Source organism: Schistocerca gregaria, chromosome 4, assembly GCF_023897955.1.
Source record: "Schistocerca gregaria isolate iqSchGreg1 chromosome 4, iqSchGreg1.2, whole genome shotgun sequence".
NCBI lineage: Eukaryota > Metazoa > Arthropoda > Insecta > Orthoptera > Acrididae > Schistocerca > Schistocerca gregaria.
Window position 1 is genome coordinate 82,211,777 of NC_064923.1, and position 144,179 is coordinate 82,355,955.

A 144,179-nucleotide genomic window follows, 5' to 3' on the forward strand; every position below is an offset into this window, starting at 1 on the left:
GTAAGGAGAGAGAGGTAGGTTCCCACGCTGGCTAGCAGAGGCGGTTGGCCATCCGGCGCTTTCAGAGCCAGTGGGATGAGAGGCCGATGCAGAAATCGCTTGTAACGTTACCAAAGAGATACGTAGGGAAAGTACATTCATTCGGGTGCGGAGCAAGTAACTGTTATTAATAAATATTTGCTACCGAAAGTCGTCTTTTGCCTCTCAGACAATAATAGGACATTATATTTCAGTAATTTTACAGTGACAGGAAACGCTGATATTAATAAATAAATGAATAACTTTGGCACAACTGAAGATGTACGATCTTGTACGAACTATACTGATTGTAAGCTCAATTTACTCAATGTGTACCATCGTCGTCAGTCGGCAGTAAGATACATTTCGACCTAGTCGTGATGCAGACCATGCTCTCGTACCGTTAATACTTGGCTTAAAATCAGTGTGAACAAGTTCATTTTACGGCGTTCGTTAAATAAACGCACCATAATGGTATCCCGTATAAAAATTACTTACACAGACAGAACTTCTTCCCGCTTGATTACGTAAAACATAGACAACAGTATTGCACTTTAAAAATCCGACGGCCCTGCTACGGCTCTGCAAGGAGGCATAAAACAAGGACAGTACCTCCATATAACAGGTGTAAAGAATTTGTTCGCGGAAGCTCGCTAAGTCATTTCAAGGACGTACTGGCTTAATTATCGCAATACTCGGGTGGGAAAGCGCGGCAGGTAATACTGTACGCCCCTTATACCACCAGCTAAGGACTCACCGGCTACACTGCGACATTTCTGGAGGCTTATTACGAGTGGGGCTCCATGCAAACTGCGCTGGAGAACTTATGGAGAACGTCATCGACTTTCCTCTGTGGTTAGGCAACACTTTTTAGGTGTGTGATTGTTCAGCTTTTCCCGTGGACTTTGTGACGAAATAGATGTCAATGTCCAACGGGCACAACATTTCGGCAAGCGACCGTTTTGCCATCATTTGGTACACAGGTGAACAGTTCATCAGTGCACCTGACGATGGCAATGTGCCCGTTCGACACTAACATCTGACCATTCACCCGTGAACTATTTCATCAGTTTTTAGCGGCCTTTCTCGAGGGGGATTGGTAAATTCGGTCGTAATCTGAGTATTTTTTATTATAGTATCTTCAGAAAACATCTCCGCACACGAGATACACTTCTCCTTCTTCATCATCATCTTCTTCTTCTTATCTTCATCTCACTCCTCTTGTTCTTCTTCCTGGCCTTATATCGTGTTTCCAGTGGGTGTGCATGTTGTTCCCCACTTGGTATTCTTAGTGGCAGGCGGTGAATGACGCCCTTCCTGAGGCCTCCCCTTCCCCCCTAACCGCTCTCCCCCCCCCCCCCCTCCTGTGTACCTCACCTCTCTGCGACCTGTCTTGTCTCACGTGCGAGTGTGAGAAATGAACCGCAAATTTACTTCCAAAATCTTTTCTTAAAGAATTTACTTTATTTACTAGCGATTCGTCAAGAACATTAACAAATTTAATCACACTAAGTGAGCGTGGAAGTAGTTGCCAGGAAGTAACGAATGAAAAATAAAATTACTTTCAACAAATGTGAATTTTATTCCTAAAAGCTTTTCCAAAAACAGATTTAAAATTATAAGCAGAAAAGCACCCTCGAAATGTCAAGTTTCAATTTTATTTAGAGGCAAAAACACAATATTAACAGTATGAGCCTTCGGGCTGAGAAGCTTGCCTGCTCCCTTTGAACATGACCGCTCACATCAACTTGTGATAGAGTACACTGGCGCAAATCTGCAACACACCAGATTACTTTAAACAATTTTTTTAACAATTCTCACAAACACGTAAACTATGCACCTCGTAAGAGGGATGGAAATGTTACAACACTCAAATTATTTGCCAACGAAACTGCAATTTTTCTAAATAAAACCCATGAAATTCAGACTTACATGACATGTACAACAGGCTCTACATTACACATATACCACTTCGCAAGACGATAGGCAAGATAAAAACATATTTCAAGAATTCGGCCTTTAAGCAATAAATTCCTTAACACCGATTCCAACAAACATTACAGAGGCAGCTATTAACGTATGGCAAATTGACAGGGGGGATTACTAAACAACCCGAGCCGCAGATTGCTCTAAACCTCCCCAATTTCCACAAGGGAAAAACGGACCACCCAATTCACAAATAACCACCTTCCCGCTGGTGGGCAAACGGAGAAGAATGGTGGGATGACCCCAAAACAAAGTGGCTGGTGACCTCATCAAGAAAACAAGTAGAATTTAACAAGTAAATGAAACAACATCAATCACTTAACTTCTAATAAACTCCGAATTCTGGCGAAGACTTGGCGCAGCACCCCCAACGCTCTCCCGAACCGTCCGCTGGCAGCCGCTTCAACGGACGCAGGAAGGCGCACCGATCTCTCGTCTCACAGCGTTGCAGCTCGCCCAGGTCAGACGGATGTCGTGGGTTGACTCCTGTTGCTCTCGTGTCGGCCGCGAACCCACTACGGCTCGCTACACGGCACGGCCACTGGACTCACGAGGCGACCTCACATGCGCCGACGCTCCAGGCGGGCAAGTCATCTTGTGTCTCACTGCGCGACCGACCAACCGATCGACCCAACCGCCAACGCCCATTGCCTGAGCAAACTCGAGCAGACTGGCGGCCTAACACATACTAGGACACCGGACGACAGAGTGACACTAACCGCCTCACCAATGCGGACGAGAGACAGACCCAGATTAACTTGGCTGACCAATTGACCAGACTCTCCCAGACTGACAGACTGCCTCCTCTCAGACTGACCGATTGACGAGATCATAGCGCCCCCTAAATGCACGTGAACAGGCAACTTTTCCCCTTTTGCCACCAGAGGGAGACACCAAAGCTGCGATTGCCACAGCGGCGCCAGAAATGGAAGGCGACTGTTTTACGCTACGCGCTCTTCAAAACAGCAAATTTTAGCACGGGTCAAGAACGTTTTGTAAATGTCAGCGAATGGTATAACCGAGGCGGGTGGCGTTATCAGCGCAGTGTTCACCTAGAGGGATGTGGGAAACCGCCTAGAAACCGCATCAAGTAAGGCTTTCACACCGGCCCCAGTTGTTAACCCGCAGGACGGAATCAATCTGGGGCCTGTGCGCCTCCCCGTCGTGGAAGCGAGCGCTTAAAGGCCAGTTCACACTGGCCGTCCCGTCCCGACCCGTCACGTCACGTCACGTCAGTGTACCGTCAAGATTGGCGAGAAAGTTTTGACGGTTGACGTCATCCGTCCGTTGTTGAACACGTGACCGCCAAGCTCATTTCCTCCCGCAGATCTCCGTATTTCGTCTAGTTGTGGTCTTAGTGATGAATGCCACTGGTTCTTTTTCTTTATTATATGTTATAAAATTGCTTTGTTTCGCTATTTCTTTTGTTAAAATTTATAATAAATGATGAATGATTAATTGGATATTGAGGCAGGAGTCTGAATTGTACGACGTAAGCGTGGTAAATTATTTGCCCTCTGTTACATTTTTAAGTGGATTTTTATTCATACCATAACAGTATTTAATATATTACGATAGATGCATGCAATATGCCTGCACCATGAAGTGAAAAACGTGAAGTGGATACAATCAGATTGATTACCAGGTGGAATTTGCTTGTATATTGTCAGGTATTTGTAGCGTTTCGTAAAGAAATGGCAAGAACTCTTCCGAAACTGGAAGTTGCTTGTTTAAGTATATATTTTTGGTAGATTTACTTATTGTTTCCGGTCTCGGAAACTGACATACGGCCGGGAGAGCGCTGTGTTGACCACATGCCTTCCGTATCCGCATCCAGTGACGCCTATGAGCTGAGGATGACACGGCGGCCGGTAGTACCGTTGGGCCTTCATGGCCTGTTCGGGTGGTATTTTTTTAGTTTACTTATAGTTAAGTAGCTCTATCGGTTGTGTGTGGTTTCACTGGCTAAACCCCCGTACAAATAAGGCACTTGATCTATTAAACGCCAAATACAAGACGTAAAGAAAGCCTATAAATCTTGAAGGGAAAGGTATTGAGGGAGATATGACGATTGCACAAAAATCTGCACTGGACTACCAACGAACCTTAAGCAAACGAATTTTTCACTGGGTATGAAGGCAGCTCGTGACAATGCGTTTCTTTTATTAATTCTGTATGCACTTTTGACGTTGTTGTTGTTGTTGTGGTCTTCAGTCCTGAGGCTGGTTTGATGCAGCTCTCCATGCTACTCTGTCCTGTGCAAGCTTCTTCATCTCCCAGTACTTACTGCCACCTACATCCTTTTGAATCTGCTTAGTGTATTCATCTCTTGGTCTCCCTCTACGATTTTTACCCTCCACGCTCCCCTCCAATGCTAAATTTGTGATCCCTTGATGCCTCAAAACATGTCCTACCAACCGATCCCTTCTTCTAGTCAAGTTGTGCCACAAACTTCTCTTCTCCCCAATCCTTTCAATACCTCCTCATTAGTTACGTGATCTATCCACCTTATCTTCAGCATTCTTCTGTAACACCACATTTCGAAAGCTTCTATTCTCTTCTTGTCCAAACTATTTATCGTCCATGTTTCACTTCCATACATGGCTACACTCCATGCAAATACTTTCAGAAACGACTTCCTGACACTTAAATCAACACTCGATGTTAACAAATTTCTCTTCTTCAGAAACGCTTTCCTTGCCATTGCCAGTCTACATTTGATATACTCTCTACTTCGACCATCATCAGTTATATTGCTCCCCAAATAGCAAAAGTCCTTTAGTACTTTAAGTGTCTCATTTCCGCAGTTTGACGTAACAAATAAAAAAAACGTTTGACGTAACAAATAAAAAAAAACTGATGCTTCGACTTTCTAAATTGTGAAATGAAGATTCGTTTCCCCTGAGCTCCTTGTATAGTGTGTGAAATTTCGCTTCCGTACCAAAAATGGCTCTGAGCACCATGGGACTTAACATCTGTGGCCATCAGTCCCCTACAACTTAGAACTACTTAAACCTAACTAACCTAAGGACGTCACACACATCCATGCCCGAGGCATGTTTCGAACCTACGACCGTAACAGTCGCGCGGTTCCGGACTGAGCGCCTAGAACCGCTAGACCACTTTCCGTACCACTTAATGATGTTTTTCGGACCCACACACTATTTTTGTGTTGTTTTGCACTTACGTCTTCCTTCTTTAATATACAAACCATCCCAGCAAGTTGCGAATAATTTGAGTCCAATAAATATCATTTTCGTACAAATGTTGACTCAAATACCTACTTATGTAAGCTACAGCACTGTTTATGTACACTTCGCGTGTAAAAACAGTTGAAAATCGTCTTCTGATGATCGAAATTCCTATGAAAAATACAGTCGACGATCGCCATGCGGGTTGAGATCACATCACACGAATTGACTTGGCGTGCCATGACGCGATGGACAGTGTGAAGACAGCTTGAGGTGACGGTGCCGTGACGTGACGGGACGGTTCCGTGACGTGACGTGACGGTGCCGTGACGGCCAGTGTGAATTGGCCTTAACGCGATCGGTTAACCGGGGGCGGGGTCAAGTACATGAGATACACTGTCAGCCACGAAAGGCAAAACGCCCTGAAATAGCTACAAGAAAATGTTACCTGTTGCGCAGGTGTTACATAGCACGAAAAATATATGATTAAATATGTAGGCAATTTGGGGGTATACACATTGCGGAATTTAGTGTGCAGGCTTGCCACTTCCGGCAGCAACAATGTTTCTAACTCGGCCGGATGTAGAAGCGATGTCTAGATGACAGACACGCGTACGTCATTCTGTACTGCGTCAGCTGTATGCCAGAGAGAGTGAGTCCTTGTGGCTGGCAAGTAGTGCCAGTCTCTCTGTAGCCCATGAACAGATATGTTTTTGTGGCTGAGAGATCCAGAAAACGTGCTATCAAGGGCAACAGTCCAATACTTTCTCTTTCCAGGCAGGTCAGGGAACGCGGGTAAAATGCAGTCTTGCGTTATGTTAGTTCAAATGGCTCTGAGCACTATGGGACTTAACATCTGAGGTCATTAGTCCCCTAGAACTTAGAACTACTTAAACCTAACTTACCTCAGAACATCACACACATCCATGCCCGAGGCAGGATTAGAACCTGCGACCGTAGCGGTCACGCGGTTCCAGACAAAAGCGCCTAGAACGGCACGGCCACACCGGCCGGCTGCGTTATGTTGTTGAGAGATAAAATTATGGAGGCCTCCTAGACATGGGGCACTCACCAGCCTTAATACGACCGCAACAGGTCAGAAATGTAGCGGTTGCTGCGCAAATTGTCGATACACGTACCAGAGGTAATCCTGTTGTGTACCCAGTGGTACGCCGTATCATCACGTCAGGTTCTGACGACTAACGTCAGTAACGAATATAATCCGGTAAATTTCGTTCTCGTCGGAGCCTGCACACATTGGCACGTCCGTCGTAATGCTGTGAGCAGAGCCGGGACTCGTCTCACAGGACGACGTGTTGCAACCCGCTGTCCAGTCTTGTTGCTGGGTGCACCGATATCGCCGTGCTTCTCTGCTGCAGTGTGAGTGGGAGCCTCAAAAACGGTCGCTGTGCTGAGAGTTCGTGATTCTCCAGGTATCGTCACACTGGTCACACTGCCTATTTGTGTTACTGCTGCAAACAAACAAGTTCCCTGACTCGCGGTGTGTGCCGTGGCTGTACGAGCGCACAAAGTGTCTGACCTTTCGGGCGCTACTCGCTTACGGTCGTTGGCATCCTGACTGCCGCGAGCAGCAATATAGCGGAACGATAAATTGCACTCTCCATAGGTTACGGTCCTGGCACTGTCGAATTCCGACACTTATTTATAGACGTGTCCCATTCTTAAAGAAGCACAAGACTACTTTTTCGTAAACAACTAGCTTTCAAATGCTTTTACTGAATGAGGGACCTACTGACTAATCTTTACTTATACAGGGTGGTCCATTGATCGTGACAGGGGCAAATATCTCGCGAAATAAGCGTCAAACGAAAAAAACTACAAAGAACGAAACTTGTCTAGTTTGAATGGGGAAACCAGATGGCGCTATGTTTGCCCCGCTAGATGGCGCTGCCATAGGTCAAGCGAATATCAACTGCGTTTTTTTTCAAATAGGAACCCCCATTTTTATTAAATATTCGTGTAGTACGTAAAAAAGTATGAATGTTTCAGTTGGACCACTTTTTTCGCTTTGTGACAGATGGCGCTGTAATAGTCACAAATATTTGGCTCAAAATTTTAGACAAACAGTTGGTAACAGGTAGGTATTTTACATTAAAATACAGAACGTAGGTACGTTTGAACAATTTATTTCAGTTATTCCAATGTGATATATATACCCTTGTGAACTTAGCATTTCTGAGATCGCATGTGATTACCTGTAAATACCAAATTAATGCAATAAATGTTCAAAATGATGTCCGTCAACCTCAATGAATATGGCAATACGTGTAACGACATTCCTCTCAACAGCGAGTAGTTCGCCTTCCGTAATGTTCCCACATGCATTGACAATGCGCTGACGCATGTTGTCAGGCGTTCTCCGTGGATCACGATATCATATATCTTTCAACTTTCCCCACAGAAAGAAATCCGGGGACGTCAGATCTGGTGGACATGCGGGCCATGGTATGGTGCTTCAACGACCAATCCACCTAGCGTGAAATATGCTATTCAATACCGCTTCAACCGTACGCGAGCTATGTGCCGGACATCCATCATGTTGGAAGTACATCGGCATTCTGTCATGCAGTGAAACATTTTATAGTATTATCGGTAGAACATTACGTAGGAAATCAGCATACGTTCCACCATTTAGATTGCTATCGATAAAATGAGGTCCAATTACCCTTCCTCCCATAATGCCGCACCATACATTAACCCGCCAAGGTCCCTGATGTTCCACTTGTCGCAACCATCGTAGATTTTCCGTTTCCCAATAGTGCATATTATGCCGGTATACGTTGCCGCTGTTAGTGAATGACGCTTCGTCGCTAAATAGAACGCGTGCAAAAAATCTGTCATCGTCCCGTAAATTCTCTTGTGCCCAGTGGCAGGACCGTACACGACATTCAAAGTCGTCGCCATTCACTCCTGGTGCAATTGATGTTGATGTAGCATTCTCAACACCGACGTGTTTGAGATTCCCGATAATCGCGCAATTTGTCTGCTACTGATGTGCGGATTAGCCGCGACAGCAGCTAAAAGACCTACTTGAGCATCGTCATTTATTGCAGGTCGTGGTTGACGTTTCACATGTGGCTGAAGACTTCCTGTTTCCTTAAATAACGTAACTATCCGGCGAACGGTCCGGACACTTGAGTGATGTCGTCCAGGATACCGAGTAGCATACATAGCACACGCCAGTTGGGCATTTTGATCATAATAGCCATACATTAACACGATATCGACCTTTCACGCAATTGGTAAACGGTCCATTTTAACACGGGTAATGTATCACGAAGCAAATACCGTCCGAACTGACGGAATGTTACGTGATACCACGTATTTATACGTTTGTGGCTATTACAGCGCCATCTATCACAAAGCGAAAAAAGTGGTCCAATTAAAACATTAATATTTCTTTACTTACTACACTAATATGTAATAAAAATGGGGGTTCCTATTTTAAAAAAAAACAAGGTTGATTCCGTTTGACCTATGGCAACGCCATCTAGCGGGCCATCCATGGTTTTTCCCTTCAAGCTAGACGAGTTTCGTTGTCTGTAGTTTTTTCGTTTGATGCTTATTTCGTGATATATTTAGCCCGGACCACTCTGTATATGGAATGAAGAGGGGGTTTTTGACACACGTTTTGCTGATGAGCTGACTTGCTGATCATCTGCATAGCCAAGCCTATAGTACACTTCATGGGAATTTAAAGTTTCTTCTGCAAGAGAAAAGTGACACGCAACATTTGCTTATGTCTTGTGTGCACATACGCTAAGCAGAACTGCAATATTCATCGCGTGTTCATTTTGCCGGCTCCGAGTAACGGTAAAAATTCCATTCTTTTACACGTGGTTACATGAGATATGAAATTTGGTCTTAGACGATAGTATGCAAAGACTGTAGACAGCAAAATCGTCTCGATCATTTGTCAAATGTTGTGTGGATAAAGTCTGTCCTACTCTGTTTTATGTAACTTCACTGGTCCTTAATTAAATAACTTGAATATTATGAATTTCGATAATTAGGAGCGAGAGACAGAGAAGTGAATTTTTTGTGATAGCAAAACATCAAAAATGACTTCGTTAAATGAGCAAAGATATTTATTTTCATAATAAGTGGGGACAGCTGAAGCGACGAAATTGTTTCTAAATGTCTTAAGTGCTTAATTTATTTCATTATCAATTATTTTTCTTTACGAGTGAATACAACTCATAGTGCTTTAATTTCCTGTTAAGCACTCATTAATCCGAAAACTGTTTTGAACACTCCAGTGTTTACTAGGCGTGGTCCTGTTGCAGTTGGTATGCCGTTGCTTTCCTCCGAACTTTGAACTGACTTACGCAGCCAGATACAGAGACCTACAGTTTAACATGGATTCAGGATTACAGTGGAACTCTGCATTTTTCGTATCAACAAACGTTGCCAGAGGCCAAAGATATGATAAGTGACAGATAAATTCCTAGGACTGACACAGGGTCGAAACCGAGAACTCACCCGAGAACTCCGGATCTACAGTACGGCACTTTAGCACTTTTTCTGTAGTTCTTTACCAATCAAAGTCGCTCGAGGAATCCACCTTCCTATCTTGTTATTATTACTCACTGATAAACCCATTCTACTAACCCTCCCGTTCCCACCAATTTAGATATGCAAAAAAAAGTACGAAGGAAAAAACTGCAGAATTCATTTGGGAATCGAACACAGGCTCACTGCTCTCTAGCCAAATGCCTTTTTTTCTAGGGTTCCATGCACGCACTTTAGCCCACTACACTTCTCTTTTTTCTTTCACTGTTGTGTCTCCAGTTCAAATCAACCAGTACTGTAAATCAAGTTGTCTCCCATATGAGGGTTGTTATGCAGTTGTGCAGTCAGCGAATTCCGTCACAAGCCTCTGGCACCAGCACCCTGCTTCAGCTAACGCCCTGTGAGTAAACTGTAAGGGTGAGCATATTGTCAAAGGACTCCTCAAAGTGGGGCAATTGCCGGCTGTACCGGTATGCAGCATATCCTGGCGAAATGCCAAGTGATCGTCTCCTTCACAAGCAGCGACCACAAAGTGTACAAAATGACGAAGCAACCTGATTGTTTCATTGTTTTTCGTTTTCGGAAGAGACAAAGCTGCAGGCCGCAGAACAACGTCAGTAGTGTAGGCGGTGTCAACAGATCTGGTAAGGAAAGCCAGTTGTTTCCGGAAGCAATACCAGTTCGCCAATGGCCACAGCAGGAAAACCGATGCTGGATGGTATCTGTAAGATCACACTTACTACATTTTTGTGCGTGTCACTCGTTGGTGGCTATCAAATAAATTATTTACTACTCTGAGCCGCTGTTTTGAAGAGCGCGCCACAGCGCCTTGCGTGACGCAGTCGCCCTCCGTTTATGGCAGTGATGCCGCTGTGGCAATAGCAGCTTCGGTGTCTCCCTCTGGTGGGAAAGGGGAAAGGTTGCCTGTTCACATGCATTTAACGGGTGCTATGAGCTCGCCAGTCCGTCGATACCTTTTATGCTCCAGTCATACTGTGCCTTGTGTTCTTTTAATTGTCGCAGTGTGTGTGCTACGTTTAAACAGTTTTTTATCTCCATTTTACAGTCACCCCGTTTTTTGTCTATTGCCTTCAATGATGTTCCCCCTTTTTATATCTATGTTCACCATATTCTCTCCTTTGTTATTTTTAAATGTCTTCTATTGTTTTGTTCTATGTCTTCGTCTGATGAGCAGCGCATATGCTGCTGCCAGCCCGACCCGATGGGGAATTGAAATACAATAAAAAAAAACTCGCCAGTCGGTCAGTCTGGGTCAGTCTCTCGTCCCCTGCTTAATACACTCCTGGAAATGGAAAAAAGAACACATTGACATCGGTGTGTCAGACCCACCATACTTGCTCTGTACACTGCGAGAGGGCTGTATAAGCAATGATCACACGCACGGCACAGCGGACACACCAGGAACCGCGGTGTTGTCCGTCGAATGGCGCTAGCTGCGCAGCATTTGTGCACCGCCGCCGTCAGTGTCAGCCAGTTTGCCGTGGCATACGGAGCTCCATCGCACAGGGCCAACACCCGGCATCATGGTGTGGGGAACGATCTCCTACACTGGCCGTACACCTCTGGTGATCGTCGAGGGGACACTGAATAGTGCACGGTACATCCAAACCGTCATCGAACCCATCGTTCTACCATTCCTAGACCGGCAAGGGAACTTGCTGTTCCAACAGGACAATGCACGTCCGCATGTATCCCGTGCCACCCAACGTGCTCTAGAAGGTGTAAGTCAACTACCCTGGCCAGCAATATCTCCGGATCTGTCCCCCATTGAGCATGTTTGGGACTGGATGAAGCGTCGTCTCACGCGGTCTGCACGTCCAGCACGAACGATGGTCCAACTGAGGCGCCAGGTGGAAATGACATGGCAAGCCGTTCCACAGGACTACATCCAGCATCTCTACGATCGTCTCCATGGGAGAATAGCAGCCTGCATTGCTGCGAAAGGTGGATATACACTGTACTAGTGCCGACATTGTGCATGCTCTGTTGCCTGTGTCTATGTGCCTGTGGTTCTGTCAGTGTGATCATGTGATGTATCTGACCCCAGGAATGTGTCAATAAAGTTTCCCCTTCCTGGGACAATGAATTCACGGTGTTCTTATTTCAATTTCCGGGAGTGTAGTCTGTCTCTGTTCCGCATTTGTTAGGCAGTTAGTGCTGTCTGTCGTTCGGAGTGCTAGTATGTCTATCATTCGGATCAGCCTGTAAACCCGGCAAAATGAGAGTCTTTCCAGTCCGCCAGTAAGAGAACTCAGCGAGTGGCCGCCTGGTCGGGGCTTAGTTCCTGCATCTGAGTCTGCGCCTTAGGCCGCCAGTCTGCTCGAGTTGCTCGGGCAACGGTCATTGGCGGTTGGATCGGGCGGTTGGATCGGTCGGTTGTTCGGTCGCGCACTGAGACACGAGATGACTTGTCCGCCTTGAGCGTCGGCGCATGTGAGGTCGCCACGTGAGTCCAGTGAGCAGCGCCGTACAGATAGGGGTAGTGGCTTCACGGTTCACACGACCGCAGGCCAACCACGCGTTGGCCTGATCTGCTGCGGGAGTAGTTTCTTCCGCAGCCTCTATGACGCATTTGACGCAGCGTCCGCCCCCACGCGGCCGCTCCCATAGGCCAATCCTAACCGTGAGGCCCCACAATAGTTCTTGAGGTCCACACATAAACAGCAGCTTCGCTGCTTAGCCTGTCTCCCTTCTGGTAGATGTAACCAGAGATTTGCAGTGGAGTGCAGTGCAGTACAGTTCAAACGAGAAGGAGCGAAACCACGACATCGGGCTGGCCGGGATGAGCTGCGACGCCGTGAGACGGCAGATCGGCGTGTCTTCCTGCGTCCGTTGTAGCGGCTGGCAGCGGACGGTTCGGGAGAGCGTTGGGGTGCTCAGCCAGGTCTTCGCCAGAAATCGCAGTTTATTAGAAGTTAACTGATTGGAGATATGTTGTTTCATTTACTTGTTAAATTCTACTTTTCTTGGTGAGGTCACGAGCTGCTTTGTTTTGGGGTCGTCCCACCATTCTTCTCCGTTTGCCCACCCGCAGGAAGGTGGTTATTTGTGAATTGGGTGGTCCGTTTTTCCCTTGTGGAATTGGGGAGGTGTAGAGCAATCTGCGATTCGGGTTGTTTAGTAACCCCCTCCCCCCCCCCCCCCTGTCAATCTGCCATACGTTAATAGCTGCTTCTGTCATATTTGTCGGATTCGGTGTTAACGAATTTATTACTTAAAGGCCAAATTCTTGAAATATGTTTTTATCTTGCCTATTATCATGCGAGGTGGTTTATGTGCAATGTAGAGCATGTTGTACATTTTATGTAAGTCTGAATTTTATGGGTTTTGTTTAAATAGTCATTTTAGGTTATAAAGTTGCCACCTTTCACCGTAAGAGCCCTTAAAAAAATTGCGCTTTCGGTGGCAAATGATTTGAGTGTTGTACCATTTCCATCCGTCTAACGGGGTGCATAGTTTACGTGTTTGTCTGAATTGTTAGAAATTCTTTAGTTTAAAGTAATCTGGTGTGTTGCAGATTTGCACTAGTGTACTCTTGTGAGCGGTCATGACTACGGCCGTGTTGAAAGGGAGCAGGCAAGCTTCTCAGCCCGAAGGCTCATACTGTTAATATTGTTTTTTCTGCCTCTAAATAAAATTGTAACTTGATATTTGGAGTGTGCTTTTCTGCTTATAATTTTTAATCTGTTTTTGAAAAAGCTTTTATGAATAAAATTCACGTTTGTTAGAAGTAATTTCGTTTCCCATCAGTTACTTCCTGGAAACTACTCCACGCTCACCTAGTGTGATTAAATGTATTAATGTTCTTGATAAATCGCTAGTAAATAAATGAAATTCTTTAAGAAAAGATTTTGAAAGTAAATTTACGGTTCATACTCTATACTAAGAAGAGGCCACTGCCATGGAATGAAACCGAATACTAACATTGTTCTGCACCGTCTTTCAGGAGAACCGCGGCGATAAAAGTTCAGTGGGGTTGTAACAGACCACCCCCTCCTCGCGAGCGAGCGAGCAAACACCGGATAGTAGATACCGGCCGCTGCCGTACAACCACACTCAAGTAGCTCACCGCAAGGTCGGTTTCTCTGACTTGTCGTAGTTTCACCAACGTCAACAGGCGGAACAAGATTCGGTGGATACAGAAGTGCGAACAGCCGAGCTGTGAAAGTACTTGACACCTGGGTAATAAACAAAACCGTGCGCCTAATGTATGAAACGGAAGCTTTGGTCGTGCTATCAGAGAGGCCCGAACGACCTAAGAGACGTGGTTTGGTCGTGATCGCATGTTTTGTTGTTGTTGTTGTTGTTGTTGTGATCTTCAGTCCTAAGATTGGTTTGATACAGCTCCCCATACTTCCTTCCAGTAATCAATTCGTGATCCCTTGATGTTTCAGAACGTGTCCTGTCAACCAATCCCTTCTTTTGGTCAAGCTGTGACACAGATTTCTTGTCTCCCGATTTCTACTCAGTACCTCCTCGTTACGTAACCTTACCATCTAATCTTCAACATTCTTCTGTAGCACAATATTTCAAAATCTTCTATTTTCTTCTGGGATAATCGCATTGCGTAACATAAATATGTAATGTTCCATATAAACCGCCGAGACAATCACCGCAATTTTCTTGCCACCATTACAGGGAGCGGGAAGAATTGGGCAATGTAAAATGCCATACACAACACATTTTATTGTTGTGGTCTTCAGTGCAGAGGCTGGTTTGATGCAGCTCTCCATGCTATTCTGTTCTGTGCAAGCTTCTTCATCTCCCAGTACCTACTGCAACCTACATCCTTCTGAATCTGCTTAGTGTACTCATCTCTTGGACTCCCTCTACGGTTTTTACCATCCACACTGCCCTCCAATACTAAATTAGTGATCAGTTGATGCCTCAGAACATGTCCTACCAACCGATCCCCTCTTCCAGTCAAGTTGTGCCAGAAGCTCCTCTTCTCCCCACTTCTGTTCAGTACTTCCTCATTAGTTATGTGATCTACCCATCTAATCTTCAGCGTTCTTCTGTAGCACCACATTTCGAAAGCTTTTATTCTCTTCTTGCCCAAACTATTTATCGTCCACGTTTCACTTCCATACGTGGCTACACTCCATACAAATGCATTCAGAAAAGACTTCCTGACGTTTAAATCTATACTCGATGTTAACAAATTCCTCTTCTGCAGGAACACTTTCCTTGCCATTGCCAGTCTACATTGTATATCCTCTCTACTTCAACCATCATCAGTTATTTTGCTCACCAAATAGCAGAACTCATCAGCTACTTTGTCTGATTTCCTAATCTAATTTCCTCAGCATCACCCCACTTAATTCGACTACATTCCATTATCCTCGTTTCGCTTTTGTTGATGTTCATCTTATATTCTCCTTTCAAGACACTGTCCATTCCGTTCAACTGCTCTTCCTGGTCCTTTACTGTCTCTGATAGAATTGCAATGTCATCGGCAAACCTCAAAGGGCCGCGCGAGGTACACGCGCGGTGTAGGTTGTCTTGACACGGTCCGCGCGGCTTCACACGTCGGACGTTCGAGTCCTTAGCGCAAGTCAGTTTTCAGTTTAAGTTAGATTACGTAGTAGTAAGCTTAGGGACCGATGACCTCAGCAGTTTGGTCTCATAAGACTTTACCACAAATTAAAAAAAAAAATGTTTAATAACCTCAAAGTTTTTATCTCCGTGGATTTTAATTTCTACTTCAAAATTTTCTATTGTTTCCGTTACTGCTTGTCAAATATATAGAATGAATAACATCAGGGATAGGCTACAACCCTGTCTCACACCCTTCCCAACCACTGCTGTCCATTCATGCCCCTCGACTCTTATAAGACATATGTATCTAATATATGATATTTTTGAAGAATTGTAATTTGGTGCCGCTCATGTTCCGGTATGGCCTCTGGATTTTACATTTACGGTTTTCCAGTTAGTGTCGCCATTTTAAGAGGACAGCAATCGACCTGTACTACGCAGCGATTTCGGAGAGAGGACATCGAAAGCGAGCTGTCCTGTGGCACACCCCGCCCCGACTAATCGCAGTTGGCGGCGTCAGGTGACCATTAACAAATACCTTCGCTCCGATACCCTGAAACATATGGGAATGAACTACACAAATTTAAGGGCAAAAACCGATTATCCCAAAGACATGTATCAAATAAGTATGAGAATCAAGGCCAGATGCCCTGTAAAAATCCAGAAAAGCAAGGCCACAGTGAACAGTCCACTGAGCCAACCATCAACACCGTAGGCAGGTCTAATTTTGAGTAGCATCTATCCTACTAATCATAGTACCCTTATAGTATGTAATTTATCTACTTACATTCTCCTGTTCACAGACTGTCTGTGATGCCAGTCTCCCCAGGGGTAACAGGAGTTAATTAATAAAACATGTTTAGTGTAACTAAGCATAGAAAGTCTCTGTGCCAGAATACATAGAATTTTGAATTTATTAATGAGTGTTTAATTTTTATTGTAAATTTTATTCATGATACGAGGCACACGAGAGATGATAAATAGGTAGTGACCATACGTAGGTATAGACAGATTTTTCCAAATTTTTGCGAGTCGTTCTTCCATTTCGTTAAGAAGTTGGTAATCTTTGGGGAGATGGAGTTTCCAATTAACTTAAACGGTGCCTCACGTATAAATGTAGCAGAGAGGCGTCACTGCCTCGCAACCTAATAGGTCTAAGCAGACCTCCCAAAGCTGTGAAAATGAGCTCAGTTCGGTTGAATATAAAAAGCACAATCTCTCTGGACAGCCCACTGTTTTCTTTGAGTACCGCGTTGCAAAGAGCACCGAAAGCTAGCGGTCCGTTTCATTTGCTGGTTTGAGAGTCTAAAGAGAACAACTATCCCTGTAGTAATGTCAGTCCTCATGCGACGTGGACCTGAAGCTTAGGCGCCATGTTCCGGTAGTTTACCTGAGTGATTAAGGCCTCAGAAGATCAGGAATCACCGCCAGTGTGTTACGCAATCACGTGTAACTTACATCGTTTCGATATAACTGTTATGCCACTGCGTTGTAACTTGTCTTCATCGTTTACGCTTACGTAAATTTGAGAGAAGCAGCTAGTCTGATTTTTATTGCGGCTATGGTGGTTCAAGACTACTTTTGATGGCTGTTTCTTGTAAAAATGTAGTATCTGCATGCTTTCCTGCATTCTTATTAATTGTGCACGTTGTTGCCTCATCATGTGTAACACTAAAAGTGCAGCTAATTTGAACTTGATAGCTCACAGTGAAATTTTGTGAAGAAAAGTCTGTATCTCTCATTGACACCTGCTGTCTCATAAAATATGCAGCAGACGGTGATTGCTCCATTTCATTATGACACTGGAGCATTCAGTTCTCGAATCATTTTAAGGTTTGAATTTCATTATTTTAAGTTGGTAAAATGTCTATTGGGTAGCGGTATTCTGCCGAACGCATTGTTCATTTACTGGCACTATCTTGTATAGGTAGACTACCATGGACTATCATCTGCAATAGATATCTCTTCTGTTGTGACTGATCAACTTCCTTTTTATTGTGCTTTTTGAATTGTGGTCTTTTCAGTGTGCTGATTTTTCAATTTTGTAGTGAAATTATTTCTTTTGTTTTTCTGCTGTAGGATGTAAATGGCCGTTAACGCAATAAATTATGATGATGATGGTGGTTGTCATGTAGGGAAGATACTTCGTTCATTCCACGGACGAAGTCCAATTACGCGCGGTTACCCATGCAACGCTACAAAATGCGTGACATTACAAAATACCCACCGACACATTAAACATCCTTAGTTTTGTCTAGATTGTGTCGTCCACAATCGAAACAAAATAGCTCCCCTTTAGTTCCGATCAAAGTTTTTCGGGAAATTTCCATTGGCTGTAAAGCAAATAGTGGAATTCTCTACACCCCTCCTTGCCCCCTCTCAGATATCCCCAAACGGAAATCGTCTCCTGGGGTTGGGCTGAGAAGAACAAACACCCCGTCCTACCTTCCAACGCGTAAGCATACTCTAATATAGATAGTGGCATCTCTCGTAATGCAACTGTTAGAAAGCACAATTGCATATAAACCTTGGCGGTGGACGCCATGTGTAGTGCCAGAGACGTGGACTGCAGAAAGGCAACTTGCTGCATTTCAGTCAAGAACTGCCACAGCGTTCACAGTGAAAGTTCTCTCTGCCGTAGCAATTTCAACGGTATCGGTGAAGTATTACAGAAAGGCCAGTTTCTGCGTTCGTATGTCGTGTCGTCGAGATAAAAAATCTGTCGTGCAGCGACGGTTGCAGAACCAAGAAACGTAGACTTGGTCGTAATACAGTGATCATTTCAATTGAAAGAGACTTATAAATTGTGTAACTAAATTTTACGAGTCGAGACATTTAGTTCGCATGTTGAGTCTAGAGATCAACGGACAGCCGAGCCGCGAAATGGTTATACGTGCCCCCGTAAAAATAAATATTAGCACCGATAGGATGTCGTAATCTTAATTTCGAGAACTGTGCTTATTATCAAAACTGTCTGAATGTGATCTTGTGTGACTGCGGAGCTGGGGAGACTGTGCAGCATGGTGGTAGGTTTCTGTGTCCTACAAGTAGACCAGGTGGCTGAGGAATTAATTACCAGCTCTTGGGTGACTGGCCAGTTGTGAACAGTGCAGCCCACACTTTCGGGCTGCTGCAAAGGCAACTGCGACTCACAGAGATGAGTCGTTATAGGCATAGCCGGCTCTCACGCGCTTTAGTATATAAAGCTAGTGACAATGTAAACATTACAACAGGAAACATGATTACGAAAAATAAAATGAAGCTGAAAGGAATTGGATCTTTTTACTGCTGTTGACGGCCCTTGTGCTTTCGTCAGAGGAGTACTGAATTTTAGTATTAGTAAAGCTGATTGAATTTTCCCATGGTGGTGGCTGATTGACTGTACCCATTATTCGTTGTGGTAGTATCAGTAAAATCGGCGGACTTGAAAGTTTCACTCTGATGTTACTATATACCGTACTTAAAGTATTGTTGACGCTTATAGTGGAGATAGAGGTACATCTTAGCTTAGTAGTAATATGTTCAAATGGTTCAAATGGCTCTGAACACTATGGGACTCAGCTGCTGTGGTCATCAGTCCCCTAGAACTTAGAACTACTAAACCTAACTAACCTAAGGACATCACACACATCCATGCCCGAGGCAGGATTCGAACCTGCGACCGTAGCAGCCACGTAGTTCCAGACTGAAGCACCTAGAACCGCGAGACCAAAGCGGCCGGCTAGTAAAATGTCTTTTGTTGTAAGAACTCGTGGTAGGCGTAAGGTTGGTCCTGATCGGCGATTTTTTCCACAGTGTACAAACTCTAGGGATTGATCGCTGAGAGGATACGGAATAAAACAGGTCTAACGAACCTATGTCCGGATATGCATAGTTTCAATGCTAGAGACCATTTACTCTATTACACATTGTTACAGTGACTACAGACTAACAAGCGTTGTACCATGTAGCCACAGTTACAGTAAGTGTTGAAAATTGTTTCCATGTGCCTCAACGCATGCGTATACATGCCGTAGCATGTTATATCTGACACGTTCACATCGGCCAGGCTGCATCCAAACGGTGTCAAAGGGAGCATGAATACGCTGTTTCAGTCTCCACATCTGCAAAAAGCTCTGCATACTTTTGGATGCCCCACAACCAGAAATCGCACGACATGAGATCAGGTGAACGAGCAGGCCATGCAACTCGACCCCCTCAAACGATCCATCGATCAGGGAAGACACGACTGAAATGCGTCCGGACGTTAACGGCGAAGTGGACTGGAGCACCATCAAGTAGGAGCCACACAACCCTTCGAATCATCAGTGGCGCTTCTTCCAGCGGGAAGGCAAAGTCACCCTCAAGAGACGCCGATAGTTCGAGCCTGTTAGACGATGTGGAAGTCAAACTGGTCCCAAAAAACTGTTGCTAATTATCCCGGCCCACACGTTTGGGGTGCACCGATGCTGATGATGAGTTGTCACCACATCATGGGGGTTCTGCTTACCATCCCACAGATAACTGTTATGAAAGTTGAAGGTACCACTCTGTGAATAGAATGGATGACACAAATTCTGGAATCATGGTTGCCTGGTGAAGAAACCAGTGACAAAGTGCTTCGAATGTGGAAAGCCTGTCGCTAGTAAGCCCTGAAAACGCATTAAGTGATAAGGGTAGTAACAACTGTCATGGAGAATGTTCCACAAGGTCATCTGGCTTACTCTGTACTGGCGGGCCAACTGCCTGGTACTGACACGGCAGTCGCCTTCCACAGTGTTAATCACATTTTCCTCCAAGTCTGCTGTCCGAACGTTTCGGGCATGTCCTTCATGATTTCCTGCTTGCTGAAACGACCCTGTCTCAGACAAAATGCGAAACTCTGTTGCAGACTATGAATGCTGTGGTTTTTGTCGGCGGGCACAGGTCTCCTAATACAACCTTGCTGCCCACCTCCCGTTGCCATTTGATTTTCAGTAAGAACAAACCGTGTCGGCAAGTTCTCGATTCGAATACGGAACCATTGTGTACAACGCTGTATCACATCCACCACGAGGTGCGTCAGCAAGAGAAGTGAATAGGACACGACATTACGAATTACGATGGCAGAAGAGGGCGCTCTGGCATGACGTATAAGGAACAGTACCACCCTCTAGTAGGAAACCTGGTGAAGAAACCAGTGACAAAACTGCTTCCAATGTGTAATAAGCCCTGTGAACGCAGTAAGAGATAAGGGTACTAACAACTGTCATGGGGAATGTAACTGTGGCTGCATAGTACAGTGTGTTTTACACCGCAGTCTTTGTGTAGCAAAGTGTGATTGAATAAATGGTCTCTAGCATGGAAACCATGCATTTCCGGACATAAGTTTATTTGATCGTTTTTGTTCTGTAGCCTCTCATCGATCAATCCATAGAGTTTGTACAGGGTGAAAAAAATAACCCTGTATGCGATATTGCAGTGCCTGTGTTATAACTAATTACGATGCACATGGAAGTTTAGGGTCTGGCTGACAGTCGTGCTAGGATAATCATATATTAAGGCGACCGCTAGCGTTAGCAGGAGAGCCACGTTCGAGTCCCAGTCAGGCATAAATGTTTATTGTCATTCCATTATACAGCTGATGATTGTCCATATTCGCAACCTCGAATACACTTCATGCAATTTATATTAGTTGTAAAGGACATGGAGGTGTGGAAATAAATTATTTTTACTGGAACAATATACTTAGATCCTTATCAGATATTATGGTCCTCATTATGTACGTGCTCCACCAACATGCAGCTAATTAATAAACACTTTCGGGATCAGGCTTGAGTTGGTGGTTGGAGCAACAAGAAAGTAAGCGCCTCGAGGAAACAGGTACTTGAGATCTAGCACACAGTCATAAAATATTCCGGTCCACTTGACTGTGTTACCTAACACTGCGTGGTGCGCAGCAGTTGCATGAGAGATAGTAAGTTGATTAACCTCCTAGGTCGCTTGCAATGATAAAATACTGGAAAAAAACTAACGCTCTCCTTGTAACGCTCGGCAGTGTGTTCGAGAGAATATAGACGTGGGGATAATATGCCGACATGATACACACGTTTTCTATCAGAGTGAGAAAATGGCTCTGAGCGCTATGGGACTTAACATCTGAGTTCATCAGTCCCCTAGAACTTAGAACTACTTAAACCTAACTAACCTAAGGACACCACACATATCGATGCCCGAGACAGAATTCGAACCTGCGACCGTAGCTGTCGCACGTATACAGACCGAAGCGCCTAGAACCGCTCGGCCACAGCGGCGCGCTAGTGAGAAAACACAGAAAACAGTTCAAATGGGGCACTGCAGTACTGGTCGACAAGTCCTGGTCAGAGGTGATGGTAATGATGTTTGGTTTGTGGGGCGCTCAACTGCGTGGTTATCAGCGCCCGTACAGTTTCCCAACCTTTGCTCATCCCAAATTCGTCCCTTTCCTGTATGATGATGAAATGATGAGGACAAACAAACACTCAGTCATATCGAGGCAGGTGAAAATCCCTGACCCCGCCGGGAATCGAACTCGGGACCCCGTGCCCGGGAAGCGAGAACGCAACCGCGAGAGCACCAGCTGTAGACCCGGGTCAGAGAGATTACCCAGTAGTTATACTTGTCTCGGCGATCGGTCAGCAATGTTATTGTGAAGTCATAATGGCCGTGGCGCAATGGTCAACACAATGGACTCGTATGCCAGTCCCCATTCAGCTTTATATTTTCCGCGGTTTCCCCAAATTTCGTAAAAAAAATACAAAAAAAAAACTGGTGAGATCGCTTTGGAACGACACATGGCCGAATTCCTTCAGTCCCTCGCCAGTAGGCCGTGAGCACTCCCAGCCGAAGGAGGTCCAGGCGACACGCGAGGTGTAGCATGACTGACCACCTGACCGTGACGGGATTCGAATGCGGACCTTCCCGGCGCTCTCAGCCGGCCTGTGGCACTGGGGAGGGGGGAAAGGGGAGGGGGTCGGGAAGTCCAGTGGCATCGTCTCCACAATGAGAATTCAGACGTTATTTCAACACTTTGTCACACGATGAGCTGATTGACACTCGTGGAAACGTCTCTATTTCGATGAGCTAACGCAACTGGAGAGTCGAGAACTTTATATTATGTTAAATCTCCGAGTAACACAACAAGGTTACTGCCGCTCTTTGGTGTATCCCTGTAGTCACTGGTGTGAGGGCAGAGCCTTTCTTCTTCTTTTTTTTTTTTTGTTGTAAACTCAGATTTCAGCGATCAGTATGAAAGAAGTAAAGACAACTGAATATTTCGAGATAAGAACATGTGACGATAAAGAAGGGATTAAAGTAAACTTGTTGCATCGGAGTATTAGAGACACAGAAAATTATGTCAGTGAATTTTTGATTTCTTCGTATGAACTACGACATGAAAATCTTTTAGATGTAATATGTGTTTCTTAACATCATTTTGCCACTAATATATGAGTTCTGAACATAACTTAAACATCAGGTTATGCAGCGGATATATGCAGAAAGGACAAGCTGCCACTTGAGTAAACAAGGGATTCAAATGCAAAGACATTTGCACCCATAGATTTTTCACTTATCAGCATTTTGATAAGTGTAGTCTCTGCTACTATTAAATTTTCATGAAAAGTTAGTAATAATAGCTACGATACAAAGTGCCTCATCTGGTAGTACTGAATTATTTACGAAACTTCCCGACGCTTTATTAAACTATCTAACTCCACACGATGTCTCTCCTGTCCCGCCTGTCTACTTCAGTGCCTCTTTATTTTATTCAGAGTGTTAGTCGATTTTTTTATTTCTTAGTTTTCATGCTTGTGATTGTCTTCATTTCCACTTTTTCATACGTTACTTGGAAGTTTTTTCCTTACATCTTAGTTGCATTAACAAATATAACGTTTACTCTGCGATTTTTTTCCAAATATGCTTCAGTTACAGTGACTTTTTCAAAGTTATTTCAAATCATACCAATATCTTTACCAATCAGTTATTTGTCTGATTAACAAGATACAAAAACATTATACAACGTTCTTAGTGCACTCTATCATTCATAAAAATAATTGTAGTTTCATACACATATAAGGAGAAAATTTCTTGCACACACAAATTTCGTTACTATCTTTCTTATCACTAGATTAAAAGTTCATCCTGTGTGATAAAAGTGGACTGAAGATGGTTTTTACTGTATCATGGGACAGCTAGACCATGTTTCTAACCTAACAGGTGGCAAAAACGTCCAAACTGGATACTGTTATGTAGAAAGTCAGAAGTCAATGACATCTGGTACGAGCATCCAAAGTGGATATTCCACGTGGCAAAGAAGGGGCTAATGGGTCACTATCAGTCACAGGCAGAACGGAACTATCTGATACAACAGAGACTGAGCCAGCAAAATCTGTAACTGACGTACTCTGTCTTCACATATTATCGTCTAAGACAGCCAAAATCACCAAAATTCAAGTTTAAGTGAATTTCGTCCGATCATCTACAATTGCAGACATTCTGGGGCCAATAAGGATTGGATTACTGCTGGGGGAAGGCTGGTTATAAAATACCTTGCTAGTTCGATGAAGATTATCGTGCTCATACCACAGCCTCCGTGGAAGCGTGTTGCACTGAACATTACGGTGGTACTCGCCTTTCGAAATCCACCAAATCTATTCTGGGCAATACTGAACATTCAACTAAATATGAGAAACCAATAAATTTAGCTGTAGATCATCATTTTGAGGCGTCATTCTTCAAATAATCCATGAAGATACACATTTTGGAAAATCTTTTTAACTGTGACGCTGTCAGTTTGGATAAAGCATCGAATCTCACTGTACCCTCTAACTGCCCTTGGCACAGGCAACAGAATACACAAACGTGTGTGGCACGCAGCTACCCAATGGACTGCAGTACTGAGTGAGGTGGTACAATGGTAGCTCACCTGACCCATATCCAAGAGAACATTGGATTGAAATTACTAACAGTTCACCAGATTTACGTCACTAAATCACTTAAGTCGAATGTTGGGAAGGTTTCTTTGAGAGAGCACAGCTGTTTTCCTTCCCCAGTCTGAGCTTGTTCCCCATATCTAATAAATCCATCATTTAAAGTGTATTAAAATCTACTATCTATGAGACTATTTTGGTTTATTATGTTAATAACATTGAAACTCTTCATTTCACTGTGATCTTTCTTAATATGAGTAATGTTGTAAATGTGGTTGAGGTGAACCATTCTCTTAAGTTCTTAAATTACTATCACAACTTTTTTTCATTGAGTTATAGATACCATTACAGTTAAATCATAATCTTTTTCCCTTTTTGAGGAATGTGAATTTTAAATTTCCACCAATGAAGACACTGTCCCCATCAGTTGCTAGTTTAGATAACCTTTTGATACAGTCATGATGAGTATACAAAGTGCAATTTGCTGATAAAAAGTGCCACACGGGAAGTGCTTGTCTGTTCCCACTTACTCACATAGCGATGGCTGGTTTTCAAATGAGGACCAGCTGCATCCTGAACCATCATAGAGTATCCTGTTTGCCAGAACATAGGCACACCATGCTTGCATTATCTTGTGAGATGCCACTGTTGCGAAACATTGCTGTTGCCATTGAGAGGTGTGTTACTGTGGGGGGTCCAGTTTCCATTTCAAACAAATTTGGAGATGATTTCTGCAACCATAACTGTCCCCACTTCTCCCTGTTCCCCATGTACACACTCAGATGTACCATTACCAACTTAGTAGAGTTTAGCCAGTTTTCTGGTTCTAATCACAATACTTCATGAGAAATTTTGTACATTAATTAAAATGGATTGTAATAATGTTATCTATTATCTTAAAGAAATGCACCTAATCATACAAAAAATTTACCCATACTATATGATTAGAAGCAAGAAATTATTTTGATAATCAAATGTTTGAGGACCTTTTATGTATATCTTAGCACCAAAAGTGCTTCATTTTTGGTTTTGTGATTGTATGTTTCCTTGCATTTCAGTATTATGTGGATAGTGATCTGGAGTCTTGAAATAATCGTTTACCTGTTGGCAGACTGCTACCAGTGACTCAATTCTGATATATCTAGTTATCTGACACTAGTATTCGATAATAACTTCAGTAACACTATATGATAATTACTTCACCAACTACTACCAAATTTTTAAAATTAAAGAAAAAGTAATAGCTCTAACCAAATATCTTCGAAGTTCAATAAACAATTATGTTGTCAAATAATTTCCTAGCCTGAATGTGTAACCAGTCATTTGTCAAAGGAACATTTTCTGATTGGCTCAACTACATTAACGTTAAGCTACTGTACAAGAAAGTGGAAACATATATAGTACACAGTTTCCATTCTAGTTTCCTTTTGCCAATATGGTGTAAAGTTTTAGGAAATGCTATGCATAGGTGTCTTCTTAACCTTCTGACCGCAAATAATGTGCTGCCCATATCACAGTTTGGATTTCTGGGGAACATTTTTTTACTGATAATGTTCCTTGTTCATATAGTGAGTATGAACTTAACTTAGTTGGTAACAAATGTCATTCTACTATTATTTTCTGTGATTACTCAAAGGTGTTTAACTGCACAAGTCATAAAATTTTGTAAATAAATTAAGATATCGTTTTGTCAGAAGTAAAGTTTCAAAAGGTTTCATGTTCTAACAAAGAAAAGGTATCAGTACTAAAGACTCATCAAATAAGCTATGAGTCACTATTTAATTAGGAAATAATCACAAGAGATTTTCCCCAAGGTTCCATCTTGGAGCCATTGGTTTTCCTTTTGTACCTTAATGACATGTTGGTGGTTATGTTTCTTCATGTAAGACATTTCTTTCACATAATACAAAGAGTGTGACAAATACCATTCAAATTTTACAAAATGATGCTAATCAGTTGTTTGTAACTAATGCATTGTCATTAAATTTAAAATCATATTTTGTGCTATATGTAAGGGATTTCAACTGAGAATATTGACAGAATATACAATTGTGTAGATGGAAGGGCACTGACAGCATTTAATACTTGGGATTACCATATGATCATAAAATCAATCAAGAGGAATATACCACAAAACTCCTGAAAAACGAAAACTAATCTCTGTTTTCTATGCAGATGTTCCCAAGATAGATAACATACAAAAGCTGGTGTGTTGTGCTTATTTTTTATTGTATAATGTCATATACTACAGTAACATAGGATAATATATCAAGAAAACATTCCTGTTTCCAAAGGCATGTGATAAAAATTATTTTTGGGGATAAAGACAAAAATATCCTTTCTTCTTTAATAAAATTTGTTGTGAATCAAATTGTTTTTCAACCAACTGCTCAGTTCAAGAATACACACCAGAAATAAGAAAAATATTCAGAAAGAATCAAATGCAAGTTTAGCTATGAATAAAATATAATTTTAGGAGAGCTTGAGGGGTTATAGGTTTCCAATCAGTTGATTGTGAATTGTGTGGAATTAATAATGGTATTACATAATTTGACTGCTATGTAATACTAAACCTAAAGGGTAATATGTTCAGTGTAAGTAAATGTTGTAATAATTTTTGTTTGGAAATAATTGGCTATAATATCTTATGAATTATTTTATATGTTGAAGTATATGTAGAAACTACTGTATAAAAAGGTTATAATGAATTTTAATTTTTTGTATTGTTCCATAACCTTGCAGACTGCACTATAGTTGATTGGAATGTACACTCCATCGAATCTTATTTTTTCTTGTAAAATATACACATATCAAAAAAAGTTTTGCATCACCCCAGTTCCCATAACTACTGACGACAGATGTTGACTGTGGATATTGTATGACAGACACAGTCCCTTTGACTGTTCAGAGATGTCACTAAACCCACAGAAAGATGTAAACAACAGTGTATGAGCAGCGACTATTAGACGGACGGGGTCCGACAGCCGATCAGTTCCAGTCATTCCACCAAGAAGGAGATACACGGCTCGTGTTGTCTGTAGTTCAAACATGCCAAGCCAGTCAATACCGCGGTTCGATCGCGTCCGCATTGTTACTTTGTGCAAGGAAGGGATCTCAACAAGGGAAGTGCCCACGCGTCTCGGAGTGAACCAAAGCGATTTTGTTCCGACATGGGGGAGGGAGAGAGAGAAACAGGAACTGTAGATGACATGCCTCAGGCAGGCCGCCCAAGGGCTAATATTGCTGTGGATTATGGCTCGGAGGAACCTTAACAGCAACGCCACCATGTTTAATAATGCTTTTTGCGCAGTAACAGGACGTCATATTACGACTCAAACTGTGCGCAATAGGCTGCATGATGCGCAACCTCACTCCCAACGTCCATGACAAGGTCCATCTTTGCAGCGCAGTGCTTATTGACCCAACAACATGCCGAATGGACTGCTCAGGATTGGTATCATCGTGCACATCTTATGAATGACTTCCTTCAGAGTAATGACATCGCTCGACTAGAGCGGTCAGCATGTTCTCCAAACATGAACCATATCGAACATAGATTGAAAAGGGCTGTTTATCGATGACGTGACCCATCACCCACTCTGAGGGATCTACGCCGAATCGTTGTTGAGGAGTGGGATAATCTGGACCAACAGTGCCTTGATGAAATGGTTCAAATGGCTCTAAGCACTATGGGCCTTAACATTGGAGGTCATCAGTCCCCTAGACTTAGAACTACTTAAACCTAAGGACATAAAATACATCCATGCCCGAGGCAGGATTCGAACTTGCGACCGCAGCAGCCGCGTGGTTCCAGAGTGAAGCGCCTAGATCCGCTCGGCTACCGCGGTTGGCAGTGCCTTGATGAGCGTATGGATAGTATGCCATGATGAATACAGGCATGCATCAATGCAAGAGGACGTGCTACTGGGCATTAGAGGTACCGGTGGCTGGCCGGGGTGGCCGAGCGGTTCTAGGCGCTACAGTCTGGAACCGCGCGACCGCTACAGTCGCAGGTTTGAATCCTGCCTCGGGCATAGATGTGTGTGATGTCCTTAGGTAAGTTAGGCTTGAGTAGTTCTAAGTTCTACGGGACTGATGACCTCAGAAGTTAAGTCCCATAATGCTCAGAGCCATTTGAACCAAGGTTACCGGTGTGTGCAGAAATCTGGACCACTACCTCTGAAGGTCTCGGTGTATGGTGTTACAACATACAATGTGTGGTTTTCATGAGCAATAAAAAGAGCGGAAATGATGTTTATGTTTATCTCTATTCCAATTTTCTGTACAGGTTCCGGGACTCTTTCTATTCTGTGATTTCGAAATAAACAAAATTTTCTTGTAGAGCTATATTGTCTTATTTCTAAACTAAACCTCTAAACCCTACTGCCAACTGTAATTTGTATTATTGCTTTAGCTGTTATCAGTCGCTTAGCATGCAGAAAATTTTTTCTATATATTTCACCTATCTACTTCAGTATTTACCAATGCACAGCATACCACTGTATATTAATATACAGGCTTGGAAGAAATACATACGGAAATTCGATATGTCAACTGCTATGCAAACATTGTAATTTGGTATTCTAAAATTACAGATAGTTGCATGAGACAACAATACCAGACCTGCTTCATTTAACTGACACACTCATTCACAGCTTACATATTACACTGTACCTAAAAATTCTATTGTGATGCAGATGTATCACAAACTACAATTGGAAAGACATGTAGGTTTATGAATACAGGTGCATCACAAAACAAGAATTGGAGAGAATCATACTCATTAAATGTTATTGACCTGTTTAAATTCTCCAACTAAAGGCAGACTGCTTGTGATTGATAAAATCTTCACACTTACTGAACCTGTTATAACCAACATGCTAATATATTTCCTCTCGTGATACATTATAATCCCAAAACTGGCTCACAACAACAGAAGAATATTTACCCTATGTTTCAGAAAGTAGGTTTCAATGTCTACAGGTGTATAAATACCATCCAGAAAATAAAGGAATGTTTTCAAGTGGCTGCTCTCTGAGTCATAGTAATGTTGCTGAATGCAGGTTCAGTACCCAAATATGTTTAACGAAGGTGCAGTACCCAAACACTCACCTAGTTTTTAATAGAATCAGCTTCAAGTCCTAAATAGTTTTGAGAAATAGTTACATCAATCATTGATACAACAATCAATGCAGATATCTATTAATTTGAAGAATTTACAAATATTTCAGGTGTACAGAGAATTTATAAGCTTAAGGGCATGATATGTTAAATAAATATTTTTGCTCCTGTTTAGAAACCAGTGTGAAGCCAATTTCAAACATTTCCAACTAAGTGCTGAAGTTTGTAACATAGGTTCCATCGAGAGCTAGAAACGCAATTCAAACTTTATCAACAAATTTATTTCCATAGAAAAATATAATTTTGTACTGAACTGCAGAACTCAAACCAAGACCTCTGCCTGTTGCGAAAAACACTTAGAAAACCAAGGCATATAGAAATAATAACACAGGCAGATTTAGGCTTTTATCTATGTCATAGAAATTTCGGTCACAAATTTCATTGTGACACACACATACAGACAGACATACAGATAGACACAAAATAAATGAAAACCAAACATCAGGGAAGCTTAAGCCATTTACAAAGACAAATGAGCCGACAGAAATAGAAAATAGCAGTTGTAGTGTTAAGTTGCGAAATTACAGTGGCTACACAAAAAAGTGGAGACACTGGTTTTCGACAAAATGGGAAAGGACACGATTTTCGAATAATAAACTAGAAGCTTTACTCTAAGAACTTTTTCATTTTATTCTAAGATATTGCCATGTGCTGTTTGAACTCTGAAAACAATCTGCAAAATTAAAGAATCAAAACTCGAAGATTATGAAAATTCTTCTATTGTTGGTGTCAAAAGTAAACAAGACACAGTTCATGAATTCACACAAATAATGCATGATTTCAGTTCCCTCTAAGATAATGACCCAGCCTCAATATCAGTCTGGCAAAGGGTTTTAGTCTACTAATAGGTAGTAAATTCAGTTCAGTTCTACATGAAAATACAGTGAGGCAAAAAGATGTAAACATTAAATGGGTGTTCTTTTTATGTTTTTCCCCTGATTAAACCACGGCGTCCCGATATTCCATTGATGAACGAAGGAAGATAATTGCCTGGCTGGAGGTTTTCAGTCCTCAAGCATCATGCAAAAAAATTTCAAGGCCTGGATCGGGTGGAATGGCCATCGCGCCTGACAGGTAGTAGGATCTACAAGAAGTTTGGCGTCTGCTCAAGACAGCGGTAGCAACAGATCTGTCCGAACTGATTATCCTCATCCAGGGACCAATGATAACAGCCCAACCAAGTCCTCGAGGAGACTTTCTCTAGAAGCTAACGTTTCTGAAAGGTCAGTACTTAGAATTTTGAATTACGATTTAGGAATGGAGCCAAACCACTTGCAGATTGTGCATCAACTCACAAATGCGGGCAAGCAATTACGGGTGATTGCTGCGGAAATTATCTTGGAAATGGTACACTTGGAGCGTGACATTCTGTTCATGTTTTCTGACAAAGCAACATTCCTCATGAGTGATCGTGTGAACAAGCATAACTGTGTCATCTGGGCGACCGAGCACCACCTGGAAGTTCGAAAGCCCGTGCGGGATTCTCCCAGGGTGAACGTTTGCTGTGGAGTGACTGGATCCTTTTTTGAAGAACAGACAATCAGGGGAGAGAATTAACTTGTCATGTTTAACACGTTCATGGAGGAGAACGCGCCACTTTCCATCCTCCAGCGAGGGTACTTTCACCAAGACGGCACCTATGCCCATTACAGTCATATGGGTAGGGGTTACCTGAACAACACGTTCGGTAAATGTTGGATTGCTAGAGGTGATCCTTTCCACTCGCCAGCACGTTCATCCGACCTGACGCCATGCCATTTGTGGCTGTGGGGCATGGTCAAGGATCGGGTCTACGCCATCCAATCTTGCAACGCAGACGGTCTGAAGCACTCCAACAGTGAGGTCCTTCTATTCCTGCACAGATGGTCCAGTGGGCCTCATAGTCAACAATGGGCCGCCGCTACTAGTGCACTGAACGAGATGGGTGGCAAATTGAAACTCTGTAATCAAACCGCTGTCGTGCAGCTGGTCCCTACGGAGGTTCGAGTCCTCCTTCGGGCTCGGGTGTGTGTGTTTGTCATTAAGATAATTTAGGTTAAGTAGTGTGTAAGCTTATGGACTGAGGACCTTAGAAGTTAATTCCCATAAGATATCACACACTTTTGAACATTTCAAATCCCTGCCTCGTAATTTCACATGATTGAACACCCATTTAATGTCAACATCTTTTTGGTTCACCCTGTAAATCGCGATACATGTATCTTTTGTTTTATATTAATCAGAGACAAATGACAACTGTCATTTTCAGATGATTCTTACACTGTCATCCTGTTCGAGTCAGCACAGAGTGGGTGGCAAGTGTTTTGGAAATATCAGTCCCATGACGTCACTGAAATAATGAGTTACAGCCTAAAGCTACAAAATTGTCTACCTTAACAGAGCATAGCCACATCTCGGCCTTAAAATTGTCCTGTTGGTTGTATAGGGCCTCTGAAAAATATAGGTCATCTGACAAGTCTTTACCACTGCAGCAATGGCGTCCCGTGTACATCAGTTTCATGAGAAAGGCCTCAGAAGCTGAAGCTGCACCGCCCACGATGGGCCTGGACCAGGGCTGCCAACTGCCATGAAAGAGAACAGTTGAGTGACGCAAGGCAGAGAACAAAGTGACGGCACTGCCAAGTTTCTGTGCCACACTCTGGGAAATGCAAACGCACTCGCCTGTACACCACTGTAGTTTCTGTCCCAGTCACCGGCAGAAACCTGTCTCGCGAGTCGAGGTCTTGAAAGTACACGAGAACCCGAGACGAGGCGGAGTAGGGCGAGCCGCTGGCCCGAACCGGTGAGTGCGACTAGCGGCGCCGGCGGCGGTCGTAGTTGAAGCGCCGGCCGCCGTCGAAGCGGAAGCCGTAGGCGGCGGCGTTGGGCGCGTTGACGAGCGCGGGGCTGCGCTCCGCGTAGTAGGAGGCGTGGCCGTGCGCCGGCCGCGACGGCGCGTCCTCCACGCCGAAGGCGCGCCCCCCGTAGAACGCCTCGAACTGGCCGCGCGGCGGCAGCACCGTCGCCAGCGACTCGTCCTCCGGGTCGTAGCCGCTCGCCACAGCCACCACCACCGCCGCCACGGCGGCCACCACCACTAGCGCTGTCGCTCTCATCTGCAACGCAGCGACAGCCGGTCAGCACTCTCCGTAGAGGAAGCATAAGCGGATTTACGATATTACTCGCAAAGAGAATATGAAAGCATTATACACTACTGGTCATTAAAATTGCTACAAAAGATGAACTGCAGATGATAAACGGTTATTCATTAGACAAATACATCATACTAGAGGTGACATGTGATTACAGTTTCACGCAATTTGGGTGCATAAATCCTAAGAAATCAGTACCCATAACAACCACCTCTGGCCGTAATAACGGCCTTGATACGCCTGGGCATTGAGTCAAACAGAGCTTGGATGGTGTGTAGAGGTACAGCTGCCCATGCAGCTTCAACACGACAACACACTTCACCAAGAGTAGTGACTGGCGTATTGTGACGAGCCAGTTGATCGGCCACCATTGACCAGACGTTTTCAATTGGTGAGAGATCTGGAGAATGTGCTGGCCAAGGTAGCAGTCGAACATTTTCTGTATCGAGAAAGGCCCGCACAGGACCTGCAACATGCGGTCGTGCATTATCCTGCTCAAATGTAGGGTTTCGCAGGGCCGAATGAAGGGTAGAGCCAAGGGTCGTAACGCATCTGAAATGTAACGTCCACTGTTCAAAATGCCGTCAATGCGAACGACAGGTGACCGAGACTTGTAACCAATGGCACCCCATACCATCACGCCGAGTGATACGCCAGTATGGCGATTACGAATACACGCTTCCAATGTGCGTTCACCGCGATGTCGCTAAACACGGATGCGACCATGATGATGCTGTGAACAGAACCTGGATTCATCCGAAAAAATGACGTTTTGCCATTCCTGCAGCCAGGCTCGTCGTTGAGTACACCATCGCAGGCGCTCCTGTCTGTGATGCACCGTCAGGGGTAACCGCAGCCATGGTCTCCGAGCTGATAGTCCATGCTGCAGCAAACGTCGTCGAACTGTTCGTGCAGATGGTTGTTGTCTTGCAAACGCACCCATCTGTTGACGCAGGGATCGAGAAGCGGCTGCACGATCCGTTACAGCCATGCGGATAAGATGCCTGTCATCTCGACTGGTAGTGATACGAGGCCATTGGGATCCAGCACGGCGTTCCTTATTAACCTCCTGAACCCACGTATTCCATATTCCGCTAACAGTCATTGGATCTCGACCAACACGAGCAGCAGTGTCGCGATACGATAAACCGCAATCGCGATAGGCTACAATTCGACCTTTATCAAAGTCGGATACGTCATGGTACGTACACATTTCTCCTCCTTACACGAGGCATAACGCCAACGTTTCACCAGGCAACGCCGGTCAACTGCTGTTTGTGTAGGAGAAATCGGTTGGAAACTTTCCTCATGTCAGCACGTTGTAGGTGTCGCCACCGGTGCCAACCTAGTGTGAATGCTCAGAAAAGCTAATAATTTGCATATCACACCATCTTCTTCCTGTTGGTTAAATTTCGCGTCTGAATCACGTCATCTTCGTGGTGTTGCAATTTTAATGGCCAGTAGTGGACAAACTCTAGCAGGAACAGCGATATGCAGTATCGCATTCACAAGGTATACAGTGGAAGTGCATTGATGGAGCTGTCATTTGCACTCAAGTGGTTCATATGCAAATGTTTTTGACGAGATTATGGCTCAACGGCGGGAATTAACAGACTTTAAACGCGAAGTAGTAGTTGGAGCTGGAATTCAATATGGCGAGGTCCGCAGTGTCAACAGTACCAATTTCCCGGCATTAGCTCTGACGACAGACAGCGCAGTTCTGTTAACGACCGAGAGCAGCGACCTTAGCGTAGAGTTGTCAATGCTAACACACAAACAACACCGCATGAAATAACCACAGAAAGCCATGTGGGACGTACGATAAACGTACACATTAGGACAATGAGACGAAATTTGGCGTTAATGGGTTATGACAGCAGACGACCGACGCGAGTGCGTTTGCTAATAGCGCAACATCGCCAACAGCCTCTCTCCTGGGCTCGTAAACATATCACTTGGACCCTAGACGCCTGGAAAACCGAGGTCTGGTCTGCTCAGATGAGCTCCAATGTCAGTTGGTAAGAGCTGATGGTACGGTTCGAGTGCAGGGTAGACCCAGGTTGTCAACAAGGCACTGTGTAACCTGCTGGTGGCTCGATAATCGTGTAGGCTGTGTTTTACATTAAATGGACTGGGTCCTCAGTGATGTTGGCTACTTGCAGACCATTTACAGATATTCATGGACTTCATGTTCTCAAACAACAACGGACATTTTATGGACGACAATGTGCCGTGTCACCGGCCCGCACTTATTAGTGATTGGTTTGAAGGGTACTCTGGACGGTTAAAGCGAATGGTTTGGCCACGCAGATCTCCCGACGTGAATCTCATCGAACATTTATGGGGCACAATTGAGAGCACAATTCGCGCACTAAATCTTGCACCAGTTACACTTTCGCAATTGTGGATGGGTATAGAGGCAGCTTGTTTCAGTAATTCTGCCTTGACGGATGACCAGTCCACATTCGAAGTCACTGAACAATGTTATCACTGCCGATCACGTGTAAACTTCTACCGTGCAAATTTTGTCACAGTACGACTGACCCGTCCGTCGGCACGACTCAGTAGAACCGGAAGCACCTCTGAAGATGTCGAGGGGAGCTCTGGACGAAACGTTAGGAACGGAAAAATTTCATGGGCCAGCATTATACATCTATGTCTACATTGCACATAGGTACTCCGCAAGCCACCGTACGGTGCGTGGCGGAGGGCATCCTGTAGAACTACTTGCAATTTGCTTTCGTGTTCCACTGGCAAATAGGGCGATGGTAAAACGACTGTATATATGCCTCCGCATAAGCCCTAATTTCTCGTATCTTACCTTCGCGGTCCTTAAACGCAATGTACGTTGGCGGAAGTAGAATCGTTCGGCAGTTAGTTACTTTTTTTTCGTTGTTGATCGTTGTGTTCGGTCGTTGCGGACGTGACATGACATCCGTCACTCAGTTTTTTTATTGCAGAGGCGAACTAGCACTCTGACCGAACACGCTGAGCTACCGTGCCGGCACTACCAAAGCAAAGTGATACCTAACTCCGACCAGTCGAATAATTAATTAATGCCACTAAATTAATTTTCCCAAGTCCACAGACACTACCGAAGTTTTGTGTATGAAGAGGACCATCGGTTAGAGGGGGCAGAATAATAGTAGCATTCCCCTTTTATTTAATATAGAAAACGCCCAAGATGGCGAAATCTAGCTTGCTGTTCTGGGCGTTATTGCAAATCGTCGTCGGAGCCACGCGGTGGCGTTTGTACACACGGTTCTCTTGCCTTTTTACTTTATAAAATGTTTTAGTCTCGATGTTGTAATCGATAAGTACTAGTCTGATTTTACAGTTATAATTATTTTTTTAGAAACATTTGAAATTACGAACTATTGGCACTATTATAAATTACGCAATACTGTACTGGTTGCCGAGCGGTTCTAGGCGCTTCAGTCCGGAACCGCGCGACTGCTATGGTCGCAGGTTCGAATCTCCTGCCTCGGGCATGGATGTGTGTGATGACCTTAGGTTAGTTAGGTTTAAGTAGTTCTAAATTCTAGAGGACTGATGACCTCAGCTGTTATGTGCTCAGACCCATTTGAACCATTTGTACTGGTTGTTATGTTTATTTCTGAATTCATTTATGAAATAATAATCGAAAGTAACAGAAACTCGTAGAAATTCATTTGTTAAGAAAAACTGTAAACCCTTTGAAATACGGTTATGGCTACAGAGTGTGAGAGTCGTAAGCATGCCTCTGATGTGATCGGACGTATTTTTGTATTTTGTTCGATCAGTGTAATTTCGGCTTTGTTAATGTGAAAAATCAAACGTTTGTATGATACACTAAAATGTGAGAAAACAGATTTACGTAAAAACAAAAATTCTGCAACAACCATCTTCAAATTTATTTAGATCAATCTAACAGTGAGGACCTAAAATGTGACATTTTCGGCTTCAAGGATCAAACCCCTAGACAAGAAGAACTGGAGCCAACTCTATATGACAAGCTAAGTAAACTAGAAAGTTTATTGTAATCTTCGATCCTCTCAAATCTTCATAAAAGAGTAATGTGGACAATAGATGAAAACAGGAAGAAGGTGGGAGATTACCGCTTAAAAATTGAAAGCAGGTACGCAATACTAATCCACCAGTTTAGATAACTAATGGCATTAGACGCCATACAGGAGAAAACGGGATCTATATCGTAATATGAAGGACATTCACAGCCCAACTACAGAACATCACCACAAAAAAAACCCACAAAGGACTGAAGAATGTCACAAAAGAGACTAAAGTAACGCATTACACCAGGATAACAGAAAGAGCTATGAGCCAAATTAAAATTGTATGGTCAGTTGTGAATGAGTTATCGTTGGGAATGTCAGTGTTCAACACAATAGATCTCTCTGAAATAAAAACTGTTAGTGATCCACCATAATAGTGCAAAATACATAATAATCAGTTCCTGTTCACAGTCGGCAAGTAGAGTCATAATTATATTGATACAGGCAATGCTCCAAACGTTCTCAACAGGGGAGGAATCCTGCCACCTTGCTGGCCAAGGTAGGGTTTGGCGAGAACGAAGAAAAGCAGTAGGAGCTCTCGTTGTGTGGGGGCGGCCAATATCTTGCTGAAATGTAAGCCCACGATGGCTTGCCATGAAGGACAACGAAACGGGGAGCAGAATATCGTCCACGTACCGCTTTGTTCTAAGACTGTCGTGGATAACAACCCAAGGGGTCCTGTTATGAAATGAAGTGGCACCGCAGACCGTTACCCCTGGTTATCGAGCCATATGGCGGGCGACAGTCATGCTGGTATTTCACCGCTGTCCGGGGCGTCTACAGATATGTCTTCGGTCAGGAATCACGTTGAGCGGGGACTTTCTACTGCTTCTCTTCGAACTTGAGAAATCCTACCTCGGCCAACAAGATCGCCCAATTGAGAATGTCTGGAACATTATGGGCAGGGCCCTCCAGGCAATTTGGTGTTCCGACTACCTAACCGCCAATCGGACGTATTTGGCACGATATCGCTCAGAACGACATCCACCAACTCTACCAATCAATGCCGAGCCTAAAACTGCTTGCAAAATAGCGAGTAGTAGCCCAACACGTTACTGACTTGGTCAACTTGTGAATTTCTTTCTCTTGAATAAATCATGCAGATTTTATTAAATTGTAAACATTTGTTTGTCTGTACATGTATATTGCATCTACCGATTTCCGTCCGAATCGGTTAATTCCTTCGTCGTGCCCAACCCAAAACCCTGTGGAACCTCCAACGTTATTTGACCCCAGTCAACTCATATTTATTCTGCTTCCTACTGCGTTGTTGAGTTCTTCACTAACCCCATAATGTCCCAACTTCCCCAACGAGCTGCGTTGTCCACCTAATAAAATGCTTTTGTTACATGAAAGAAAATACCTACTGTCCTCAACCTATCACTTAGCCCTTCGAGAGCCTTGCAACGAAAACATAAATTGCTTTTCCTGTGGATACTCCTTCCCTGTGGCGGCACAAGGAACCTGGTAACAAATTGTTCAAAAATGTTCAAATGTGTGTGAAATCTTAAGAGACTTAACAGCTAAAGCCATCGCTCCCTAAACTTATACACTACTTAACCTAAATTATCCTAAGGACAAACACACACACACCCATGCCTGAGGGAGGACTTGGACCTCCGCCGGGACCAGCCGCACAGTCTTTGACTGCAGTGCCCCAGACCGCTCGGCTAAACCCGCGCCGCCAACAAATTGTATGTGGTCCTATTTTACATTACACTCTCATTCTATGCTTTCTCAAAAACAAAACAAAAAAATTCGAAAAAGTGTGTTGTAAATAAATTCACTATTAATTGTTTAAATTATCTCTCCCCCCTTTTTTCTAAAGTAGTTTCACTAAGCAGCATTTCAGATCTGTCAAGAACCGACAACTCCTGAGAGACACATTGCGCAGGTGGCAGAATACAGTAGTAATACGTGGTGCATCCAGTCTTCATAACGCACGTGATATTTCGTCTCGCTTATCCTAGACTTTAATCTTTATCGATTTAATAATTGATTCACTTTCATCTTTGCTTAATTTCTATATCAGTCGGTGGTATAGGTTTTAGATGGTGACAGTTATTGAAATATATGAAAAAAACATAAATCAGTTACAAACTACGGCGTGCACACACTTTATTCAACACATAAACGTCACTACAGATATTCGGATTTATGTTATGACATGTTCGATACGCCTGTCGTCATTCGCGATGATGTGGCGGAGACGATAGCGAGATTCAGCATGACCCGCTGAAGTGTCGGAAGATCGATGGTGTCGATGATCTGCTGAATGGCTGTTTTTAGCTGAGTAATGGTTTTGGGGTTATTGCTGTACACCTCGTGTTTAATATAGCCCTACAAAAGGAGTCGCTTATGTTCAGATCCGGAGAATATGGTGGTCAGTCGAGTCCCATGCCAGTGGCCTCTGGGTACCCCAGAGCCAGAATGCGGTCCCCAAAGTGCTCCACCAGGACAGCACTCTCTTGCTTCGATAAGGTCGAACTCCGTCTTGCGTGAACCACATCTTGTCGAAATCGGGGTTACTTTGGATAAGGGAGTGAAATCGTCTTCCAAACCCTTCGCGTACCGTTCGGTAGTCACTGTGCCATCAATGAATATCGCTCCGATTATTCCGTGACTGGCGATTGCACACCACGCAGTGTGAGTTATCCGGAAACTAAGGTTACAAAGCATATAGCTTTAGCGTGGAATGTCCATGGGGATATTGGTACCACTGCCGTGTGGGCTGAGGATGACACAGCGGCCGGTCGGTACCGTTGGACCTTCACGGCCTGTTCGGGCGGAGTTTGCTTTTAGACTGTCAGAAATGAGCGTTCTCATTCCGAGTCCCGTCGAGTGGAAAGTGCGCATTGCATTTCCCTACTAAATGCTAACGGCGTGAACGCCGCTGCGATTCAGCGCGAAATTGTTTCAATTTATGGAGAGGACTTAATGTCAAGGCAGCGTGTGACGAAATGTGTACGGAATTTAAATTATGAAAGGACGGAAATTCACGATGAAGACAGAAGCGGAAGGTCGTCTGTTGAGACTGACGATGTGATGCAGAAAATTGAAGAACATCTTCTCTCCGATCGCCGTTCAACAATTGACGACCTGCATGCAGTTGGTCCAAACATTTCACGAATTGTTTTTCATGAAATCGTGACGACTCGACTGAATTACCGCAAATTGCGTAAGGTGTCAGACAAATCCAACACCTTCCATGAAAACCCTGACACGATAAGAAAATCCAGTAGTATGTCACATAGCTCCGAATAAATCGTGACATTAAATTAACCAAAGTAATACGAGTAACGAGTGAGCAAATGGAATACCACAGACTAACACTAGAATATCTAAATGCATGTCATACCTTCCCACCGCGAGGTGGACGCAGTTCCGAGGGGAGAAACGAGAACAGAAGCCGAGAGCAGAACCGTGTTAAGCTAGAAGGCCCTACGATAAGGGACGGACTGGACAGCCACGTCGCCAGCCTACCTCTAAGACTACCACCCGCACGTTTTAGCGTGAGACTTTTTCACGTCTCTGTTACATCAAGGACCACCCCCCAGCCCATGTTAAAAAATAGAGCCCTCCGGAAGAACAGTATAGATCTTACGATAACGCTAAAAGGACCACACCAGCTGCAGGTTTTAGCGTGAGACTTTTTCGCGTCTCTGTTACGTTGCAAACTTTAAAAAACATTGCCCCATCACGAAAAGTATAACGTTTCTCATTGGATAGACAGAATTTTTGTAGGCGGAGCTTAAGGTTAACATTGAGACCCTGATTGGTCAGATGAAAACATAGCCCGATAGTTTTTTTAAACCACCTTCGGTAAATTCTAGTAAGGAGAAGTTAGGTGACGAGTTGCTTCCGAGACGGCGAGGTGAGCGGAGCTCCGCCGGCCGCGGCCCCCTGACGAACACCGACGAGGTAATGAACGCACGCGATGCCGCATAACAGCGCATAAAGCTTCACTCAGAACTGCAGAAGTCTCATCTGTTACACCCCCTTTTTTTGCGTAATACTAGTGTCGATCGTAAATTATACCTCATGGTGTTCACATTTGCCACTTGAAGTAAAAATCTGAAACGCGATGATTTCTCTGTTATATAATTATTGAGAAGCCACATCAGCCACTGTAATTTACAACAAGTTAGACCATTTTGATAGTTTTCTCTTTTGTGAAACTTAACTTAAACCTAGATTATAGATGTGATATTGCATAGGTCATCCTTCGATTCATTGTATAACTTGGAAACCCATTCCGGAAATATTCGTTCACATTTTTGTTGAACGCAGTTGGTTTTTACCATCCTGTATTAAAACACTTCCTTTTATCAATAGTGCAATATATAAACGATGTTTTGTGAGTAGAATAAAATTTCCAGTGGTAAACTTAACTGCTTTTTCGACGTTATTTTACCAGCTAACTAAAAACAGGAAAGCCTTGAACGCCTTCCACTAAATTTAGTTAGTATCAAGATTCTTTTACAGGGAGTGCAGTGGAGCTGAGATCATTCAGTATTTGGTTATATCATCGCTAGTCTCACTGAACTCTTCTGAATTCTACATGTCATGTGTGCTCTGGCGTCTCCTTACCAGCAATAGGTCCCAGGTTCAAACTAGTCAATTCCCTAAAAAACACGCTCAGAGCGTCGTTGCGCGAAAGTGGTAGGGAGACACGATATAGAACAAACAGCCACTACCATGAATGATTAAAATTGTGTGTGCGATGCGTGCACAGGACGCTTACCAAAGCACACAAAATGAACAGAATCAGTGCGCTCGAGGATTACTTGACCATCTTGAGACTGAAGGTGAGGTTTTTCTCAACTCTATAGTTGGTCATATCACCAAAGTTCAGAGAGCAAATGAAAATCAATGCAGTAGCTCCATACTCATTCTCCTTCAGGCAAAATATTCAGTACTCAGCAGACGGCGAGGAAAATCATGGTGAGAGTGTCTTGGGACAGAAAAGGAGTTCTGCTCGTTGATTTTTTGGAAAGAGGTGAAACAATAAATGCTGCAAGATATTGTGAGTCAATGAAGAAACTTTGCAGAGCCGTACAAAACAAACGTCGCGGGATGCTGACAACGGGAGAGTGTACTCCTTCATGACAACGCACTGCTCATGCACCACAAGAGTTGTTGACTTCGTTTGGTAGGGATGTTTGAAGCCACGCCTCTCACAGCCCCTATCTCGCACCGAGTGACTATCAACTGTTCACTAAATTAAAGGAACACCTTCTTGGAAAACATTTTTGCGACGAAGTGGAGGTGAAAAACGAAGTGAAGAACTGGGCGAAAAAGGCGGTGAGAGGCGTCTGAGAATCACAACTTGCGAGCGTAAACCGTGTTCCGCCCCAATCACTTACTGTGTGGTAACGTTAAAACCACTGCTAATACGTCAACCAACAGTACGAGACGTGCGCGACGGACGGAGGTATAGGAACGGCGTTGTCTGTGCACCTCGTGTTGCAGCGTAACTTGCCCACCCGTGCCTCCTAGGCACACATCGCGCTGGCCGGCCCTCGTCCAGTGGTGACAGGAACGCGGGGAGTGACATTTTTAGGGCTGGCGGCCGCACGTCCATTAGGGCGGCCGCGGGAGGTGTGAGAGCGTATGCAGACGAGGCCGGGCGCCCCAATTAGGGAGTGGCCGCCTCATTACGGCAGCCGAGAGACGCCGCAGCCCCAGGAATGCCGTCTGGCCGGCTGGGGTCACCGACCGCCCAATTAGTGAGTCACCCCACCGGCAGCCGCGTGCCGGCGCGTCCAGCACGGCCGCCGGTGGTCCACAGTGGACCGAGGTCAGCGCTGGGCTCTGGTCCGCACTGCGCAACGCTGACAGGCCCAAGTTGAACGCTGGTGCTAACTGCAAACCCAGCACCCTGGTTAGGGTTTCAAGTCCCGTTCACCACGAGGCCATCGTCAGCAGGCGGGGATCCAAGAGGTGGGGGGCGGGGAAGGGGGGGAGAGGAGGTGTCGTGGAGTTCATACTTCAAGAAATAACTTACACATTACTGGGTGCCCCTTTAAAACACCTCCTCCCCCCCCTTCCCCCATAGACACACACACATTTCAAAGGCTCAGCGAAAACTGCTACACTAGGTATGGTAATGAAGTTGCACCACATTCTAGAGCTTCTCAAAGAATCTATTTGCTAATCATCAGAATACCTCTACATGTGAACCATTTGTAGCACGAAGCGAGTTAAACGTTCTTGGTTCATGGAAGTTTGCCTCATCTGGGAAGAAACATCTTTCCAAGTAGCAGACATTAATTTCGATCAGCAGTAGCATGTCCGTAGCAGATTTTTGGAGCCATTGTTCACCATTCGGCATCAGATGTTGCGGAATTTGTACTATGTAAAAGTACAAAAGAAGACGTTAGTGTACTACGAGCGATGAAGTGTTTATTTATTTATTCTCGAGTCAGAAACATACAAATTTACAGCATACAGGGTGCTACAAAAACGTACGGCCAAACTTTCAGGAAACATTCCTCACACAGAAATAAAGAAAAGATGTTATGTGGACATGTGTCCGGAAATGCTTAATTTCCATGTCAGAGCTCATTTTAGCTTCGTCCACCTACGCTCAATAGAGCACATTATCATTGTTTCATACGGGATATTCTACCTGTGCTGCTGGAACATGGCCGGCCGGAGTGGGCATGCGGTTCTAGGCGCTACAGGCTGCAACCGACAGACCGCTACAGTCGCATGTTCGAATCCTGCCTCGGGCATGGATGTGTGTGATGTCCGCAGGTTAGTTAGGTTTCATTAGTTCTAAGTTCTAGGCGACAGATGACATCAGAAGTTAAGTCGCATAGTGCTCAGAGCCATTTGAACTTTTTTTTTTTTTTTTTTTTTTTTTTTTTTTTTTTTTTTTTTTTTTCATGCACGATGGAGCTCCTGCACATTTCAGTCGAAGTGTTCGCACGCTTCTCAACAACAGATTCGATGACCGATGGATTGGTAGAGGCGGACCAATTCTGTGGCCTCCACGCTCTCCTGACCTCAACCCTTTTGACTTTCATTTATGGGGGCATTTGAAAGTTCTTTTCTACGCAACCCCGGTACCAAATGTAGAGACTCTTCGTGCTCGTATTGTGGACGGCTGTGATACAATACTCCATTCTCCAGGGCTGCATCAGTGCATCGGGGATTCCATGCGACGGAGGGTTTATGCATGTATCCTCGCTAACGGAGGACATTTTGAGCATTTCCTGTAACATAGTGTTTGAAGTCACGCTGGTACGTTCTGTTGCTGTGTGTTTCCATTCCATGATTAATGTGATTTGAAGAGAAGCAATAAAATGGAAAGTAAGCGTTTCCGGACACATGTCCACATAGCATATTTTCTTTCTTTGTGTGTGAGCAATGTTTCCTAAAAGTTTAGCCGTACCTTTTTGAAACACCCTGTATATATACTACATGTGCCCAGTACTTTGCAAGCTCCAGGGCGCTTGGAGTGGCTTGCAACTGATGAATCTTCGTGCAGGATGTAGGGCACAAAAGGCAATGTAGCATGTGGCTTGTGGTTTGTCTTTGTCCACAATGACAGGACGTATCTTCTTTTATGAAGCCCCATCTCTTCAGGTTGTCTCTGGATCGTCCAACTTCTGATGGTAATCTGCTTAAAGATTTCCACAGCAGACAGCTCTCGTTGTGTCCAGGTGGCAGTTCTTCAGCTTCTGGCGTCTGCAGGTGAGGCGTCGACTTTTTCCATAACTCCAGCCTTGCCTTCTCTGGTGAAATGGTGAGCTTCTCGGATGTTCTCAGGAAGGTCTTTCGCGATCTCAGCCGTTGCTCTGGTGGATTATGTCCATGCAGTGGATGGGCACTGACCTGTTCCACTTTCAGTCTCTTCTTGTTGGAAGCCACTGTTCTGAGTACCCAAGGTGGCGCTATTCCAGCCACGCAGTAGAGCTTATCGGTTGGGGCAGGTCTTAAGCAACCTGTGATCATCCTGAAGGTTTCGCTGAGAGCAATGTCTACTTGTCTGGCATGAGATGACCTGTACCAGACTGGAGAAGCATATTCAGTGCCATTGCAGAACAGCGAATAGTTTGTGGATGTGATCCCCACTGTGTCCCCGCTAGTTTGAGAATTGGGTTGTTTCGAGCGGAGATTTTCATTTTGGTGTTCTTGCAGTGAGTTTTTAATGTCAGAGTTCTATCGAGGGTGACTCCCAAGTATTTAGGTGCGTGATGATGCTGGAGTTGGATGCCTGACCATCCAATATGTAGCTCACGATTAGCTTCCCTGTTCCTTAAATGAAAGGCACACACTTGTGTCTTCGAAGGGTTTGGTCTGAGTTGGTTCCGATTGTAGTAGCCTGACAGTGTTCTAAGTGCTGTTGTCAGGTTTCTTTCCACTCTTTCAAAGCATGAGCTCTGCGTAGAAAGGACTAGGTCATCTGCATATAAGAATCTCCTTGGGCCTGGGGTCAATGGCTGGTCATTGGTATAAATGTTTAAGAGGTACATTAAGTTGGCTGGATGCCTGCCGAACTGAGTTACGTGTGCTTCGTGCTTCTGAGAGCTTCTTGTCCTGATGTCCTCCACCGTCTCTTCCGAAACACTACTACGTGCATCACCAGATCGCTTCAGAACACTTCCAGCCGTCAGACGCTTATGACACCATTGGCTGGATGGTTGATTTGTGGGAGGGGACCAAACAGTGAGATCAGTGGTTCCATCGGATTAGGGAAGGATTGGAAGGAAGTCGGCCGAGCCCTTTCAAAGGAACAATCCCGGTATTTGCGTGAAATGATTTAGGGAAATGAAGGAAAACCTAAATGAGGATGACCGGACGAGGGTTTGAACCGTCGTCCTCCCGAATGCGAGTCCAATGTGCTAACCACTGGACCACCTCGCTCGGCACGATACCATCCTTAATCGTTTCCGCGTAAGTTGAATCACATCCACACAATCTCCGATAATTTCTTTGCACACTAATCGGCGTTTTTGTTTCCGTAAACTACGCTACAGTTTGCGCACGCTGCTGTGATGTCGCCATTTTCGCTTCATGCGATCACCCTGCACTGTCGCGAGAATAGTTAGTGCGTCTGATGCGGCAATGTATATCCTTTGAGACGCTCTACCATACCGTGCTGATGATGTTGGTTTGTGGGGCGCTCAATATCATGCTCATCAGCGACAAATATTTCCATTTCCAGTCGCAGCACACCCTGAATGATGATGAGATGATGAGGACAATTACCCAGTCTCCGGCAGAGAAAATCCCCGACCCTGCCGGGAATCGTACCCGGGACCCCGTGATCCAGAGGCAGCATCACTAGCCACTAGACCACGAGCTGTGAACTCTACCATACAGTGCACTTCATTATCACATCTACTGTAGTTTTTTCTTACTTAGGCCTTCGAAATGTATCATGGCAAGACAAAATAACTTTTATTGTATGGTGCACTACAGTTCAAAGTGACACAGATGCATTACACTATTTCTCATCGTACTCATGTCTTGGTAACCCTCGAAATGTCCTGCAAATAATTTAGTTCTTCGACAGCAGAAATACGCAACTTGGTCACGGAGCCGTTCGAAGACCATTGTTTGTCAGTAAATCTCTTTACCCTGCGACTGCTGCGAATCGGATACTCGATTGCCCAGACATTATCGCCTGTGGCCGACGTCGATGGCTTCCCTTCTCTAGCAGCATCACCGACGTCCGTGCGCCCCTGGTCAGATTGTTACTCCGTTTCACTACAGCTGGTCGCAAAACTGCATTTGCAACGTATATTGTCAGGATTTCACGGTGAATCTAAGTGCAACTTGGACGTTTTGCCCCCTAGAGTTGTACTGGCTTGTACTGTACCTGTTATCCCTACCGTAGCGGGACTGTCTCCGTACAATCCATATTATATACCCAGTTTTGACCATGCGCCACTCTTCTTCAGCAATAACGCGTGTAACTTCCTTCCTGAAGTCCCTATGCAAAAGCGTTTATACACTACTGGCGATTAAAATTGCTACACCACGAAGATGACGTGCTACATACGCGAAATTTAACCGACAGGAAGAAGATGCTGTGATATGCAAATGATTAGCTTTTCAGAGTATTCACACTAGGTTGGCGCCCGTGGCAACACCTACAACGTACTGACATGAGGAAAGTTTCCAACCGATTTCTCATATACAAACAGCAGTTGACCGGCGTTGCCTGATGAAACATTGTTGTGATGCATCGTGTAAGGAGGAGAAATGTGCACCATCACGTTTCCGACTTTGATAAAGGTCGGATTGTAGCCTATCGCATTGTGGTTTATCGTATCGCGACATTGCTGCTCGCGTTGGTCGAGATCCAATGGCTATTAGAGGAATATGGAATCGGTGGGTTCAGGAGGGTAATACGGTACGCCGTGCTGGATCCCAACGGCCTCTTATCACTAGCAGTCGAGATGACAGGCATCTTATCCGCATGGCTGTAACGGATCTCGATACCTGAGTCAACAGATGGGGACGTTTGCAAGACAACAACCATCTGCACGACGTTTGCAGCAGCATGGACTATCAGCTCGGAGACAATGGCTGCGGTTACCCTTGACAGGAGCGCCTGCGATGGTGTACTCAACGACGAACCTGGGTGCACGAATGGCAAAGCGTCATATTTTCGGATGAATCCAGGTTCTGTTTACAGCATCACGATAGTCGCATCCGTGTTTGGCGACATCGCGGTGAACGCACATTGTATGCGTGTATTCGTCATCGCCATACTGGCGTATCATCCAGCGTGATGGTATGGGGTGCCATTGGTTACACGTCTCGGTCACCTCTCGTTCACATTGACGGCACTTTGAACAGTGGAAGTTACATTTAAGATGTGTTACGACCCGTAACTCTACCCTTCATTCGATCCCTGCGAAGCCCTACATTTCAGCAAGATAATACACTATCGCATGTTGCAGGTCCTGTACGGACCTTTCTGGATACAGAAAATGTTCGACTGCTGCCCTGGCCAGCACATTCTCCAGATCTCTCATTAACTGAAAACGCCTAGTCAATGGTGGACGAGCAAGTGGCTCGTCACAATACACCAGTCACTACTCTTGATGAAGTGTGGTATCGTGTTGAAGCTGCATGGGCAGCTGTACCTTACACGCCATCCAAGCTTTGTTTGACTCAATGCCCAGGCGTATCAAGACCGTTATTACGGCCAGAGGTCGTTGTTCTGGGTACTGATTTCTCAGGATCTAGGCACCCAAATTGCCTGAAAATGTAATCACATGTCAGTTCTAGTATAATATATTTGTCCAATGAATACCCGTTTACCATCTGCATTTCTTCTTGATGTAGCAACATTAATGGCCAGTAGTGTATTACATCCACTATATGTCAAAAAATTGGCTGCTTCCTAGGATAAAAAGAAACACATTCAAGACTAATATAACGGAGATAGCTAAATCGCACAGACAACTGAGGGTAAACATTAAGACAGGAAATGAAATGCTAATAGACGCAAACGAACCTTTTGCTGCTTGGGAAGTACAATAACAGGTGTCAACAGAAGTATGTTGGGCACTAAATCAAGAATTGCAATGACTAAAGAAGCATTCAGAAATGTGAGTAATTTATCAAGAAACAATCGTCTAAACATAGAAATAAGCAATTAATTCATAAAGATAGTTATTTGGAGCATATAAAGCTGTGGTTGAGAGGAGTGGACACTGTGGAACGAAGAAAAGAAAAATTTAGGAACAATAGAGATGTTGATATGGAGAAGAGCAACAGAAACATCCTGCACTGAAAGGAAATCTAATGAATAAATACTAAAAACCCAATCCCAGCACATATTCTACGCCTCTCGAATAGCACCAAGGGGGCCCCCAAGTTCAACGTGCCCATCGGATGCACGGGTCACCGTGAACAGTGTTACATCCCCCACTTCATGAGGCAATGCGGAAAGGTTTGGAGATGAATCCAGGTCCTTGATGAGAAGTCGAGTACAGAATCTTTACGCCAGCGACTCTGCTAACCTTGACGGCCAAATAATGGCAGTCAAAGTTTCATGAACCACCAGAATTTCAACCGCCGTGTCTCGGAGCTGACTGCTACCGTACACGCGTGCGTAACCGGCATTTACTACGGAGAAGGAGTGTGGCGTGTTAAAATCTGAAGGAAGTCTGATTTGGTTCCAAGGGGTGAGGAGAGGGAAGAACTGTAAAGGGACACTCGCAGGCTCAATATTTATTGTACAGAACTGAGTGTGATGTCCTTAGGTTAGTTAGGTTTAAGTAGTTCTGAGTTCTAGGGGACTGATGACCATAGCTGTTAAGTCCCATAGTGCTCAGAGCCATTTGAGCCATTTGAGCAGTACTGAGCATTGCACAATAATATTGACCGTCTGAGAGCAGCATTGTCGGTTGGCGAAATGTATTGAACGAGATTGCAGAGCTTTCAAAATATTGACGCTCGTTCAACATATTGCACAATATATTGTACCGTGCAAGGATGATACCGTGCACTGCACGGCAGATCCTAGCGAGACTTCGTCATTTGAGGACATGAAAACAACTCAGACAGTGACGCCACATGAATGTGAATACATCAGTAAGGGCTGATGAACTAAACGTTTTTAAGCGCATTAAGGGGAATAGTTTGACTGAATATTTAAAATTTTCAGTAATTAGCTGTAGAAACACTCAGCAAAAATGTTAAACTGAAGGCGAATAATAATGCAACTGCTTATTTTTTCATTTCAGAAATTTGGATTATTTATTGCAGAAATACATAACAGCGCTATCTACCGATCCTCTAAATTCTACAATAATATATGTTACTCTTTTCAGGTTTATAGATCGCTTCCAGCATTGTGAGAAGTGAAATCCGACGAGTATATTGGCAGTATACATTCTGTGTTCGTTGAAAGATTGCTCGTTCATCCTTAAAAAATTCCTATAGTTACGTGGTTCTGTTGCGAGTCTTCCCTGAGCCCTTAGCATGTTAGTATGGCCGCGTGCAGAACGCCTTCCAAGACGCTTTCTTCGTCCATCGCCGCTTCCTGTTGCTTTTGTTTTTGCAGCGTGTGGCGATTGCAACTGCAGTACATACGAGTACTACGTCATCAAGTGCCGACACGTTCGCTACGAGGGCTGAATTATTACTGGCGCGTCCCGGGCATTAATACTGCGCCATAACATTGTGCCGTTCTTGGCCTCAAACTTTCGCTAAATATACTGACACAATATTATTGTGCAATAAATAAAGAGCTTGTGAGGGCTCTTACCCCACAGTGACCCCCTCCCCTTAACCTATCGCTGGATCCACGCCTTAATACATGCTTGGACTGAGTAAACATGGAGAAGGAAAGCGGCCTTGGCCTTTTCAAAGGAAAAGAATGGACGGTTCGCGTAGCACTGTTGGCTGATGGACACCGGGACTTTGTTCAGCTGCCCAACCAGAAAGGGTTTTCTTCGATTACACACCACGAGACGTTTCAATGCGGTCTATAAGATTTGCGTCTTGTGGTGTTTTGTTTACTGTACAGGGTGTCTGATAAGTCATTCCCTGTTTTTAAACACTTACAATTTCTTTATTTATGACCCAATTTTCTTAGAGCCTTTTATGTTAGAAACAGCACTCCTTGAGGTTGTGTTTAACATCATGTTTTTTTCTTTTTTTCTGTTGGAAATTGCCGCCTGTGCTGACTGCGGAAAAATGGGCCAAAATAGCAGCTCGTTATGAGGGTTGTATGGATATGAGACCTGGACCGTTAGAAAGGCGTAACGGAGAAATTATCCCTTGGACTACAAAGAGAATGAATAGGTCAATACTAGAGCAAAAAAAAAAAAAGAGTGCTCCCTGGAAGATCTGATACTAAAACAAAATCTCTCCTATTTTGGACTCATCATGAGAAGACATGTTTCACTGAAAAAAAAGAAACATTGATGCTGGGGAAGATCGAAGACACTAGAAAAAGAGGACTTCAGGGGATGGGATGGATCGATGGCATCACAAAAGTAATGTGTTCCAGCCTGGAAAGACTACGGGAGAAATTAGTTGCAGGGCGAAAGACATTGGTGTGCTTTGGTTCATGGGGTCACGAAGACTCTCAACCGACTAAAAGAATAGATAGAGGCAGAGAGAGAGAGAGAGAGAGAGAGATAGAGAGAGAGAGAGATGAGGTTTGGCGATCTTCGGTGCGTGTACAAAGGTGGTGGAGGACTGAACTAAAGGATCCATGCAACACTGGATGCAAAAACAGTTAAAAATCGCCATTCCAAATTACTAACAACAGGGAGTGCCACCGATGCAAGAAGATCGGGAAAACATAAACTTCGAAGACACCAGGGAATGTTGACAGAGTTCGTGAAATGTTCACGAGGAGCCTAAGAAATCACTGCATCAAGTATCTCGTGAAAGTGGTCTTTCGTGTTGTATGCTTGCAATAAATCTTCAGAAAGATCTCACTTTTACCCCATGGAAGCCACACCATGTGCAATAATTGTTTCCTGACGACTGTGACAGAAGAATGGAGTTTGGAGATGTTTTCTTGGTTTTGAATTATGATTGGCCTGAACTTTTTGAGAGCATTATGTGAACTGATGAGTCAGTTTTCCATATTGGAGGATTTATAAACAAGCATATCTGCCATTATTGGGCAGACGAAAACGCTCACGAATGTGTTCAAAAAGCACAGGGGCGTCCGAAGGTGACAGTATGGTGTGGTATCACGTCATCCGAAACTGTTGGTCCTTTCTTTCCGCGGAACACAGTGAATAGGGAAAGATAGCTGGAAACGCTGCAATATTTCGTATGACCAGTACTTTCACAGTGGAATAACCCACAGCTTCACTTCATGCAGGATGGAGCACGTGCACATTCTGCAGATGATTTCCGCGAATGACTGCAGATCGTTGGACAAAATGGTTCAAATGGCTCTGAGCAATATGGGACTTAACATCTGTGGTCATCAGTCCCCTAGAACTTAAAACTACTTAAACCTAACTAACCTAAGGACAGCACACACATCCATGCCCGAGGTAGGATTCGAACCTGCGACCGTAGCAGTCCCGCGGTTCCGGACTGAGCGCCTAGAACCGCTAGACCACCGTGGCCGGCTGCCGATCGTTGGACAGGCTGACGTGGTGCACACAAATGGCCAGCCCGCAGCCCTCATTCGATGCATCGTGATTTTTTTTCTGGGTTGAAGCATCCCCAACTCTCTTGTGGTTCCCTTTTTAGGTACTCCACGTCGACGTCTGCTCGTAGATACGTATCGTCGGTACGTTTTCCGGCTTTACTTCCCGACGTGACAGCGACGACTCTCCGATGAGGTGCGGGCCTTGTGTTTTGCTATTACTGCGAGTCTTGTAAATATCGCTTTTATTTAGTAAACTGCCCGGCTAAAACTCTCCCCTTTTATGATTAAGACAGCCTGCGCCATCTTTCGGAGGGAGTGGGGACGTCAAAGAGTCACAAAAGTTCATATTAAGCAGTCCGTAAAACACGTAAACGTTCACTTCAGTTAGCGTGTTAGTTAATGCCTATGCTTTCCGCTAGATGGTGCTGACTTACTGCTGAATAGCTTTGGTTCCGTAAAACCTTCACTGATTAGTACTGGGTAAGTGAAATAAGTACAACACTCTTGTATTTCACTTTCACTCTATCTTCAAGGATTAAGATGGTGATGGATGATGGTCTATTTAAAAGGTTCCTAGCCTGGAGGAATCTAAACAGTTCGCAAATGCCGATATGCACGGGCTCTACGCCCAGATTCGCAACTAACGGCACACGACACTTTCAAAGTCCACACGTTAATATCTGAATACCGGTACCTCTGAATTCACTCGTATCAGCAGATAATTTGAGTTTCTGTCGTCTATATGTCCGTAAAGTTCCAATCTAGCACTAAAGTCCTAAAATCCGCTTAATACTCCGTTGCTACCAACAGTCAGAGATCGTACACTACATCACTTTTAATCTCCGTAATATTCTGACAGTTTATCGTGAACCTGAACACGGTAGGTCCAATCTAATTATTGTCTCGCTGGCTGACACGGGTTCCCCGCCCTTTAACGAAACAATCAAGGAAAAAAATGCGGCAATAATGACGATCAGGACTATTTATAGGTTTTTCATCAAAAGAGTTTAACGTCACTGCCTCCTCCATGACGGAGCTTCCGTAGCTTTGCTGTACTTAGACGTTAAACTACTTGCTGATATACTATAATTCTGATCTGCAGTTACCGAACTCTGTTTCTACACTATTTTCCCCTCTAAAAATTCTATTCTTAATTTTAAATTATTCTTTCTATAGCTTTTATCACTGTAAACTGAATTGAGGTGATACAGGGTGTGGACTAAGGAGGAGGCATACAAGAGAAAGCCGCGGGACTTTGATGAACTGGAAGCAGTAATACCCAATGTGTTAGCCAATGTTCCACCTAATATGTTGCAAGCAGCAGTTTCGCACATACCAATTCGTTTAAAAAATGCTTAGAGAATGATGGAACGTACGTGGAAGTTTCTAACAGAAGTAGTTGTAAGAACATTGGTTCATAAATTAAAAAATTATAACTATTTTAAAAAAGGAGTGACCTATCAGACACCCTGTAGATGACTGTCATTAATGTGCCTACAGTGAGGCTTCATGCTTGTGTTGCGCCCATATGAAACTCGGTGGCAGCACGCAGCCCACTACAACTACGTTTTCACATCTACTAGGGGGACCGGAAAGTAACGTCGGTTTTAACATTAAATTCAGACAGATTGTTAACAAATTTTTATTTTTAATCAGTGATTTAATCGCCGTCATTATCAACGATTTTTTGTCATTTAGTGAGCAAATTTTCAATGCCGAGTCGACAGAAATTCACTGGGTTTTGCACAAAATATCTGGAGATGACATTCTGGACATCACCCACATTTCGAAGTTTTTTGCCACTCAGATATGTGAAGATCGGAGTGAACGGAAATCCGTTGGCGGAATATCGAGCGAGCGTTGTGGGTGAGGCAATACCTCCCAGCCCAATTAATTAATTTTTTCCGGATTTCGTCTTGCGCAGTGCGCTCTTGCATTATCGTGTAGCAGAATAACGCCTTTTATGATGTCAATCGCTGCGCACTTTTCAATTAAAGATTGATTTACTCAATGTAGGGGTTCACAGTAAACGTCCACATACACAGTTTGTCCAGGTTTCAGCACTTCAAAATGAGCAGCAGCGCTAATATTCCACCAAACACAGAAAAGCCTCATTTTGTGGTGTACATCTCAGTTAGCTCTATTTCGTGGCGGTTCTTTCCGAGAGTGCCGCTGCCGTTTGCGTTTTGGGTTTTCACAGAAGACTCATATTTCATCTTCAGTGATCAAGCGATCAGACAGGGCTTCCGTATCGTGTCACTGAAGCTATAACTTGCATATTGTGGATCTGTTAACAATGTTGGTAGTTACCAATCTGCTGCAGACGTTCTTGGATGGTCGACCAAGGTTAATTAAGAGTCTCTGACTATTCCTTGATTGTCTGACACGAATTTGCTTACACTTTCGCCCTTAACATGTTTTCGTCTTCCATGTCGATTGGGTGCAGAAAGATTAAAATTAGAGAATTTGAACTTAGGAAACCACCCTTGGCATTTACGACCGCCAAATGTTTTTGGTAGTAACTTGCGAAACTAAAAAGGCATTCAATGCCTTATATGAACCTCTTCTGGTACTTGGCTATCCACTTCACCATAAATTGCAAAAAGATGTTAAATTTAATCATTTACGAGTAATCAAATCACTCTAACCTTAAAATGTCTTTGGCAGTACTCATAAGTACACAATGAGCTGATAAATGACCAACATTACTTTCTGGGATCCCTAGTAAATACTTAGCCAACGGTCTTCTAGCAATGGTAACACCAGTTCCAACAAAATCACCAAAGTGTTGTCGGCTAAGCTAACACTTGGATGATGAAGGGGCTATGACAATCCATATGTAGGCTGCATTAGTGGCCGACATAACTGGTTTACGCAGGCTATCTGTAATTGTGATATCAACATTCCACCTATCAGCTGGAAACTGACTGGAGCGGTCAGTTGACAGTTGATGCAGCATGTGTATGGATCGTGATAACCACTATAGCATCAACTAAGGACTGTAGACGGCGTGTTGAAGCGCCGAAACAGGTAGGTACACAATAAATAAGATCACAAGGAAGGTTGTAGGCGTTTCATTTTCTTACAATAGTGAACGACCATGGTCTCCAAGGATATAAAAATTTATTGGTGTATGACCGTCCAGGTCTGTCGAGTGCTGTTAGCAAGTGGGGTGCCCTCAGCTCTTGTGAAGCAAACTGAGGAGCTACTTGACTGAGAAGTAGCTGCTCTGATCTCGTAAACTGACATATGGCTGGGAGAACGATGGCCACATGCCTTTCCACATCCGCATCCCTATCCGCTGAGGATGACACGGCGGTCGGCTGGTGCCTTCTGAGGCCTACGATGTATGGTTTCTTGTACTTCTGGTAGTGATTCTCTTTCCTGTTCCACTCGCAAACGGAGCGAGGGAAAACAACTCTATGCCTCTGTACTAGGCTTAATTAGTTAACAGAAATTAAAACATCGCCTTTTCAGCAATACCTATTATAAGAATCGATGCATTTCAGACTTTTGCTTCGACGGAAATAGATGAATAACTTAAAAGGGTTTTTTATGTGAACATTAAGATGAGCTGTGTTCCCCAGTCTGGCTTTACAGGGTAGGTGTTGGCAGATATCCCCCCAACAAAAACTATTATTCACAGACAATAAGAAGTTGTACTTTCTTCCAATACATGCTAGTAAAGCTGGAAATAATTTGTAAAACAGAAATCAAATACGAAAATTCGAACTATACGACGATATAAAAGTAAAAAGATCAATATGGAAAGGGGTGGATAATTTCAAGCAATTTTACGTAGGAACCGAGAGCGTTTGCAATGTTACATCAGAACCAAATTTCATTATGTAGAATTTTAGGTTAAGTTTACAAGGGAGTTTCCAGCTGGAACCAACTATTGGGAACTGATCGAGTGGCCCCAATCGATCTCGTATTTATGAAAATCGCGGTGAGTTGAATACAATTATATCATAACATCACTTATCCAGACGTGATGGATTCACATGTTTTATTAGCGATCTTCTGGTACCGTTTATCTATCAGTCACGTAAGAACGCCCCCTTTATCGCTAACACTGTACGCACATCCGCAATTGATCGTCACAGGAAAGCAGCACTTCGCCTGTTGGCTTTCCCAGCAGACATACTCGCACAGCGCCACGAAGTGCCGTATGGAATGCGGACCGCAGATGCGCAGCGTTCGTCACGCGTTTACACACACACAAACACACACACACACACACACGCCCGAAGGCCTCGCCAAGGCTGGAGACGTTAGCAGTCACGGCCTTCTGCTACTGAACCACACGGACTCAACGTCTAACCAAACTGCAAAGCGTCCGACTTCATTTTGCATTTATCATCTATAACTGCGTCTACATTACACTCTTCGTTCATTTTAGTTAACTCATTGAAGATAGATCTCACCACCATATTCCCCGTCTAAATATAAACAGTTCTATCACGAAGCTGACTGTAAGCTACAACAGAGAGCTTTAACGTGGAATAAAAAATGGGTTTTGGGCCAAGAAGACGGATTGTACGAGGTGTGACTTTTAAGTAAGTACCGTTTTGAAATTTTAAAAAAAGTCGTGCTAAGATATCTCAATAATTTTATTTTTACATGAAAACCTGTACCTTAATCTACTTTTCTACATAATTTCCGTCAATATTGAGGTACTTGTCATAACGTTGTACCAGTTTTCGAATACCCTCCTTATAGAAGTCTGCCGCCTGACTTGTTAACCACTGCATCACCACTGTTTTGATTTCGTCATCGTCTTGAAGTCGCTGGCCGTGTCCAGCTTTTCCTCAAGCGCAGGAACAGATGGTAGCCACTGCAAGATCGGGGCTGTACGGAGGATGATCTAGAGTTTCCCATCGAAAAGATGTGATGAGATCTTTGGTCTGATTCGCCACATGCGGACGGGCATTTTCTTGCAGCAAAACGATGCCCTTGCTCCACTTCCGTGGACTGTCCCTTTGATTCTGGTGTGACGTAGGCAACTCAAGTTTTATCGCCCGTAACAATTTGGCTTAACAAATCATCACCGTCGTTGTGGTACCGCTCAAGGAAAGTCAATGCACTGTCTAAACGTTTGGTTTTGTGCACATCCGTGAACATTTTCGTATCCAACGTGCGCACAATTTTCAGTAATTTGAGTGCTCGGTCACAATGTCATACAAAACACTACGAGAAACATTAGGAAAGACATCCCGCAAGGAGGAAACCGTAAAGCGTCTGTTTTCTCTCACCTTATTGTCCACTTCCTGCACCAAACATTCATTAACGACCGAAGGACGCCCACTCCGTTGTTCATCATACACATTTGTGCCGCCATCTTTAAATGCTCTCACCCACTTTCTTACCATTACATCACTCATAATGTTTTCTCCGCAATCTGCACAGATCTCACGATGAATGTCGATCGCTCTTAGGCCTTTAGCAGTAAGAAATCTTACAACAGGCCGTACTTCACAGTCGGCGGGACTCACAATTATCGGAGGCATCTTCACTCAGTACACAACGTAAACAAGGAATAATCAGACTGTAGTGGCGTCAGTGCGTAGATTAAGGTTCAGGCTTTCATGTGAAAATAAAATTATTGAGATATCTTAGCACGTCTTTTTTTTAATTTCAAAACGGTACTTACTTAAAAAAAACACGCCTCGTAAGTAAAAATAACAGAGATAAAAGGCCAGACGTTGAAAATACCGCTTCAGTTGTAAATTTCTTTTATTATCTCTCATAAGCCCATCCTCAGGTGTCGCAACTGTGCTGTGGTCACCGAGCGCAGCGGTGGACGTGTACTACGCGTGGTGTGCTACCTATGAACGCAGAACATGGATTGTTTGTAGAGATGAAAGGATAATGTTCGATTTTAATCCAAGAAGCTGATCACCTGGCGCATATCCATGTAAAAACTTAAGGTGTCATTTCATACAGAGACAACAATACTAGACTGGCTATAAAAATAAGAACATGAAAGAGAAATAAAGCCTACTTTACAAATGTTAAAGTATTTAAGATCGAATATGAAACGATTTACTTCTTTTTTAGAGACAGTGCCCTTTGTTACACAAGTATCAGAAGCGTGCTTAGTTCATTTAACAGGAAGTTAAGTTCAAGTACGAACATTTTAGTTACGACTTAACCGTAACTGTTACGATAAACAAATGAAACTGCGAACTGCAATAATCAGTTTATGTTACCTGTTATTGCCACTACCGAGGGCGGAGGAAAACAGCGGAAAATATTCGGTAGGTGCAAGTCGACAGAGAGATGGGTAGCAAACTGAGGTGGGGTAAGATGAAGTAGGCAGAAGGACACGGACTCCCACACCCGGTTTTCGGTGTGACGATTTCTCGTTACCGGTCCTGGTCGGTCGTGTGAACACATCTACTTTGATTCCGCAAATGAAGGTTTGGTTGCCGGATTCCAGCTCCCACAAACGATTTTCAGTCCCTGCATACTCTCCACTACATTTCGGATGTTGTTTGATTCCAGCATTCACTTAATGTGGACGAAATGATTTTCAGTGAAGTGAAGGAAAATGTGTGGTGCTCGACTGACCACGAACGTACTCATTTCCTTTATAGAATTGAAGAGGTGCGCAGTTTATCTTGACTCGATGGAAAGGGAGATATAAATGCTGATATACAATGTCTGACAAAAACGGTGAAGCACTCAGAAGACATGGTTGAATGTTTTTTAAAGAAACACGCCACCATTTGAGTGTTTTATTGTTTATTTAAGTACAACCCAGATTTCGGCCTTTTATGTCATTTTCAATCATTTGATTTTATGTCTCTAACGTATATTGCAGGACATTCAACATGTTTTAAGCTAGCTATAAATTAAGAAAAATACTACCTCCCCAAGAAATACCAGATGTAAAATCACCATCTTCTAACAGAGCAGAAAATAATCGTGGGAGTGCGTCTTAATTTAGCCGGCCGAGGTGGCCGAGCGGTTCTAGGCGCTACAGTCTGGAACCGCGCAACCGCTACGGTCGTAGGTTCGAATCCTGCCTCGGGCATGGATGTGCTTACTTAGGTTTAAGTAGTTCTAAGTTCTAGGGTACTGATGACCTCAGAAGTTAAGTCCCACAGTACTCAGAGCCATTTGAACCATTTCTCTTAATGTAAGGCGAACTTTGAGCCTGGAATCATGTTAAGTGTTCTGCAATATATATTAAAGATTTAAAATCAAATACCTGAAAATGGCATAAAAGGCCGAAACCTGTGTTACACTTAAATAAACAATAAAGCACTCAAATGGCTGTGTGTTACTTTAAAAAATATTTCATGACTTGCTCAACAACATCAAAAAATGGATGAACGTCAATATAACATTGTACACGTACACGCCATCGGTGGGTGTGTAAGTGATTTGAGTTGCAGTTCTCTGTGACAGGTAAAAAGTCTTCGACAATGCATTAGTGTTGTTGGTGTGAACTGTTTCTGTGCGGGCGTAAGCTGTTGCCAGCACGCTGGTGGGCAAAGATGTAGTGCGCAAATCGATAGTAGGCGCTGCATCAAGCGCGCCCATCAGAGAGAGGTCAGAGAAACACTCGCAAGCCTAGGAGCGCCTTGAGGACCAGCTGCAACGCATTATGAAGACAACTGGCACAAACATACAAACATGGGAAGATCGTGCTGTGGACCGCTTACTGTGGGGAACACTGCTCCCAACGCTGTCAACTTGTTAGAAGAATAAAGCCCCAGACAAGAAGAGTCCAAGCGACAACCAAGAAACCTCCGTAACTTACAAAACTGCCCTCCTCTAACCATTCAATGTGATTTGTGTGGACGTATGTTCGATGCCAGGATTGATCTGTGAAGCCATCGGAAACACATCCATAAGTTGAGTTGCAATGCTATTCTCTGCAACAAAAAGCTGTGCGTAGTCCGAATCGAATTGTAGCCGTCGACGACGATAAGCGACGCCAGCATAGTAAATGCGGCATCATCTTGAACTACCAATGTAAACAACAGTTATGCATTCTATCAGTGAGTTACCGGAAGGCTGTGGAGTAACATCTCTGAATCAAGCATTCAAGGCATCCTTCAAAATCTTCCGAAGAAGGGAAAAGTGTGTTCAAAGTTTCTCTCGCACACCTCGATTCCCGAAGAAAAACGACGCCGGCCTCGACTTGACTGAAATCCAAACCACAGACAATATTCTTTTCTGGAAAAAACCATTACGGGTGATGAGACTTGGTGTTATCAGAACGAACCTACTACAGAACGACAAAGTGTAGAAATTCACACAAAGGGAAAAAACTCTGACGATATAACCGATGGTGAAGCCAAAGTGACACACGACTTGAGCAACATCCCGAAGGAGGATTTTCCAGATAGTTTCACATGACTATATGGGCGTATTATAGTGGGGGGGGGGGGAGGGAGGGAGAGGGGGGGAGACTATGTACAACCCCTGAAACATTAAAACCAACATCGTAGCTCTATTTTTTGTATTAGTCCATCCACAAAAGTATTTGGACTGACGGGGTGTAATGACCATAATGAGTCAATTCATGACATTTAGACACAAGCAATTGCTGACAAATACAAGACCATTCGTGTTCAGCCTGTAAATTCAATTACTTACTGTCGAAGCCGGCCAGAGTGGCCGAGCGGTTCTAGGCGCTACAGTCTGGAACCGCGCGACCGCTACGGTCGCAGGTTCGAATCCTGCCTCGGGCATGGACGTGTGTGATGTCCTTAGGTTAGTTAGGTTTAAGTAGTTCTAAGTTCTAGGAGACTGATGACCACAGCAGTTAAGTCTCATAGTGCTCAGAGCCATTTTTCAACTTACTCTCGAAATGCTTTTAACTTTTTTTTTTTTTAATTTTACAGCAACATGTGGATTGAAATACTACTTGCTTTCACATATCTTTCAGTCTAACCAAGCGCGACTGCTGATTTCACCATTGCAATACTGAAACCTTTACCGAAAATGGTACAACTACGACCAGGTGAAGAGTATTGCAGAAGTAGCCGCGTGCAAGTAAATGCCGCCAGCAGTGAGCTGATCGAGATGTTGGTTCCAGCACAAGACATTGTGCGCGTCCTAAGGCTGAGTTCCGACACCGTTCGTATGAAACAACTGATCCTCCCGCAAAGCCAAGAGCGATAAAGAGCTGCTTCCGGGATTCGGGAAGGCGAGGCTGCTTCGGACTAAATCCGCCTCGTGGATTAGTTGTTTAACGACGACAGCTTGGGGGGGGGGGGAGGTCGCCCAGGCTGGACGTAGGTTGTAGATGGTTTCCCTCATCCAAGGAAGCAAACACGGGCCTTGTACCCACGATCCGCCTAAGATAAACGCTACACAGATATTTAGATAATGTTCTCCCACTTCAGAAAGGGATTACTCTTGTAAGGTCGTCATGTCATTTTGATTTTTGTTTGTCATCGATGTGCACGTCAGATAGAGAGCAAGTTACGTTACTGTTAAAGAATCTTTGATCTTGTCGTGGTATACTCTTTGCCTCTGTGCAGTCTGGTACGTTTAAAGTGTGGCAGGCGATCGACGCATTTACTAGTGTTGTGTGGACTTGTGATTGTATCTGTTAGACGAAGAAAGGACAGCAAGGATCAGTACGATGTATACAATGAAAGGTGAAAGGAACATAAGGTTTGACTAATGTTATTTGGAGTGAAGAAGTTTCAAGTAATACTACAGCACTGCGCAGCTAGGAATGATTATTGCCAGCCAGTTAACTTGCTCAGAACTGAAGGAAAGACCACCCCACTCCCCTCAGTTACGCGTTAAAATATGAATTGATTGAGTTGTTTGATTTTTATACATATCATTCGTTAACATTTTGACCTATTTAAATCATTGTTCACTTGTTAAGTATAATTTTCATCAGACCAATGTTATATGTGAATATAACGTGAAATATTCCTCTGTCTTCTTGAATATATACTTCATTCTAAAATCGTTGTCTGGGAATATCATTTCATAGGATCAGTTACTCTCCCCACCATGCTGTTTATCATTACGTATTACTACATGCAACAGTTCGAATATGTACTGACTGTATTTAGAAACAGAAATCTAGCTTAGCCGCTGCCTACTTGCTGTTGTACCTTGAGAAATCTGCAACAATGTTGTCAAGACGCGAGGCAAGTGGAAATTTTGATTAGGGTCAGATGATTGTTTTACTTCCCTTGTGCATTTAGTACAAACACAAACTGCATTTCGATCAGTTACAGATCAGTTCAAATTCGGTTCTGTTTAGTCAAAGGTTAGCGTGCGACTCTAAGTTAGATAACAGTTTTTTCTAATAAGTAGACTTTATACAGTGGGAGGCAAAGTTGGGCTAAATTCCATATGAAAAAAATAAATTAGATGGCGCATGCAGATTCCGCCCTTCGGGAAGTGGCGCCGTAAGGAAGGGCACCAGATCACCCAGTATCACCAACATCACTAGAGCCAATTTACCGAATCATGAAACCTTTCGTCTGGAGTGTGGCCCTATACGGATGTGAAACTTGAACAATTGTAAGAGAAGAGAGAAGACGACTAGAGGCCCTGGAGATGTGTTGCTATAGGAGGATGATGAAGATCAGCTGCAGAGACAAAGTAACAAATGAAGAGATGCTTAGAAGAGTAGAGGGAACCAGATATATGTGGAGGCACATCCAAACAAGAAGAGACAAACTTGTCGGGCACATCCTACAACACAACAACATAATTGGAACAATAGCAGAAGGAGATAATGAAGGAAGGAATCGGCGATGGCGACCAAGGATGTCATACATGCAACAGATCATGAATGACGTTGGATGTAACACATACGTGGAAATGAAGAGGAAGGCAGACGGAAGAGAGGAGTGGTGCTGTGCTTCAAACCAACCTCAGAGTTGAACATTTAAAGAAGAAATAATTTACCGAATGCCGGTTGTGCAGAGGAACGTCAAAAGGCGGGGAAGAAGTAGAAGGTTCGTGTGAAACAACTGTCGCTCGGATAACCGATAACTGATCGAGCTACCAAAAATCCATTTTGGCCTGGCGCGCAAGCGTGATTGAGAAATTCGATCTTGGGTTTCCGCAAACCGCGTGGCACGCAGTTCAGACGTTGTCTTCTTATAATTGGTAATCTTCGAAACAAACGAACAATCCTTCTGACATATTTTGCCTATTTCCACTCAACAATGAGTTATGGAATAATTTTCTGGGATAATTCATGGGTTAGAAAGTACTGATCGCACAAATGCGCGGAGTAGGAATAATATGTGGCGTTCACTCACGGACGTGATGTAGTTACCACTCCAAGGAGCTAATGAAATTCGTCATAAATAATCCATCACAATTTTAGAAGAACGGTGATGTCCATACCCGCAACACTAGAGGGAAAAATGACCTTTATTACCCGTTATTAGAGGCTGTCAGTATCTCAGAAAGAAATTCAGTTTGCAGCAACAAAAAGTTTTGACTATTTTCCCGATAACATGAATAGTCTGACAGTAAAGTAAGTTTTAAAGATTGATATAACAGACACTTTAGTCATCACCATCATTGATCAGCCAGCACATTATGGCCTCCGAACTGCTGTCGAAATAAACCCGTCCAAACGGCAGCAATGTCACCTGGCGAGGAACGACTGCTAGTCAGAGACATGCACGGTGCATGTATTATTAGTGAGCATGTGGTCTGTGTGTAGAATGGGGAACGTGCACGATCTACCTGAGTTTGATCGAGGGAAAATTCCGATGGTCCAGAGGCTCGGCACAAGTAATTCGAAAATTGCACGACTGTCTGCTGTACGAGGTATGTTGTCTCTACAACACGTGGCGTAACCACGGTGAATCCACGCCCAGACGTCGTGGGATTAGCCGGCCACCACTCATTACAGGTGTCGGATGTCGTAGACTAGGCAGACTGGTAAAACAGGACAGGCGGCGAACTGTGGCGGAACTATCAGATTTAATGCTGCGCAGAGTACAGCTGTGTCTGAACTCACAGAGTACCGAACACTCCAAACGATGGGCCTCCGCAGCCTGCGACCCATGCATGTACCAATGTAAACACCAAGACATCGGCAACTACACTGAAACGGGCACGTGGCCATCGGTAGTGGATGTTGGCGCAGTGGCAGAGCGTTGCACGGTCTGATGCCGATGGAGACATAACTGCACGACTCTGTCGTCTTCCAGGCGAACAGCTCCTTGACACCTGCACTGCGGCGCAGAGACAAGCTGTCGATGACTCCATTATGCTCTGGGAAACATTCACGTGGGTATCCACGGGTCCAGTGGAACTCGTACAAAGCACCACGACAGCCTAGCAGTATCGTACACTGGTTGCAGACCACATACACCCCATCATGACGAGCAAGTTTCCCAATGGCAGACACATTTTTCAGCAAGATAATGCGCCATGTCACAAGGTCAGGAATGTGATGGAGTGGTTCGAGTAATGCAGTGGCAAGTTCCAATTGAAGCACTGGTCCCCATCTCGCCAGATCTGAACCCAATTGAACACATCTGGGTTGTGATTGAACGTGGCGTCAGAACTGGTAGCCCCCCCCCCTGCCCCTCCCCAGAATTTACGAGAATTAGGTGACGTCTGTGTGCAGATGTGGTGCCAACTCCCTCCAACCACCTGCCAAGGCCTCATTGCTTCCATGCCACGAAGCATCGCCACTGTTAACTGTGCCAAAGTTGGACATACCAGCGGTGGACATACCAGCTATTAGGTTCATTATCATAATGTTCTGCCTGATTAGTGTATTCTCCATCACTATTTACAACAGTCTGCCACTCTGGGACAACTTTTCGATTCCGCGACCGTGGAAATTACGTGGTTTTGAGGTGAAAGAACTCGTCAAACCGTTTTCGGAGAGCTTTTTCATCCAGAAAGGATGTTTCTTTAAGGTTGTTCAACAGAAAGCAGAAAAGATGAAAATCTGAGGGTGCAAGATCAGCTGAATAAGATGGGTGCGGAATGACTTTCCAACCAGTACCTGTATAGTGTGTTTTGTCCGTCTAGGAGGATGCGGACGGACGTTCTACATCTACATCTACATCCATACTCCGCAAGCCACCTGGTGGTGTGTATGGCGGAGGGTTATCTGCGTTATCGTGGAATAGCATCACTTCACCAAGTCTTGTTCTTTGATAGCGTCTGGAAGACGTCTCAGTCGTCAGCAGTGATGATTAAACCTCGGGGAAGCAATTCGCAGTACACCATACCGTTACTTCTCCACCAGAGACTTATCCGTCTTTTGTGGATGCGCACAGGTCTTTTTGCGGGGAGTTGCTGTTTTGTTTGTACTCAGTCATTCCTTTCCTTAAGTTAGCACAAAGGCAGCATTTCTCATCACCACTAGCAACACAGGATAGGAATGGTCGGTGTGGTTCGGCAGATGCGCAGCTTAAGATAAATGGACCGGCATTTGTTGTCATCCTCATTCCCCAGATCATACTCTCCAGGCTGGACAAGGGACATGCTTTTTCTGTGGAAAGAAACGTGAAATTCTTCGCAGAAGCCTTTTAGCAAGAAATGAGACGTCTAGGCATATGTGGTTTCCCACAGGGCGTGTGAATTTTCGTTACGACACCTCAGAATAATGTTCGGTTTAAACTTTGAGTATCCGGCTTTCTCAATGGGTCATACTGTTATTTTCTGGAGAGTCTGCGCTTTCTTGCTGTGTTACATGCAGAGCAGAGCATCAATTAGGCCCTTTTCAGAATTATGCCGTCGAGTGGAAAAGATTTTCTACCTTTCTTCGGTCGTAAGAGCCCTGTTCGTTCAACGCAGAGAAAATATACGACAAAAGGATATTGTTTAACTTACTCGCTTGAGTTTTACTGGTCGGAGCTCTGAATCATTGCCACCATTGGCAGATGAGATCCTGCTCTGGCGAAAAAGTGCAACAAAGTTTCAGAGGAACCAGAAGGTGTATACTTCGGCCAGGCAAAAAATGTTCAAATGTGTGTGAAATCTTATGGGATTTAACTGCTAACGTCATTAGTCCCTAAGCTTACACACTACTTAACCTAAATTATCCTAAGGACAAACACACACACCCATGCCCGAGGGAGGACTCGAACCTCCTCCGGGACCAGGCGCACAGTCCACGACTGCAGCGCTTTAGACCGGCCTAGTCCTTTGCAGAGAACTCCCCCCCCCCCCCCCCACCCGGGGGCGTGCTGGCAGCAGCACAATATGCCGCTCTGCAGCCTACAGAAAAGTTAAAAAACAGAATCAGGAGATATGAAAAACAAACAAAAGCAGGAGAAAAAAACGGTGACTGTTAAAAACTGAAAGCCGGCCATGGTGACGGTGCGGTTTTAGGCGCTACAGTCTGGAGCCGAGCGACCGCTATGCTCGCAGGTTCAAATCCTGCCTCGTGCATGGATGTGTGTGATGTCCTTAGGTTAGTTAGGTTTAATTAGTTCTAAGTTCTAGGCGACTGATGACCTCAGAAGTTAAGTCGCATAGTGCTCAGAGCCATTTGAACCATTTTGAACTAGTTGGCCTTCGCAGAGTAAACAGTTCAGTGTAGGCCTTGGCAGAGATGGGCATACGGCCAACCGCTGATTTTTATGATTTTAGCTTAGAGCATGCGGTACCCACACACCCTGTTTTTGAACCTTCTCCATTGCATGCAAATGTCACAGGATTGTCAAATGATCACACTTCTTCACAGCTACCAGTTCTCGGGTTTACTGACGTCGATCATTGTGGATTCATGAGTTTAAACGATCTTCATCAAAACGCATAGGTCTTCCTGAACGTGGAGAGTGACTAGTGGACCTGTCCCCTTTGTGGCACGGACCCGGAACGTCGTTATTACTGCAAACTACCTGCTCCTCAGACATGGTCGACCTGCGCCCCGATAGACCTCCTCTGTCACATCACAGTAGCCGACTGTCTCAACAGATGGACATAGTACCGCTCTAGCTGTCGTAAGAGTTGGCATCGTGCGACTTGTATATTTCTCTCACAACAGTTCCGATAAGGGAGTTTTAGCGACCATTCAGGGTGACGTTCACACAGTAGCGCCGCTACTTAATTTGGTATACGGTGCAGACTTTTGTCATGCCCCCATATTCTCAGCCTCACAAAAGCATAAAATACAACATTTCTGTGTAGGTGTCTTTTCATAGGCGAGATTAAGTAATCAAAGTATTATGTTAACTATTCCGCAAACAGTTTTTATGGCCGGAAAAGAATAAGTAGAACGAATTAAAAAGAAAAGAAAACACACCAGTTTAACTGATTATTCAGGAAGCAGAACAAGTAATCGAAGATCTCCTTAGTCACAGGTGGCTAGCACTAGCTAAGAATATTTTTCCCTCTTTTTCGATTGCAAATTTTTAAATTGCCTCAAAAATATCTATATCTTTAGCTAGCCCATTTTTTATTGGCTAAATGCTAAATTTGACAGTAGTGCTTGACTCATAGTGGCCCAAAGACAATTCTTAATTAATTTGACTTTTGAATAAAAGAATTCTCTTACAAAGCGCTGTCGAAACAGAAATCTCAGCACCAAAGTAAAGTTTGGATTTCGTAAGAAATCGTCTTAGTAAACAAATTTGTGCGGAGATGCCGTCTTCAGGAATCTCACGATATCTGCCAATTGATTTTTGTATGATCGTGGGAAGTTTCGTGTCTGGGTTTTGAATCAAATGACTGGGATCTGAAACAAGATCTGACATACTTTCCATGGCTCCGCAAAGTGAATAGATTTCTTGTAGAAAGCTCTCGACGCGCTCCTAACATTGACCACCTAAGTTCGCAGCATTCTGTATAGTGTGACGTGAGTATGCGACTACGGAAACGCCCATCACCTCTTCTACCTGCGAGGCAAAGGGGATTAGTGAGTCCTTCCTCTGTCCCTTCTGGGCGCAAATTTCAGTGGGCGCAATTTCCCGTACATCGCTTCTGGCTGCTCTCCGCTGCTGTTTATCCCTCTATTGAATTCATAAACAGAAGAAAATGTCGAAAATATTCCGATTTCACCTCTTGGTACTGCATCTTCTAGCGTCCACAGCTCGACTCGTTACCTCCAATGACAATATATATAAATGACCTAGTAGAAAGTATCGGAAGTCCCATGCGGCTTTTCGCGGATGATGCTGTAGTATACAGAGAAGTTGCAGCATTAGAAAATTGCAGCGATATGCAGGAAGATCTGCAGCGGATAGACTCTTGGTGCAGGGAGTGGCAACTGACCCTTAACATAGACAAATATATGGTATTGCGAATACATAGATAGAAGGATCCTTTATTGTATGATTATATGATAGCGGAACAAACACTGGTAGCAGTTACTTCTGTAAAATATCTGGGAGTATGCGTTTGGAACGATTGGAAGTGGAATGATCATATAAAATTAATTGTTTGTAAGGCAGGTGCCAGGTTGAGATTCATTGGGAGAGTCCTTAGAAAATGTTGTCCATCAACAAAGGAGGCGGCTCATCAGTGTGGGATCCGTATCAGGTCGGGTTGACAGAGGAGATGGGAAAGATCCAAAGAAGAGCGGCGCGTTTCGTCACAGGGTTATTTGGTAACCGTGATAGCGTTACGGAGATGTTTAACAAACTCAAGTGGCAGAGTCTGCAAGAGAGGCGGTCTGCATCGCGGTGTAGCTTGCTCGCCAGGTTTCGAGAGGGTGCGTTTCTGGATGAGGTATCGAATATATTGCTTCCCCCTACTTATACCTCCCGAGGAGATCACGAATGTAAAATTAGAGAGATTGGAGCGCGGACGGAGGCTTTCCGGCAGTCGTTCTTCCCGCGAACCATACGCGACTGCAACAGGAAAGGGAGGTAATCACAGTGGCACGTAAAGTGCCCTCTGCCACACACCGTTGGGTGGCTTGTGGAGTATAAATGTAGATGTAGACAATACGTAAACTCTGATAGGACCGGAGAGCTACAAATAAAAAATGGCAGTCAGTAAATAAACGCATAGTGAGTGGGAATACAAACATGCGAAATAGAATCACTAGGGAGTTATGCACTAACCTAATGATATACAATTTTTAAAAAATGTTTTTGAGGTTAATTGCGTGCACTTGGGCCACAAAATTATGTTTTTTCTACTGTTAACGCTAACAATGTACACATATACTGTGAAATGATTCCACACCGCTTCGATAAAAGAATCGTTGAAATGAGCTATGGAGGACGGAACTACACTACTGGCCATTAAAGTTGCTGCACCAAGAAGAAATGCTGATGATAAACGGGTATTCATTGGAAAAATATATTACACTAGAAATGATATGTGATTAAATTTTCATGCAATTTGGGTGCATAGATCCTGAGAAATAAGTACCCAGAAAACCACCTCTGGCCGTAATAACGGCCTTGATACGCCTGGGCATTGAGCCAAACAGAGCTTGGATGGCGTGTACAGGTACAGCTGCCCATGCAGCTTCAACACGATACCACAGTTCATCAAGGGTATTTATAGGCGTATTGTGACGAGCCAGTTGCTCGGCCACCATTGACCAGACGTTTTCAATTGGTGAGAGATCTGGAGAATGTGCTGGCCAGGGCAGCAGACGAACACTTTATGTATCCAGAAAGGCTCGTACAGGACCTACAACTTGCGGTCGCGCATTATCCTGTTGAAATGTAGGATTTCGGAGGGATCGAATGAAGGGTAGAGCCACGGGTCGTAACAAATCTGAAATGTAACGTCCACTGTTCAAAGTGCCGTCAATGCGAACAAGAGGTGACCGAGACGTGTTACCATTGGCACCCCATACTATCAAGCCGGGTGATACGCCACTATGGCGATGACGAATACACGCTTCCAATGTGCGTTCACCGCGATGTCGCCAAACACAGATGCGACCATCATGATGCTGTAAACAGAACCTGGATTCATCCGAAAAAATGACGTTTTGCCCAGGTTCGTCGTTGAGTACACCATCGCAGGCGCTCCTGTCTGTGATTCAGCGTCAATGGTAACCGTAGCCATGGTCTCCAAGCTGCTTCAGACGTTAACTGTTCTTGCAAATGGTTGTTGTCTTGCAAATGTGCCCGTCTGTTGACTCAGGGATCGGGACGTGGCTGCACGATCCGTCACAGCCATGCGTATAAGATGCCTGTCATCTCGACTGCTAGTGATACGAGGCCATTGGGATCCAGCACGGCTTTCCGTATAACGCTGCTGAACCCAACGATTCCATATTCTACTAACAGTCATTGGATCTCGACCAACGCGAACAGCAATGTCGCGATACGATAAACGGCAATCACGATAGGCTACAATCATACCTTTATGAAACGTGATGGTATGCATTTCAACTCCTTACACGAGGCTTCACAAAACGTTTCACCAGGCAACGCCGGTCAACTGCTGTTTGTGTACGAGAAATCGGTTCGAAACTTTCCTCATGTCAGCACGTTGTAGGTATCGCTACCGGCGCCCCCCTTTCCGTCGATGCTCTGAAAAGCTAATCATTTGCAAATCACAGCATCTTCTTCCTGTCGGTTACATTTCGCGTCTGTAGCACGTCATCTCGTTGTGTAGCAATTTTAATGGCCAGGAGTGTAGTTAACGTGCAGGAGGCTCAGCGGGCGGGCAGCGACTTACCTGTCCGTGCTCGGGCGCGCAGACTGTGGCGGACTGCGCGGCTGGCTGGCTGTGTGGTGGGGCCGCACAGCTCGGCAGACGGCGGCCGCTTTCACCTCGCCGCCAGGCCGCTTGCGCAACGCGCCTGCCTCCGCCGCCGCTAGGAACCCGGCGCCCACGGTGGCCGAGCGCCTCATAGCGCACACGGCCGCAGCTCGCCGAGTTCACGGCCTCGGAGCCGTCTGACACTCCGCGGCTCAAGGACCAGCCGACAGTGGGCGGCGCAGCAACGGCGGGACGGAGACGTCGAAACCTTCCGCAGGCCTCAGAACTGAACGACACGCGACGTAGCGTCAACGTCAAAGCTGAGAGGGGAAAATTTTTCCACGCCGGCGTTGACGGGGAGGACAGTGTGTAATGGCCTCCGTAAACGATCAGTCTGTCAAAAGTAATATGGCTGCCAAGTACACTGAAGCGCCAAAGGAACTGGTACATATATATCTACATCTACTTTTATACTCCGCAAGCCACCCAACGGTGTGTGGCGGAGGGCACTTTACGTTCTATCATTACCTCCCTTTCCTGTTCCAGTCCCGTATGGTTCGCGGGAAGAACGACTGCCGGAAAGCATCCGCGCGCCCTCCAATCTCTCTAATTTTCATTCTCTTCTGGAGGTATAAGTAGGGGGGAAGCAATATATTCGATACCTCATCCAGAAACGCACTCTCTCGAAACCTGGACAGCAAGCTACACCGCGATTCAGAGCGCCTCTCTGCATGAGTCTGCCACTTGAGTTTGCTAAACATCTTCGTAACGCTATCACGCTTACCAAATAACACTGTGACGAAACGCGCCGCTCTTCTTTGGATCTTCTCAATCTCCTCTGTCAGCCCGACCTGGTACGGACCCCACACTGATGAGCCACCTCCTTTGTTGATGGACTACATTTTCTAAGGAGTCTCCCAATGAATCTCAACCTCGTACCCGCCTTACCAACAATTAATTTTATATGATCATTCCACTTCAAATCGTTCCGCACGCACACTACCAGATATTTTACAGAAGTAACTGCTACCAGTGTTTGTTCCGCTATCATATAATCATACAATAAAGGATCCTTCTATCTATGTATTCGCAATTCAGTACATTTGTCTGTGTTAAGGGTCAGTTGCCACTCCCTGCACCAAGTGCCTATCCGCTGCAGATCTTCCTGCATTACGCTGCAATTTTCTAATGCTACAACTTCTCTACACCTGCCTAATAACGTGTAGGGCCCTCGCGAACGCGCAGAAGTGCCACAAGACGACGTGGCATTTACTCCGCTAATGTCTGAGGTAGTGCAACTGACACCATGAATGCTGCAGCACTATCCATAAATCCGTAAAAGTACGAGGGTGTGGAGATCTCTTCTGAACAGCAGGTTGGAAGGCATCCCAGATATGTTCAATAACGTTCATGTATCAGGAGTTTGGTGGCCTGCGGAAGTGTTTAAACGCAGACGACTGTCCCTGGGGGCACTCTGTACCAATTCTGGACTTGTGGGGTGTCGCATTAACCCGCTGGAATTGCCCAAGTCCGTCGGAATTTACATGGACTTGAATGGATGCAGGTGATCACACAGGATGCGGCAGGGTCCATGGATTCATCAGACAGTCTCCATACCCGTACACGTCCATCCACTCGATACAATTTGAAACGAGACTCGTCCGACCAGGCAACATTTTTCCAGTCATCAACAGTGCAAGGTTGGCGTTGACTGGCCAAGGCGAGGCATAAAGCTTTGTGTCGTGCAGTCATCAAGGATACACGAGTGGGTATTCGGCTCCGAAAGCCGATATCGACAATATTTCGTTGAATGGTTGGCACGCTGACACTTCTTGATGGTCCAGTCTTGAAATCTACAGTAGTTTGCGGAAGGGTTGCACTTCCGTCACACTGAAACATTCTCTTCACTCCTTCCACCGTCGTTGGTCCCGTTCTTGCGACATCTATTTTGCGGCTTCAGAAATGTTGGAGATCTGAGTTTTACCGGATTCCTTATATTCACGATACACTCGTGAAATGGTCGTACTGGAAAATCCCCACTTCATCGTTACCTCGGAAATGCTATATCCCATCGCTCGTGTGCCGACTATAACACCACGTTCAAACTCACATCTTTATAATCTGCCATTGTAGCAGCACTCACCTATCTAACTACCAGACACTTGTTGTCTTATGTAGGCTTTGTCGACTGGAACGCCGTATTCTGCCGTTTTATATGTCTTTGTATTTGAATATGCATGCCTATACCACTTTCTTTGTTGCTGCAGTGCATTTGACAGTGTGCTGTTCTGTTTGACGCTTTCGTCAAGCATACACCGTGTTTGACATGTTTAAGAGAAATTTTGATTGCCAGAAAGTTTCACAAGATGGCGGACGTTGTTTATTTCCACGTTTCGCCGTATATTTTTACTGAAAAATTGTTTTATTACTATTTATCTTACTGTGGTTCAAATGGCTCTGAGCACTATGGGACTTAACAACTGAGGTCATTAGGCCCCTAGAACTTAACTAACCTAAGAACATCACACACATCCATGACCGAGGCAGGATTCGAATCTGCGACCGTAGCGGTCGCGCGGTTCCAGACTGAAGCGCCTAGAACCGCTCGGCCACTGAGCCCGGCACTACTACGAAAACTACGTTCGAGTATAAAAACAAAATAGCACTAACAATTACCGTAATGGTAGAGGTACCACGTCTTTCCAAGCCACATATCAAGCATGAAGAGATTATGAGCAAAATCAATATTTTACGCAGTGTTCCCACGTTGCAGTATTTTAATATCCTGTCATTAGATGACCTAGTAGAAGAGAATAAATATTCGTCTACTTGTGTCTTGTTTTTCAATGTTTGAGTGAAGTAACGCTAAAAAAGTTATTAAACGTTTCACTGCCCATCAGCAGAAAGTTGATGTAATCATGAGGTTCTGAGAGCAACATTTCCATTAACAGGTTTCCAGTTGTATACATTTCATTTTAAATGAGCATCTTGTTTCTTCTTCTTTAAACTCACTGCCAGAGACAATGGTAGAAATGCTTTATCATCATTTGTAGCCATTCCCACTAGTAGCAAAATACAGCATACACGGATAGTGTCTGCCTCAAAAGTAAGGAAATTCTTATGGTGGGAGTCGGAGAGAAGTCCCTGAAGGCAATGCGGTAACAGGACCTGAGGTGTTCTCGCAGGTTGCCGTCAGGGTAATCAAAGACATCAGAAGCGACAATGACGGAAAGATGGAGACTGAACGTGCTGCAGATGAATCTGCAACACAGTAAAGAGGCCACTGCTGCCCTGAGTCGTCTTCTGGGAAGACAAGAAGTGGACGTGGCCCTGATTCAGGAACCCTATTTATATAAAGCGGGGAGTATCGGGCATCAGGGGCACTGGAGGTAGGCTGGTTTGTATTAGAAATATAAGAACCTCCAGAACGTGCATATATGTAAAAAATGGGATCCCCTTCATGCCGATGGCGGACTTTTTCTTCTAGGGACTTAGTGACCATCAGGTTGTGGCAACGTGAGGAAGGATCACGAGGGAGTTTGTAATGGCCTCGACATACCTTTCTTACGAGGACAGTGCTCCTCTTTATCAGGAGGTGAGGAGACTAACGGAAGCCTGTGCACGACAGGGCGACCAGCTGCTGGTTGGATACGTTGCTAATGCCCACAGTTTAGTGTGGGGCAGCACCGACACCAACAGCAGAGGTGAGTGCCTTCTACAATTTCTACTAGCTAATACCTTAGAGATCATCAATAGAGGCAAGGAACCTACGTTTCGGAATATAAGAGGGCAAGAGCTAAATGACATAACCTTCTGTTCCACTTTAATAGATTGTGTTGTTGTTGTTGTGGTCTTCAGTCCAGAGACAGGTTTGATACAGCTCTCCATGCTACTTATCCTGTGCAAGCTCCTTCATCTCCCAGTACCTACTGCAACCTACATCCTTCTGAATCTGTTTAGTGTATTCATCTCTTGGTCTCCCTCTACGATTTTTACCCTCCACGCTGCCCTCCAATACTAAATTGGTGATCCCTCGATGCCTCAGAATATGTCCTACCAACCGATCCCTTCTTCTAGTCAAGTTGGATCACAAATTTCTCTTCTCTCTAATTCTATTCAATACCTCCTCATTAGTTATGTGATCTACCCATCTAATCCTCAACATTCTTCTGTAGCACCACATTTCGAAAGCTTCTATTCTCTTCTTGTCCAAACTATTTATCGTCCATGTTTCACTTCTGTGCATGGCTACACTACATACAAATACTTTTAGAAATGGCTTCCTGACATTCAAATCTATACTCGATGTTAACAAATTTCTCTTCTTCAGAAACTATTTCCTTGCCATTGCCAGTCTACATTTTATATCCTCTCTACTTCGACCATCATCAGTTATTTTGCTCCCCAAATAGCAAAACTCCTTTACTACTTTAAGTGTCTCATTTCCTAATGTAATTCCGGCAGCATCACTCGACTTAATTCGACTACATTCCATTATCCTCGTTTTGCTTTAGTTGATGTTCATCTTATATACTCCTCTCAAGACACTGTCCATTCCATTCAACTGCTCTTCCAAGTCCTTTGCTGTTTCTGACAGAATTACAATGTCATCGGCGAACCTCAAAGTTCTTATTTCTTCTCCATGGATTTTAATACCTACTCCGAAGTTTTCTTTTGTTTCCTTTACTGCTTTCTCAATATACAGTTTGAATAACATCGGGGATAGGCTACATCCCTGTCTCTCTTCCCGACCACTGCTTCCCTTTCATGTCCCTCGGCTCTTATAACTGCCATCTGGTTTCTGTACAAATTGTAAACAGCCTTTCGCTCCCTGTATTTTACCCCTGCTACCTTGAGAATTTGAAAGAGAGCATTCCACTGAACATTGTCAAAAGCTTTCTCTAAGTCTACAAATGCTAGAAACGTAGGTTTGCCTTTCCTTAATCTTTCTTCTAACACACGTCGTAGGGTCAGTATTGCCTCACGTGTTCTAGCATTTCTACGGAATCCAAATTGATCTTCCCCGAGGTCGGCTTATACCAGTTTTCCATTCGTCTGTAAAGAATTCGTGTTAGTATTTTGCACCTGCTTTCTTTGGGATTGGAATTATTATACTCTTCTTGAAGTCTGAAGGTATTTCTCCTGTCTTATACATATTGCTCACTAGATGGTAGAGTTTTGTTAGGCCTGGCACTCCTAAGGCTGTCATTAGTTCTAATGGTTTAATAGGTAGTTACGTCAAACAAAGGTATGTGGCTTTAGAGCCATCCTCACAGACCACATGTATATTAAGTTCGAGGTTGAAATGGGCATTAGACAGACCATTTCCTATAGGAATCTCAGGAAAACAGACTGGAGGCGTATAGGAGGGACCTCAACTCAAGCCTATCAGATGTCAGTACTTTGGTAAGGAATCCAGTAGAGTTTGAGGAGGTAGCAGAGGCAGTGACTTCTGCCGTCATGACCTCATACCATGACAACTGCTCAATCACCAAGAAGTGCACGAATAGGAATGTACCTTGGTGAAACAACAACCTGGAATCACAGAGGGTACAGGTATGAAGAGTTTTTAATCTTGCGACAAGGAAAGGACAATGGGCAGAATATCGGGAGGCCCTTGTCAAATACAATCTTGCAATTAAGCAAGCAAAGCAGGCGTCCTGGAAGGTATTATGTGAGGAGGTAGACTTCACAAAATCCTCACTAGGATACCAACCAATCCAGGAGGAACTTTAAGGAAAGAGGATGGGGAGTATACAAGGCCAGCACATGCAACGCTGGAACTACTCCTCAAGACTCATTTTCCTCAACGTACTCTGACAGACAACATAAATCAGGACGAGATCCCTGTGTGATATCGGTTTGCCAGCCGCTGTGGCCGAGCGGTTCTGTGCGCTTCAGCCTGGAACCGCGCTGCTGCTACGGTCGCAGGTTCGAATCCTGCCTCGAACATGGATGTGTGTGATGTCCTTAGATTAGTTAGGCTTAAGCAGTTCTAAGTCTAGGGGACTGATGACCTCAGATGTTAAGTCCCATAGTGCTTAGAGCCAATCGAATCAAGAAATCGGTTTTCAGGTATTCGAAGGGAGACCTGGGAATCCACCAGAGAATGTGCTGACCACAGTAAAATCCAATGGGTGGTAGGAACATTCCAACCGTTCAAGTCACCTGTCCCAGATGGAATTTTTCCAGCGCTCCTGTAACAAGCAGGAGTGAACTTAATAAAATTCCTATGCAGTTTATTTAGGGTTAGCCTAGCAGCAGGAATTATTCCTGACGTCTCGAGAGCAGGGAAAGTTGTCTTCATTCTAAAGGCAGGGAGAACCGATCATACCAAGGCCAAGGAAATAAGCACAATCAGTCTGTCCTTTCTCCGTAAAATATTAGAAAAACTGGTTAATGTGCATGTTAGGGAGAGGAGGTTAACTAGGGTCCCTCGACACATAAGCCAATATGCAAACCAATCAGGAAAATTGTGTGAAACTGCACTCCATCAACTTGATGGGAAGCTGGAAAAGTGCTACATTTTAAGGAAGTAGCCGTCTGCATCTTCTTGGATACCGAAGGGGCTTTTAGCAACACGATCTTCGAATCCACGGTTAAGGCAGCAGAGGTACATTGCTTGGAGACCACCATTTGCAGGTGGATTAGAGCCACGCTTAGTGGTAGAAAGGTAGAAACCACCGTGATGCAAGGAAAAATGGTAATCAGCACCACCTGAGGCTGTCCACAAGGGAAGGTCCTGTCCCCTCTACTGTGGAACCTCGTGATGAGTGAACTCATTGTAGAATTAAACTCCAGACAGTACATTTGCCATTGATACGCAGATGATCTTGTCGTAGTAATACTTGGCAAATTTTATAGATTTTCAAGTGCAGTCATAGCTATGGCACAAGGAACATTGGACATTGTGCAGAATTGGTGCAGGGAACAGGACCTAAGGGACAGTCCTAAGAAGACTGTTGTAGTACCATTTGTGAGGAAGCAGATCAAGTACACATATTGGAATCTCAAACTTCTCGATGAAATTGTACCAGTGAATGGAATAGTGAAATATCTAGAGGTAACCCTGGATGAGAAACTATTGAGGTCCCCTCAGGTAAGGAGCACCTGTTCCAAGGCGAAAAGTACTCTAATGAGTACCAGGAGAGCTTGTGGTAAAAATTGGGTGAACCGGGGGGTTTCTGGCGCCAGGCGATGTCGATTCTTACTTCCATCTTTGATCGTTGTCCCTGTACCTTGTTTTCTTTGCGTCTTTGAGGCAGTCTATTTATTGTGGCGCGTGTGTGGGGTCCGAGCATGAGCCGTGACGTGACGTGCTTTCGATGTTGTCGTTGTGGGGAGTTGGCGACACCATGTCACGCGGCACGGACGTATGCCGTGAGGACCAGCTGAGTTGGAGCAGCCGGCCAGGTTGACCGAGCGGTTCTAGGCGCTACAGTCTGGAACCGAGCGACCGCTACGGTCGCAGATTCGAATCCTGCCTCGGGCATGGATGTGTGTGATGTCCTTAGGTTAGTTAGGTTTAAGTAGTTCTAAGTGCTAGGCGACTGATGACCTCAGACGTTGTCCCATATTGCTCAGAGCTATTTTGAATTGGTGCAACGAAGAAGCATGGGCCGTTGCCGGAAAGTATTAAAGTTGTATTTACACGGCTGGCCAGTGGCGACCAGGATTTGCTAATACCTCGAGAGCTATGTGGATGGATGGCGTGTGAAATTTTCATGAAGAAGAAAAAATTAATCGCCAAGCTTTCGTGGTGGGTTCCTCCTCCTATATATAGTGAATATTATTGTGCACTTACGGACTGTTGTCGGTTGCAGTTGCTCGTGCTAGTGGGCAGCAAAACATTCACTGCAGTGGTGGCGAGGCGAGTTATGTTCTCGAGCGGTCACGAAATTATGTTACTAAAGTGACTAGAAATAGCGCCTCGCATTTGTAAGTTTGAATTTGGTGCTTAGTGGCAAGCTGAAGGTATCTGGTTCACTTTAACGTCATTTCTTAATTTAGTTATAGATTTAGAATTTTCTGGTTTTACGAATTAGTGGTAGTTGTTGTTTCTTAATAATTTCTTGTATGTATGGAAGGCAAGTGGTCATGATAAATATAGGTCACATTGTGTTTTATGGTCAGATAGAGGCCGTGTATATTATAGCCGTGGCCATAGGGTCCGTGCTTATTGCAGTAGCGATCTATTGAAGTGGCAGTTTTCTATTACAATTTCAAATACCTGTCTGTAAAGGTTGATTGTCACGTTAGGTACTGAAAGTTTGATTTATGTGGTGTCAGCCATTCCGCAAAGACAGATTATCTTGTAAGGTGGACCTTAAGTCATTGGGTGTGGACTAACACTTCTTTTCACGTACTATCTAGATTTTTTTTGGGGGGGGGGGGTCAAAGGAAATTAAGCTCCTTAATTCTGTTTATTAGTTAACTTGTAATATGTTTATAATAAGGGTGACGGAAATCTCAGGATTTGAACTCTGCGTCGTCCGGACCCCGTTCACGCGCGAGTTCTCTATTCCATTCAACGAGAGGCTTATTTAGGCAGAAGATTTTCTACTGCCCAAAGTTGACTATAAGTTCACTCTTTGGATCGTGTGTTTGTGAAATCGTGATAGATTAACGTTTGCTCGCGTCCATCACAAGTTCATCAAATTGACGTTTTGCCTTTAGCTTGCATAAAGTCTAGAATCTTCCCGACGTTGAGTGTAGTAGTATGCTAAGTGTAAACAGAACAATTAGTAGTACCCTTCAGGTCAAACAGCATCAAATTAGTTTTACCTTTTCAGTAAGTGTAAAACTGAGTGAGAAAGGTGAAGCCGACATTGTAAACATTTGGTTAACTATTTCATCTATTATTTTGGTTGTTGTTACCGGCACGTAAAGTGGCCGTTGTCACAAGTGTGACGGTTAATATTGTAAATAGTAATTGTGGTTAGGGCCTTGATATGCAAATGTTGTTAATTGATTATTACTGCTGATGAATTCATGTGTATGAGTAATCAATAGAGAAGTGTTGCAACTACAAATTGGTTGTGTTACTGGTATACAAGGTTAGAGTGTGCAATCGCCAGACCACTGGTGCTTCAGCCCCAAGAATATGTGCTGTATACACACCACGGTAGTGAGACCTATGATCAGTTATTGTGGTACAGTGTGGTGGAAACAGGTAGAACAGCATGTAGCTGCTAAGGAGCTTGCTAAGGTACAGAGACTGGCCTGCTTAGCCTTTACACTCGGAATCAGCAGCACACTCGTGCTGGTCATGCCCCTTCCACCAGTGGGTAAAGATGGAGGCAGCAGCAGGAGCACACAGGTTAAAGACTGGCAAAAATTGTAACTTACTGGGGTATCCAGGATCTCACACTAAGATACTGAGTGAGGTAGACATAGGTATGGTTGGGGAAATGCCGGCCGACTATATAATAACTCCCAGCTGCTTTAACAAGTCTTTCAGTGTAGTAATTGGAAGTAGCTCTGGAAGAACAAATTTAGACACCATACAGGAGACATAGTCTGGTTCGCTGACGGTTCGAAAACAGAGCAAGGTGTTGGGGCCGCGGTATACAGGGTGCAACCAAGGCTGGAAAGTGCAATCTCTCTTGGGAAAATGGCCACCGTGTTTCAAGCAGAAATATCTGTTATCAGAGTGTGCGTGGAGGAGAATTTGCGGAGGTGCTACAGAGATCGTAGCATTTTCATTTATTCAGACAGCCAAGCAAGCCTGAAAGCACTGGCAGCCTCTGCAACAAGATCAGAGTTCGTGGCAGAATGCCTAAAGACCTTGTGGAGCTAGGGGAAAGCAATAGCCTAAATATTTTGTGGGTCCCTGGTCACTCAGGCATTAGTGCTAATGAGCAAGCCTATAGGTTGCCCAGGATAATGGCGATGATACCATTTATTGGACTGGAATCTGTTCTGACAATCACCAAGGCGATGATCAAAATAAAACTAGGAGACTGGACAAGGAGACAGCATGTAGAATATTGGGCTAAGTTCTAAAAGCAAAAACATGGCAAGGTATTGATGCCGGAGCCAATCCTGGGCTTGAACAGGAGAGAAATGAAACTCATGATTAGACTATTGACAGGCCATGGGAATTTTTAAAAAAACTAAATACAATGGGGATAATAGAAGAAGACCCCAAATGTAGGATGTGTGGTGTGGGCGAGGAAACCGCATCACATCTTATCTTCGAATGCGATAGGCACTGGAGATTAAAAGACACATAATATTCGGATCAACCAGAACTGAAGAAACTGTGTCTAGCAAAACACTGGTAAAAGATCTCCTTGCACTGTTCAAGAGAATTGGTTGGCTTCACTAGAGACACAGGGAACTATACCGCACAGTACGTTTCGGTGTGGGTAGCAGCGGTCGTGACCATTGTCGTTTTTGCTTCCCTGATAAAATCAAATCAAAAGCTTAATTTAACAAGCATTCTTAGGGCGTGTACAGGCTTTACACATCCGTAGCTAGACAAGATCGAATTCGAAAGGCTATTTTGCTCTTTTGGGATGGACTTAACAAGTTTTAAAACGTTTCATTGTCCATTTGAAGAAAGTTGACGTAATCATCGGGTTCTGAGAGTAAAATTTCCTTTAACACATTTTCATAGGTAAATCTCTCATTTAAGCCATTCCCTGTACCAGTTTTATTTTCTTATTCTTCTTTTAACATAATCCCAAAGTCAATGCCAAAACTGCTATGTCTGCATTTGTGGCCATTATCACTACTCTCAAAATACACACGAACACGAATAACGTCTGCTTCAATGTCAAGCTAAACGGACAAACATTGTTTGAACTTGCACGGGCTTGTTTGGCAAATCTGTGGCTAGATAAGAGCGATTTTGTCAAACGCGTTTGATCGTTCACGGAGGTCTTAACAACGCTATCTGATTACAAGAGTCCAGAAACCCCCTACATAATGCGAAATTTGCCACTAGATGCCACGAGACGGCAGTACAAAAGGAGACGGGAAGTACTGTGTTGTCAAGTGAGGAGCAGGTTAAGGAGTCTTGCAAATCGCAAAGATCCTGGTCTGGGTGCAGTAACAAAGGAACAACTAAAGAGACTGCCAAGGAAACCATTCATCCTTTTGACTAGAATTTACAACAGCTGCTTGCACAATAGCTCAATTTCCAGGAATAACGGCGACTATAGAAGTCATGGTAAGGTCTGGCGTGACGACTTGTTACGACAGATGAAAAAGCCAACAACGATCCCAGAGAGCTATATTAAACTTCCAATGAGCTTTCTCTGCAAATGAAAAATGCGAATACAAACTGAAGGCATCATATCGGAGATCAAACTCCTAGAGGTCAGAATTCCACAAGTCTCGGTCTTGTTTACAAACTACATCAGCGAGGTGCTGATGATTGCAAACGTTCAACTGCCATAGTTCGCTGATGACACTGTGTACTTTACGAGTGGTCGGTTGATTGGTTGCTTTGTTGGTTGATTTGGGGGAGGGGACCAAACAGCGAGGGCATCGGTCCCGTCAGATTAGGGAAGGATGGGAAAGGGAATCGGCCGTGTCCTTTGAAAGGAACTAACCCAGCATTTGCCTGAAGCGATTTAAGGAAATTGAAAGAGATACAAGAATACACTCAAAAGAGTTGAACAGACAGCAGAAAAATTGGCTAACAACCTGTATATTAGTAAACATGAAAATAAAGCAAAGGCAGTTTGGGGTGTCGTCAAATCTGAATTGGGGATAAAAAATAAGTGCCAAGAAATTGTCCAAAATAAAATTAAAAAATAATATAATTATAGATGCTTTTCAAATGTCAGACTGTTTCAATTATTCTTCATAAATCTTGCAAAATCAGATGTAGACATCACTGCCCACCAGGACAACGCTGATATCAACTTTGTAAATATAAAACAAAATGCAAGCCTTAAAACATTCAAAAGAATTACCCCAAAAGATGTAGAAGATGCTGAGTGGGATGAAATTCCAACCACTGTAGCCAAGGCCGTTTATACATCATTTCTCAACCATTGGCTAAAATTATTGATCAGTCATTTGGGGAAGGATATTTCCCAGATGTGTTAAAATACGCTCAAATGCCGGCCGTTGTTGCCGAGCGGTTCTAGGCGCTTCAGTCTGGAACCGCGCGACCGCTACGGTCGCAGGTTCGAATCCCGCCTCGGGCATTGATGTGTGTGGTGTCCTTAGGTTAGCTTTAAGTAGTTCTAAGTTCTAGGGGACTGATGACCTCAGATGTTAAGTCCCATAGTGCTCAGAGCCATTTGAACCATATGCTGAAATAAGACCACTGTTCAAGAAAGGCTCACCAGATGACATGGGAAATTACCGCCCTTTTCCCCTGCTGCCAATTTTTGCTAAGGTGATAGAAAGGATTGTTGCAAAACACCTTGAAAACTTTCTTATAGAAACCGATATTGTAGTTAAAAATCAATTTGGATTTCAAAAGGGGAAAGATGCTATCGGGGAACTCACTGAAAAAATATGCTCTGCGTTAGACAAGGATAAAAAGGACGAAGGTATTTTTGTGATTTGACCAAAGCTTTTGACTCGGTCGATCACTTACTACTTCTAAACAAGTTAGAGAGATATGGGATCGTGGACAGGGCATTGCAGAGGTTCAACTCTTATTTATCAGAAAGAAAACAGAGGATTATTCTAAATTCAAACTGAAAAAAAATCATTCTCCGACTGGAAAAAGATTTGTACATTGGTCCCACAGGACTCAGTTTTAGGGCCTTATCTTTTTCTTCTGTACATAAATGATTTACGTTTAAGCATTGGTGTTCGTTCCGTTTTATTCGCAGATGACACCTCAGTTTTCATTGAAAATGACAATTTACAACAAATTCATGATACTGTGTAAAATACAATGGGAAACCTAGAATTATGGCTTCAACAATATGGATTAAAACTCAATGTCACAAAACCCAATTAGTACAGTTCAGTGCTAAAATATCATCAACATCTCCCATAAAAATAGTGCACGGGGATCGGGAAATAACTGAAGCAAGTTGTGTAAAATTTCTAGGTCTACATCTTGACAAAAATTTAAATTGGAAGGCACATGTAGACTTCTTAACCAACAAAGTAACATCCTAGCTTATGCAATGAATGTGTCATTTGGTTCCACCGTTACGGACACCAAGAAGATAGTCTACCACAGCTACTTTGAAACTATAATTCGATACACAATAATTTTCGAGGGAAACTCTATGAACAGCCCGAGATTACTTACACTTCAAAAGAGAATCATACAAAACCATGTGTTTATTCCAAAAAGAACATCATGTCGCCCATTATTTAAAAAATTAAAAACACTAACCATTCATTCTCTGTGCCTCAACGAAATTTTTATTTTCATATATAAAAACCAAAACTCACTTGACAATTTTCATTTCAATCACAATTATAGTACTCGTCACAGGCACAGTTTCAAACTTCCCTCTCATAATTTATAACTTTACGCCCAAACACCATTTAATAAATTAAATAACACAAATCTGTTAAATATGGAGTTTGCCACACCAAAAATATTGTTATTTAATACATTAGTGGAAAAATGTTATTATTCAGTTGAAGAATTTATGCAGGACAGTTCGGTAATTGGAAGGAAAAGAAACAATAAAGATTATGTATTGTATAATAAATTGTTAATATATTGTATAAATTGTATTGCAGGCTGAAAAATGACCATAAGTGTTATATATGTTTTTGTTAAACTTTTCATGTCTAAAAATTGAGAAATTCTTGCTTAAATATGTTAATTATTACAACCATGTTTTTAAAGTAATGTGACGTTTCTCCAGTAGAAAAATATTTTTATTTGTAATTATAAACTACATCCTACAGAAAACCCTTGTCATGATGGCCGTAGGCGGATTTAAACCGTCGTCCTCCCCAGTTTTAGTCCAGTGTGCTAATCACTGCGCCACCTCGCTCGGTTGAATGGACGCCAGTATAACGCCAACATCAGAGGACCATAGACACAACTCAACTTCACCTCAGAGTGGTGCAGACGTAACAAGGTCAAAATTAGCCCAGCCAAAACAGCTCTAATAAACTTCACCAAAAAATGTCCACAACTAGACAGAAATGATAGTATCCAGGAGCAAGAGGTTCATGGTATTCAGCTGTCAGGCATCTGGGAGTCATACTGGATCGGCACCTTTTTTTCTTTTCAGAGACAATTGCAAGACCTAGAGCTTAAAGTGTCTGGCTTGGCGAGGGAACTGATGCCACTATTCCGCAGCAGGGAGTTCAACATTCAACAAAAGTTAGAATCTAGAAGGCAAATGTACTAGCAAAAAGCCTTTATGGCAGACAATCATGGAGACTCACTAGCGAGACCCAAATACGACATCCAAGTACTACCTCGGGCTTCACGATACACTCGCGTCCAGATACTGCATGAAGAGCACAATACGAAACCTCTCATAGAAATGACCAAATTCAAGTCGAAAAAAATTCATCAAATACTACACCAACTGCGACATGTGATATGTCATATCCGAGAAGTGCAGAACTGTGTCATCGGTACAGAGTCCACAAGACTTTAGTTGGATAGGAAATTAGAAATGAGACACTAAAAATAAAGAAACAAACCCTCGAAAGACCTGCGGCCTTTACAGCTCTTTCCCAAGTGCAATTAAATTGTGAAAACTAAACTGTACCCTGTCACCGTTGAGAAGCAGTAGCAGCAAAGTGGGTCTGTCAGTAGAGCTCAGTGACTCTATAGCCGGATTAAAATTACTTGATAAGTGACACACCACACGTTGGAGCTTGTATTCCAAATCAGACCGCTCAACGCTACGCCCTAACGGTTCGCCGTTGCCAGACTGTCACAATTCACTCCCAAATCCCTTTCCGACATTCTTCCTTGCAGTGTTTCGTTCACGAATGATGGACCTGCCACTTTTACTTTGTGCTTAGTTACACATGATAACAACACCAAAGACAACACACACACAACAATGATAATGAGATACACGCGTTTCATGCACAGCATTAACCAAACACTACTGGATCCTTTCGCACAAGATGCGATTCAGCGTCATTTATACAGTTATCAAAATTACAGAGATCGCCGTACATTAGATAAACTTCGCATAACAAGCCGAATTCTTGGAGACTGCAATTCGTTGCTGCGACTGGGTTACTACAGTCACAATTATAGCTGTCTTACCCAGTGTTGTGGCGTGGGGTAGTGGTTGACAAATAAAGCTGGTATGTACAAGGTTACAAGTTCGAATCCTGTCAAATGGAGAGAATAATTTTATTCAGTTTTTAAATCCAACCAAAAGAGTTTTGGTTATTATTTTCATTTAATTAAATGTTTTTTTTCTAATTCTTTGCTGAGTCATTTTCATCATTGTATTGACATTACTATTTGCTCTTACTTTTCTTCTTATCATTCTTTATTCCTTTGTGAATCTGCCTGTGTCGCCTATAATCTGCAACCAGGACTGCTAACGAGGACTGCTCGTCGATTGGTAACGCGGCATCTCGTGTAGGCAGTGTGAAGATAGTTTCAGGTACCCAACGATAGCCAAGAAATTACTCTTTGCTTTTAGCGCTGAAACAGAATTTTTTCCGTCTCGGGTCTGCTCGTTGAGGTTAGCTTCAACCACCATGAGGAAAGCGATCGTGATTTTAGCTCTGCCGCAGTTTATTGACCGCCGTTCTCTCGGATACATTGCACATCATGAGGTTATGGTAAGCTTAGGGCAAGAGTTCAAATATAGGGCTAGGAAACGCGTCATCTGCCGTAATTCAGTCACTGTTCACTTAATAAAAATCAGCTGACGGCAGAGTATTTCGCATTTCCGATAAACCTCGCGGCGGCAACACTCAACACTGCTACGCGTTATACATTAACAGCACTTGTGAAGTGACCCACCATGTTTATGTGTTGCCTATAACCGAGCAGTGACCGGCAGGCGATGTGGCAACACTGTAGCCGCAAGTGACGAACGTCAGTTATCAAGTAATTTTAATCGAACTGTAGTCACTGAATGTCACCTGAGTAACACATCCGTCAGCGACATTCCAACGCTGCTAAAGCTGCCCAAATCGACTATCGGTGGTGTGATTGTCAAGTGGAAAAGCGAGGGAAGAACCACAGCCAAATGAAGACGATGCCGCCTCATGCACTGACGCACAGGGACCCTCGAACATTACGGAGGGTAGTTGTAAAGAACCGCATGAAATCAGCGGAAGGAATCACTCACGAGATCCAAAATGCTACTAGCAGTCCAACTAACACAATTACTGTACCTAGAGAGCTAAAAAAGGACGAAACAAATGTTGAGCAGCTCCTCAATGTTAAGTGACACTTGAGGCGGTGTAAAGACTGACAAAACTGGACTGTCGATGACAATAAACTAGCGATGTGGAGTGATGCCATGTGACAATCTGATGGAAGGGTTTGTTTGAGTTTGGCGAATGCCTGAGAACGTTCCCTGCCATCAGGTGTAGTGCAAACAGTCAAGTAAAGAGGAATTTGTGTTACGGTATGTTTTCGACGATGGGATGTAATCTCCTTTTCGCCCTTAAGAAAATGCTAAATGCAGAAGGATATGAAATTATTTTACAGCATTGTGTGCAATGAACAGTACAGAGATGAGTGTTCATTGTATTAACGTGACAATCCACTCTGTCATAGGGCACAATCTGCGAGGCAACAGTTTTTGGACAATAACATTCCTGAAAAGGATTGGCGTGCGTAGAGCCCCGACCTGAACCTAATGGAACGCCTTTGGATGAGGTAGAAAATCGACTTCGCTTTAGACCCTGGAGTCCAACATCATTATCTTGTTTGGCTTCGGCTCTTGAGGAACAGTGGGCTTCAGTTTCTCCACAAACGTGCAGTCACCTCGTTGAAAGTGTCACCAGCAGACTTCAAACCGTCATTAAGATGGTGGACACGAGCCATATTAATGTCTTGTAATAGCTTTTCGGGTACTTTTGACTAGATAGTGTACTTGTAGCCAGAAAGCTGGCTATAGTCTACTGTTCCCAATATTAGTATACACCATTCGTCGTGATGCAGCTGTAAACTATGTCATTTTAAACTAGTGTTTCCAGTCCAGTCGTATAGGATAGGTTTGATACAGAAGTCGTTGAATACTGGCACAGATTTTCATAATATAGTGTGTCATTTCCTGGCCATGCCTGTGAGTTACTGAGGTTGCTGTTCTGCATGCCAGAGCCAGTATCTCGTGGAAGGGTGTGCTCTCCATGGTGGATCTGATGGTCCAGTCTTTCTGTAATCCGCCTGAGTGGGTTGTGGCTAGAGCCTAAGTGGTTGGCTTACACGTTTGTGGTTGCCCACTACGGCCATTGCTTTCCAACACCCACTGCAGTCGAACTGCCGGAGGGATGCAGCACCTTAGAGAACGGCTATAAGTGACAGCAGGATATGACCAACGAAAATGCCTGTTTCTGATTGGCTAAATACTTTGACGATATGATGATAATAATATTTATTTTGTGGGACGCTCAACTGTGTGATTATCAGCGCCGGTGTTAATTCCCAATCTTTGCACTGTCCAGTCTCGCCACTTTCCTGAATAATTATGAAAGGACGAGGACAGCACAAACGCACAGTCCCCAGGCGGAGAAAATCCTCGACCCGGCCGGGAGTCGAGCCCGTGACCCTGTGGTCTAGAGGCAGCCTAAATACTTTGTAAGAGCGTTTTGGGAGCTCCCAATATCGGCAGTCGGCCAGCAGCCCTCGTGCAGCGTGGAAGCCCTCTGCCCTCTGACGTGGAGCTGGCGTTTTCATAACGTATTTCATCAGTCGGGAGAAAGTGATCCTCTGTGTTCAAGCTAGATTTTATTTACAGCATAGAAAATTGAAACAATCCGAAAGTACACTCGCAAGTGCAGGCGTGAATTGCGTGTTGTGCAATACCGGTTTTCCGGGCGAGCGTTGCCGAAATGCGAGTCTGCCTCAAATTAGGTTGTGGAGTCAATTAGCTAGCTAGAAAGTGGTGTTTAGTGGAAGGAATTAGTCTTTATGGGGTTTTCATTAAGCCAGCAAATTACATTCTTCTCTGTAAATGTAAGTGTGTTACTTTTGTGTGTCTCTTTTGCTATTGATTCTGCTCTCTATTCCTGTTTTGTCGTGGAGATTATCACCGCAAATTGCTAGGAGCCAGTTGGAGGCGACGTATCAAGTGTTAGGCCACATGTGATCCAGTTCAGGAGTTGGGTCTCAGAATCTTTCTGGGCGTAGTTGGATAGTGTAACCCGGCCATTTTTCTCTGAAACTGTCTGATGACACATTTCAGAGGATGACTTACAAATTCCCTAGATCAAGTAAGTAGTCGTTCAGTTACACTGCTCGAAAACTGCAGGTCTGGATTAGCATCCCCAGTGGCCGTTTTTTTCTCACTGTTTGTTTTCTGCCTTTCTTATGTAGTGCGGTGGAGGTTTTGAAGAGTTGAAAGCTTGCAAGCTGACTGCGAGAGAGTGAAGCCCTTTTAAGAGGAATTCCCCGTTATAAAAATGAGAGAGGAGATGGGACCTGGATAAACTGACTAAACCAGAGGTTCAGGGAGAGCGTAAGGGAACAAATGGCAGGAATGGGGGAAAGAAATATAGTAGAAGAAGAATGGGTAGCTTTGAGGAATGAAGTAGTGAAGACAGCCGAGGGCTAGTAGAAATCCTGTGGGTAACAGAAGAAATATTGAATTTAATCGATGAAAGGAGTAAATATAAAAATGCAGTAAATGAAGCAGTCAAAAATGAATACAAACGTCTCAAAAATGAGATCGACAGGAAGTGCAAAATGGCTAAGCAGGGAAGGCTAGAGGATAAATGTAAGGATGTAGAGGGTTATCTCACTAGGGGTAAGATAGATAATTCCTACAGGAAATTTAAAGAGACCTTTGGAGAAAAGAGAACCACTTATATGAATATCAAGAGCTCAGATGAAACCCAGTTCTAAGCAAAGAAGGGAAAGCAGAAAGGTGGAAGGAGTATATAGAGGGTCTATACAAGGGCGATGTACTTAAGGACAATATTATGGAAATCGAAGAGGATGTAGATGAAGATGAAATGGGAGATACGATACTGCGTGAAGAGTTTGACAGAGCACTGAAAGACCTGAGTCGAAACAAGGCCCCGGGAGTAGACAACATTCCATTGGAACTACTGACAGCCTTGGGAGAGCCAGTCCTGACAAAACTCTACCATCTGGTGAGCAAGATGTATGAGACAGGCGAAATACCCTCAGACTTCAAGAAGAATATAATAATTCCAGAATATAATAACTCCACCACAAACGGTAATGGATTAAAAATGATCAACTTCGCATTGTCGAAGAATATGACAATTTGTTCCACGATGTCCCCTCACGGTGATTTCCCTAAATCGCTGCCGGCCGGGATGGCCGAGCGGTTCTAGGCGCTACAGTCTGGAACCGCGCTACCGCTAAGTTCGCAGGTTCGAATCCTGCCTCGGGCATGGATGTTTGTGATGTACTTAGATTAGTAAGGTTTAAGTAGTTCTAAGTTCTAGGCGACTGATGACCTCAGAAGTTAAGTCCCATAGTGCTCAGAGCCATTTGAACCTAAATCGCTCCAGGCAAATGCCGGGATAGTTCCTTGGAAAGGGCATGGCCGACTTCCTTCCACGTCCTTCCCTAATCTGATGAGACCGATGACCTCGCTGTTTGGTCTCCTCCCCCAAAACAACCCAACCCAACCCTGTCCCCTCACGAAGAAATTCACAAAGGTATTTGGTGTTCTCCAGATGGCATAACTGTAAATCAGATCGACCATGTTACGGCAGACCAGAGATGCAGCTAATTCACAAGAGGTGTCAGAACGTACAGAGGAGAAAACTGTAGCTCTGATCAGTTCCTAGTGGTAGGAAAGACGAAAATCAAGATGATTTGGAATCAACAACAAAAATCCACCCCAAAAACTAAGATGTAGAACGGCTGAAGAAATAGTCTGTTAAAGAAACCTACGTGATTAAAATTAATAACCATAGAAACAGGTAGACGGAAAGATAGCAGCGAACACAATAAGACCGCCAAAATTCACATTCAGAGCAATAAGCTGTACACGTCACTTTAACAGCGCGTAGTCGGGCCCTGACGGGAGCGAGTTGGTTCCGCGTCAAGGCGGCGACCGCGCTTGGCTATAACGTGACGCGCACTGCGTGAGAAAATGGGGCGACGGCGGCGGTGCCAGACCCAGCCGTCCCGTCTGTACTTCCTGCCCAGGTGCAGGCATCCACCTTGTGGCAGCAAGACTCGTCTCGCCCGGCGTCTCTCCTGTCCTAATCTGGAGCCTTTACTCTGCAAAAGCATAGACGTAAGTATACTCTTCCAAACTCTGCAGCGTAGTCACGAAAGACAGAAACTGACGGTTTCGTGGACTTCCACATTATCGATATCTGAGTATGCAAATTACACAGGGTGGTCCACTGATCGTGACCGGACCAAATATCTCACGAAATAAGTGTCGAACGAAAAAACTGCAAAGAACGAAAAGTTGTCTAGCTTGAAGGAGGAAACCAGATGGCTCTATGGTGGGCCCGCTAGATGGCGCTGCCATGAGTCAAACGGAAATCAGCTCAGTTTTTTTTAAAAAAAGGAACCCCCATTTTTTATTACTGTTCGTGTAGTACGTAAACAAATATGAATGTTTTAGTTGGAAAACTTTTTTCGCTTCTGATAGATGGCTCTGTAATAGTCACAAATATATGGCTCACAATTTTAGACGAACAGATGGTAACAGGTAGGTTTTTTAAATTAAAGTTACAGAATGTAGGTACGTTTGAACATTTTATTTCGGTTGTTCCAATGTGATACATGTACCTTTGCGAACTTATCATTTCTGGGAACGCATGCTGTTACAGCGTGATTACCTGTAAATACCACATTAATGCAATAAATGCTCAAAATGATATCCGTCAACCTTAATGCATTTGGCAATACGTGTAACGACATTCCTTTCAACAGCGAGTAGTTCACCTTCCGAAATGTTCGCACATGCATTGACAATGCGCTGACGCATGTTGCCAGGGGTTGTTGGTGGATCACGATAGCAAATATCCTTCAACTTTCCCCACAGAAAGAAATCCGGGGACGCCAGATCCGGTGAACGAGCGGGCCATGTTATGGTGCTTCGACGACCAATCCACCTGTCATGAAATATGCTATTCAATACCGCTTCAACCGGAAGCGAGCTGTGTGCCGGACATCCATCATGTTGGAAGTACATCGCCATTCTGTCATGAAGTGAAACATTTTGTAGTAACATCGGTAGAATATTACGTAGGAAATCAGCACAAATTGCACCATTTAGATTGCCATCGATAAATTGGGGCCAATTATCCTTCCTCCCATAATGCCCCACCGTACATTAACCCGCCAAGGTCGTTGATGTTACACTTGTCGCAGGCATCGTTTATTTTCCGTTGCCCAATAGTGCATATTATGCCGGTTTACGTTACCGCTGTTGGTGAATGACGCTGCGTCGCTAAATAGAACGGGTGCAAAAAATCTGTCATCGTCCCGTAATTTCTCTTGTGCTCAGTGGCAGAACTGTAAACGACGTTCAATGCAATTCCTGGTGCATAGAAATATGGTACAGGTGCAATCGATGTTGATGTAGCATTCTCAACACCGACGTTCTTGAGATTCCTGATTCTCGCGCAATTTGTCTGCTACTGATGTGCGGATTAGCCGCGACAGCAGCTAAAAGACCAACTTGGGCATCATCATTTGTTGCGGGTCGTGGTTGACGTTTCACATGTGGCTGAACACTTCCTGTTTCCTTAAATAACGTAACTGTCCGGCGAACGGTTCGGACACTTGGACGATGTCCTCCAGGATACCGAGCAACATTCATAGCACACGCCCGTTGGCCATTTTTATCACAATAGCCATACATCAACACGATATCGACCTTTTCCGGAATTGGTAAACGGTCCATTTTAACACGGTTAATGTGTCACGAAGCAAATAGCGTCGGCACTGGCGGAATGTTACAGCGCCATCTATCATAAAGCGAAAAACGTAGTCCATCTAGAACATTGATATTTGTTTACGTACTACACGAATATGAAATAAAAAATGGTGGCTCCTGTTTTAAAAAAACGCAGTTGAATTCCGTTTGACCTATGGCAGCGCCATCTAGCGGGCCAACCATAGCGCCATCTGGTTTCCCTCTTCAAGCTAGACGAGTTTCGTTCTGTGTAGTTTTTTCGTTTGATGCTTATTTCGTGAGGTATTTGGTCCGGTCCCTATCAATGGACCACCCTGTATAGAATGATATGTAGATTAAATTTATTTGAAAATAGCGTATTACTTTGTTTTTATTAAAGATCGTCCAATAGCGAGTGCCAATACATGAAGTACTTGTAGGCGTTTTATTTCTGGAGAAATATGTTTGGCTGGGCTGGTAGTTTCACAGACAGACAGTAGAGTCAAAGCAGGCCGAAGGGCAACAATAACTTAACGCAGGTTGCCAAAGTGATGCAGGCGCAAGGGAGGACAGCGTTGCGTGCACTGGACCGAATAAGCGGACGCCCGTAGCGAGCCGACACAATGCCTTCAGCAGGTAACGCTCCCATGTAGAGATGGGTCGAACTCGTTCATTCCCGTGAACTAATTCACTCATTTCACTCTTTGCTGTGAAGCGTTCAAATGAAGTAGTTCATTCATGAAGGACGAAAGCCTGCCGAAGTTGCCCAGTTCGTCGCTCCTCCGCGGCTACGCTCGCTTCGCCTCGCTCGTACAATAAAGCTTCGTAATACTTTTACCAACAGATGGCCGAACTATGCAGTAACGTGCACGCAACGTTTTAAGCTCTTACAGCGTCTGAGTTAAATAGAGCATGGCTGAAGGGGACAAAGGAAAGATAAACAGAGAAGCCTGTCACATATAAAGAAGGTATTACATTTAATCTTGCTCGGCATTTTCTCATGAAGCGCCCAAAAAAGTCTTTATCTGCCAAATGAAACATTCTTTATTTGCTGTATTCATGGACTGAAAACTAAGGCTACCAACGAAATGCAGTCCAATTTTATGTTCCTTTTAAAATTTAATCCAAAATAGAATGAGTATGTTTACCACTGTCACAAAGTCAATGTACCTACGCTAAGTAATTATTCAGAAGTTTTCCTGTAGATGTTATTTTTGTTGAGAATAATAACCCTCCTTCAAAACGTAAATTGTCACCTGTAGTCATTGGTACGATTTCAGGTAAATCCCTTTTCAGTGATATTAACAAACCTTTTATTTTCATGTTGTCTGTGCGTGCTCACACAGCCAGCCTCTTCGTTTGTATCTTTAATATTCTTTGTCTTGTCCGCAAGCGCTGCCAACGGTAGGCTACCCGTAGACGCGAAGGAGAACTGCACAAATAGTCACGGGTAATGATGTCAGCACTGCAGGAAGCAGCTGAAGCTGCCTTCCCCTCGCCCCCCACCTCGACAACCCCTCCTAAACCTATCGTTCCCCACAAACACCGAGCGATTCGTCGACAGGTAGTAGAGGAAGGACTGAAATAAGGGAGAATAAGTGACGTAGCGCCGATGTAGTGGGAGAGGGAGAGGGGAAGAGAGTGAGTGAACTAGAAAAAAAGTGTGGAGTGTGCTATCTGTGAAGAGTTTGAAGTACCAGTTCATTGAAATTGAGTGGTTAGTTCACACTTCACTGGCGTGAAGCGTTCATTTGAACGACTCATTCACGAGCTCCCCATCACTACTCCCATGTTCCTAAAGCGTTTTTCTGCGGTGAGGGCGTTTTGAAGTACAGTAAAAGATCCCAGAAGGCGGGCAATCATCAACCTTAGGCGGAGAACGCAGAGAAGACGGCGCCAGTCTGCTGATAGGAGAGCAATGTACAGGTGGACCCTAGGGAGGCTGTGTGAAAGCTTCAAGTATTTATGGCTCAATGCTCTCGGCGCAAAACGGCTGGCAAAGTGAGAGGATTCTTTAGCAAGTGTGCGGTGCGACTGCAGCTTTCTCGTCCCAAAAGCAGTGGCGCTTCCCAGCATGAGAATTTCACGTCTCTCAGGCAGGGCTTAGGCCATACGGTGTTCGGTCGCGTGTAATCCCTGCGCCACACAGAAGAACAAGGAGCGTTCGTCGCGAGCGTCGGAAGCAAATGACAGGCGCTACACCGATCATCGAGTATTGTCTCTAGCACGCACGTGGGGGCGAGCCTGCTGAATCGGGGCTGGGCCCTCATATATACAGGGTGACACCGAAAACCGGGAACATTTCCACAATCCGATAAAACTAGAAGTGATGAAGGAAAGAAATTGCTTTCATGGTAATTGAAACTTTACAGCTTCGCCATTTACGAAACATTGATGCCATTTACCTTTTTTTTTTTAATTACGTGCTTTAGTTGGCGTCCTCTTGTACGAATACATTCGTGAAATCTGCACTTGAGATTCCTCATTGACCGTTGCAAAATCTCAGCTGGGATACTGTGAATTGCATCCCGAATTCTCTTTTTTAACTCATCCAGGGTTCTTGGTCGAGTCGTGTAGACTTTGCTCTTGATGTAGTCCCATAAGCAAAAACACAAACGGATAAATCTTGCGATCTAGGGGGCCAGGGAATGTTACCGAATCGAGAGATCACACGGTTGCCAAACAATTCTCACACATATGCCATTGGTTGCCGTGCAGTGTGTGATTCGCTCCGTCCTGTTGAAATCAAGGTTCTTGAACGTTCGGAAAGTTGTTCAGTGCAGGTGTAACGAAAGTTCGTAACATCTCCGCGGAAAGATCGGCATTGACGGTTATTGTGTTGCCCTGTTCATTTGCGAAAAAATGTGGTCCGATAATCCCATGTGATGAAACACCACCCATACTGTCACTTTACGTGCGTGTACAGGCCGCTCATGAACGTCATTAGGATTTGTGTTTGCCCAGTAACGGTAATTTTCTTTATTCACATAACATGTGAGACGAAAATGTACCTCATCTGACATCCACAACTTGATATACTTGGAAGGAGAGACAGCATTGGTCGTATTTTGTTGTTTTATTAACCGCAAAATCGATTTTCGGTCACTTAGTGACCATCCTCAGTGCTCTAATATAAATTTACATTGGTAGGCACTGCTGTCAACAAGCTTAGAGCGATCACATGAAGTCTCTCCTTCCAAGTATATTCATTATCTGGTCGTGGTGCACAGGACACTCCATGGAGTCGCCAATCAATAAAATCCACAACTTGTTTAGAAATTTATCGTCATTGATTATTTTTGTTATCATTTGTTGACAGAATCCTAATCGTAATTGTTGTCCTTCAATTGTTGCGCCATCTGCAGTTTCTATGGATAAAATTTTAAATCAAGATGAAGAATTCTGCGAACACTCTGCCGGGACATTCCAACCACTGCTGCCTGCTTACGAATTGAACGCCGTGGCCTCCGAAGGACATACTCGCGTACAACACTAATCTCCGCCTTAGAACGAACACTTCTTGGGCGTCCTGCTCGGTTTCTTCTTGAGGAAAAATCCAGTATCTTCAAAGTTATTAATCGAACATTTTACAGCGTGTTCCGGCGGAACGGCATCATGAGGTCCTAAATTATAAAAACGCCGAGACTCCCCTTTCGCCGTTACCAAACTATGATTGTTTTTATAAAACATTTTTATGGCTAACGCTCGCTGTTCTCCGTTCCACTTATCCATGATTACTGAAGTGAGGAACTGTTTACTCGCTGTCACGAACCCGCAGTGCTGCCATCTGCCCAAGGCTGCCACTACTCATTTCAAACAGTCCCGTTACTCTGTGTCACCCTGTATAAAGCAGACTGGGATCTTTGTAGGGTCGTAGGAAACAGCATGGTAACGCGCTCCTTTAAGGCACCAACAACTGTAGGCGTCTGGGCGCGAAAATCCGGGCTTTCATAAGTCAGCCTGGTCTGACGTGGCAGTTTTGGAAAATTATTGAGGTGTGGGAGGACGGTCCACGAGAATTGAGTCTCATGATAGGATGACTACTCGTGAGAGGCTAGGATTGGCTCTCGAAGAAGGGCGAACATTACGAAGAAAGACAGGAGTAAAAAAGGTGGCACTCTTCCGCTTCTGGCTTGAGAATCACTTTGAACTCTGCTCGCAGAATTCTGTGTGAGAAGTTGTTATTTCACTCCAACTGGAGCATGGCGTTAAGTTCGCCTTAGGAGCTTTACGGGTTTCACAGTCATCGTTCGACGCAGCAACCTACTTACCGCTTCCTTGTCTTCAATCTCCGCCAACCCTAGTCACTTGTACCTGTTACAATTTTTTGTGACAATTTATCAGTCAATAGGATATTATTAAACATGTTCGTATCACACTTCAGTGCAACTACTGCGTCCTTTTTGTGTCAGGACTTACAATAAACAATAGAACTTATGGTAACTTTCAGTTTCATTACTTACGTGTCTCACCTGGTCATAAAATTAAATTACTCTGTCACTATTTCACCACCCTTTCGAAGACTATAGGACCATAATTTAGTGTCAATAAAAAGTTCTTGCATAACAAATTATAGTCCACCGTGTTCCTTGGGCATCTACATACCGCTACAGGTTATTACCTAGAGGCTTTGGTGGTGGGGTAGTACAGTCTTTATGCTACAAAGGTCCACTGTGAAGCGTTTACTCTGGAAAGGCCTACAGTGTACTCTGAAAAAATCGTGTCTAGTATCCAAGGGGGAGGTTGCGAACTGGGGATCGAGGATGGCCGTGAATGTCTGTCTGTCTACCCGAGGCTGCGCCTCTGCTCTGCGCTCAACATTTCTCTTGTTGTTGTGGTCTTCAGTCCTGAGACTGGTTTGATGCAGCTCTCCGCGCTACCCTATCCTGTGCAAGCTTCTTCACCTCCCAGTACCTACTGCAGCCTACATCCTTCTGAATCTGCTTGGTGTATTCATCTCTTGGTCTCCCTCTACGATTTTTACCCTCCACGCTGCCCTCCAATACTAAACTGGTGATCCCTTGATGCCTCAGAACATGTCCTACCAACCGATCCCTTCTTCTAGTCAAGTTGTACCATAAGCTTCTCTTCTCCCCAATCCTCTTCAACACTACCTCATTAGTTATGTGATCTACCCATCTAATCTTCAGCATTCTTCTGTAGCACCACATTTCAAAAGCTTCTATTCTCTTCTTCTCCAAACTAGTTATCGTCCATGTTTCACTTCCATACATGGCTGCACTCCATACAAATACTTTCAGAAACGCCTTCCTGACACTTAAATCTATACTCGATGTTAAAAAATTTCTCTTCTTCAGAAGCGGTTTCCTTGCCATTGTCAGTCTACATTTTATATCCTCTCTACTTCGACCATCATCAGTTATTTTGCTCCCCAAATAGCAAAACTCCTTTACTACTTCAAGTGTCTCATTTCCTAATGTAATTCCCTCAGCATCACCCGACTTAATTCGACTACATTCCATTATCCTCGTTTTGCTCTGCGTTTTGATGTTCGTCTTATATCCCCCTTTCAAGACACTATCCATTCCGTTCAACTGCTCTTCCAAGTCCTTTGCTGTTTCTGACAGAATTACAATGTCATCGGCGTACCTCAAAGTTTTTATTTCTTCTCCATAGATTTTAATACCTACTCCGAATTTTTCTTTTGTTTCCTTCACTGCTTGCTCAATATACAGATTGAATAACATCGGGGAGAGGCTACAACCCTGTCTCACTCTATTCCCAACCACTGCTTCTCTTTCATGCCCCTCAACTCTTATAACTGCCATTTGGTTTCTATACAAATTGTAAATAGCCTTGCGCTCCCTGTATTTTACCCCTGCCACCTTCAGAATTTGATAGACAGTATTGCAGTCCACATTGTCAAAAGCTTTCTCTAAATCTATAAATGCTATAAACGTAGGTTTGCCTTTCCCTAATCTGGCTCCTAAGATAAGCCGTAGGGTGAGTATTGCCTCACGTGTTCCAATATTTCTACGGAAACCAAACTGATTTTCTCCAAGGTTGGCTTCCACTAGTTTTTCCATTCGTCTGTAAAGAATTCGTGTTAGTATTTTCCAGCTGTGACTTATTAAACTGATATTTCGGTAATTTTCACAATTGTCTACACCTGCTATCATTGGGATTGGAATTATTATATTCTTCTTGAAGTCTGAGGGTATTTCGCCTGTCTCATACATCTTGCTCATCAGATGGTAGAGTTTTGTCAGGACTGGCTCTCCCAAGGCCGTCAGTAGTTCCAATGGAATGTTGTCTACTCCAGGGGCCTTGTTTCGACTCAGGTCTTTCAGTGCTCTGTCAAACTCTTCACGCAGTATCGTATCTCCCATTTCATCTTCATCTACATCCTCTTCCATTTCCATAATATTGTCCTTAAGTACATCGCCCTTGAATAGACCCCCCATATACTCCTTCCACCTTTCTGCTTTCCCTTCTTTGGTTAGAACTGGGTTTCCATCTGAGCTCTTAATATTCAGACAAGTGGTCCTCTTTTCTCCATAGGTCTCATTAATTTTCCTGTAGGCAGTATCTATCTTACCCCTAGTGAGATAAGCCTCTACATCCTTACATTTGTCATCTAGCCATCCCTGCTTAGCCATTTTGCACTTCCTGTCGATGTCATTTTTGAGACGTTTGTATTCCTTTTTGCCTGCTTCATTTACTGCATTTTTATATTTTCTCCTTTCATCAATTAAATTCAATATTTCTTCTGTTACCCAAGGATTTCTACTAGCCCTCGTCTTTTTACCTACTTGATCCTCTGCTGCTTTCACTACTTCATCCCTCAAAGCTACCCATTCTTCTTCTATTGTATTTCTTTCCCCCATTCCTGTCAATTGCTCCCATATGCTCTCCTTGAAACTCCGTACAACCTCTGGTTCTTTTAGTTTATCCAGGTCCCATCTCCTTAAATTCCCACCTTTTTGCAGTTTCTTCAGTTTTAATCTACAGGTCATAACCAACAGATTGTGGTCAGAGTCCACATCTGCCCCTGGAAATGTCTTACAATTTAAAACCTGGTTCCTAAATCTCTGTCGTACCATTATATAATCTATCTGAAACCTGTCAGTATCTCCAGGTTTCTTCCATGTATACAGCCTTCTTTTATGATTCTTGAACCAAGTGTTAGCTATGATTAAGTTGTGCTCTGTGCAAAATTCTACCAGGCGGCTTCCTCTTTCATTTCTTTGCCCCAGTCCATATTCACCTACTACGTTTCCTTCTCTCCATTTTCCTACTACCGAATTCCAGTCACCCATGACTATTAAATTTTCGTCACCCTTCACTATCTGAAGAATTTCTTTTATTTGATCATACATTTCTTCAATTTCTTCGTCATCTGCAGAGCTAGTTGGCATATAAACTTGTACTACTGTAGTAGGTGTGGGCTTCGTATCTATCTTGGCCACAATAATGCGTTCACTATGTTGTTTGTAGTAGCTTACCCGCATTCCTATTTTCGTATTCATTATTAAACCTACTCCTGCATTACCCCTATTTGATTTTGTGTTTATAACCCTGTAGTCACCTGACCTAAAGTCTTGTTCCTCCTGCCACCGAACTTCACTAATTCCCACTATATCTAACTTTAACCTATCCATTTCCCTTTTTAAATTTTCTAACCTACCTGCCCGATTAAGGGATCTGACATTCCACGCTCCGATCCGTAGAACGCCAGTTTTCTTTCTCCTGATAACGACATCCTCTTGAGTAGTCCCCACCCGGAGATCCGAATGGGGGACTATTTTACCTCCGGAATATTTTACCCAAGAGGATGCCATCGTCATTTAATCATACAGTAAAGCTCATGCCCTCGGGAAAAATTACGGCTGTAGTTTCCCCTTGCTTTCAGCCGTTCGCAGTACCAGCACAGCAAGGCTGTTTTGGTTATTGTTACAAGGCCAGATCAGTCAATCATCCAGACTGTTGCCCCTGCAACTACTGAAAAGGCTGCTGCCCCTCTTCAGGAACCACACGTTTGTCTGGCCTCTCAACAGCTACCCCTCCATTGTGGTTGCACCTACGGTACGGCTATCTGTATCACTGAGGCACGCAAGCCTCCCCACCAACGGCAAGGTCCATGGTTCATGGGGGGGGGGGGGGGGGGGAACTACTACTAATAGTGACGAACAGTCCACCACCGGTTGTATGCAATCTATCCTTTCTAAAAAACCGTCTGTACCTTTGTAAAAATTTCGGCAGAATTTATCTCTGGCTTCAGCCAGCTTTCTGTACCTATAACGATTTCAGCTTCGGTGCTTTCTATCAGCGCTTGAAGTTCCGGTACTTTACCAACGCAGCTTCGACAGTTTACAATTACAATACCGATTGCATGTCCTGACCTTGCCCCACACCCTTTGAGGCTGTTGCCCTTTCTGTACGTGCCTGAGGCCACCTAACCTAAAAAACCGCTCAGTCCACGCCACACAACCCCTGCTACCCGTGTAGCCGCTTGCTGCGTGTAGTGGAGTCCGGACCTATCCAGCGGAACCCGTAACCCCACCACCCTATGGCGCAAGTCGAGGAATCTGCACCCACACGGTCGCAGAACCGTCTCAGCCTCTGATTCAGACCCTCCACTCCGCTCTGTACCAAAGGTCCGCAATCAGTCCTGTCGATGATGCTGCAGATGGTGAGCTCTGCTTTCATCCCGCTAGCGAGACTGGCAGTCTTCACCAACTCAGATAGCCGCCGGAAACCAGTGAGGATTTCCTCCGATCCATAGCGACACACATCATTGGTGCCGACATGAGCGACCACCTGCAGATGGGTGCACCCTGTACCATTCATTGCATCTGGAAGGACCCTTTCCACATCTGGAATGACTCCCCCCGGTATGGACACGGAGTGCACATTGGTTTTCTCCCCCCTCTCTTGCTGCCATATCCCTAAGGGGCCCCATTATGCGCCTGATGTTGGAGCTCCCAACTACCAGTAAGCCCACTCTCTGCGACCGCCCGGATCTTGCAGACTGAGGGGCAACCTCTGGAACAAGACAAGCAGCCATGTCAGGCCGAAGATCAGTATCAGGCTGAGACAGAGCTTGAAACCGGTTCGTCAGACAAACTGCAGAGGCCTTCCGTTCAGCCCTCCAGAATGTCTTTCGCCGCCTGCCACACCTTTAGCCGACCTCCCGCTCTACCACAGGTGAGGGATCAGCCTCAATGCGGGCAGTATCTCGGGCAACCGCAGTCGTAGTCCGATCGGGGGATGCGTGGGATGAGCTGGCCGTCCCCGACAAACCCCCATCCGGACCCCCACAGTGATGCCCATTGGCAACAGCCTCAAGCTGTGTGACCGAAGCCAACACTGTCTGAAGCTGGGAGCGAACTGATGTCAACTCAGCCTGCATCCGATCACAGCAGTTGCAGTCCCTATCCATGCTAAAAATTGTTGTGCAAAGAACGTCTGAACTAATGTACAGAGAGCGCAAACAAATCGACACAAAATTTAAATGGTTATTAAAATACAAGATTGCCTAGTAAATGCAGTAATGCTGCTACTGTGTAAACCTGTACTTTGTTTCTATGTACTTGTACGGGCTGTATTCCACCTCTGGGGACACAACACCAGGGTGGGATGGAACAGCAGCCTGGTACTTGAAGATTGCACGGTCTGCCTGAGGGAGGGCAGTGACAGCAGTCTGCAGCTGGTCCACGACGGGCCACGTTCGCTTCCCACCTGGTGTACCGGGGTCCAGGCGAGGCGTACACTGCAGGGGGCGCAGCAGTGCTGAAACAGCGTTGGGGACGGCGGCGGATGTTACTATCCGGCAAGCACCACTATTGGCAAGTTGTGGCACGGGATCCAGGTGGGCGCGAGTTCGAGTCCGATCCTGGCCTGAGAGCAGTATTGGCCGAGGGCTGTGGGTGACCAGTAGAACCACCTTTGTCCTATGGTCAGACAGAGCAGGCGAAACGGGGCGGAGGGCGGCGGTGACCAGGGACTGTTACAGTCTCCAGAACCACGGGCAGTAGAGTGGCACCCATCACTTTGCATCGGCGGGCGGCGACCGGGCGAGTGCAGATGACTTCCATCATTGGGTGGCCTTAATGATCGCAGCAGCAGTGTTGGCAGTCCAGGTGTGCTGAGATGGCTGGACTTGTGGAACAGTGCGCGGACGGCGAGACAACATTATACTTCTGTAGACTAGCTGAATAAAGGAATTCTTCTGAATACCGCTATATCACTCTGCACTGCCCCTTGATGCTACTGAACATGCTCAGCCTCCTGACGAAATATGGCATGGTGGGTCCCGGCTTCAGCTCAGACATCTGGAGCAGCAGTAGGATTGGACTGGGGAATGGGAAGGGTTCACTTCGTGATGGTGATTCTATATGACGGCTTCCTCTGTAAGGAGGCGGTCAATGGAAGTGGAGGATTCGGTGAATATCCACATTAGGTAAGTCGGCCCAGCATCATTGCAATGGGCCAAGCGTATTTTGATGTTGGGATGGGAGTTGAGTTCCGTCAATACCTCAGCCTCCATGACCACGGGGCTAAGCTTTGTGATCACAGCAGTGAAGGTCAGTGGACATTGGGAGGGGGGGGGGGTTGAGGCTGTTGGGGCTGTTGGGGAGAGGATGGGGTGTCGTATGGGGTGAGGGTGGCTCATTGGCCAAATTGGATATGTGGGATTCTGAAGAGGAGATTGGTGTGGAAGGAAGCATTGAGAGATTTAATGAGGACTGAGTCCTTGCAAGGAATGATAAGGGAGATGGGAGCATTGGGAAAGTATTTACAAATGGTGAGGGTGAGGGTGCAGACAATGAATTAAGGGTCAGAATTGGAGAGGACAAAGGTGTGGGCAGCAGTTGTGCCAGGGGTGGGGATTGGGGCCACGTCCATGGGGGTGGGTGGGTCGCAGGGATCAGGGGTTATCTTTGTGGAGAGGTCAGGAAGGATCAACATTAGGGCGTTTGGAACGTTTCTCGGACACGACAGGGTGGAGAGGGAGCTGGGGGATGGGTTGCAGGGGGGATGGCGGGGGGCAGGTCCTCCATGAGGGGTGGGTGACGCAGGGGGTTAAAAGCTCAGCGTGAAAATGTGCCTGTAAAATTCCCCCAACTGTTGCAAATCGTGGAGCTCTGCCAAACCTCCTTTGACTTCACCATCTGTGCCCAGCGACTAACTGAGCTTCTGTCGATACCAGGTGCTCCATAGACTTTGCACAAGAGTATGTGAATATTCCCCACAGTTTCTTTCTCTGCAGTGAGAAATTAGTGATGGCACGTTGCTTGTAACGTACATCACCTACAGACGCCAATTTGGAACTGTCTTGCAGCCCAGCTGTTCTATGTCGGACGTGACGGAAACTTGGCGCGCTCACTCAGGAGACTTCAAATAATACTTGCGTAACGTTTCGCATTCGCAGCATTGTGTGCACTTGACAAAACAAAACAAAAACAAAAAAATGCGATGCATTACTTTCTGGTCAAGCCTAGTAACTGTGGTCTAGGGGCAGCGTATTTGATCAGTTATCAAAACGTTGTCGGTACCAGGTTCGAACCCCTCCATTGTTTAAATTTTGAATAAAAATCGTCAGCAGTAGCGACCGAAGACTTCCAACAAAAGAACCCCTCATTCAGCCAACAGCCTTGTCAAAGAGGGCAGAGAATTGATTCAGTTTGCGATGTTAACCACTTGAAACGTTCCTTTCGTCCATCCCCAGTGCTTCCGTGGCGTCACGCGGAATTACCAAACTCCATATATTCTTGGCGATGTGTGCCGCGCGACATAAAGTGCGTGAAGCACTCGTTTGCGGACTTAAGGCCGTGTTCTTATTCAAAACGTTCGAATACTCGATTTTTATTGAATTTTTTTCGCAAGGTACGTGTGTTTAGAACGCTGGGACGAAAATGTTTGTTAGTACGGGCGTTACAAAAGTTTCTACAGCCCATTGTTCGAAGCAGTGTCAAGGCCGCCGTGTGGCGCTCTCAGGTGGAGACGCCAGCCTCAGGTAGAAAACCTGTCGTGCCGCGACGCACGTCCACAAAATGATTTATATTGCAGTATGGATGCAAACATATTCGCCGAAGAAGCTGACGAACAGCGTGTGCAGGCTGCCTAGAGCAGCATATCGAGCTCAGCGAGGTCGGCTTTCCGCGCCAAGAAGAACGAGGGAATTGCTCTCCAGGAACAATTCGACATAGAGCAAGGGTTGATATACAGTCCTGGAACTGCAGTCTAAACGTAAGTAACGATAACGCTCTTCTTTTGGTCAAAATGGGTAAAAACGTAATTCTTTGGTCCTCTATATTGGATTAGCCATTTTGAATTTTGAAAATCTGACTTGAGATTTGTGTTCGGGGACATCGAAAATAGCCAAAAATGTGCAGTTTTTTATGCAAATTGAACTAATAATACGTGTAAAAGTTTTCCGTAAACTTTAAACAAGTTTTCCAGGAGAAACGATTTTTCAAAACTGCGTGCAGCATAAAATAAAATGGTTCAACCTATTAACTTCCACCTTTGACCCCAAAAAGTAGACACTTTTCTTGGGAGCTTTCACCAATAACACATGAAATTTATTAATTGTTTTTTGTAAAGCAATAAAGCAAAAAAATCTCTCAAAAACTGAACTCAGAGTTCCAGTTAACACAATATTATTACATTTAAGGTTATTTCATTGTGTTGAGGTATAAGCTCCAATGAATTTAATGTAGTATCGATTCATTTTATCCATTTTTGATTATAGATAACTCCTGAAGGGCTACACTTCACGCGGTTTGCGTACTTCTGACTCGCAGGCTCTTGATCAAACCATAATTACGGCGCCATTTTGTTTTTATTATGTTGTAAATCCAAAATAAAGTTCAAAGTATGATCAACCATGATCGACAAAAACATCCTTTGCAAGTCTTTTCTCTGGCTAAAAAAAAAAAAAAAAAAAAAAAAAAAAAAAAAAAAAAAAAAAAAAAAAACTTGCTCAGTTCTCTGCACTGCCTCACAGGTAAATTCAGTATAAGTAAAGGTCGTCAGCCTAGCTTTGACCCAAGAGAGAGGGTTGACCTTCTGACTCATCCAAAGTCAATAAGTAAGAGACCCATTGCGATATTTGGGTGCCAGTTATGGTTGGGACAGAGAGAGAAATCGTCCAAATACTCGGGCAAATGAATTTAAAACAAGAATATTGCTGCACATTGGGAACATCTTATTTAAATGAACGCTAATGTTGTTGTTGTAGTCTTCAGTCCCGAGACTGGTTTGATGCAGCTCTCCATGCTACCCTATCCTGTGCAAGCTTCTTTATCTCCCAGTACTTACTGCAACCTACCTCCTTCTGAATCTGCTTAGTGTATTTATCTCTTGGTCTCTCTCTACGGTTTTTACCCTCCACACTGCCCTTCAATGCTAAATTTGTGATCCCTTGATGCCTCAGAACATATCCTACCAACCGGTCCCTTCTTCTTGTCACGTTGTGCCACAAACTCCTCCTCTCATTAGTTATGTGATCTATCCATCTAATCTTCAACATTCTTCTGTAGCACCACATTTCGAAAGATACTACTCTCTTCTTGTCCAAACTATTTATCGTCCATGTTTCACTTCCATACAAGGCTACACTCCATACAAATACTTTCAGAAACGACTTCCTGACACTGAAATCTACACTCGATGTTAACAAATTTCTCTTCTTCAGAAACGCTTTCTACATTTTGTATCTTCTCTACTTCGACTATCATCAGTTATTTTGCTCCCCAAATAGCAAAACTCCTTTACTACTTTAAGTGCATCATTTTCTAATGTAATTCCCTCAGCAACACCTGACTTAATTCGACTACATTCCATTATCCTCGTTTTGCTTTTGTTGATGTTCATCTTATATCTTCCTTTCAAGACACTGTCCATTCCGTTCAACTGCTCTTTCAAGTCCTTTGCTGTCTCTGACAGAATTAATAGGGCTGGCCCAATTAAGCATGAAACAAATGGGTACCACACCACTCACATAGATATATTAGTGGGAGGAGGAAGCTTCGAGTTCTGAATGGAAACAAATGGTCACTACAACAATTAGATTTATTTTCTTTACACATGAGAAGTAGCCTTTGCTGAACTGAAAGGAAACGTTGAGAAAAAGACATGGGATTATAACTCTATAAAGCATAACCTTGGCACATGCGGGTGGAGGGGGGGGGGGGGGACGCATTACAGTTACGTTAATAATTCGTGAACACTTGAGTATTGCTCATCAGTGTGGGATCCATACCAAATCGGGTTGACGGAGGAGATAGAGAAGATCCAAAGAAGAGCGGTGCGTTTCATTACAGGTTTATTTGGTAACCGTGATAGCGTTACGGAGATGTTTAACAAACTCAAGTGGCAGACTCTGCTAGAGAGGCGGTCTGCATCGCGGTGTAGCTTGCTCGCCAGGTTTCGAGAGGGTGCGTTTTTGGATGAGGTATCGAATATATTGCTTCCCCCTACTTACACCTCCCGAGGAGATCATGAATGTAAAATTAGAGAGATAAGAGCGCGCACGGAGGCTTTCAGACAGTCGTTCTTCCCGCGAACCATACGCGACTGGAACAGGAAAGGGAGGTAATGACAGTGGCACGTAAAGTGCCCTCCGCCACACACCGTTGGGTGGCTTGCGGAGTATAAATGTAGATGTAGATGTAGATTTACAACGTTGCTACCAGACTGGCCACTGTAAGTGTAGACCAGCACAGGTCTGACCCGACTCTCGACTCACCTGGCACACACCTCTCAAGCTAAAAGTGCCTGACTATTTATACTGCTTTTCCTCTCAGTTCTGACATAGTGTTAGAGAGAGTCAGAAACTATGGCAGGGGTAAATTCTCATATGTCAGCCACTTACACATCACCACTCCCCGCTCTGGCCTACTGCCTCACCTCCTACATCACAATAACTTAAAGCAACACTGCAGTTCTCTGCCTTGCTGTTGCTCCACTGCAAACAAGTCGTACGTGCAACATGCTGCTGCAGCTCCGTGCCATGTTTACCCTGTCTGGCCTACTGGCTGCTGACTATTACCACACACTGCCAGCGGCCTCAGACTTCATTTCCCAACCGCGCCTTACTGAATTTTAACAAAATTCCCCCTTTTTACGACTAACACTAATACTAGCGCAGCACTGCGTAGAAATGCTGTGCTTGGTGACAGACGTGTACACAACACCACGCTCCCAATAAACTCGTCCAAGTATTGGTCTGCTTTCCACTGCCTTTCTGGGAACCGCCCTATGTCGCAGTTCCCTCTCCTGCTTGACGACTGTCCCTTTTCTGACAACCTCAGTAAGGCCAACCACTTTGCCTCCCACCTTTTCCATGTTTTTTCCATCCCAGATGAGCCCCAACTTGATTATTCCCTCCCCCCTGACATCATCGACCATACAGATTGTTCCTTCCCTTGCTCCTAGGTTCCAGTACTTGTGCCACACACCACCATCTGAACATCACAGGACATCAGCCTCACACTCCGCACTAAACGCAACACTGCTCCCGGACATGACCATATTACCTACTGCCACACCAAACGCTACCCTCCCTCCTTACTTGCAGTCCTTGCCACCCTCTGCAACGTCATCCTTGCCACTGACTTCTACCCCGACCTGTGGAAAATCTCCCATATCTTGATGTTCTCCAAATCCAACAAGCCTCCACCTGTCGCCTCTTCCTATTGCCGTATATATCTCTCCTCAGTGTTCAGCAAGCTCTTAGAATCCATCCTTACCCAGTGCATCCATCACCACCTCCACCTACACCGCCTCTTCCCCAACACCCACTGCTGATGATCAGCTCCTACACCTCACTCATCTCCTCTCCCTCCCGTTGCTTTGCCATTTTTGTCTCTTTCGACCTTGAAAAGGCCTACAACCATGTCTGGCACCTCAGTCTCGTGCTTGAACTCCAGACCCACGCCCTTCCTGTCAACTATGTTCATCTGATTGCATCCTTCCTCTCCTGCCTCCCCTCCTATGTTACAATCTAGAATGCTGATTCCTGCACCTTCTACCCCTCCTCAGGTGTGCCCCAGGGCTCTGCCCTCTCCCATCTCCTCTATATGGCAGACATGCCCCAATCCCCTCTCCACTACACCTCCTGCAGTATGCCGATGACACCGCCTTCCTTGCCCTTGCTCCTACCCTTCAATGGTCCCAACGACTTCTCGAGAATCACCTTGACCTTTTCGCCGCATGGTGTAACCAGTGGCTCCTAAAAATCAATCAAAGACCAAGAAGATCATCATAGGTCATACCACTCACTCCTTTGGGCTTCGTGATTTCTCCATTACCATCGGCGCCCATCCTGTCTGCCTCTACCCCACCCTCACCTACGTTGGCCTCACCATTGACTGTCACCTCACCTGGATCCCTCATCTCTGCTCTATCCAATCAAAAGCCCACAACTGCCTCTGACTCCTATGGCTGGACATTGGGGTTGAACCTCTCTACCATCCTCCACACCTATAAATCCTTAATCCATTCTATAATTTCCTCCAGATCCTCGAGTGCCATGCACTCTGCCTCGCCTTCCGTATACACCTCCCGTGCCCCACGCAGATCCTCTACGACAAGACTCCTTTCCCCTATCTGCTCCTTTTCCTCAAACATATCCGCGTCCTCTACACTTCCCATTGCCTTGATCCCCCTCATCCCCTGGTTCCTCTCCAACCTCTGCCCTCTGCCACGCCTTCACCTTTGTGTCCCCCCTACCCTCCACCTCTACACCCTTCATCTCCTTTCCCAAGGTGGCTTCCATTGACTCCCCCTCCCGGATGTTGCTCTCTCTCCCTCTCTCCCTCCATTTATCCCTCCTATTAAATCTGATCCTCACCTCACCTCCCCTTCCCTTCCTCTGTTCTTTTCCTGAGCTCCCTCTCCCCCCTTCCATCCTGTTCTGTCGCCACCTGCCTTCACTCTGCTTCCCTTCTCCCCCCTGAATCCGTTTGCTCTCCCCTCCTCTGCCTTACCCAGTCCTTCTCGTGTCCGTCCAGCCCCCCTTTTTCTATGTCCCCTCCCTCCATCGGCTCCGCCTTTTTTCCTTTCCTCTCCTCATCCCCCCTCTTTGCTCCTCGTTGGTGCGGGTCCCCCCCCCCCCCCCAATATGCCGCTGTGTCGCTGTATAGTGCTGTTTTAAGTGAGTGTTCAGTGTTGTGAGTCCCCTGTCACTGTTGCGAACAGCCACCATACTGTCGCTAGTTGCGGTTTTTTTTTTTTAAATCTCGTACGAACAGGCTGCAGAGCGGCGTATTTTTTTGCTGCCAGCCGCTCCCCGTCGGGGGGGGGGGGGGGGGGGGGGGGGGAGGAGGGATGGAATCGAAATCCAATAAAGAAAATAAAACTGAGCTTTTATTAGCAGAAAACGTGATTATAAGTAACGAAATAAAGAAATAATTTGAGCTACAGATATACTCCACGGCTGAATAAATATTGTACGCAGCTGCTGGAAACATTTGAAGATTTTTGATCGTCACATGTGTTGTGGTTGGCAGGAGAGCCAACCGTGTTACTAAAGGAGGCCGAAATGCACGCGTTTTAGCTCACGCAGGCTGACATGAGGTCTGGAACATGACAAGGGAATTAGAATTGAGAAAACCGGACGTAGCCGGTGGAACACTTAACTTTAATCCATTCATGGAGAACGTCGCTCTTTATGGTACATGATTCACAATATCAATAGTACGGATACTGGCGCCTTGCTAGGTCGTAGCAAATAACGTAGAAGTCAGTGAACCATCGCTAGCGAAGTCGACTGTCCAACTGGGGCGAGTGCTAGGAAGTCTCTCTAGACCTGCTGTGTGGCGGCGCTCGGTCTGCAATCACTGATAGTGGCGACACGCGGGTCCGACGTATACTATCGGACCGCGGCCGATTTAAAGGCTACCACCTAGCAAGTGTGGTGTCTGGCGGTGACACCACAATATGATTACAGGAAGAACAGGCACCTTTTGTTTTCCAGGTCTTGTCCAGATCGGACGTATTTTGGCGCAACGCCTTTAATACTACATTATTTTATTAATACATTCACGAGTTACAACCAAACGGCACTCATTATTGTATAACGTAAGTGTCGTAATTTAAATTGTGTTTATATTTCAGAATGTATTGTTATTACTGAACTAAGTGAGTTTTATTTTGTATCTTTAGTCATAGCAAGGTTGTTGTGTGGCTTGACATGGCAAAAGGTTCCGTACTTGTAAGCAAAAAGTCGTCCAGCTCGATCCACCGTCGTCTTCGGGTGCTGTCTTGTCATGAAGTCCGATTTTAAACACAGAAATATGAAACGGTTAAAAAATACATGAACAGACCTTGAACAAAAAAATCCATGTTCAAGCGCCGAGAGTTTTTATGACCTTCAATATACATTACTATAATTCATTGTATTATCTCGATCCAGGTACGAATGAGCCAAAAAAAATTAAATTGGCGATTTCCTGTCTGGACGCATTGTTATATGTGCTATATTGTCTTCCTTTTGTTACATGTTTATTGGATACAACAAACTGGATACGAGACCATTGGAATACATTGGACGAATTGTATGTCGACATCTGAAATTACGCTGTAGTCGCGGACACAAGGCACGGCACCGTATCTCTGCATCAGCAATCTTGCCCAAGCACTTTGTATTATCGTAGTTTGCTTGGTAGATCTTATGAGCGTGTGGGTACTATTCTGTCATCCTGTACAACGGATTAATCTGAGATGTGCTCTTTACCCTGTGGCTCCTGCAAGATGCAATTTCCACCCCCACACTACTACAGAAGTCAGAAAGACACTCCTAACGTTCTAAAGAGAAATGCCTGAAAAACTTTCAGCAAATAATATCTTCTGGAGTCGTCCGCTGTAAGGGAATGACTCAAAAATCCACAAATTTTTTTACGTAACTAGTGGGATACTTGGGTACTGGAGTAGTGCTAGTTAGTGTAAGAAAAACATGAAACAAACCAAAATTATTATTTATTTTGCTAAAATTCTGAGAAATCACATTGGCACTTTTGGTTATGAACTGAACACGTTATTTCCGGGTTATTTCGGAATGTGAAGTTACCTCTTAAGGATAGGATTCGCTAATGAAATTTCTATACAAAGTTTAAGATCGTTATTGACTTGGCAGAATAGCTGAGAGCCGCACGTACTCAACTTGAATAATTATCCGTTAGAATGTGCTAGGTACGGTCGAGGCTGTCGCATGTGAAATGCAGTGAAGTGTACTGTTGTGGAGGAAATATGGGGCTCGCAAGAGCTGCAGCGCACAATACCGTAAGCTGCGATGACTACTGTCTGCGCCGCTCGCTTCTGACAAATAAGATAACTCTCATTCTATCTGGATTGACCTTCGCCAATCAAACTCTCCCTACACCTTGATGAAGTCAAGGACTCCTATTCGCCCCTAGTCTAACTATTGACGTGGTACACCGGTCAGATAACCAGTCCACCGCAATGCCACTCAAAATTCGCTCGCAGGCGTTTAACTATAATCCTGTCCATTCACGCCGCACAACAAGCATGGCGGCCAACACAGTGAACAACTCTCAATTGCAAGGACTCAGTATAGAGTTGCACTCCAGTTCGCTCTCGACAGAGGAGCTCTCCCAGTGAAGTACTGAGGACAGACTTGTTCCTTTGAGTACACGTACAAACGAGCACACTCTCGTTACGTGTTCTCGCTTGAAGAGCGATAATGGAACTGCCCCGCTCCATGCCAGACGTGAAGAGGTATATCTTTCGGTCTCTTTCATTACTCGTTCAGCTCAAGGTGTCAGAAATATCGTCTGCCAATTAGAATTGCTCTTCTAAAACGGGAGAATGACGTTTCGTTTAAGGCAACCAATCCAGAAATCTATAGCATCGGCGTTTGGCGTTTGCTATCTCCCTGTGAAAATCTCTGAAACTGTGTGCTCTGTTTGTAAAGAATGCGTGGGCTGGGCGTTCCCACACAATGTTGCGGAATTTTCTTTTAAGCCCAACACGGGGTCGTTCACCCTTTCACTCGGGAACACGCTGTCCGCTCCACGGGCTGTCACCAGCCAACGTAGATAGGTTGGGACCAGCCTCCTGGCGTGCGGTTGCTCTCCCGAACTAAAAGCTTTTGTGACTGTCGTGTCTTAAATGTGTGTGTGTATGCCAGCCTCCAGTATTTCAGCCATGGAGTGCACTTGCGATTTATTAGTTATTTGCATATTGTTAACATGAATTCATACAACATTGACTTTATCTTACCGAGTTTGGGTTCGAATGAAGCGTCTTGATGTGCGGAATATGATTGTGAGGACGGAATATGTAAGCAATGAAGGTAAGGAGACCACGACGTCTTACAATCTATGACAATTTTGTTTCCGTGGCAGTGATTTTAAACTACATCACGGTTTCCAAAATTATTATTATTATACATACAGTGCAACAATATAGTTTTATCAGTTCACGATATGGCTGACTTTAATTCTGTGCGACGTAATATGGCGTGTTCAAAATTTCACCATGACTTACGACAATTTTTTTCTTGTTTAGACATTGTGGCACAGCGAGATTAATTTTTAAATGTATTCTGATTACACATACGAGTTTAAATTTTTATTGTGTCATGCATTAAGTGTGGCATGGTATTGACGAGAAAACAATTAGCAAAGATGGAGAACCAGAGACAGCAAACACAGACGCCAACCGACTCTGACATGCCATTAAATAATGAAAGTGACGTTACGGTCGACTCGAACACTAACGAGCGACATATAATTGACTATTCTCGTTACGTAAATTTAGAAAATAGACCAGCCACCAACAATATGCCAAATCTAGTTCCGAACCCATTTTGGTGTCAGACGTCATGGCTAACGACGTGTCATGGGCGGAACGGTTGCACATCACTAGTATTGCCAGTATGTTCGATGCTATTACGAAACAGATGAACGAACAAAAACACATAATGACTGACAACAAAAATCAGACGGAATTCATTTATAATCAAATGACACAACATAAACAGGGTACTAACACACCTATCAACCAACAGATGACGTCTGTACACGACATGATGAAGTTAAATCAGAATTAGCTGCACTTAAAACGTCAAACGACACTTTTTGTAGCCGTGTTGAGGGAATGGACTGAATGGACAAGTGTCCGACCTCAACGCGAAATTTTCAGAGCTTTTATTACAACAAGAAAACACAAAGATGTGACAGATGTCCAAGCACAAGTAAACAATCTCAGTAAAACATGCGAGTCTGCAGTTATTCAGATTAAATCTTATCCGGCAGTTTATGATAGATAAAAACGCGTATTGCTGATGTCGAGAACAAGGTTGACACAATTGACAAACAGATTTCTCATAAAGTAGGACTACGCACTGACAACCATTTCTCATGCATCAATAGAGAATTTCACAGTTGAATAGAGTAAAAACATAAATATTTTGACGAGTGCTTACAAGAAAAATTGCCTGCTGTTTTCCACGACACTGTCGCGAAATTTATAAACAACAACAAACACATAATCAGTCAAGCAGCACAATCTGCCGCTACGCAATCGAAACTGTTTGACAATTACGTGCAACCAGTGTACAATGACCGTAATAGCAACCAAAACACACAGTTTGACAATGACGCATACACACGGCACACTACAAAAATGGTTCAAATGGCTCTGAGCACCTGGGACTTAACTTCTGAGGTCATCAGTCCTCTAGAACTTAGAACTACTTAAACCTAAGGACATCACACACATCCATGCCCGAGGCAGGATTCGAACCTGCGACCGTAGCGGTCGCGTGGTTCCAGACTGTACCGCCTAGAATCTCTCGGCCACTCCGGCCGGCTGGCACACTACATACTCACAACAACAACAGTACGCACTTCGACATGACACACTGCATTGCAGTCTTGATAATTATCAACATTTTCCCTGTCATTCGCCAGTTGAACCTTACAGTAATCATTCTGAAACTAAACATTACTAAAATGCCAAGGAAGAGGAGAGCCACATAAAACACAGAAAATTTTAGCCATTTATACCGGTAAAAAGAACCGTACATCCTGTCGTCTTTCTTGAAGCCTTCACAAATGCATTTCCTCGTAGGTGGAGCAACCGTAAGAGGATATCTTACGTTGTCGGTTATATCCAAGGTGACGCCGCTGTATGGGCGTATAATGAAACCGACAGATGCGTGACATACGAACAATTTCGGAGGGCCTTTTTATCTAAGTTTTGGTTACAATCTGTACATGAACAACTCGTAGGCAGATTGTGGATCCTGAACCATTCAACCCCAAGCACCGCAATTTGCGCCGGTATATTTAAATATGGGGCATATCCTTGACGAGCCGTCTGCAACGCGTGACATCCTTCACGCATTGAAGGCAAGACTGCCGTTTAATAACAAAGAAGAACTTCTGCACATCCCAGACAAAAACGCAGACTATTTTCTCACAGTGCTAGATTCAGTTGATATTCTTTACAAGGACCAGCGTTCCGTACGACAAAACAATTGCTACAATGTTTACACCAGCTCCATGCAAAATACGCAGGGTAGCCAACCCAATTCCGGTGCACTCAAATGGCAAATGTACACTACTGGCCTATAAAGTTGCTACACCACGATGATGACGTGCTACAGACGCGAAATTTAATCGACAGAAAGGAGATGTTGTGATATGCAAATGATTAGCTTTTCAGAGCACTCACACAAGTTAGGCGCGGGTGGCGACACCTACAGCGTGCTGACATGACGAAAGTTTATACCGATTTCTCATACACAAACAGCAACTGACCGGCATTACCTGGTAAACGTTGTTGCGATGCCTCGTGTAAGAAGGAGAAATGCGTACCATCACGTTTCCGACTTTGATAAAGGCCGGATTATAGCCTATGGCGATTGCGCTTTATCGTATCGCGACATTGCTGCTCGCGTTGGTCGAGATCCGATGACTGTTAGCAGAATATGGAATCGGAGGGGTTCAGGAGGGTAATACGGAACGCCGTGCTGGATCCCAACGGCCTCGCATCACTAGCAGTCGAGATGACAGGCATCTTATCCGCATGACTGTAACGGATCGCGCAGCCACGTCTCGATCCCTGAGTCAACAGATGGGGGCGTTTGCAAGACAACAATCATCTGCACGAACAGTTCAACGACGTTTGCAGCAGCATTGACTATCAGCTCGGAGACCATGGCTGCGGTTACCCTTGACGCTGCATCACAGACAGGAGCGCCTACGATGGCGTACTCGACGACGAACCTGTGTACACGAATGGCAAAACGTCATTTTTTCGGATGAATCCAGGTTCTGTTTACAGCATCATGATGGTCGCATCTGTGTTTGGCGTCATCGCGGTGAACGCACATTGGAAGCTTGTATTCGTCATCGCCATACTGGCGTATCACCCGGCGGTATGGGGTGCCATTGGTTACACGTCTCGGTCACCTCTTGTTTGCATTGACGGCACTTTGAACAGTGGACGTTACGTTTCAAATGTGTTACAACCCATGGTTCTACCCTCCATTCGATCCCTGCGAAATCCTACATTTCAGCAGGATAATGCACGACCGCATGTTGCAGGTCCTGTACGGGCCTTTATGGATACAGAAAATGTTCGACTGTTGCCCAGGCCAGCACATTCTCCAGATCTCCCACCAACTCAAAAGTCTGGTCAATGGTAGCCGAGCAACTGGCTCGTCACAATACTCCAGTCACTACTCTTGATTAACTGTGGTATTGTGTTGAAGCTGCACACCATCCAAGCTCTGTTTGACTCAATGACCAGGCGTATCAAGGCCGTTATTACGCAGGAGGTGGTTGTTCTGGCTACTGATTCCTCAGGACCTATGCACCCAAATTGCATGAAAATGTAATCACATGTCAGTTATAGTATAACATATTTGTCCAGGAATACCCGTTTATCATCTGCATTTATTCTTGGTGTAGCAATTTTAATGGCCAGTAGTGTATATACACAACAGAACCAACATGCTCAATACAGTACAATCAGCAATTATAACACTTCTTATTCTATTGGCGGGAATCCAAATAGGAGACAGAGCGACAGCAATAACAACAACTACTGCTACAACAACGGTAACAATAATTATCTGAATGGTAACAAAAATTTTAAGAGAAACAAAGATAACTATCAATCAATAATAATTATCTGAATGGCAACAATAATGTTAAGAGAAACAAAGATAACTATCAGTCCCCACCAAACCAGCAACAGACCTGAAGCAACGACAACTACGGTGCTCAGTATCAAAGGACTGCGACTCCACCGCAGCAAAGCAGTCATACAGGCCAGTGGCAACTGCCGCCGCCGCAAATGTAAATTCAGAGCTGGAATGCACCTACAAACCCGCAGGTGAATCAAAAAATGAAAACGCAACGACAGCCATAGTTCGGAGACTGGAATAAACAATACCCAAATGTGAATGTTATGGAAGTAACTAGCGATACTCCACCTCTGACAGTGCCTGCACCCACTACAAATGTGACGACGTCAAACTAAAAACAGTCAGTACTGTGCCCCAGATCGTGGCTGTGGAAGATTTGGCGGCCGACTTCAATTTAAATTTATTATTTGACACACCTACTTTGCAACGGCACAATGATCATATACCTGACACTTGTATACAGCAAACATTATTATTCATAAGGTGTAATAATAACGAAAACTTGTCTGACGAACTGTTACTAGAGAACACACCATATCGTATAATGAAATTGTTTTGGCCTCAACTATTGGTGTTGTTCGTGGTATTCCCACTACTATTATTCTGGACACAGGAGCGGCTGTTAATGTCGTGTCCTATGATTTTTACAAGAAAATATATGAGTTTGAACCCGTATCAGAGTATCCTGTCCAGAACTGTAAAATTTTAACTGCCGAAGACAATAGGTCTTGTACAGTTAAGATATTTATGACAGACAAGGTAAGTAATGGAATCGTACAGTGGCCATTCCTCGTCGTCCACAACCCGGTCAGTAATTGTATTTTAGGTTTAGATGTATCTTGTGCAAGAAGGACAGCACTATTGAATTCTCCCAATGTAAATGTATACTTACAAGGGAAAGGCTTCAGACACGGCCAACCGAATCGGCTCAGATTTGGCAGGTCGCTTGCGTACAACCTAAAACGGAGGAATCTAAGATATTTTGGGTCAACACCCCCGAGTTTTTGAGAAAATCACCCCTAAAGGTTATGACGAGCAGTCTACTCAAAATTGGCGAGATCGATAGATAATTGTAAATAGAGCATATTTCATCATCAGGTATGGGGTCCGAAAACGCATACTTTCCCGGAAATCGAGGTAAGAAATTTTTATAACTGCCGCTTCTGTACCCACAAGGTAAACGCTATTCGCCCACAGCACCGAAAGCGCGACAGTAGCCAGCACGGTAGCTCAGTTCGGTCAGAGAACGGTTGGCCTCTGTAATAAAGAAACTGAGTGAAAAGATCAACAAACGAACTTGAAACGAATGTCATTGTGGTGTCCGCAACGACCAAACACAAAGATCAACAAGGAACAAAATGAAAAAAAAAGGCCGATGTACTAGCTGGGTTCGATTCTCGAAGAAACCTAGCGGATGTTCTTTTCGTTTGTATTTTTCCATGTCTCAGTTGATAGGGATAGAAGGGTTAATAAGGTAAGTAAATCAATAAGGAATGATAAGGTAGGCAAATAAATTTCTCAAACCTCTTGGGATAGTACTCAGCTAAAATGTTGCTCCAGGTCACCTTAGAATAGCTCTTCCAGTCACTGTTACGTGTCCTCACTTTTCTTCGAACAACTAGATGGATGGTACTTGTCATATAAACATTCGAAACAAATATACTCACGGCACCAAGAACGTCTAATGAATGCAATCTTTCGACAGCTACACTATTCCTTCCGAAGAGTCGGCGGAAAACAAACTTGGCTCACATTTCAAAATATGTCTTTTTCGGGAATTAATTTTGATGCGTACAAGGCATACGATATCATTGCCTGAAAAATCGGTGCTGAAAGTTGGTTATGAATTATGCTGTGAACAGTTATTGTATCCGTGCGGTTGTGCAATTCTCAAGCCTGGAAATAAAGTTTAGATAGAAATAAATATCACACGGCTGGCACACAGGTGTGCAGTTTGGCGGTACTACTTTTACTGTGCACATCGGCTGACCCTTGCCATCTATAAACATTGTGTCATATATTGTAGTATTAATTTGTCCACTCCAGGAATCCAATATAGGACAAAACTTGTTATCAGAAATGTATGGTTTTAAAACATTCTCAAGAAATGTTCTGTAAATCGCATTAGTCAGTTTCCCGGATTTGGAGCAGGTAATGTAAACATTTTTAAACGAGTCGGTTAAACGATTGACCTCTTATATAACCCGAGAACCCAATGTAACATTAGATTCTTGAAAACACAGGAAAACCTTAGGCAACACTTTTCCAGACGCCCGGGTTCCCGGGCTCGATTCCCAGCGGAGTCAGGGGTTTTCTCTGCCTCGTGATGACTGGGTGTTGTGTGACGTTCTTAGGTTAGTTAGGTTTAAGTAGTTCTAAGTTCTAGGGGACTGATGACCATAGATGTTAAGTCTCATAGTGCTCAGAGCCATTTGAACCATTTTTGTTAGTTTGTTTTTACTACCAACTGCGACAAGGGTTCGTTTTTCTCCCTTATGTGATAACGTGCGTTCACCCGATACTCGCATCGTGTTTGATCAGTGTTTATCACGTAATCACGATTAAAACCGGTCATAAGTGACATCGTTTGCGTGCTGAAAAGAGCCGCCACATTCTGTATATCTTCTATATTTTGTACCTCCTTATGAGAGACGTATTTAGTGGCGTGCCGTTGAATTTTATACTCCGATTTGAAATTTCTTGCCCAAGATAACGATGCAGCAAACGTAAAATCCTTGTTGGCCGTATATTGAAGAGCTGCACCTGCAGCCCACTCCGGAAGTATTCTCGTTGTTGCATTCTCATTACGACAGCGAGATTCGACAAATCGGTCGTACGTCCACTTATTTATCGCCTGGTATTTGTCGTATATTGTCCCTCCTTTAACGAGATCACTTTCCCACAATTTCAAGCCCTCCTTCCATTTCAGGGTTGCTGTTGCTCCATTCTTTTACAGCGTTTGTAAGTTCCAGTTTGGATGATTCCTCGCTAGCGCTACCGCCTTTACTTTTACTTCAAGGGGTGTAGCGCCGTAGTTCAATCGTTTAGTAACCGGTTCGTAATACTTATCGGGAACCGATGAAGCACATATTCCCAGTGACGTGGAGATTTCCCAAGTGTTATGACCATTTTGCGATTCACTAGTCGGGATATCTTCCACTGAATCATCTTCTGCTTCGTCTCATGGTATAGTACTTCAGTATCAACAAAAGTCATATCGTTCGTCAGCTCCAAAAACCGCTCGATGATAGCCGCTGCTATCAATCTGGAATGCCGAGAAACAGAACTGCCTGCTTCCGGTAGTGCATTGAGACTGGATCTGTCTTGCAACACGTTTACAAACCAAAACACAGCGTCGGTAACTTCCCGCTTGCATCGTCTGTGACAGGCTTCCAACTATATATTACAGCGCTAGTCGAAGGGTGTACATCCTCCATTATTCATTATTCAGATTATTCACCCTGAAAGATATGACACAGCAAACAATAACTAGTTACTACGGCATAAACAGACGAGCTAATTACTACAAACTACATACAGTACTCGTCATATGTTACTTACGGAGGAACACTGTATTCATTCCCAAAACGTATTTCATTCGGCGCATTAACGATGGAAAAATCGCTACATGTATCCGCGAGGTTCGCGGTAGCCTAATGACGGAAAACAACTCTTTCCGACTGACTTCTATAAGTCTCGTGCTGGACACCTTCACTCTTCCCGGTTCACAACTATGATATGACGAAGGGGCAACCGGGACAACATAACTCTCCCCGCGTGCAATATGTCTCGTGCTTCGCTGTAAACAAGCGTCGCGCGGTTGGTTATCTGTGATCCCTCATGAGGAATTCGCAGCACTCTTACTCGGAGTTGTTTTCATGTGACAAAGCTTAAAAGTTCATTATTTTACTAACTCACGGCGTTTGGGAAATTAGTTTCCCTACCTTATTATTATCATTCCCTATTGATTTACTTATCTTATTAACTCTCCTATCCCTACCAATTGAAATATGGAAAAATACAAACGAAAAGAAGAACATTCGCTAGGTTTCTTCGAGGTTCGAACCCGAGTTTTCAGATTTCTAGCCAGTTACCTTGGCCATTGCGCTATCGGTGCTGTCGGCAAAAAGCGTTTACCATGTGGGTACAGAAGGGGCAGTTGTAAAAGTTCCTTTCCTCGATTTCTGGGAAAGATTGCGTTTGCAGACTCCATACCTGATGACGAAAAATGCTTCATTTACAATTATCTATCGATCCCTCCAATTTTGAGTCGATTGCTCGTCATGACCTTTAGGGGTGATTTTCTCAAAATTGCGGGGGTGTTAACCCAAAATATCTTAGATTCCTTCGTTTTAGTTTGTACACAAGCGACCTGCCAAATCTGAACCGAATCGGTTGGCCGTGTCTGAGGCCTTCCCCTTGTTAGAGATAAGGGCAGTGAAATTTCAATTGACTCTGAAGCACGATAAATATTGTACAGGGTACAAGAATCAGTTAATACAGGACACTGATATTGTTGACACACAGACACACACACTTGAGGCCGAGTTTGAGGACTTGAAAACTTTAATTAGTAATAAGTTATCAGAAACCACATCTGTCGCACATGATGAACGTAATGAACTTTATGATGTTTTGTCCAAGATGTGATCAACACATATGTGTATGAAATAGAAGTTAAGCCTCACCAGATTTTCTTCCACAAAACCTATAATGTGCCACTATCACAACGACCTGCTGTGTGGCACGAGTTGAAATAAATGTTAGAGTGGAAAATCATCGAATCTTCAACGTCACCTTACTGCAGCCCTTTACTTGTTGTAAAGAAATCCAGCGGGATTATCAGAATTGTTTTCCCCTAGCAATTAAACAGATTATTTTACCTGTTCGGACGAAAACAGAAAATTAAGAGGAGCAACTTCAGAAATTTTTATATTCTAAGTATTTTTCTACGATAGATCTGACCCATTCGTTCTTGCAAGTCCCAATCACACCACACTCTAGAAAGTATACTGCATTCATATTCGGGGGGCGAACCTATCAATTTTGTGTCCTTCCCTTCGGTCTGAACGTCAGTTCAGGGGTGTTTAGCACCTCATTGAATACTGTACTTGGTGATGAATGGACTGAATCAGTCACTCACAACATTGATGACCTACTCATAGCTAGTAAGACTTGGTCTGAACACATTTATACTTTGAAAAAGATTCTGAATAAATTCGCACAAGCTGGAGTGGCAGCTAATCTCAAAAAGTCGAAATTTGCCTGTAGTGAAATTAAGTATCTTGGACATATTATTAATGCTAAAGGCATACGACTTAACCCAGGTAACTTGGAAGCAATCAGAAATTTTTCCAGTCGGCGGACTAGAAAGCAATTTAAATCTTTCCTTGAACTTTGTTCTTTCTTTCGACGATTTTTACCACCAAAAATTTTAAACAGCAAACATATATGGAAGTACTTAAAAAGAATCAGGTATGTATATGGTGTGACCAGTGTCAGAAAGACTTGGATAGTACTAAGCATGCTTTGGCTAACGCACACATTTTGGATCACCTTGATTTTAATTTAGATTTTTGTATGACATGTGACGCATTATCCTATGGCTTTGGCTGTTGTTTGTTTTAAGTTGTAAAGAATGGAGAACAAGAACATGTAAAAATTATTAGTTTTGCGAGCCGCACAATTAGTGAATGTGAATGCACTTACTCTAACACAGAACTTGCAATACTCTCCATAGTGTGGGCCTTTAAGGAATTCAATTATTATTTGTACGGTAAGCATACTAAAATTTATACTGGCTCTCGCATTTCTGTTAACTTGTAAGCTTGTACATCCCAGACTGTCACGATATACTTTTTATTTGCAAAACTATTCTTTTGAAATTATATGTATTAAGGGTAAAGGCAACATCACTGCCGACGCTTTGTCTCGTCTGCCTCAAGGCTTGAATGGGTTTGCATGGAGAATGTGAATGATTACCGAATACTCCTTATGCAGGATAAGCTATATCACCAGTATTATATCGACTTATGTAGAAATATGTCAACGTTGCAGAAATCTGATCCTCACTGGAATAAGGTAAGAGTTTTACTGACAAATCAACCTGACCATCCTCTGTCCAACCGATATTTGATACATAATGATGTGTTATTTTATCGCCGTCACCCTGAAGCCACTACTTGGTGTGTTTCTATGCCTAAGACTTCTGAACGCAACTTAATTTGGCACACCCATTTTGTTTGGGGTCACTATGGTACCAAGAAGTGCCTAGAAAAGATCAGTACCTACTGTTACTTTAGCAATATAAGATCCACAGTATACTAAAAACATGTGCGATCTGTCAAAAATCTAAACCGTTGAACCTGTCTGCGAGGACAGATTTGCATACTATTCTACCCAGTAAACCTCTAGAAATTGTAAGTTCTGACATAAGGGTCCACATCCTACAAGCAGTGGTGGTGTGAAATATATTCTTGCATTTTACGATTTATTCTCCAACCATGTTAAACTGTATGTTATAAGATCTGCTACTGTCACTGCCATCATTCGTCGTTTCTCATGTGACTACATTGCTCACGTGGGAAAACCGAAAGCTATTTATACGACAATGCTGCAGACTATACCTGGCACAAGTGGTGGAAATTTCCCAAAGACAATAGTATTAACAGTATTTTTATCTCAAGGTACCGTCCCCAGTGTAATTCCACTGAACGTGTCTTCTGTGAGATTAACAGAGTTATGAGAACCTACATTTCTACCAAACATACCAACTAGGTAACATTTTTGTTTTTATTTGAAGAGGTACACAATAACCTCAACGCGTATGAAACTCTGTACGCTCCTAATGAGCTCATGTTCGACCGTAAAGCAGACAACGATTAGACAACGCCGTCGCCAAAACTTTCTTTTCAGCAAACAATGACGAAAAGGTAAGGGAAGTCTTTGCGGCGCTGACTGCGGAATCCAAAATTAGGAACAAAACTTATGCGCGCACTCTCAAGAGGAAGCAGGAACTTAAAGCTGGTATGTTAGGGCTTTTGCGTACTCGCCATAAGTCGTCCGCTCTTCAGCGGCGTAACGCAAAGTGGCGTCTGCTGTACGACGGTCCTTATGTTATTGTCAGCATTCTGCATCCTGGTGGATATCTGCTGCAGCATCCTAAAACAAACAGAATTATTGGACTATACGCTCACCGTGGCCTTAGAGTATACCATGCTCAACAGTAAACACATCTATGGATCATGCTTCAGTAACACACAACTATGTCTGTATAGGCCCCCGGGCTCAGCAGCTGTTGTGGCTCAGCACCTGAAGAATAATTTGGAAAATATTTCGAGTAGATTTCCCCACCATGTTATAGTTCTGGGTGGAGATTTTAATTTGCCGGATATAGACTGGGAGACTCAAACGTTCATAACGGGTGGCAGGGACAAAGAATCCAGTGAAATATTTTTAAGTGCTTTATCTGAAAACTACCTTGAGCAGCTAAACAGAAAACCGACTCGTGGCGATAACATATTAGACCTTCTGGTGACAAACAGACCCGAACTATTTCAATCAGTTAATGCAGAACAGGGAATCAGCTATCATAAAGCGGTTACTGCATCGATGATTTCAGCCGTAAATAGAAATATTAAAAAAGGTAGGAAGATTTTTCTGTTTAGCAAAAGTGACAAAAAGCAGATTTCAGAGTACTTGGTGGCTCAACACAAAAGTTTTGTCTCAAGTACAGACAGTGTTGAGGCTCAGTGGACAAAGTTCAAAACCATGGTACAATATGCGTTAGATGAGTATGTGCCAAGCAAGATCGTAAGAGATGGGAAAGAGCCACCGTGGTACAACAACCGAGTTAGAAAACTGCTGCGGAAGCAAAGGGAACTTCACAGCAAACATAAACATAGCCAAAGCCTTGCAGACAAACAAAAATTACGCGAAGCGAAATGCAGTGTGAGGAGGGCTATGTAAGAGGCTTTCAATGAATTCGAAAGTAAAGTTCTATGTACTGACTTGGCAGAAAATCGTAAGAAATTTTGGTCCTATGTCAAAGCGGTAGGTGGATCAAAACAAAATGTCCAGACACTCTGTGACCAAAATGGTACTGAAACAGAGGATGACAGACTAAAGGCCGAATTAATAAATGTCTTCTTCCAAAGCTGTTTCACAGAGGAAGACTGCACTGTGCTTCCTTCTCTAGATTGTCGCACAGTTGACTAAATGGTAGATATCGAAGTAGACGACAGAGGGATAGAGAAACAATTAAAATCGCTCAAAAGAGGAAAGGCCGCTGGTCCTGATGGAATACCAGTTCGATTTTACACAGAGTACGCGAAGGAACTTGCCCCCCTTCTTGCAGCGGTGTACCGTAGGTCTCTAGAAGAGCGAAGCGTTCCAAAGGATTGGAAAAGGGCACAGGTCATCCCCGTTTTCAAGAAGGGACGTCGAACAGATGTGCAGAACTATAGACCTATATCTCTAACGTCGATCAGTTGTAGAATTTTGGAACACGTATTATGTTCGAGTATAATGTCTTTTCTGGAGACTAGAAATCTACTCTGTAGGAATCAGCATGGGTTTCGAAAAAGACGGTCGTGTGAAACCCAGCTCGCGCTATTCGTCCACGAGACGGGTTCACAGGTAGATGCCGTGTTTCTTGACTTCCGCAAGGCGTTTGACACAGTTCCCCACAGTCGTTTAATGAACAAAGTAAGAGCATACGGACTATCAGATCAATTGTGTGATTGGATTGAGGAGTTCCTAGATAACAGAAAGCAGCATGTCTTTCTCAATGGAGAGAAGTCTTCCGAAGTAAGAGTGATTTCAGGTGTGCCGCAGGGGAGTGTCATAGGACCGTTGCTATTCACAATATACATAAATGACCTGGTGGATGACATCGGAAGTTCACTGAGGCTTTTTGCAGATGAGGCTGTGGTGTATCGAGAGGTTGCAACAATGGATAATTGTACTGAAATGCAGGAGGATCTGCAGCGAATTGACGCATGGTGCACGGAATGGCAACTGAATCTCAATGTAGATAAGTGTAATGTGATGCGAATACATAGAAAGATAGGTCCCTTATCATTTAGCTACAAAATAGCAGGCCAGCAACTGGAAGCAGTTAATTCCATAAATTATCTGGGAGTACTCATTAGGAGTGATTTAAAATGGAATGATCATATAAAGTTGATCGTCGGTAAAGCAGATGCCAGACTGAGATTCATTGGAAGAATCCTAAGGAAATGCAATCCGACAACAAAGGAAGTAGGTTACAGTACGCTTGTTCGCCCAATGCTTGAATACTGCTCACCAGTGTGGGATCCGCACCAGGTAGGGTTGATAGAAGAGATAGAGAAGATCCAACGGAGAGCAGCGCGCTTCGTTACAGGATCATTTAGTAATTGCGAAAGCGTTACGGAGATGATAGATAAACTCCAGTGGAAGACTCTGCAGGAGAGACGCTCAGTAGCTCGGTACGGGCTTTTGTTAAAGTTTCGAGAACATACCTTCACCGAAGAGTCAAGCAATATATTGCTCCCTCCTACGTATATCTCGCGAAGAGACCATGAGGATAAAATCAGAGAGATTAGAGCCCACACAGAAGCATACCGACAATCCTTCTTTCCACGTACAATACGAGACTGGAATAGAAGGGAGAACCGATAGAGGTACCCAGGGTACCCTCCGCCACACACCGTCAGGTGGCTTGCGGAGTATGGATGTAGATGTAGATCTAGATGTAGATGTATCAAATACCCGTACCTCACGGTACTTCTGCAGAGAATCTACGTAGTATACGAGTTTTATTTGAGCTGTTCTTGTCAGCAGCAGAAGGGGAAAGAAGAGATTCGTCTTCGCCGAAGACCTACAGCAGCCACTTAAAATTTTAAAGCAAATTTTGTATTAACTTTCATACAGATGTGAAGAAGATATATTTTCAGCGTACGAGATTGAATATCTGCATCGTCAGTCTTCGACTACTAACGACAGATTGACGTGAATACTTACGCCCTCACACTTTCACCTTGAAACTGACTGGATACGCATCTCAGCACTGAACACACACTCTTACGAGTAGCTAAGCCCATGCTTACTGCACACTTAACACTCGTGTCGGGGGTATTTTTTGTGTCTGATGTTAGTTCATTCCTTTTGTTATTTGCTTATTTGCAGTTGTGCACTTGGTCTTATTGCAGGTGTGGGATATCGTGTCTAATAGTCCTCTATACAAGTGACATCACTTGCAAAAGCAAAACACAGATCTAAACTTGTAATTATTGTAAATTTTGTAAACTTACGTAAAGCTATATGAAAAATATTTCTGTGTGACCAATCATACTTGTGTGAAGACAAGAGTAATATGTTTCTATGTTTACTTAAATCCAATGTGTAATATGTTTGTATGTATTTACACCTATGTAAAAACCTATATGTAACATATTTCTATGTATTTATCTGTATTTAGGTAAAGCTAAAGGATATATGCTCACTTGTATATGTTATCTGTACTTGTTACATGTGCCCATATGGGAAAGTTATGAGATTTGCATAATCTGAAACTATTTGTGGGCGTTTACTATACGTCGCTGAACTTGTAACTACGAGGGAAACTGGTGTGAAAACCGCATAATTGAAACGACTATTCATGACATAGTACCATGTATATAGACGTGATGAACTATTTATATTTGAAATTTGTTTACAAACTGTTTATGTAAAGTCGTGCTGCGAATTGTTTGCCTAAGACTTGTCAACGGACATTTGTCGTACGTCACAACTACTCGAGTTCGAAAATTTATATATCGCCTGACAAACTGAGTACGTGAAAAAACTGTCATAGTGAAGTAAGTGGTCCGATACTTTTGAGTGCATCGCAAATTGACATTTACTGCGCTCCATCTCTGTATCTCTGCAAGTCTGAATAGCAAGAATTGGTTCCCTACTGCACCCTACGGTCGCTTTGTTCCAAAACGATGAAGGCCACTCGACGGGTGGAGGAACTTTGGACGGGTCCTCAGGGAACAAAATGTTCTCGGGAATGACGGACGCTCTTAACCTGGTCCAAACGAGCATCGTGCCGTCAGAGGGCCTGCTTCCGTGCCTTCACGAACTTATGCTGTGGAATGGAAATCCAGCATTCTTCTATCAGGCGATGTACGACCTAGGGCAAAAAAACCAGTGATATCAGTCTAAATAAACAGTGTAACCAGTGAAAAAATATAAACTGTGTTACGAGTGATCGCACACATGCATCTCTACCAAAACTGCGAACTGTGACATTTAACTGTCATAAACAACGCTCACATTTATGATGTTATAGCAGGTTTTCGGTTCATGGAACTTTGAACGACGACACGTCGTGAAAAGACGTTATATCTGAAACGAAAAGACATTTCAAGCGCAATACTGTGTGAAGAGACTATCAACAATAAGGATTTGTAATTTCATGTAACGAATGTTGTAACTTCAGGATTTTGTACCTGTTTTAAATGTTAATCCACATTTGTGAAATCCATTATGATAAATGTCTCTGTGACGTCTTGTATACATGAACACACGGACTGAGTATAAACTATGTGTCGTGTGGTGGACTCGCTTCGCAACGGCCGCGCTAGTACTGAACTTTCCAAAAAAACTGTTATAGGCGCACGTGCCGCATTCAAACATTGAAAATCTGTTTTGTGTAAATATTATGATATTTATGTTGCATATGATATGTATGTGTATTTGTAGACATATGTAAGCAATGTGCTCTGGATTGAGTTGCTCGCGTGCAGGTGTGTCCTTTCGCCTCGCAACTTAGGGGGCAGTTTAAAGGCACATTTGCATGCTGAGCTTTTATTAGCAGGAAACATGATTATAAGTAATGAAATAGAGAAATAATTTGTGCATGGATATACTCCACGGCTTTATAAATATTGTATGCAGCTGCTGGAAACATTGGCTCTGAGCACCATGAGACTCAACTGCTAAGGTCATAAGTACGCTATAGCTTAGAACTACTTAAACCTAACTAACCTAAGGACATTACACACATCCATGCCCGAAGCAGGATTCGAACCTGGGACTGTAGCAGTCGCGCGGCTCATGACTGAGCTCCTAGAACCGCTAGACCACCGCGGCCGGTTGGAAACATTTCAAGGTTTTTGATCGTCAAATGATTATAAGAGGTCTTGTCCAGATAGGACGTATTTTGGCACGCCGCCATTAATATTACATTATTTTATTAATACATTCACGAGCTGCAACCAAACGGCACTCGTAGTTGTATAACGCAAGTGTCGTAATTTAAATTGTGTTTTTATTTCAGAATATACTGTTATTACTAAGCTGTGTATATTTTATTTTGTATCTTTAGTCACTGTAAGATTGTTGGGTGACTTGTCATGGAAAAAGGTTCCAAGCTGTGTATATTTTGTTTTGTATCTTTAGTCACTGTAAGATTGGTGGGTGAGTTGTCATGGAAAAAGGTTCCGTACGTGTAAGCAAAAAGTCGTCCAGCTCGATCCACCGTCGTCTTCGGGTGTTGTCTTATAACGAAGTCCGATTTTAAACACAAGAGTGAAGAAACACGATTAAAAAATACATGAACGGACCTTTAACAAAAAAAAGCCATATTCAAGCGCCGAGAGTTTATATGACCTTCAATATTCATTGCTATAATTCATAGTATTGTCCCGATCCAGGTACGAATGCGCAAAAAATAAATAAAAGACCATCCACGGCTCCGCTCCCAGGATAAGCATTGGTACCGACAGGGCATACACACTCTTGTTTCGCGCTGGAGGAAGGCCATAGAATGGGATGGATGCTACGTGGAGAATAGGGTGTGTAGATAAAACACCCTTCTTTCATGTGTTTAATTCTCGTTATGTTCAATAAGGACTCGAAGAAAACTGCAGTGCATTGGTTTCTGGGAAATCCTCGTACACTCTCTTTGTTGTATTTATGTAAAGGTGTGTAGACATAGGCCGACGTCAATTAACCTTCAATGAATGCCATACAGAACATGTGTAAAAGACAAGCATTAAGTTTAAGATGCTCTGGACACCTAAAGAATTGAAAAGTGGAGACACATAATACACTACATTTGTAAACCACGTCATGTAACAGAAACACCACCCTACTGCCACAAAAATGCCAGTAAGCAGTAATAATAATTTGTAGACAGATAATGTCCTCCTATCACTACTCAAAAAGATTCACTAAGTAACTACAAACATTAACATTTGCAACACGTCTCACCTGAACAGTTCCCGGGTTCGATTCCCGGGGGGTCAGGGATTTTCTCTGCCTCGTGATGATTGGGTGTTGTGTGATGTCCTTAGGTTAGTTAGGTTTAAGTAGTTCTAAGTTCTAGGGGACTGATGACCATAGGTGTTAAGTCGCATAGTGCTCAGAGCCATTTGAACCATTTCACCTGACCAATTATTTTTTGAGGTTATAGTTTAGCCCAGACAACGGCCTTGCCGCAGTGGTTACATCGGTTCCCGTGAAATCACCGAAGTTAAGCGCTGCTGGGCGTGGTAGGCGCATGGATGGGAGACCATCCAGGCCGCTATGCGCCGTTGCAATTTTTCGGGGTGCACTCAGCCTCGTGATGCCAATTGAGGAGCTACTCGACGGATTAGTAGCGGCTTCGGTTAAGAATACCATCATAACGACCGGGAGAGCGGTGTGCTGACCCCACGCCCCTCTTATCCATACCCTCCACTGAGGATGACAGGGCCGTCGGATGGTCCCGATAGCTCACTCGTAGCCTGACGACGGAGAGCTTGTAGTTTAGCCTAAAACAAGTGATAAAGAATTTGCCTCTTGTGGTTTTCGAATAAAACTACTATTTCCGTCCACAGATACCGAACTACATCCCGACTGCGATATTTTTCAACCTCAGGGTGACACAAAGTTACTCTTTCTTGGATTGAACTTTCCAGTTTGTTATAGTCCACGTTTTGTGTGTTAGAACATCAGTCGATTTGACCTAACACAACAAACTGATTCGAATTTCACCGTTCGTTGTTCGAAGTCTGAATATTCGGGTGTTGAGATCAACTTCAGTGTGACCGCGTACTGATTTGAAAAGATTGGTCGTTGGCAGTATCCTCCACTATCGGTGCCACAGCGATCGCAGCCTAAATGGGATACGCGCAGGCGTCAAAGCGCCCAATTAGATGGTCAACAGCGAAGCATTCCTGATCGGAAGCGAGGACAGCAACGCCACCCGCCATACTTTGAACGAAAGATGTCGATGCACGCGCTTCTTCAGTTACACAGTCCCAGTACGAAGATGTCGTCAGAGAATGTCGATATTTCCGTAGTTTATTTTGTGCCCCGTGCTGAGACAATGCTCAGCGACTGCAGATTTCTCTGCAAAAGTGTGTGTCGTCGATGTTCGGCGCAACTGTCTCCGACGGTGCGAAAAGTTTGTCACGTATATGACTTCTCGCTGCTACAAGGAATCTTATAAACGCCGGGCCTTTTAAAGCCAAGACTGACCTTCACTGAGACTAGATGAACACTGAGTTTCATTGGCGGACGCAAGTCACATTTAATTTTAAGTTTCTTCAGTAATCTACGTATTGCCGAAGAAACACCGCTGACGTATGGCAAGACGACCTTTCGTCTGTGTTGTGCACTTTTCTCCAGCTCCTCAAGCTGTCTAACATGCCCCCGGTGTCAGGCAAGGCGAATCGCCCTTTCTGAATATCCATTTTGCAGGAACACAGTACAGAGATGGTGTACCTCATCAACTACGAATTCTGATACTTTTTGCCGATTATACAAGTATAGTTACCACAAACAGCAGAGTTCGCGGCTCGTGGTCTTGCGGTAGCGTTCTGGCTTCCCGCGCACGGGGTCCTGGGTTCGATTCCCGGCAGGGTCTCTGCCTCGAGATGACTGTGTCTTTCATCATCATTTCATCCTCATTCACTCTTAAGTTGCCGTATTGGCGTTAAAGAACTTGTGGAGCGGCGGCCGAACCGCCCCGCGGGGGGTCCCCCAGCCACCAAAGCCATACACTCATTTTCACACCCAACAGACAAGAATTAACTGGTGAAATTGTAAACGATGTTTTTCACAAAATCATTAAGTGGTTCTCTGCAGATGGGCCCTCATTAAACTTTGATAAAACACAGTATATACAGTTCCACACAGTAAATGGAATGACACCATTAATAAATATAGACTTCGATAAGAAATCGGTAGCTAAGGTAGAATATTCAAAATTTCTAGGTGTATGCACTGATGAGGGGTTGAACTGGAAAAAACACACTGAAGATCTGCTGAATCGTTTGAGGTGAGCTACTTATGCTATTAAAGCGATTACAAATTTTAGCGATATAAATCTCAGTAAATTAGCTTACCACGCCTATTTTCATTCCCTGCTTTCGTATGGCATCATATTCTGGGTTAACTCATCACTGAGTAAAAGAGTGTTCATTGCACAAAAGTGTCTAATCAGAATAATTGCTGGACCTCATCCAAGATTATCCTGCAGACACTTATTTAAAGAGCTAGAGATCTTCACTGTAGCCTCACAATATACACTCCTGGAAATTGAAATAAGAACACCGTGAATTCATTGTCCCAGGAAGGGGAAACTTTATTGACACATTCCTGGGGTCAGATACATCACATGATCACACTGACAGAACCACAGGCACATAGACACAGGCAACAGAGCATGCACAATGTCGGCACTAGTACAGTGTATATCCACCTTTCGCAGCAATGCAGGCTGCTATTCTCCCATGGAGACGATCGTAGAGATGCTGGATGTAGTCCTGTGGAACGTCTTGCCATGCCATTTCCACCTGGCGCCTCAGTTGGACCAGCGTTCGTGCTGGACGTGCAGACCGCGTGAGACGACGCTTTATCCAGTCCCAAACATGCTCAATGGGGGACAGATCCGGAGATCTTGCTGGCCAGGGTCGTTGACTTACACCTTCTAGAGCACGTTGGGTGGCATGGGATACATGCGGACGTGCATTGTCCTGTTGGAACAGCAAGTTCCCTTGCCGGTCTAGGAATGGGAGAACGATGGGTTCGATGACGGTTTGGATGTACCGTGCACTATTCAGTGTCCCCTCGACGATCACCAGAGGTGTACGGCCAGTGTAGGAGATCGGTCCCCACACCATGATGCCGGGTGTTGGCCCCGTGTGCCTCGGCTGTATGCAGTCCTGATAGTGGCGCTCACCTGCACGGCGCCAAACACGCATACGACCATCATTGGCACCAAGGCAGAAGCGACTCTCATCGCTGAAGACGACACGTCTCCATTCGTCCCTCCATTCACGCCTGTCGCGACACCACTGGAGGCGGGCTGCACGATGTTGGGGCGTGTGCGCAAGACGGCCTAACGGTGTGCGGGACCGTAGCCCAGCTTCATGGAGACGGTTGCGAATGGTCATCGCCGATACCCCAGGAGCAACAGTGTCCCTAATTTGCTGGGAAGTGGCGGTGCGGTCCCCTACGGCACTGCGTAGGATCCTACGGTCTTGGCGTGCATCCGTCCGTCGCTGCGGTCCGGTCCCAAGTCGACGGGCACGTGCACCTTCCGCCGACCACTGGCGACAACATCGATGTACTGTGGAGACCTCACGCCCCACGTGTTGAGCAATTCGGCGGTACGTCCACCCGGCCTCCCGCATGCCCACTATACGCCCTCACTCAAAGTCCGTCAACTGCACATACGGTTCACGTCCACGCTGTCGCGGCATGCTACCAGTGTTAAAGACTGCGATGGAGCTCCGTATGCCACGGCAAACTGGCTGACACTGACGGCGGCGGTGCACAAATGCTGCGCAGCTAGCGCCATTCGACGGCCAACATGGGGTTTCTGGTGTGTCCGCTGTGCCGTACGTGTGATCATTGCTTGAACAGCCCTCTCGCAGTGTCCGGAGCAAGTATGGTGGGTCTGACACACCGGTGTCGATGTGTTCTTTTTTCCATTTCCAGGAGTGTATTTATATTTGCAATTTGTTTACAAACTGTTTATGTAAAGTCGTGCTGCGAATTGTTTGCCTAAGACTTGTCAACGGACATTTGTCGTACGTCACAACTACGTGAGTTCGAAAATTTATATATCGCCTGACAAACCGAGTACGTGAAAAAACTGTCTTAGTGAAGTGGTCCTATACTTTTGAGTGCATCGCAAATTGACATTTACTGCGCTCCATCTCTGTATCTCTGCAAGTCTGAATAGCAAGAATTGGTTCCCTACTGCACCCTACGGTCGCTTTGTTCCAAAACGATGAAGGCCACTCGACGGGTGGAGGAACTTTGGACGGGTCCTCAGGGAACAAAATGTTCTCGGGAATGACGGACGCTCTTAACCTGGTCCAAACGAGCATCGTGCCGTCAGAGGGCCTGCTTCCGTGCCTTCACAAACTTATGCTGTGGAATGGAAATCCAGCATTCTTCTATCAGGCGATGTACGACCTAGGGCAAAAAAACAGTGACATCAGTCTAAATAAACAGTGTAACCAGTGAAAAAATATAAACTGTGTTACGAGTGATCGCGCACACGCATATCTATCAAAACTGCGAACTGTGACATTTAACTGTCATAAACAACGCTCACATTTATGATGTTATAGTAGGTTTTCGGTTCATGGAACTTTGAACGACGACAAGTCGTGAAAAGACGTTATATCTGAAACGAAAAGACATTTCAAGAGCAATACTGTGTGAAGAGACTGTCAACAATAAGGATTTGTAATTTCATGTAACGAATGTTGTAACTTTAGGATTTTGTACCTGTTTTAAATGTTAATCCACATTTGTGAAATCCATTATGATAAATGTCTCTGTGACGTCTTGTATACATGAACACACGGACTGAGTATAAACTATGTGTCGTGTGGTGGACTCGCTTCGCAACGGCCGCGCTAGTACTGAACTTTACAAAAAAACTGTTATAGGCACAAGTGCCGCATTCAAACATTGAAAATCTGTTTTGTGTAAATATTATGATATTTATGTTGCATATGATATGTATGTGTATTTGTAGACATATGTAAGCAATGTGCTCTGGATTGAGTTGCTCGCGTGCAGGTGTGTCCTTTCGCCTCGCAACTTAGGGGACAGTTTAAAGGCCCATTTGCATGCTGAGCTTTTATTAGCAGGAAACATGATTATAAGTAATGAAATAGAGAAATAATTTGTGCATGGATATACTCCACGGCTTTATAAATATTGTATGCAGCTGCTGGAAACATTGGCTCTGAGCACCATGGGACTCAACTGCTAAGGTCATAAGTCCCCTATAACTTAGAACTACTTAAACCTAACTAACCTAAGGACATCACACACATCCATGCCCGAAGCAGGATTCCAACCTACGACCGTAGTAGTCGCGCGGCTCCGGACTGAGCGCCTAGAACCGCTAGACCACCGCGGCCGGCTGGAAACATTTCAAAATTTTTGATCGTCAAATGATTATAAGAGGTATTGTCCAGATCGGACGTATTTTGGCACGCTGCCATTAATATTACATTATTTTATTAATACATTCACGAGTTGCAACCAAACGGCACTCGTAATTGTATAACGCCAGTGTCGTAATTTAAATTGTGTTTTTATTTCAGAATATACTGTTATTACTAAGCTGTGTATATTTTGTTTTGTATCTTTAGTCACTGTAAGATTGTTGGGTGACTTGTCATGGCAAAAGGTTCCAAGCTGTGTATATTTTGTTTTGCATCTTTAGTCACTGTAAGATTGTTGGGTGGCTTGACATGGCAAAAGGTTCCGTACTTGTAAGCAAAAAGTCGTCCAGCTCGATCCAGAGTGAAGAAACACGATTAAAAAATACATGAACGGACCTTTAACAAAAAAAAGCCATATTCAAGCGCCGAGAGTTTATATGACCTTCAACATTCATTGCTATAATTCATAGTATTGTCCCGATCCAGGTACGAATGCGCAAAAAATAAATAAAAGACCATCCACGGCTCCGCTCCCAGGATAAGCATTGGTACCGACAGGGCATACACACTCTTGTTTCGTGCTGGAGGAAGGCCATAGAATGGGATGGATGCTACGTGGAGAATAGGGTGTGTAGATAAAACACCCTTCTTTCATGTGTTTAATTCTCGTTATGTTCAATAAGGACTCGAAGAAAAATGCGGTGCATTGGTTTCTGGGAAATCCTCGTACACTCTCTTTGTTGTATTTATGTAAAGGTGTGTAGACATAGGCTTACGTCAATTAACCTTCAATGAATGCCATACAGAACATGTGTAAAAGACAAGCATTAAGTTTAAGATGCTCTGGACACCTAAAGAATTGAAAAGTGGAGACACATAATACACTACATTTGTAAACCACGTCATGTAACAGAAACACCACCCTACTGCCACAAAAATGCCAGTAAGCAGTAATAATAATTTGTAGACAGATAATGTCCTCCTACCACTACTCAAAAAGATTCACTAAGTAACTACAAACATTAACATTTGCAACACGTCTCACCTGACCAGTTCCCGGGTTCGATTCCCGGGGGGTCAGGGATTTTCTCTGCCTCGTGATGACTGGGTGTTGTGTGATGTCTATAGGCTAGTTAGATTTAAATAGTTCTAAGTTCTAGGGGACTGATGACCATAGGTGTTAAGTCGCATAGTGCTCAGAGCCATTTGAACCATTTCACCTGACCAATTATTTTTTGAGGTTATAGTTTAGCCCAGGCAACGGCCTTGCCGCAGTGGTTACACCGGTTCCCGTGAGATCACCGAAGTTAAGCGCTGCTGGGAGTGGTCGGCGCATGGATGGGTGACCATCCAGGCCGCTATGCGCCGTTGCAATTTTTCGGGGTGCACTCAGCCTCGTGATGCCAATTGAGGAGCTAGTCGACGGATTAGTAGCGGCTTCGGTCAAGAATACCATCATAACCACCGAGAGAGCGGTGTGCTGACCCCACGCCCCTCTTATCCACACCCTCCACTGAGAATGACAGGGCGGTCGGATGGTCCCGATAGCTCACTCGTAGCCTGACGACGGAGAGCTTATAGTTTAGCCTAAAACAAGTGATAAAGAATTTGCCTCTTGTGGTTTTCGAATAAAACTACTATTTCCGTCCACAGATTCCGAACTACATCCCGACTGCGATATTTTTCAACCTCAGGGTGACACAAAGTTACTCTTTATTGGATTGAACTTTCCAGTTTGTCATAGTCCACGTTTTGTGTGCTAGAACATCAGTCGATTTGACCTAACACAACAAACTGATTCGAATTTCACCGTTTGTTGTTCGAAGTCTCTATATTCGGGTGATGAGATCAACTTCAGTGTGACGGCGTACTGATTTGAAAAGATTGGTCGTTGGCAGTATCCTCCACTATCGGTGCCACAGCGATCGCAGCCTAAATGGGATACGCGCAGGCGTCAAAGCGCCCAATTAGATGGTCAACAGCGAAGCATTCCTGATCGGAAGCGAGGACAGCAACGCCACCCGCCATACTTTGAACGAAAGATGTCGATGCACACGCTTCTTCAGTTACACAGTCCCAGTACGAAGATGTCGTCGAGAGAATGTCGATATTTCCGTAGTTTATTTTGTGCCCCGTGCTGAGACAATGCTCAGCGACTGCAGATTTCTCTGCAAAAGTGTGTGTCGTCGATGTTCGGCGCAACTGTCTCCGACGGTGCGAAAAGTTTGTCTCGTATATGACTTCTCGCTGCTACAAGGAATCTTATAAACGCCGGGCCTTTTAAAGCCAAGACTGACCTTCACTGAGACTAGATGAACACTGAGTTTCATTGGCGGACGCAAGTCACATTTAATTTTAAGTTTCTTCAGTAATCTACGTATTGCCGAAGAAACACCGCTGACGTATGGCAAGACGACCTTTCGTCTGTGTTGTGCACTTTTCTCCAGCTCCTCAAGCTGTCTAACATGCCCCCGGTGTCAGGCAAGGCGAATCGCCCTTTCTGAATATCCATTTTGCAGGAACACAGTACAGAGATGGTGTACCTCATCAACTACGAATTCTGATACTTTTTGCCGATGATACAAGTATAGTTACCACAAACAGCAGAGTTCGCGGCTCGTGGTCTTGCGGTAGCGTTCTGGCTTCCCGCGCACGGGGTCCTGGGTTCGATTCCCGGCAGGGTCTCTGCCTCGAGATGACTGTGTCTTTCATCATCATTTCATCCTCATTCACTCTTAAGTTGCCGTATTGGCGTTAAAGAACTTGTGGAGCGGCGGCCGAACCGCCCCGCGGGGGGTCTCCCAGCTACCAAAGCCATACACTCATTTTCACACCCAACAGACAAGAATTAACTGGTGAAATTGTAAACGATGTTTTTCACAAAATCATTAAGTGGTTCTCTGCAGATGGGCCCTCATTAAACTTTGATAAAACACAGTATATACAGTTCCACACAGTAAATGGAATGACACCATTAATAAATATAGACTTCGATCAGAAATCGGTAGCTAAGGTAGAATATTCAAAATTTCTAGGTGTATGCATTGACGAGGGGTTGAACTGGAAAAAACACACTGAAGATCTGCTGAAATGTTTGAGTTGAGCTACTTATGCTATTAGGGCAATTACAAATTTTGGCAATATAAATCTCAGTAAATTAGCTTACCACGCCTATTTTCATTCCCTGCTTTGGTATGGCATCATATTCTGGCTTAACTCATCACTGAGTAAAAGAGTGTTCATTGCACAAAAGTGTGTAATCAGAATAATTGCTGGAACTCATCCAAGATTATCCTGCAGACACTTATTTAAAGAGCTAGAGATCTTCACTGTAGCCTGACAATATATATATATATATATATATATATATATATATATATATATATATATATATTCACTTATGAAATTTGTTATTAACAATCCGAACGAATAAAAAATAATAGCAATGTACACGGCTAAAACACTAGGAGAAAGTATGATCTTCACTACTCAAGGTTAAATCTAACTTTGGCTCAGAAGGGGGTAAATTATGCTGCCTAATAGCATCAAAAGACTGGCAGATAGCCATATAGCATTTAAAAGGAAATTAAAAGAATTTCTTAATGACAACTCCTGAATTTTTGGGTACAGTAAGTGGGTAATTTCCCCAACACCCACAAAAATTTAATAATATTAAGTATCATGTAATCTTTTGTGTAATGTAATAACTTGTACAGACACCGTTTATTAACCTGACACGTTCCACATAATTGCGAAGTGTCGTATTCATGATCTATCGAACAAGTACTAATCTAATCTAATCTCTAATCTGACTCGGATATGGCTCGTGCTCTGAGAACGAAATTCCCAAGCAGGCCACTTCGTTGTGAAGGGTAATAACAGCTGGTGGTTTGTAAGTATAGCTCCGTGTGTGTTGGCGTACGGTACAACAAGGTCCTGTCCCCTTTTCTCCGCAACAACACGTCCAGAAACGGTAATTTGCCGTTTTCCTCCATCTCCACTGTAAACTTAATGTTAGGATGAAGAGAGCTCAGATGACGTAGAAACACATCCAGCGAGGCACTGACACGGGGCCAGATTACATAAATGTCATCCGCATATCCCCTTAAGCACGTAGGCTTTAAATTGAGCATTCTTTCCTTGGAATATTACACAAAAAGATTCGCAACAGTGGGTGACAAGGGGCTGATCATTGCAGCAACGTCGGTCTGTTCAAAGTACTGTCACTGAGTAGAAAAAAGGCCGAGAGGGAGAGTATGTGTACGAATCTACAAGCTCCTCTTCCAACTTCTCACCAATAAGCAACATCTGTTCCTGCACTCGAATAAAAAGTGAGAACTTCTCTTAACTTATAGTATGTCTTACAGTGTGAGCTGTAAAATTGTGAGCTTAGAGTTACCAAATTAACCGTAGTTACCGGGGGCACCCGTTTTTGACAGCCTTCGCCGATTCCCTACTCCGTTATCGAATTTTTTGCAAAACCACTCGTTTTTTAGTGCACAACAAAATTATTTATTTACCACGACACGTTACTTTGAATCCCGGCTCTGAACAGTTACCCAGGAAATTTGTCTCACTTTTAAGCAGTTGTTTTGTAAACGTGTTTTGGTGTGACTTGTTTGCTCTCTATCTAGTCTGCTCAATTCTGCGTGAAGTTCACAACTCTGGGTCTCCTTAGTCTTTGTTTTCTCTCCGCTTTTAGAGCATGCGGTAAACATGAGAAACTTCACAGCAACGGTTTCAGTGGAACTACACATTCAGCAGTCTGGGCCGACTAGTGTATTATAAAATCTACAGTATACCGTTGTAGGGAACAGGACGCCAAAATATAAGTGTAAGTTTTAAGCCTATTATGGAACTGAATTTTATTTTCTGCACCATGATAGAACAGAATAAAAGCAAAATGCACACAGTGGGTACTTTATTTTAATAATCGTATTGTTACTCATTTGTCTACTCGATTATACACTTTATGTTGTTAATATCATAATTGAACATTTACGTATAGTGCATTCCTATAATTAGTTGCGAATTTTTTTCTTGGATATATTTTGGATATGAACTCTATCCTTATTAATTTTCACTGACGCTATGGTGTCGTGTTGAATGCAGGGTGTTCGGAAATTCCCGTTACAAACTTCTACGACTTGTAGAGGGGAGTGAGTACGTAATATACTGAATAGGTACTCATGTCTGTAAATGTACCATTTCCGTGATACAGCCGTCTTGTAAACATGTTTGCTAGCCAGGTATGCAACAGGGTAGTCACGGTAGGGGGCGGTTATGCGGGTCGGCTGTCATTTAATGTCTGCCCTACCTCTCTGACCCGGTTCGAGCCTCATTCACGTCTCTGTGAGTGTTAGAGCAACGCCGGTGAGTACACGATTGCAGAATACACCGGCATGATCCTTCTGAATGGCGAGGTTCACGGTAACGGAGGAGCTGCTCGTCGCCTTTCTCAAGATCGACAATGTCCGACTCCATCGCATACCCGTTTCGCCACAGCTCCGCAACGTTTTCGAGAAAGGGTACCTTCACCGTTAACAGGCGTGACTGTGGTGCTCCAAGGAGACGCCGCGCGCCCGAACAGGAACAGACGGTACTGCATCACGTGAAGATAACACGTCTACGGGATCACGAGCAATTTCTATGGCTATTAATGGGTGGAGCTGTAAAATATGTTGTGTACTGCGTCACGCCTAATCAAATCACTTGTAAAAGTGGTCGCGTTACCAAATGAGCCAAATTCTTTCTTATCTGAACAAAACTGTCTTGTAACATTCGGCTCTTTTTCGGAAAGCTATTGGAAGAAGACTGCTTATGGTTTGTAAACGGTATGATGTTTTTCTTGCAACACAAATTCTACACAGTGAAGGTAAGAGCAAAACTGTCGTAGAAGTCGACTCTGGGTATACGGAGCTCTGCCTCTAGTTTGCATGAAAGGACAGGAAACCATTTTATCCATTTAAAATTAAAGGAAATTACTACCAAATGCGAGGACGGAAATTTGGTTAAAGTCTTTGAAAGTGAAATGTGCACTTCTTACACTGTTAGGTACAAAATAAGAGGATGACCCAGTACAGTGGTATGTCGTTATTTCAGTGGTTAACTCCGGAAAAGGAGACAGAATGGCAAGCAGTGGAAAAAAACTGTATTATTTTTAAGAGGTGTTAGTGATGTTGTGATGATTCTATATTCTTTGATCAATTAAGTTCTTTGAGAACATAATACATCATGAACTCTGCAACTTTTTTAGGGAAAATTTATGCTGAAAAATGGTATCAATACATGAGTGATACTGGTGACTTGTTGAAAGTGGTGTAGTATTTTTTTGCTACACTTGCACACAGTGCAGCTGTAAACAGAATATTTTCTCAGCTAAATGTTCAGGGAAGAGCGGAATAAGCTCAGTGTTCAAAACATGAAGCTGTTGTTGATCGCACTGCACAACATGAAAAATGTAACATAGGTTCAGGACTACGACAGAATTATCTGTAAAAAAGATTCCCTGAAAAAGCTCGATGGAAATGAGAAATATATTAAATAAATCGCGTTACTGGTATCCGAATTCTGCCAGATTATTAGATGGTAACCGGGTCAGAGCTACGTATGTGGTACCCACGTGTCTCTGCAACAGGACTCATTGCGCTGCCACACTTTCTGCCAAGTTCTGTGTTGGCAGTCCAGTCAAAGTTGCACGCTATCCATATGAATATTAGGCTCGACCCACACGAGCGATTTACTGTCGCGCGCTCGAACCATCATTTCTCGCTCGTTTCAGCAGTGCATGTGGGAGAATGGAACCGTGCACACAACAGAGAAGACGTTGCGAACTCGTGTTCGCCAGCCACTGCCGCACCCCTGACGTAGGCGAAAGGGGCAGCGCACACGCCAGCTCGCAACCGCAGCATTAGCTGCCGTCACCCTTCCTTGGATGCATCCGCTTTGGACGCGGAACTTTTCATTAAAGAGGCGAAAAAATACAAGACTGACCATTAAAATGGCACAACAAGAAGAAATGCAGATGATAAACGGGCGTTCATTGGACAAAAATACTATACTAGAACTGACATGTGATTACATGTTCACGCAGTTTGGGTGCATAGATCCTGAGAAACCAGTACCCAGAACAACCACCTCTGGACATAATAACGGCCTTGATACGCCTGGGCATTGAGTCAAACAGAGCGTGGATTGCGTTTACAGGTACAGCTGCCCATGCAGCTTCAACACGATACCAAAGTTCATAAAGAGTAGTGACTGGCGTATTGTGACGGGCCAGTTGGTCGGCCACCATTGACCAGGCGTTTTCAATTGGTGAGAGATCTGGAGAATGTGCTGGTCAGGGCAGCAGTCGAACATTTTCTGTATCCAGAAAGGCCCGTACAGGACCTGCAACATGCGGTCGTGCATTATCCTGCTGAAATGTAGGGTTCCGCAGGGATCGAATGAAGGGTAGAGCCACTGGTCGTACCACAGCTGAAATGTAACGTCCACGGTTCAAAGTGCCGTCAAAGCGAACAAGAGGTGACGGAGACGTGTAACCAATGGCACCCCATACCATCGTCGTTGAGCACACCATCGCAGGCGCTTATGTCTGTGATGCAGCGTTAAGGGTAACCGCATCCATGGTCTCCGAGCTGATAGTCCTGTTGCAGCAAACATCGTCGAACTGTTCGTGCAGATGGTTGTTGTCTTGCAAAACGTCCCCATCTGTTGACTCAGGGACCGAGACGTGGCTGCACGATCCGTTACAGCCATGCTGATAAGATGCCTGTCATCTCGACTGCTAGTGATAGAACGCCTTTAGGGTCCACCACGGCGTTCCGTATTACCCTCCTGAACCCACCGATACCATATTCTGCGGACAGTCATTATATCTCGACTAATGCGAGCAGCAATGTCGCGATACGATAAACCGCAATCGCGATAGGCTACAATCCGACCTTTACCAAAGTCAGAAACGTGATGGTACGCATTTCTCCTCCTTACACGAGGCATCACAACAACGTTTCACCAGGCAACGCCGGTCAACTGCTGTTTGTGTATGAGAAATCGGTTGGAAACTTTCGTCATGTTAGCACATTGTAGGTGTCGCCACCGGCGCCAACCTTGTGTGAAGGCTCTTAAAAGCTAATCATTTGCATACCACAGCATCTTCTTCCTGTCAGTTAAATTTGGAGTCTGTAGCACGTCATCTTCGTGGTGTAGCAATTTTAATGTCCAATAGTGTATTCCATTATATGGGACGTATCTCGCAAACGGTATCGCAGTGGGATTAAGAAGAGAGCAGCATGGTTGCAAGTGCGTGTAGCTTTTTTTGAGGGTATTGCCGCTAAACTGAATCAGGAGAGAAATCACAATTCAAAATAAATTCTGTTACCTGAACTGGTTAATTGTAATAAATTATTGTAGTGCAGCCACAAAGTATATGCGTCAATAGTTTGGGAATAAATTGCTTCAGTATTCACTACGATTGTTACCGACCAGATTTAGCTACATTTTGTCTTGCTCTGTTGCTTTGCCAGCATTGTCTATGAAGTAATCAGTGAAAACATTTCTTCTACTGTTCAATGAATTTCCTCTTTGGGTTACGGGGTTTCATTGTCCATATCACATAGTACGCTTTTCAAAACCCCTCGAATTTTTCAGTCACCTTCTATCTGTGAGTCTCGGCATGTGCAAGACTTTGCACACAGATCTATAAAGATTCCTGTTTTACCCAGCGTTGTGTGAGCGATTACTGTATTGATAATGCAGATCGGATATCTGAATCTAGATATCTGGAAAAGATGAACAATCGACGTTGAAGCTGTTGTATTCCTGTTACTTCGTCAAACGATTGCAATTTCATTCCAAAATAAATAATTTACTTTCTTCTCTTAAATGTCTAGAGACAGTCAAGAAAGCTCCTTTCAGCAGCCGCAAAGTAATAAACAGTGGTTGAGTCCAAAACCTCCTGTAACATATTTTAATATATGTATCAATGAAATAAGCCAACAGTGTCTGCGTCCATCTACCTACCCGCATATTCCTTGATTGCAACCACACTCTAGCACAACAGTCACGACACACCGTCTCGTTATCGTTATGCACAGCAATAGCAACGCCCTAAGCAGTCAACAAGCGACGCTTCTGAATAAGATATCGGACGAGTCGAATATTAGCATTTATTTTTATCTGTATCATAGTTTTTACAATAAGAACTGTATGTATTACCATAAAAAATCGAAGAAAACAAAGAAAAGTTTCCTAAGGAAACTGGGAGGTACCAAATTGTACATTACAGGACAGTTTATTTACTCTTCTCGACTATCGTACAGATATTTACTGAATAGTCCGTTCTCCTTTAATAACAACAAATTGCTAGTGAACACGAAAAACCTA

The 144,179-nt window shown here is 44.1% G+C and overlaps 1 protein-coding gene across 1 annotated transcript; it reads right to left on the reverse strand.

Moving 5' to 3' along the window:
• Window positions 1-29,594: 29,594 nt before the first annotated feature.
• Window positions 29,595-70,439, reverse strand: LOC126267204 (uncharacterized). The gene is made up of 2 exons (XM_049972175.1): window positions 70,246-70,439; window positions 29,595-32,490 (listed from the first exon to the last, which is right to left on the reverse strand). Exon 2 carries the CDS (start codon window positions 32,488-32,490, stop codon window positions 32,188-32,190), a length of 303 nt encoding a protein of 100 aa, XP_049828132.1. The 5' UTR covers window positions 70,246-70,439; the 3' UTR covers window positions 29,595-32,187.
• Window positions 70,440-144,179: the final 73,740 nt, after the last annotated feature.

What these genes read in the sequence shown, in the direction of transcription:
- LOC126267204 (XM_049972175.1), bottom strand. Translation starts at nt 32,490, where the DNA reads ATGAGAGCGACAGCGCTAGTGGTGGTGGCCGCCGTGGCGGCGGTGGTG.